Source organism: Scardinius erythrophthalmus (genome assembly GCF_964197995.2).
Source record: "Scardinius erythrophthalmus genome assembly, chromosome: 20".
Classification (NCBI taxonomy): domain Eukaryota; kingdom Metazoa; phylum Chordata; class Actinopteri; order Cypriniformes; family Leuciscidae; genus Scardinius; species Scardinius erythrophthalmus.
In genome coordinates, this window is record NC_138240.1 from 25,260,648 (window position 1) to 25,404,826 (window position 144,179).

Sequence of the window (144,179 nt, forward strand, 5' to 3'; positions counted from 1 at the left end):
GAGGAGGTTCCTGAGAAGTTTTTAACGCTGAAAGCTCTTTTCCTTCTTGCTATTTCCTCTCTCAAGAGAATAGGGGATCTCCAAGCGTTGTCGGTTGCTCCGTCATGCTTGGAGTTTGCTCCGGGTATGATCAAAGCATTTCTTCATCCAAGACCGGGCTATATCCCCAAGGTCCCCACTAATGTGGTCAGACCTATTGTTCTGCAGGCCTTCTGTCCTCCTCCCTTTCAAAATGCGGACCAGGAGGCTAATAATTTGCTTTGCCCTGTGCGGGCGTTAGACGCATATGTCCACAGAGCTGCCCTGTGGCGAAAAAGTGATCAATTATTTGTGTGCTTTGGGTCCCCTAACAAAGGAGGTCCAGTGTCTAAGCAAAGGATGAGCAAGTGGGTGGTCGAGGCTATCTCACTTGCTTATGAGGCGGCTGGGCAGCCTTCTCCTTTGGCTGTCCGGTCGCACTCGACGAGGAGTATGGCGGCCTCTAAGGCCCTTATTTCAGGAGTTTCTTTACAGGACGTCTGTGATGCGGCAGGCTGGTCCTCACCGCACACTTTCGTCAGGTTTTACTCTCTGGATCTAGACTCTGCTCCAGGGTCTCATGTTTTGTCTTCCTAGTGCTGCTCTCCAGATTACACACAGGACAGACATTCGTAGCTATGGAGGCGTTGGTATAGACGTTCCCCATAGCGTCATTCTCGACGCAACGGGAGTTCCCTTGAAAGGGAACGCCTCGGTTACGACTGTAACCTCGGTTCCCTGAAGAGGGAACGAGCGTTGCGTCGCCTTGCCATATCTCCTTCATGCCTGTCAGCTCGACTTCAGACTTTTACGAAGCTTTCGTTTTCTGTTTCGGGCCGGCTTTTATAGCTTCCTGGTACGTGACGTCACCCGCCTCTGACGTTCCGCCACACCATTGGACTGATTTTACATGTGCTTTAAGACGTCATCACGCAAAGTGTTCCCCATAGCGTCATTCTCGACGCAACGCTCGTTCCCTCTTCAGGGAACCGAGGTTACAGTCGTAACCGAGGCGTTTTGGGGTTGTAGCTGTACTCAAACTGGACTAGAGTTTCATGGACAAGTTGAAGAGCGAGTGTTTAAAGTGTGTTTGTTTCAGTGGCTTTTCTTTCTTTTTCTTTCTTGTTTGTGCATCTGTTAGTGTGTCAATATAAATGAATTCTGATAAAGATCAGCACAGCATTTTGTCAAACTGGCAGCTTTGTTAGGATAAAAAGAGAGTTGTTATGTGAAGAAGTTTGTTATCTGTCTTGCCAGTCCATTTTTGTTACCCGTGATAGATGCGAGTTCAACATAAAACCTGCAACGTTGTAACAGCGCAGCTTAGCTGATAACATCAAGGACATTTCAGGAATGTATTTCTCTGTATGAAAGAAGGATTGAGTCAGCCGGAGCGGGGCTATAGTCACTGCGGGAAAACAAGGATGTCATCCCCTTGATACATTGAAACGCTGCCTATATTACAGAACCTAGAAGAGCTTTTACTGTAAAACACATTTCATAAACTTTACCAAACTGATTGGAGGGGTCATTTATGTGGGAGTATTTCAGCGGCTCAATAAGAGTGTGCTGTATTATTTTGAAACATTAATGCATAACTTGCATACAGAATTACGGATTGTATTGAAAAAATATATATTTACAAGGACACTGTTGATAAAGTTGATATTGGTAGAGTTTGTAATCATAATTAAAAAAAAAACATTAGAAATAAACCTCAGATGTGCTGTTTGTATGTTATTGTTGTCTATATGTGAGGACCGCATGCTGACTGACTGTTTCAAGTGCAATAACACTCTTCCTCTCGTTCTTCATTCTTTTGTCCCTCTGTTGTTTTTCTCTGCTGTTATTTTTGTTCTCCTCCTCTCGCTCTTATTTCACTCTCTAATAAGCACAGATGCTCCCACACGTTGACACTGATCTTTAAACATCTACCGTTTTACGAATCAGGAGAAATATATCCTCTTCCCTCTCTTTCGCTGCCCTCAGCCACCCCCATAGTAAGCCTTTTGCACACTTTTTTATATTGTATTTTCTGTCTTTCTCCTCCCACTCTCCTCTCCCACTCTGTGTGAAGTCCTAGTTCTGTCCTTCAGCCACCTCTGTGTCTTCATGTGAGCTTCCAAACTTCCATCCCATGGCCTCCTCAAAACGTTGGATCGACCATTCGCTGTGTAGGTGTTTCTCCAGTTATCCTGCTGCTCATCCCTTGATGTCTCCCTCTCTCCTCACTCACTCTCTGGCTGCGTCTCAAATCCTAGTGAGCCCCCTGCCTAGACAGCATTTTTTATTTAGTTCAGTTTATTTCATTTTCAAAAAATCTGTCTTGGTTGGATTTTCTCTGGATTTTGAGTCTTAATATAAAATTTTGACATTTTCACATGGATGGTCAAACAATGCTGTCTTGATTGACAATTCACTAGGGTTTGAGTGGAATGTAGGAATGTAGCTCAGTAAATTTTGAGTTTGAATGCTGAAATATAATGGTTAAACATGCTTGAAATACACAAAACTGCTGTGTTGATTATCGGCCCACTAGGTTTTGAGTACAGATTTCCAAAAATGCTGTTTTTGACAGCCTAGTTTTGAGATTGAATGTGCAATATCAACGTTTATGTGAATAAAAACCTAAATTCATTCGTTTCATCATATAAATCGACTGTGTCTCTTCAGACAATTAGGATTTAAACCACTCTATTCATATATTTGCATAGACTGTTAATTGAGGGACAGAAATCTCTCAGATTTCATTAAAAATACCTTCATTTGTCTTCCGAAGATGGCAGAATATCTTACGGGTTTGGAGGGTGAGTGATTGATGACAGAATTTTCATTTTTGGGGGTGAATTAACCCTTTAATTTTAGAATCAAATGTATTACCAATGCTTATGATACCTAAAATCTTAGGGATGCAGTCCACTTTTAAATGCAGTTTAAATGCTTGATTCAGACAATTAAACACTCATATAGTACTGGGTTTTGAGTTTGCATGTTCAATTTGAACTCTTAAACATGTCTACAATGACCAAAAATGCTTCCTAAGTAGGCAACTCACTAGGTTTTGAGTTTTGAATATTACAATTACATTTATAATCATGCTTATGATGCCTTTACGTTTTACGTTCCTATAATACCCCAAAAATACTAAGTAGGCAACTCACCAGGCATTGAGTTTCAGATATTAGAATCATAATATAATCGTGCTTATGATGCATAAATAACTGTAGACAACTTACCAGGTTTTGAATTCAAATGCTTGATTCAAACATTTAATCCTGTAGTCCCCCAAAATGTTGTCTGTTTAGGCAGCCCACTAGGATTTTAGTTTTAATGTTCAAATCAAACATTCAAAAATGGTTATGATGATGCTTAAAAATGCAGTCTAGTTAGGCAACTCAGTCTGGACATTCAAATCAAATGTTCAAATGATACAAAAAGGATGTGTAGGCATGCAGCTGACCAGATTTTGAATTCAGACATTAAAATTGAATGCTCGAATGTGCTCATGATGTCCAAATGTTATCTTTTGGGTTGCAGCTCGCTAAGGTTTGAGTTGTGACATTCAAATGAAACGTTCCTACAGTATGTCGAAAAATGCTGTCTAGGTGCCTAGGTACTAGGTACAGATTTTTAGTTCAAAGTCAAATACTTAGATGTGCAAATGCTGTCTAGATAGGCATCTCAATAGGATTTGAGACACGGTCTCTCTCTTTTTCTCTTTCTCACTACGAGACCAATTTCCCAACCCTACAGCGTGCCAAAGTAAAAGCAGGCAGTGAAGCGCTAGAAAGATTGAGGAACAGAAAAGATAAACGGAGGTGTGAGGGAACTGGAGAATATAAATAGAGAACTCTGCAGAAAAGAGGATTGAGTCTTTCTTTAATTACAGTTAAGTGTGACAGGAATGAGATGGAAATCGAGTCTTATCTTTTGGAAAAAGCAATGACTTTGCGCATAAATGTGTGTGTGAAATGGAAAGCGAGACCCCTCAGGTGAGCCTATTACTCATGCTTTAGCAGATAGGTACAGGTTGCGGCGTAGGGGTAATAAATGTGGCTCTGTTGAAAAGCTCTTACTGTCGGTGTTGCGTAATCTTCCCACTGGGAGCTCTTGCTCCAGGGACCGACTCTCTCTCTCTCCCTGTCTTTAATTCAGTTTCTGTCACAAAACATTTAGAGAGGTAAGATGCTGTTTAATCCCATGTCTATAATGATCTGTAGTGACAATCCCATGTACATTATCAACACTGCATTGACTTTGAAGCAGGTTTTCTGTGCTTTTTAGTTACTTGCTATGATCTAGCAAATAAAAAAAAATGTAACTAACCACATAAAACAATCAAGCTGAAGCCTCTATTTGCTGTTTGCTTCAGTAATGGACTGAACGAACACGCAAGTGGTATTTTACTATGTCTAGAGCCCACTTACCTGCCTCAACAAGGACTAAGCGAATGTTATGTCTCCTAATTAATATTCATGAGCCAAGCTGTTAAGGTTTGTAATGATTCACTTTTCGTTCCTACACCTCAGTGTATCACCATAACCATCTAAACATTATAGTATATGTGTATAACATTTGAGGAGCAATTCATTAGCTTTTCATTAATCCATGGGCTTATTTACCTCATGATGGTGGTCTTTGCATAGTTTCTCACCAGGCAAATATTATGAAATTATTTTCCTCACATTTTCCAAGGCTGTTATGAACAGATTCATTCACGAGACCAATTAAAGAAAAAGCATTGAAGTTTTGTGACAGCGTGTGGCTGAATTTAGCTACTAATGAATATACGAGTCACATGGTTTCATGGTTTTGTTTTGGTTTGTTTCTCTCAAATCATTTTATATATTTTTCTTGGATTTGCTTACATAGCAGTGTAATTACATACACTACAATTGAAAGGTTTGGATGGATTTTTTCTTTTTGTAACTTCATGTGATGGCAAAACTAAATTTTCATCAGCCATTTCTCAAGTCTTCAGTGTCACAAGAGAAAGGTCAGAGGAATATCACTGGAAAAGTAAGGGTCATCATAATACATTTTCCCCAGGCATCTTTGATGAATAGAAAGTTCAAAAGAACAAAATGTATTTGAAATAGAAATCATTTTTAACATTGTAAATGTCTTTACTGTCACTTTTATCAATTGAATGCATCCTTGATGAAAAAAAATATTCATTGCTTTTAAACAACAACAGATCATACTAACTCCAAACTTGAAATACACACACCATAAAAGTATCATAAAAGTTGCATTTGTTTGAAGAACAGACTAGATAATATCTCGATAACTCAACAATATCAGTAATTCTGTATATTATATTATCACTAGACAGAGAAAAATGCTTGTGTTAGACAAAAATAAATACACATTACTTACTTTCTTGTAATACAAGCATTTCCATTTATGCATTTTGCAGACACTTTTAGCCAAAGCGACTTACATTGCATTCAAGGTAAACATTTTATGTTGCTAGCACGTGCTCTACTGTTTGAACTACAGATAATCTGTATTATTGTAGAGCCCAACTAGTACATTGTAACATCATTTACATGCATATTTAACACCCTTGAAGGAAATATACAGATTTTGTATCACATTGTGTTGTTGCCATGGTAAAATTAAAACGTGGTTTGGATCTGCATGTTTGACTGCTGTGGCTTCTAAAGCACATTCCAACAGCTAAATGCTAACGTGCTACAGATTGAGTGACTCACGCAGCACAGCTGGCTTATAGAAGTGCATGTAGTGATTCAGTGAAGACCACTTCATTGATTTCTTCATTCTTCCTTGGAGATATTGCAGCATGAGACTGGAAATCTTCCCCAACAGAACTTGTGAGTGGCTGTTAGCTGTGGAAGCACACAGAAGCACACAGGCTACTGCATGTGGAGCGGTTTTGAATGTCAGCTGAATAGCAAATCTCATGAGTGCATACTGTATGAAAAGGAATGAATAAAAGATTCAAGGGGGAAATACCACACACATAATGAACAGACTTACACAATATGAAGATTTCAGTCACTGTATTGGTTTATGTAAGCCTCTGGGAGTCTTGGTGGGAGTCTTTAGTTCCACTCTCAGAGCTCAAGAGTGCTGTTTCTCCATCTCTCTTTCTCTCTCTACTTCTCATTCACACACCAAACAATGTCACTTTTTACATTATTGCAGGGTGGCCATTATTGCAAAATATGATTCATATCATTTGAATGGTTTTCTTACATTGTGACTAATAGTGCGCTCGTTAAAATGTAAATTTAATTGGAATACTTTTGAAAAATATGTTGAAACTTGAAAAAATGAAATCACACAAGGTATGCATAATATGTTGGTAACATCAGTTATTTGCTAATATTACTTGTTTATTAAATTACTGGTATCAGACAGCTATGCTCATTTCCTCTATTTTTACATTTAGATTGCCTTTGCCATAATTTAACACTCACTTAAAGTTAAATATTAATAATTAATAACACTGTCAAATCTTTTTTTTTTTTGCAGATCTTAAAAATTAATATACATTTTTTATAATGTACATTAAAATGTTCTCATGCCTAAATTCACTTTGAATTTAAAACTATTGTATTTCTCTAGTGTTTTGCTTTAATGATTTGTTTTTTTATATCAGCCATTTATTGGCTGTCAGACACATATTGGGCACTTTCATTAGCCGAATTAATGATGGCAGACTGTGAATATAGCATTGGCATCTTTAACCAAAACTATTGATTTTTCCATAATGCTGCATCCATGTCACTATATGTCAGTATAAGTTTAAAATCAGACAGTACATAAAAAAAGTACTAAGTGCATAATATTCATGCATATATTTTATGTGATTATTTAATTTTGCTTGCACTGGAAAGAAAATTAAATTATTGTGCCATTTATATACATTTTTATATTGGTCTAATACAAAATCAAGTTTTTTGTTTTAAACCTGTTTTGTTCAGCTTGGCTAAAAGCAAATAACAGTCCCCATGAAAAATGTAAAGAAATTATTTTGTCTTAAATATTATTTTTGCTTGACACAATTGTTCAAGTGCAGAACACGTTGCCAAGCTTTACTGACTGCATTATTTTTTTTATTTATTTTTTAGTACATAACAGAAAACATTAGGAATATTCCTCTTCTTTAGGGTTCTTTAAGGACCCTCTCAGGGTCAGTCTGCGCCATCTTGAGTTTCATGACAGACCTTTGTATTTGTAATTGCTGCTAACACTCATTTTTAAGTTGATTAACATTTTACTATCTCATTACAGTGTCTGATCTAACTTTTCTGTGTATTGTATGAACTGCTTTTGCTTGTTTGTTTGTTTGTTTGTTTGTTTCTGCTATCATCTGCTTATCTGCTTCTTTCTCTTTCCATCTCTGTCCCTTTATTTGCTCTCCACTCGTCCTTCCATCCCTCTTTGTGTGTTTCTCTGTCTCTCTCAGAGGTGTCAGACTACACTCATCCTCCAGCTGCTCCACACTCACTCATCTCTCCTCAGCCTCCACCTTCAGTTCCCACCAGCCTGCTAAAAGCCGCAGTCACCATCAGTTCTGCTGCCCTTCCAGGTTGGGCAGACCAGTGCCGCCCTCAGAGCGGGCCAGGTAAGGGCCAGCAGAGGGCCAACAGATCCAAAATCCCTTAGTCCACAGTTCTGTTCCCACAACACAAGCCTTTCCCCCGTCAGATTCCCACATCACCCTGAAGAGCCATTCACAATGACGGACATTTGCAGTGACAAAGCGACCTGAGTCATTCATTCTAAATAAGTGTAATTTCCACTGACAAAACCAGCAGACAATTAGAGCTCAACTTTATGCAAATGAGCAGCAACTCAATGCAGAGACTACCAATGGGAGTGCAGAAGGTGATCCACCTCCCAATACTGTAGTTTTATTGGTGATTGAATCTGTGTCACTGCTCATTTGCATAAAGTTAAACATGCTCAGAACATAGGAGAGCTGTTGGTTTTTGGGGACCCTTGTTTGGATCTGACCTAGTTCATGTCCTGATCCCACTCCTCCTCTCTCACCCTTACTGCAAGGTTAAAATAAAAGGCCTTCCACAAATCACCAGCTCTGATTAAAATTGAAAAGTTTTGCTGCAAAATGCTGTTATTGTGAACATCCCTTTACACCATGTGTTATGCAACAAGTTTCCAGGGTCAAGTACATTTTTATCTCTTCAGTGAATGTGAAATACTGTACAAAGCGGCAAAATCACAGCCAGTCTGAAAATTTTCCAATGCTCAAAATATATATACTGCCTTCAAAAGTTTGGGATCGGTACGATTATTAATGTTTTTTAAAAATAAGTCTCTATGCTCACAAAGACTGCATTTATTTGATTAAAAATACACACACAAACACAAAAAACTGTAATATTGTGAAATATTATTACAATTTAAAATAACTCAGCAATGGTGCATTAAATTAATCAAAAGTTACAGTAAATACATTTATAATGTTACAAAAGATTCTATTTCAAATAAATGATAATAATAATGAATGTTTTTTGAGCAGCAATTGATCATATTAGAACAGTTTCTGAAGGATCATGTGACACTGAAGTAATGATGCTGAAAATTCAGCTTCGCATCATAGGAATAAAATATTTTCAAATATTTTAAAATAGAAAACAGTTATTTTAAATTGTTATACTATTTAACAATATTACAGTGTTTTTTTATCAAATAAATGCTTGGTGAGCATAAGAGACTTCTTTAAAAACATTAAGAATCTTACCGATCCCAAACTTTTGAACAGCAGTGTATAGTTTTTCTGCTGGCACTATTTTAAATTTTCACTAAATGCACCAAAAAAGAAATTATCAATTTTGATTTCTTGAAATATTTGTATTTTCTTTTTTAAAAAGTTCACTGAAATTATTTTTTTTTTCTTTACAGAAAGAAAACATGCAATAAGCTGGAAATTTTACAGCTGTAACGTTACTCTTTAAATTCATGTTTGCTATACAATGGCATATGGTGCAAAACATTACTGATTGGCTAATAGTTCATTCTTATGAATGCTCTCAAGACAATTACAAGTTATTTTTGCAGTTTTGACAAAACTTCACCTATTTTAGCCAACTAGATAAAATCCCCCTAGTGACAAATCAGCACATTTTGCAACAATGGATGTACAAGATCAATATCGCACAAGCAAGAGTGCTTTTGTTCTGAATATCAGCAGGAATTCACAGCTCAATATTCATATAATCTTAAATATACACTACTGTTAAACTTTAACAGTTTGGGGTCTGTAAGAAATTAATACTTTTATTATTATATGTACACTCTGATATGAAAGAGATGGGATTATCACTTGTTGCTTTAGGATGTTACATGGTGTAATTCTCTCCACTGTGTCTTGCATATCTGTGGATTCACCAACACTTATCAGACAGAGTAATGTCTGTGCTTCCACCAGCCTTTCACCAATCTGCCCCTCACCTTTTGACCTTTGACCTCCTTCACTCATCCAAACTGTTGCCCTCACCTGGGCCGGTTGCATAAAAAAGTATCAAATCTTTGCAAATCAAAGTTGCAAATCAAATGTATTTCTTTAAGACTGTAGGCTACATAACTTTTTTAAGTTAGTTACATAAACGCGTAGATTGGTCTGTAATTAAGACTGATTACACCAAACTAACTGCTAGTTGTTCGTACTAGTTCTTAAGACATAGTCTTAACATAATGTTTATGTTTATGCAACTGGCCCCTGTTGTGTCAGATTTTGTGGGTTCACAGTGTCCATCCTCTTGCCCTCGCTGTAAAGTGCAAAGGACACTTCACGAACGGCGGAGGAGAAAGTGATCACTTTAGCACTGTGTCAGAGAAGATGCTAGATGAAGCATGTCAGACAGACGCTTGAGGAAGTGAGAGCTAGCAATTAATGTCTTACGGTCTGACAGATGCCTGTCATACGCAGTTGCTACCATTTCACCATCAGTTCCTCGTTTATTTCTCTGTCCTTGTCCACCAGTGTCTCTCGTTCACTCTCTCTTTCTTCCTCCAGCGTCTCATTAAGGTTATGTTTACACGACAACGATTTACTTAAAACTGAAACGTTTTTCCTTTGTGTTTTTCGCGCACCGACGACAACGTTGTCAAAATGATCCCTGTTCACACGGATCTGCGAAAATGACTAAAAACGCTGTATTATTCATGCCAGGCCAGTAGTGTCACAAGGCTAGTCTGTGTTTCTGTCTGGGTTCATGTTTGTCACAGTCTAGTCTGTGTTTCTGTTGTGTTTCATGCATGTCACAAGTCTAGTCTGTGTTTCTGTCTTGTTTCATGTTTAGCAGCTCTCCGTTATGTTTATTAGTCTGTCACAGGTGTTTCCTATTAGCCACTCCCTCTTGTTATCTTGTTAGCTCGTTTACCCTTGTATTTAAGCCTGTATGTCTAGTTCAGTCTTGGTGGGTCCTTAATGTTGTTGGCTGGTTGTTCTGTTCCTGATTCCTGTTTCTTGTTGCCTGAGTCTGTCTTTGTATAGTTTGAGTTGTGTAAATAAAGTCAATCTGCAAATGGATCCTACTACCTTGTATTCTTCAACCACACGTGACAGAAGGACCCACCAAGACTGAACTAGACATACAGGCTTAAATACAAGGGTAAACGAGCTAACAAGATAACAAGAGGGAGTGGCTAATAGGAAACACCTGTGACAGACTAATAAACATAACGGAGAGCTGCTAAACATGAAACAAGACAGAAACACAGACTAGACTTGTGACATGCATGAAACACAACAGAAACACAGACTAGACTGTGACAAACATGAACCCAGACAGAAACACAGACTAGCCTTGTGACAAGTAGTTAGCGATGTCACTTTTTAAAGAAACACTACACACTAAGACTGAAGACGTAATACACATGCGCATATAACGTCCCCGTTTTCACAAATTTGCGTTTTTGTAGTTTACACAGAGACAATAATGCCGTTGTTTTCAAAAATGAAAACCCGTTTCACTTTGAAACCATTTTCAAAAGCTTGTGTTTTTAAGGCCCCCAAAGTGCCGATGTCGTGTAAATGAACGGCCAAAACGCATCAAAAGTTTTCTGCTTTTAGTTGAAAACGACGTCATGTAAATGGCCCCTAAGTCTCTGTAAATGAGCTCTGCATGATCAAACATGGCTGGCTCAATTCAAACCTCACAGAACAGCCACAACTGAGAGAGAGAGAGTAAAAGAAGAGACAGACACAGAGTGTGTGAACTTGATCTGTCGCTCTCTATCCTCTTTTCCTTAACCGTGCCATTTAAAGCCTTGTGCGCACGTCTGTTGGCAAAATGCCTCCTCTTTATTTTAACTTAGTATCACTCTGCAAGTGATTCATTCAATGTTTACGTCATATTTAATTTAGCGCGAATGAAAAAGAACTCAGGCAGAACTCAGGCAGAATGATTTTTTTTTTTTGTAAAATGCTTTTTCTGATTCATGAATGTTCATATTTTTAAAATGTTTTTTCAAAAATGTACACCTGCTCCCAGCCATGCGCCGCACGTGTTTTCTTTTTTTGGCATACTGATTACACTGCATTATAATAACAATATTTACCATAATAATAAATAATAAGAAAATTAATCAACCAGTTGAATTAATAAACAAAAATGATTAAAAACAGTCACATAGCCATTTTTCTTTTTATTATAAATCACTATTATTCTGATCATCAGTAGTAGGCTATTTGACTTCAAGCTACCTTAGTGAAAGAACATTAAAATGTATTTGAAATACATTTATTTTGTAATGACTACAGATACATTTACATATTTATGTGCTTAATATAAATACCCTGCAATTGAACTTTTGGTATACCAAACTGGTATACTTCAAGTAAAGTTAAAAGGGATAATGTAGAGCGAGGCGGTTGTTATAGTGAATAGCCTACAGGTTGTATTCGCTATAACAACCGCCTCGCTCTACATTATCCCGCTTATTACATGGCTATCTACCAAATAAATTTTTATTGATTTAAAAAGGAGTTTATTGATTTAAAAACGATTGTATTGCTTCCGCTAAAGAAAATAGTCCATTCCGCGTCCATAGCAACGCTCTGTTTTTCATGGCAACGGTGTGTTATACTTCAAGAAATAACAGACCGCATTCTACATTGGAATTCAACCCAGCCATGTAATAATGTACTTTGTGCGGAAGCAGTGCTGAGGACAAACTAAATATATACTTAAGTATATTTGAAAGTATTCTTGTACTTTAGGTACACTTTAAATATCTTGCATTTAAAGACTGAAATTATACAGAGATCATACAATCCTTATTAATAGTGATATTAAAACACATTTTAGATGAAATATTAAGAAATGTGCAGTGTGCAATAAAGAAATACTCTAGATAAAGTTTAATTATAATTGTATATCAGTAAGTCTTAAGTTATATGTCAATAAATATGTTAATGGTTTTGAAGTATACTTAGTATGAATTAAATGTATTTTTGTATAGTTTTTCCACACTATTATTAAATACTTTTTGTTATTTTAATAGTCTATTCTCAATATAATTTTAAATCCTACAATTAAACATGAAAGGGACTCTAGAAGACACAACAGCTTTTTTGAATCCAGAGGAGAGTTTCTGGAAAGTTCCATTCCATTTTACACACAGGTTAGCTACTCCGAATATGGTTAATAAAGTTTCATGAATGAGGCCCAATGTGTTGGCGTCGATTATTAAAGGTAATGTGTAATTTTTCAGTGTTAAAATAGTTTCTTCTATCCCAGTTCCATATGGAGACAAGTAAACCATTCATTTATTGGTTTCTCCTAAAAGTGTAAATACTCTCTGTGATGCGATCAATACATTACTCTGCTTTGCTTGAGAGTCTGACCAGCTCCGTACAGCAACAGCTCAACTGAGACAGAGAGTTTGGGAAACCTGTTTGATAACAATATTTGTTTTTGCAGTTCTGTTTGGCGATGCTAGAGCGTACAGATTACACCCTTCAGCTTCAATGAAAATGAAACATTAAAATTACATATTTTTGTAAGTATTTTCAGTGGGCCAAAACAAATAAAACATATAACTTCTAAAAATACATGTGACCTAATACAATAAGACAGTATGAACAGCCCTCATAGCCTCTTTTTCATTCGCAATAAATTAAATATGACGCTTATACACTTTAGCTAAACAGTAGGAAGTACTGTAATTAGATGGTCATACTTATTAAGAAAAAAACATTTACATGTTTTTCAAATTAGGCTAAAAGTTGTAGTTTTGTAGTGCTCCAGTCAGATGACAAATCTGATTTAGCAACTAGTGGAATGTGTTGAGTCTGCCATCTAGTGGACATATTTGAGCAAAGCAGTTTGTCTGAGTATTCTGAATCTAACATCAGTAGTGTATCCTACTTGAGTACTTTTCAGGTGGAAATAATTCAACTTTGTGTGTATTTTTCAATGTTCTCTGTGTTTCCATCCCTCTTTTTCTGACTTTCTGTCCCTGTATCTCTGTCTTTCAACTCTCTGACCCTCTTGTCCCTCATCATTAGTGAGGAGGAGGAGGAGAAGGAGGAGGGTGGGAGTGATTCTGTGCATCAGTTCTGTTGCACCGCCTCCGGGTGCAGTAGCCCCTCCTCTCGCTAACCTGCAACCAATCAGCATGAGTGGAGCTGTTTGATTGACATTTGTTAGCTGAACTCTGTGATTACAGACACTACAATTCTTTTGGTACAGTTTTTGTAATTGCATGTTGAATAGCTTGAATAGTCTCGATTAACTACTGTTACGTGTGTTTCTGATAACTTTTTGAATTAATTTACACAATCAAATCAGTCAATAAAAAAATGCTGTATTCAGTTGGGGGACTATCACAACTATACTAAAAAACAGTGCTTTGTGTTGCTATCTTACTATTACTGTACTTCTATATTCTCTGTACAGAGATATCATTTACAATCAGTAATATGAGCTTTTTGTGTTTTTTGTGTTTGTTTGTTTGAATGAACACTGCACAGGTACAATGACTTTGCAGCCGTTTAAGATGTCTTTAAAGTTGCTTAAAGAATACACAAAATGTACATCAAAAAATCAGAACAGTTGCTGGATAATCTTTCCTTTCTATGCTGACATTTTAATATAATTCAATCCTCATTTCAGACACTGTTTATTAAGAACCTTATTTTGTAAATGAATAGTATGCCAAATGTCACTGTGCTTGTTGAATTTGTGTACACCGTGTTAACCTATTGTTCATAATTCATGTTTACACTTCTTTGTTTTCTCTAGTAGGAGGCATATATTATAGCTCAATGTGTCACTATGAATAGAGTAGATCATTATTAGGACACGCTGCCTTTTTCCCTCCTTCATTTTTTTTTCAGGACTTCAGAAGCGGGAAGTGGTGATCAGAAAATTAGGAAAATGTCACAACACTTCACAAACTGTTAAAATATGTTCAACACTGTCCATTATAATAAAGAGATAAAGAGTTAACCGCATTTTAGTTAAATATTAGTCAACATTTGAACTGCTTATACATTTTTTTGTATACTTTGTATCATTAGATATTTGAGTAAGCTGAAACCCAACACTTATGTTTAAAAATGTAATTCGGCAATTTCTCTAAAAAAAAAAATCCTGTCCTCACTGGCGCGCAATGAATTCTGGGGTAGGCAAGGCCATGAAGAATCCTTCTGTTGTACATCCTTTATTTCATGGGAAACGTATGACGCATTTGGAGGCCGCATTTGAAGGAGCCTTCGAATTGGGGCAGCCTTCGTCACATAGCGGTAATGCAGTTGGCCTTCAAATGCAGCCTCTGAATATTAATATATGTATATGAAATATTAAAAAATACACAAACAAAAATGGTAACAACACAATAAATTGTTACGGTGTAAAAAAACAGTCAGCTTAAGGTTGTTACTAGTATTAAATGCGGTTAAATGTCAAAACAACGTCATTATAGAGTTGTGTGGGGTGGGGGTAAATTAAGCTCAATCTGCTGTGACGTCACAATCATGGTGCACTGTGGTCTATGGATCTGCCTGAAGTGTACATATTGAGTAGACTCGCTTCCTCTGTCAAAATCAAGGGTGCGAGGGTCTGTCCAAATAAACTTCCCTTGCCCACTTGACGAAGTTGAACCCACTTCAAAATGGTGGTGGGGATTCCCCAGAGGGGAAGTTTATAGAGTGCATGTCTAAAAATGGAGTTAAACGCAACCACTCAACATGAACATTCAAGCATGGAAACCTTTTCTAATAGACCCCAAAAACAAAATCAAGATATTTTTTTTCTTTAAAAAGGGGCCTATTAAACTTAAATCAGTATTACTGTAAAAGTGCGTATCATTTACCGTTGTTAGTCGAATTGTCACAAGCGAAATACAATCATTTCAACAGGACTCCACTTGAGATTTTTGCTTAAGAACAAAAGATTTCCCCATGCAGAATTTGTAACGGGTTCAAGTAAATCCCACAGATTCACAGCATTGACCAACAGAAAGCTGCTCAGTTTGAAAGTGACTTCTGTGTGAGCTGTGCTTCATACATTGCTACACTTTTGGCAATCGACAATGCCCACTAAATTTAGCAGAAATTTCACAACAATCACACCTTGAAGGTACAATATGTAAGATTTTTGTAATAAAATGTAATAAAAAAATCACTTGCACAGTGTGATATATTTCCTGCAGTTGTGTATACAATATCCCTTACAATTCGATACCTTACAATATCCCAAAAGTTCCCAAAAATGATTTATTTCAGAGAAATTCCCATTTTAAATAATGGCTCGTCCCTGTTCAGTTGTCGCCTGTCATTGACGTAATATCTGCGTTCTCCCTGGTTTCCGCTTGTACTGCCATAGTAACCATGGCGACAGACGTGGACAACTGCGTTACGTCTAGCGGCACGCTCACGCTGTTGTTGTTTTGTTCAAACATTATGGACCGTGGCAAGCAGACTTTGGGACAAAAGGAGAACTAAAATGGGGATCAATATCAGCGCGGCGTTTTCGAGATGCCGAGAGCTCAACGTCCGCGACTAACTTCGACTTGACGAGACGCCGCTCTTGCATGTACTTTATTAGACAGGTGAGCAAATGTACATAAAACAAATCAATGTTATATAGCTGAAAAATATGATGAAATGTTAGAATATGATCAGTATGTTATTCTAATGTTAAACTAGCGTACTGATAGTCTCATACAGTCAACAAACTAACACATAGAATAACATTATAACTTTCAACACACTCAAATGCAGTTTAGTGTGATATTGTAACATTAGACCAAGTGAAACTGCGCTGCGTTATCTCACAAGTTTCATTCGTCTAATAAACTGACCTGTGTGAGTAGTAATTCAGCACACTTTTATTCAGTAATTCTTTTCAGCGTGTAGTTTGGTAGAATGCAATGTCCTTATTCCTTTATATCCGCGGGACTCGCGTGTGGCGCTGATATCTGTCTTTCGTTAGCAATCGCGACTTGCTTCATACCACAGTCATGCTGAAAACATGAATGTTTTCACTCATCCATAAACATTATTAGATCCATCGGCATGACAAGTTCCATAATTCCGCTTATGCGTCATCAACATACGCCTTTGTCATTGTAAGAGGTTAGCGACCCCTAGCTGCGAAAATAAATTACATATTGTAGCTTTAAGTCATAGTGACACATTTGGTACACAAATGGCAGTGTTTCCTGAGAATGGCAAAGATGTACTGTATAATAGAAACAATATTTTAACAATGTTCCTTATTTAATGATATGCATATATTATATGTAAAGGAACTGAAGCACATATTAAATGATATTCTCCACAAAAGAACTTGTATTTACAAAAACGGAAACAAGGTGCTTTTATTGAAATGAAACTCACAGATGCTGTAGATTTGAATAAAGTGAAGGCTGAAAACTGTTTGTTTCTCTCTCACACACTCATAATGAAACAGTAAATGAATATTTCAACAGCTTTTTTTAAGCCACATGAACTTTGCTCCGCCCCCTTTTATGACTGCACTCATGCTGTTCAGGAATGTATGTATGACATGCATTCCTTCTCTCCTTACTCCTGTCAGTTTAAATGTTGAAGCACTAATCAGCATGTGCGTCAGCCAGATATATTTACACACATTGTTTTCCCACAGTTTGAGCTGTCAAAAGACTGTCAGAAATGTAGTCATTCAACTCTACAGTATGTTTGAGCAAGTGCAATTGTATGTGGGTGCGGTTTTTGTCACATAGGATCAGTGTGAATGTCTGACTGTCTGTACCAGCAACACGGTAAGTGTTCGTATGTTTGTCATATACAATATTGTCCCCAGTGTCCATCACACAAAAGAGTTTGTGGATTACTGATATGGATATATGGTTATGGCAGTTACAGGCTACAGAGCTATTAGCAATAATAGTACTATGCTGAGATTTCTTGTCTGAAGCTCAAATACTTTCATTTTTCATACTCCAGGCAGATGTGTACAGATTAATATGCAAAGTGTAGTCAACTTTTCTGTTTTCTTGTTTATGTGTGAATGGTGTTACTGTGGCAAAGAGGAGGAAATGCTGAGGTCATATTTGCACTTTGTTCTTTTTGTATTTTTAGGACCATTATTTCCTGCTGTATAATATAGGCGGTTTGAGTGTGTTTACTGAGCGTGCTCATTAAAACCAGCAGCTAAAGAGCAGCTGAACATGTTTCAGCAGAGAGAGAGACAAGTGAAATATCTTTTGTGAAAGTCTGTGTGTCATCAAGAGATGGCAGGATCTCCGGTGAGACCCTGAGCTGTGTGTGTGGGGGGAAATACAAGAAGAGGGAGGATAAGACTGGATATGTGCTTTGAGGATGGATGAGGAATGATCATCAGTATGGGATCTCTCTGACAGGATAGAGTGAATGCTGGAAAAGAGAAGAGGTAAGCGTTTTAGTTGTAAAAGGTCAAATGGATTGTGGTTCTGCTTGTAGTGAAACTAATGGCAGTTGTGTTCAGATGCACTTGGCTGGTTCATTTTTTATTTTCAGAAGTTTTATATTATGTAATCTTGTCAAGTGGATATATCATCATATCATATTTAAAATGATATAAGTGTAATGATATAAGTGTAATAAAGAAATACATTTCTTAAAAGGAAAGTTCACTCAGAATGAATTATCGCGATTAATCGCATCCAAAATAAAAGTTTGTGTTTGCATAATATATGTGCGTACTGTGTATAATTATAATTTTTTTTTAAATGTGTTATTTATATATAAAATATTTATATATAATATAAATTATAATAGATATTTGAATATAAATATAAAACATATAGGCCTATTCAGTATATACATGCAAATATTTCTTACATGCATGTGTGTGTATTTATGTATACAAAATAATTAAACACAGTACACACATATTATGTAAACAAAGTTTTATTTTGGATGCGATTAATCGGCAAATATATATATATATATATATATATATATATATATATATATATATATATATATATATATATATATATTATATTACTCGCTCTCATGTAACACAAAAGAAGATATTTTGAAGAAAGTTTCAACTGGGTTTGTCCCAAAATATATATAATTTATAAACAATAATATATAAACAAAATATTGGGTCAAAAATATATATAAATTTAAAATAATAAAATACAAAGATAAAATTAAATAAAAAAAACATTAATTCACCCCAGTGTCATTCCAACCCTGTATGACTTTCTTTCTTCTATGGAACATAAAGACAAAGATATTTTGAAGAACTGTTCTTTTTTTCCATGTAATGAGAGTCAATGGGGTCCAAAAATATAAATTAAATTAAATTAAATTAATTCACAAATGAAATAAAATAACATAAAACCACTGAGACAAAATATCTGTCAAACAACTTTTTTTTGTCCTAAAATGTAATAGAATTAATTAATAAAATGCCCCCCCCCCCCCCCCAAAAAAAATGTATAAAAATACCTGCATAAAGTTTAATCCCTTTACATTTCAGTTAATTAAATATTTCAGATAATTTGATTATGTGTTCAAATGGCTGAATCAAATAATAAGTCTGTTATAAGCTCAGTTTAACACATATTATCATCTTTAAATCCATTCTGAAGATTTCTCCCATATGGAGAGAGCTGTGTTTTCACATTTTAGTTTTGTATGTTTTGCATAAAATTCTCTAATCTATTCTCTCTCGACTATATTCTATTTACCTACTGTTTTATTCACATCATATTCCTTGAGGCATATACTTTATCGTATTCTATTTTAATTATGCATGTGCATGTCCTTAATTTGTCATTGGTTCTTCTTTTTGTTGCACTGTGGGATGAGGTACTTTGAGAATTTTCATTTCACTAAATTAAATCACATTTGTGTTATACTGTATGAAAAATAAAGAACATTGATCCTTGAAATAATCCATCTGGACTGACCTGTGGGTAATTTCAAGGCAAAAGGAAATAAAAACGGACACACATAATTCTGTGATGTGTCGCATTCAGCGAGTAATGAAATGATTGGAAGTGCAGCTGAAACACTGCGTTTACCCACTCTGTTATCTTTGTGTTTGTGTGGTGTTTTAAACCGCTTCTCATCCCCGTACTTGGATTAGCATATCTGTATAGCACTGATTACATTCTGGCTCAAGAGAATCTGTGAAATCTGCGACTTTAAAAGGACTCAATTCGATCCTCTTTTTAAGCTGGTCTTGACAGCTCTTTCCTGGTGCTTCCCTCAATAACTCGATTTTCTTGAATATTTCTTTCATCGCATCCCTTTTGCTTCTACCCTACATGCAGACTCAGTGAAGCTGCAATGCCATCAGAACGGATTCAGACCTTTTCAGTTTTCAGAGTGTTTTTTAAAGAATAAAAAGCTTATGGATTTGCAACCTTGATTTCTACACTGTTAGAAAAATCTGTAGAAATTACAGTATTACTGGCAGCTACTTGCCAGTAACTTACTGTAGATTTAAAATTATGTTATTTACTGGCAACAATTTGTTCAAAATTAAATGAACATTAAACATTAACAAGTCTTTATCTTTACAGAATAAAACTAAAATAACATCCTCATGCAAAGCATTCTGGGAACCAAAATCTGAAGGAAAAAAACAGAAAAAGGTTGATGAAGATTTCTGGTTCCCAGAATGCTTTGCATTAGATTGTTATTTTATAATTTTATTCTTTAAAGACAAAGACTTGTTAATGTTTAATGTTCATTTAACTTTGAACAAACTGTTGCCAGTAAATAACATAAATTTAAATCTACAGTAAGTTACTGGCAAACAGCTGCAAAACTACAGCAAATTTTTTACAGTGTAGATCTTCCTTTGGTTGACTTGATGAACCTGTATTTGGTCAGTTTCTCCCATTATTCCATGGAGATTGTCTCAAAATCTGTCAGGTCTTTTTGGGACTTTTCTGTGTTGCTCTTTGATTGGGCCTCTCGAGGACACTTGTCCTGAAGCCACTGCAGCATTGACGTCATGTCATGTCATATCCTGGTTAATGGACTGAAAACGGCCCACTTCATTTATTTTTTAAACCCTAGATTTAAGCATCTAATTAGAGTTCCTTGGCTTTGTCTTTGCACTCACATCTTATTTTAAGGGTTAAATGTCATCACATAAAGATCTGGTATATGGAGCGACTTAAAGCAAATTTTACCGCAAATGTGTGGCATGTCGATCTTTCGTTTTTTGTTGTTGTCAACAGCACATTATTGAAATGTTTTTATAATTATCATGTTATTTACTGTCACTCAGAGTGCTATTTGTACGAACAGTTGTCTTCCCACCAATTAGAAAATAATCAGGGACTAATTTAGTCAAGGTGAATGTAGAAGACAATGAATGCAGATCACAGCCCACAGTCTCACAGAATTACAGCTATTACAGCTCATTATGTGAAGGAATGCTATTCATGTTTCTAGTGAGTTGACCTGAAGCTGAACGAATTTGACAGATAATAACTCGATGGTTCACACATGGATGGTGTTACGAAGACTTTGCATTTATAAAGCACATTTGAAAATAGACAACATACTGTAATTGCTCAAACTTACACAACATTGTATGTAGTAGTTTGTTTATTTCTTTTGTTAATGGTATTGTGTTACCCAACACAAAGGTGACTAAGTATTTGCACACTGTTTGACACGTCAATCACCTCAATGTCAAACCAAATGACATCTGCACAAGCACGAGTGAATTTTCACAACCAAAAAGTGTCCAAGTACATATTGACTTTTTTGGGGAAATGTTTAGTTTGAAAGTTCTATTTGTGCCGTCTTTCTTTACATAAATGGTACTTATTTTGCCTGTTTTTTAGTTTGGCTTAAGTGTCAAAGTAGCCTACCTCTTGGGGCCTCTATAAGCTGGCTCTGGTTTTTGTGAATGTATTTGCAGAGCAAAATATGCTGAGTATTTAGTTTTTAGAAAAGTTTAATTGGACACATTGTGTTTCTGATGCAACCTGCTCAGCAAGTTACTACAACATTCCTGCTGTTTAATAAGCATTAGACAGGGCTGACCTGCTACCTCCTAAACTGAAAGCAAGAATAAAGATAATATAACGATGGGGGAAACAATGCTTTTATATATCTCTGTAGCTCCTAAGAGACCAACACGTTTATTGTTAAAATGATAGTTCACCCAAAAATTTCAATTCTGTCACCATTTACTCACCCTCCAGTTGTTTCAAACCTGCATGAGTTTCTTTCTTATGCTGAACCTGTGTTACAGGTTTGGAACGATATGAGAGTGAGTTAATGATGACAGAATTTCCATTTTTGGGTGGACTATCCTGTTAATTTTGAATGTTGTTTTATTTATGCAAATTCTACATTTACAGCACGCTGTAGCACATACCGACTGTCGTTTAATTGGGTGTATGCGAGTAATTAAATTCTAATCTTACTCATCCGTTGTAACATTCAAAGTCTTACAATCTTACAACCTGCAACTTATTCACCAACACCCACGGTTACCGTATTAGTGCTCCGTATCTATAGCAACACTCTTCCTAATGACTGCCTCACCTCCCACGGTGGTCTCACGGCAACTGTCACTAAGCAACCCTACCTCCCTCACTCCTACATGTGTGTGTGTGTGTGTGTGTGTGAGACAGAGTGTGTGGGAGGAGTGGGAGGAATGGGGAAAAGGAAGATGTGAGATGCAAAAAGACAATTTTATGAGCAGATGTTATAGCAGCATTCCCAGAATAAAACAGCACTGCAGGTTTGTCATTGAATGTAGGCAGCAGATGCCAGATTGCATTTCTAAACCATGTTGCAGTACAGAGCTAAACTAAGCAACGACCAGCTTTCTAAACCAATATTAAAGTAAAGCACAAGTACGTTTTCATGAATTGTTACGTGGTTGCTCAAGCCTCAGTGATATACAAGGCATCCTTCATTCAGTGTAAGTTTATAGGATTTACGTTTATGCAATTGCATGTTTAAAGCTACTTAAAAAACAATCCAAAACAGCAAATAACACATACACTCAGTTGGATTAAGTCTTGAAAGCAACTAGTCCATTTACTCATGTAAAGTAGCCTAGCATAGGCTAATAGTGTGTATGTTTGCTCAGGTCACATAGCTGTCTATCATCTGCCCTTTTCAGACTGAAGAAATGCAAACAATATTTTCAAAGAAAATAATTACATCAATGCAAATGTCTGAGTAAATAGATTAAACCACGATTAGGCCTTCAACTAGGACATTTAAGTAGCTTTTATAAACGTGCCTTAGAAAAAGAAAAAAAAACATTACTGGTGTCTATCTTGAGACAAAATGGCAGTGACATATTTTAAGATATGTCAGTGCAAATTGCTTTCAGTTTAAACAACACAAACATGGATTTTTGTCTGGGACTAGACTGGCCTTGTCTGTGAAACCGGGGGTCAGTGTTGATATTGAAACTAGAATTTGTTTTCAGGTAGGCTAGCTATTAGCAATCTATCGTTTTTATTTCAAAGGGATAGTTCACCCAGAATCAAAACTTATTCCCTCTCATGTCGTTCCAAAACCCGCATGACTTTCTTTCTTCCAAAAGGTGATAATGTAATGAATATCTGGTGGGAGCAATTCAATACAATGGCAGTATATTGAGTGTTAACATTTACCTCTTTCTACCTGCCATTGACGGTATTTTCTATCATTTATGAGACCATGCTTCCCTAGCATTCACAGAATTTTCCGGCAATCCGTGTTTTCACTGTTATATGGTAGGGGGCGCTATTACGCATCCTCTGAAATAGGACTGAATCTCCGGGTCAAAACACAGGCAAAGAAGAAGCAGAAACAAGCAAAAGAAGCATTGCCAATGCACATGTAAGCTAACATGATCATCAAACATTAAACAGCTTATAAATTAAAAGTGCCAAACTTTACCAAAAGAAATGTAGACCAAGGAAGAGGTATAGTCAAGTCAAATCATCTTTATTTCTATAGCGCTTTATACAATACAGATTGTTTCAAAGCAGCTTTACATTGATAACAGGAAAAGTATTCAATGATGCGATCAGAGTTAATTTTGGCTGTACAACAGTTCTAAAAGAAAATGATATCATTGTTCAGCTGAAGTCAGTTCAGTGTTGATTCATTTCCGTTGTAAAGATCACCTATTATTAAATTAGGTAATTTCATCTATAAAGCAGTTCTGTAGAAAACAGTGATGTCATCATCTAGTTCAGTTCAGTTCTCATACAATAGTGTCAGTACAGTCAAATCAATGAATATTAAGTGTTGACAAACTAAGCAAGCCAGAGACGACAGTGGCAAGAAACCAAAACTCCATCAGGTGACAGAATGGAGAAAAAAAGAATGGGACTGTTCAAGCTTTGGGGGTGTTGATTGACTCGATCTACTCGATTTATGTTGTGATTATGAATCCCATTTTGACATAGTCTTTGATAAAAGCGCAATTTTGTCAGCTTTTTGTTCAAAATGTTTTTTTTTTTAATGAAATTTACCCAGAAGTGTTGATAAAAAAAGTAGGCTATGAAGAATAAAATGGTTCTTTCTTCGAAAAGCAGAGGTCTGTTCTTTCTTTTGATATATTGTATGTTCAGATATTCATACAACAAAATATTCTGGGGGCCATGAAAGTTTTGAGAAAATGATCACTGGCTGGCAACTTTTTTTAAAAAAATGCTGGCAGCTAAAGAGTTAACAAAGCATGCAGGAATATCAGCGAAAAAGTATATTTTCGCTTTTTTATCAGCGAAAAAGCAGGAATATCTTCTCAAACTTTAGAGAACATGTGAGATTACTGGGTTCTTTTTCTCAAGAGAAAAAAATCTTAAAAGCTGGTTCTCATTTGATTTCATTGCTTTCCAGGAGAAACAATTGAGACTTAAAAGAGATCTCACTTATGATTTTGCTTTCAAATGGGTTGAGCTGACACAGTACAGCTCAAAAGGCGATTACTGTGTCTTCCTTTCTCCCCTTCAGTCTTTTGTCCACTCCATACAAATACAGGAAACCACATATTAGGGGTGGAAAATACAGACCAGCAGAACAGAGAGGGAACACAAGTTTTTGTGAACATCATAGACGATTACCACAAACACCTGTGTGAAAAACTATTCTAGACCCATCTATGAAGACGATGACAATTACAAGCACTGTAGGAGATCCTAAAGCTGATTGGAGCAGAAACTCCAGCCTCAGTTACATATCTGGTCACACTTTCCGAGCTACTGACTTCGGTGAATTATACCACTGCACTCTGTGTAATGTAAATAATGAGAGGGAGAGAGAAAATGGGAGGAGGGAGGGTTTAAGCACTGCCATGTGACTATGTGTTGGTGACCTCCTGACAGTCGGTCATAACTGCAGAACGACTCTAAAAAAGCCACAAAGTTCAGCACTTGGTGAATTCCAGGAGCTTCAGCGACTCTTTGCCAAATTTGGACTTAAAGGAAGCGAAACCTCCTTTCGTTCTCAGGGTGGATGTTCATGTGCGTGGGTCTATGACCTGTTTTTAGTAAATGTGGTAAGTGTACAGTTAAAGTTTACAAATGTTATGCCATTTAATCCTAACACCCGCTGTTAAGCCTATTAGGTTTCTGTTTTCCTACATACAAAAGAGGGTGAAACGAGGGTATTGTGCTTTTGTAAAGGCTGGACCTTTCTGTGTGTAATGGTTACCTGTTGTTACATGTGATAAACAACAAAACAAGGATTATATGCATGCAAGTGTCTTTCTGTGGGCTTGAGAGAGTGAGAAATCATTTAGGCAAAATGAGAATAGTTTCATAAGATGTTTGAATTGCAGTACATTAGCATTATATGATAATATCTTGCCTTCAATAACCTCCTCCGACTTAGTCATACAGAACAGGAAGCTGCCTGCAGTGATTCAGAAGTACCCACTGTCCTGTCAGAAAGCTGTGTCAGGATTATGAGTTCAGATCACATGCTGTTGTGTTTCCCATGGCAAACCCAAGGGTCACCGCCTCTACACTTGAGTGACTGACCCTGTAAACTATGCTCCTCTGTCAATAGACTGTTTGTTCTTATTCTGTAATTTCTTATGCAGTGATGTTTGTAAACTCTTAACACAAAGTATTAAACGTCAGTGTGTAACTTGTTTGTGCTATTGGCATGAATGGTACCACAGATTGTGTGGATTGTTGAGGAGAAGTGTGTTATTGCTTTTCCAAGCAAATTTCAATTTTTGCCTTGCTGATAAAAAAAACGACTGAAATTAGCAGGAACCTAGCAACAACTCTGAACATCCTAATATTTGCAAAGCAATGTGATGACAACTCAGAAGGCTTTAGAAACTGCATAGAAATGTGATAACCTCTCAGAACGCCTACCACACAGTACCTTAGTTTCATGTTGGTGAGTTTTGCACTTCCAAGAACCATTTGCATTTTCTTCAGAAAACCTAGAAATCTATGTCATGTTATACTTTATTATAAAGTCCACTGAATGAGGTTGCATAGTTGATGTCATTTATGTTTGTTGCTATAACATAAGTATCAAACAATCTTTTGCTCTGATGGAACACTGCAGGATGAGTAAGTCACTTATGGAAGTGGAAGACAACAAGTCATCAAGGATGAGAACTGTTGTGTGAGGAGCAAGAGATGAGGACATGTCAATAGTGTAGAGATAAGGTTTGGATATGATCCAACAGTTGGATATGATGCCACACATGTGCAGTCCACATGCCCAAACCTCTTACTTGACAGGTACAGATGTCAAAAACAGAACTTGATTTACAGGAAATTTACAACAGTTTTTCAAGTTTCTTTAAAGTTTCAGCACATACTGTGAACTCAGCTGATGAAGATAAGACTGTTTATATATAAACTATTGTCTTTGATACTGGAACCAAGATTTTATTAAGACAATGACTTCTAATTACAAATCTTAAGTATAACTAGAATTGTTAAAAATGTCCTGTCTTTGCTTTTAACTGTCTGAAAATTCAAGGAAAGCCTGAGGCTTGTTTAGGACATTGGCCCTGTTTAAAGCTTTCCTGAAAGTCAAAATGCTAACTCAGTGGAAAATGAATAATGTCATGAATTCCTGAGTTGCTTGAGATTTTTATCTTATCCTCTCATTATGGGGGCGTTTCAGACTCAAAATTATTATCTCTCTTTCTCTCCTCTCTCTCTCTCACCCACCCCTTTCAGTGAGGAGGAAACCCAGAGTTCAGCTTCACGTCCCTTTTCAGACAATTCCAGCAGTAAATCTCCTTACGTGTACCGCTCTGACCGTTACGGGGACAACAGCTGCGGCCCCCCAGGCCCCAGGGTGCCTTTTGTGCCCCCTCCAAGCCCAGCCAGTCTTGCCTGGGCACAACGTACACGCAACCAACCAGCTAGCCTGGCCCTACGTAAGCAAGAGGAAGAGGAAACCAAGAGGTGCAAAACCCTATCAAGCAGCTATGAACTCTCTACAGACCTACAAGACAAGAAGGTAAGGCATGCAAAAAAGTATTATGATTCGCAGTAAATCACATTCTGTTGGAGAAAATATAACTGATATGGCTGTCGTTGTGCAGGTGGAGATGCTGGAGAAGAAATATGGAGGTTACTTTGTGAGTAGACGAGCAGCGCGTACCATCCAGACAGCATTCCGTCAATATCGTATGAACAAGAACTTTGAGCGCCTACGCAGCTCAGCTTCTGAGAGCCGCATGACACGCCGCATCATCCTTTCCAACATGCGACTGCAGTACTCGTTTGATGACCGACAGCCTCAACCTCCCACCCCGACTCACTACAGTCACAGTCCAGGAATGGGTCCTCCGCATTCCCCAACCTGCACCACAGAGCCAAGCTCCCCATCACGGCCGGAGTACACCCACCTTGAGGACTCCTTCTCTAAACAAGTAAGTTCTCAGTTTGTCTGTATCTGAAGTCATTATAGAGATAAAGGGTCTTGGGGGGTCAAGAATGAACATACCCTGCTGAAAAGACGAGCAAAACTGGTCAGCAGTGTGTGTTGTGTTTTGGATGCTGATCCTCAACATTGGATGCTAATATACAGGCTACATAATTAGCTTAACCAGCAAGATGTTTTTGGTCAACCAGCTTTACCAGAAAGACAGTTGGTCAAAGTTTTGCATACCTGTTTCAGCTTCTCCATACATAGCCTTACGTGAACTGATTGTTTAAATGATTATAAATGAACTGTCAAACCATGACTAGATAATGCTATGAAAAAAAATGCCTATCCTGTGGTTCCTTCACTCTCAGAAAACAAAAACAACAACTTGTCATTGGGGCAGCACTAGGGGTTGAATGACATCAGAATTTTTAAAGTCGACATTTATGTGATGAAAGTCGAGTCATTAATGAACAAATAAGCTTGAACTTCGAGCTGAGACTCGAATGCGGGTTGCCATGCGCAGAGCTATGGCATATTGACACAGCGCTGCCCACAAGACTTTACATAACAGCTTATTTTTATCAATTATTTTGTCTTTGGGTCATTAGTTTTTTTCATCTCAGATTTCTGCTCGTTCTAAATCAGAGACAGATGAAGTAGCACAGTAAACATTTATAGGCTATGAATGCATTAGTGAGAAAGTGATTGAGTGTGAATTAATTCTACCTGGCAGCGTCTCTCTAATAATAATATTGAAGCGATGTGCACAAGCTTCTGTATGTGTGTGCGTGCGTTACAATGCAGCACCCATTCGTTTAGAACGGTGATTAACTTATGTGTACAATAAGCTGTTTAAAACGTGCATTCTACTGATCAATTTTGAGCATCTAGATAGTATAATCAAACATCTTGTGGAGCGCTTGAGGAGTGGAGTATGTTTTTATTTGTTATTTTAACTGTTTGAACACAGAGCTTTAAAGGAGAACTCCGGTCAATTTTAACATTGAGCTAATTTTTTTGTAAATTTGGAGTGCTGTCAGTACAGAGAACAACGAAAAAATCGGTGTTGCCTACACCGTGTTATCCTCTTTTTAAAATTTGCACCCTGTTGACTTCAATGGAGCAAGTTTTAAACCTGCTTTTAGCCTCTTAACATCCTTGATGTGTCATTACAAGCGCCCAGCCATGTGAGTGATTCCTTTAGAGTGAACGCGGGTTAATCTGGTTCTACTGCAGTCAGATTCACCCGTGTTCACTCTGAAGGAATCACTCACATTGGCTGTACACTTGTAATGACACATCAAGGATGTTAAGAGGCTAAAAGCAGGTTTAAAACTTGCTCCATTGAAGTCAACAGGGTGCAAATTTTAAAAAGAGGATAACATGGTGTAGGCAACACCGATTTTTGTCATTGTTCTCTGTACTGACAGTACTCCAAATTTACAAAAAAAAATGAGCTCAATGATAAAATTTACCGGAGTTCTCCTTTAAAATGGACTGCCAAGATTTCTTATCCTGTTGCGCCCTCTATAGGCCATGACCAGCGACTAGTTGATGTCAAGCTTAAAGCATCATGGCAGAGCATTAAAGTTAACTAGTCGGTGCAGCCCCTAAGCAGTACCCTAAAATAAATTAAGTTTGTACCTTATTTACTCCTAAAATATCCATAGTAGAACTATTCTAAGGTATATGCACATTTTAGGGGTACTGCCCCAGAGACAGGGATCTTTTGTAACCCTAAAGGTAAATATTTTGCACAGTTCATATCTGACAGTGTTCATTTCTTTGTACTCAAGGTGAAGTCCTTGGCAGACTCCATTGATGATGCCCTAACTTGTCGACCACGCCGAGATGACTCCCAGGAAGGGATAGGGGATGGAAGTGGTGTTGTGGATGACTTTGGCGAGTGCATATGGAGCAGCAACAGCCACGCATCCTTACGGAGAGGCCTTGCAGACAGGGATCGAGGAGGTACAGGGGGCTTGAGCATGCACGAGGATAGCACAGCCACCTCTTACAGCGATGTCACACTTTACATGGACGACGGACTACCTTCCTCGCCGCTTTCTCTAGACCGGGCCCCTAGCAGCACAGACACTGAGTTCTGGGGGGGTGTTGGAAGCGGGGTAGGTGGTAGGGAGGATAGTCGTGACACAGAGGGAGGAGGAAGCAGCAATAGTCGCCGAAGCACACCTTGCACAGAGTGCCGTGATTACCGTTTACGGGGAGGGCACTTACCACTACTTACAATTGAACCACCTAGCGACAGCTCCGTGGACATGAGTGACCGCTCAGATCGAGGCTCCCTCAGCAGACAACTAGTGTATGAGCAGGACTCAGTGGGAGGGTCACCTCAAGGTACACTAAAACACAACCCTAATGCTCGTTCAACATCCTCAACAGCTGCACAAGGTCAAGCACGTCCAGCTAGCCGATCAATACCGTCGCATATCCCACACCACATGGCTCACCATCATCACCATCACCACCACCACCATCACCAGTACCCCGACACTCCTTCGTCCTCCTCCTCTCCTCAACAGCCCCCAACCACACCACTCTCATCCTCCTCTTCAGCACCCCTGCCACCTGGTGGCTTGGAGCAGCAGTGCTGTTCGGATGGTGATAATGACTCACTGAATTCCACCACAAACTCTAATGAGACCATTAATTGCAGCTCAGGCTCTTCGTCAAGGGACAGTCTGCGGGAGCCCCTGCCCCCATTAGGAAAACAGACCTACCAGAGAGAAAGCCGGCACAGCTGGGACTCTCCTGCCTTTAACAACGATGTGGTTCAGAGAAGACAATATCGCATTGGACTCAACCTCTTCAACAAGTAAGAGAAAATGAAACTCTACCTCTTATAAGCAACAATCCCACCATTTAATATAATAACAAGCCAGTGACAAAGCTATTATAAATCACATTGAGGAAACTGAATGAATCTGATTAAAACATGATTAAACTGTACTGTTGTTTTTTGGACTGCAGGAAGCCGGAAAAGGGTATTCAGTACCTGATTGAAAAGGGCTTTGTGTCAGACACACCGGTGGGCATCGCTCGCTTCATCCTGGAGAGAAAAGGTCTGAGTCGGCAGATGATTGGAGAGTTCCTTGGAAACAGACAGAAACAGTTCAACAAAGATGTATTGGAGTGAGTTCACACAATAAATCCTCTAACATTTAGAGCTAAGAGCTAAATATAAATTTAGAGCTAAGGCCCTGTTTACACCTGGTATGAAGATGCATTTTGGACGATGCTAAATTAGGGGTGGGAATCTCTAGACACGATTCGATTCGATTACGAATCAGAGGGCTGTGATGTGATGATAAAACAATTATCGATGCATCTTTTTTTCTATACAGATTTTTTTCTCACTGTGTGACAACTTGGTACTTTTAAAGTAAAGTATCTTGATCCATAATGAATTTACTTCCAATATATTTTATTAATTAAACAAATGGAAGTGATTTGGCAATAAATGTTGCAATAGAGTTTGTAATTCGCTTTGCCTTTTCCGCGTTGGGAAGCTTTTAAGGTTGTCCTGGTTTCCACATCAGCGCTGTTTGATCTGACATGTGGTTTATAACAGAATTCTGCGCCAAATTTGAATGCTTCCAATTAAATCTCGCTGCAATGTTATATCTGCGGTGAATTCAAATGCTTTCTCATTGGATTTTCCAGCACTGTGTAATAACAGTGTTGCGTGATTGAGATTGGCCCACGAGTAAACCTGTTCTGAGCTTGCGTTGTGCGGAAGCTAAACGAATAGTGCGGTTTCGTAACTTTCGTTTCGTGCCATTAGATGTTTCTCGTATCGTATGTAAAAGAAGTTGCAGCTATTATCAATTGCACAACGTGGTGGTCGCACCAGTGCGACCCCTTGTCACCCATTTGGTCGCAGTCTGGAGCCCTACTTGCATAAAGTGCAGGTCCTTTTTCCCGTCAACTTCATAGAAGCTAAAGTTACACTAGATTTTAATGCAGAGCGTGCCGGTCGGATTTCTCGCTCAACCATCATGGGTCTCTTTTATCACATTTGTGATTCGATTCAGAATAGTCCACGTCCGCATCGCGATGCATCTAAGAATCGATTTTCCCCCACCCCTATGCTAAATACAGGTGTAAATGGGATCTGAAAAATGTTGAGCTTATGACCACTTCCAGAGGTATTCGAAAACACATTAGACCAGATTGCTTTCGTAATGTAAACGCTCATGTGGTCGAATACGTTCAAACAGCCACAAAAGACGGCCTAATCTCCGCCTACTGAATTAACGTGTAAACATTATGGGAAGCTTGGTAGCCAGACGGGATTCAAACTTTGTTGGCTGAAGACCCAAGTTTGATTTGAAGAAGAAAAACTTACCAAGCACAATGTTCTCTCACCATTCCTGATTTCTAACATGAGCTGACAACAAAGCTGATGCTCTCTGCATGTTTTTTCCGTCGTCTTCGGAGCGTTCATATGTAAATTGCGTAAAGAAGGGATTTTCAACCTTTTTCAGGCCAAGACCCTTTGGTGGATAGAGAGACAGGGACCCTGTTGCATTAAATTAACTGTTGCATTTTAGGTCTGACTTATAATAACTGACATGTAGTATTATTAATGTTAATGTATTTACTTTACAGACTTTAAGATGCCTAAAATAAAGTCATTAAAATAATACATTTGATGATCATATACTTACAGTACATACTGTACACTACATTTTAATTTAATTTAATACATTTTAATCTGAGAATTTTGGCTTTGATTAAAGTTAACCTAATAATACATTGTTTCAATGTAATTGTTTCATAAATATTCACATTTTTCAGATCAGAACAATAATTGCCAGACCCCTTGAAGTACTCCTGGGGACCCCTTTGGGGTTGTGGAACCCTTTCAATCGAGCAGTTACAATGTTTTGAACAATATTACATTAGAATTTCTTCATCCTCAAACAAATGAATGCACATTTTGGCATGAGAATGTATAAACATGTAACATTTTCTTCCACTTTTGTTTTTCTCAGTTGTGTTGTGGATGAAATGGACTTTTCCGGAATGGATCTCGATGATGCTTTGAGGAAATTTCAAGCTCAGATAAAAGTGCAAGGAGAGGCCCAAAAAGTGGAAAGACTTATTGAGGCTTTCAGGTATGTTAATGCAATCGTAGTAAAAAAAAAAATAACCTAAAAAAAACCACTTAGCATTTCACATTTATTTAATTAAGCCACGAGAGGCTATCGGTTACAATGGTTTTAACACTATTAAGGGGTCTTGGTAAAAGAAAATTCCTATTGATGTTGCTCATAAATCAGCTATATAGTGACATCAAACATGGCTCATCCCATCAGATTTCAAAGCTGGTATAATGCGTTTATAAAACATGTTTTATCTATCCTTCAATATTTGCACATTTAAATTCTATTTCTCTCTCTGTATCTGTCTTGTAGTCAGAGGTACTGTGTTTGTAACCCAGCACTGGTAAGACAGTTCCAGAACCCAGACACCATCTTCATCCTAGCGTTTGCCATCATCCTCCTCAACACAGACATGTACAGCCCCAATATCAAAGCGGAGAGAAAGATGAAGCTGGACGATTTCATCAAAAACTTGCGAGGTGGTGTTCAAATCTCTCTCTCTGAAATATCACACATTCACATATTTGGCACTTACTTAAGTGGCCAACTACAAACACAGTCTCAATCTGCTTTTAAATGTGCCATGAAACTGTCAGGGATTTTGCAAATACACTAAATCTCTTCTTGTGTGCATGTCATTTCTTTCTCTCTCAGGGGTGGATAATGGTCAGGACATCCCACGTGACTTACTAGTTGGAATCTACCAGCGCATTCAGAAGTGGGAACTGAGGACCAATGATGACCATGTTTCTCAGGTCCAGGCGGTGGAGAGAGTCATTGTGGGCAAGAAACCTGTGAGTACTACTGAGACGTTTATCAAATTGAGTTTTTTTTTTATTAGAATCTTTGAGAATAGTGAATGTTTGAGAACTTATTTTTTACTTTGAACTGTTCTGTCAGTGTAAAATCATACTTTTGACCTGTTTGATGAACAATTTGTAACGTGTAAATATCTGCTCGGTGTGTAGGTTCTGTCTCTGCCCCACCGCAGACTGGTGTGCTGCTGTCAGCTCTACGAAGTCCCGGACACCAACCGTCCTCAGAGATCTGGAGTCCACCAGAGAGAGGTCTTCCTGTTCAACGACCTGATTGTGGTAATGTCAAACACACATCAATTAATAATGCATGCCAAATGAATTGGCCAAAGCCGTTTTAGCAACATCTCCTCGACATGAATGTGTATTTTAAAGTTACTACATATTAAAATGCTTAGTGGTTCTTTTTCTTTGTTATTATATTTCAAGGTTACAAAGATCTTTCAGAAGAAGAAAACCTCCGTAACATACAGTTTCAGACAGTCCTTCCCTCTTGTGGAGATGCAGGTTCACATGTTCCAGAACTCCTGTAAGATTTGAAGTTAATTTTTGTCTTTCTTATATACACATTTCAAAAGTTTGGGGTCAATAAGATTTTTTGTGTTTTTGAAAAAGGTTTCTAATGCTCACCCAGACTGCATTTATGTGCTCAAAAATATAGTAATATTGTGAAATATTATTGTAATTTTGAATAGCTGCATTCCATTTTATTATATTTAAATAAAATTATATCATTATAATATGCTGATTTCTCAATAAGCATTTATTATTATTATCAATGTTGAAAACAGTTGTGCTACTTAAATATTTTGAAGGAAACAATACTAATTTTTTTCAGGAATCTTTGATGAATATAAAGTTTAAAAAACAGCATTTATTTGAAATAGAACATTATAAATGTCTTTACTGTTTTTCATCAGTTTAATATGTTCTTGCTCGTACTGGCCCCAAACTTTTGATAAAAAAAAATATAATAATATATGTGTCATATTAAAAATTCCCAGGCTTAGTTTAGAGTTTTCTTAAAAAGCTGTAAATTATTATAATCCAATGGCCATGGAAAACCTGGAAAACAAATGTCAGGGAATTTTAATATTGTGATAGACAAGGAAAAGTCATGGAAATTTCTATAGTGAATATTCATTTTTCTGCTTCTCTAAAATCATCACTCAAACCTATATTTAAAGTGGTCGAGACATGGATTTTTTAATTATTTTATTATGTTCCATGACGTTAACTTATAATGTTTAAATGTTTACAAAAAACGAACAAAACAAAAACAAATATATTTCCGGATTTTTTTTTAATTTACAAATAAAGCTTTATGAAATCATTTACTTATGGTTTGTGATGCAGCTGCTGTCAGATCCAATATTAGTAGCTTCATCTTTCAACAAAAGATTCTTTGCAAACTCTCCATTACTCTGTGGACGCCACAGATCCCGCAATATCAAATAAAGCTGTTTTTGGAACTTATTAAATAAATGCTTTGTTTGTTTACAACGAGGAGATCTTTTTAAGCTATGAAACTTGCAAGATGTTTTAATGGTACAAAGACCTCTAATATGTCAAAAGAGCAAGGCAAATTGATTTATCATGTCATGACCCCTTTAAATTTTTTTTTAATGTGACATTGTTATTTGTGAACCCTGAATAAACATGATCTTTTTCTCTCTCCACCCCCAGACTATCCTCATGGTGTCAAATTAGCATCAGCCATCCCGGGCGGTGAGCATAAAGTTTTGATTGTGTTCACGGCCCCTAGTCAACAGGACCGCACACGGTTCGTCAGTGATCTGAGGGAGAGCATTGCTGAGGTGCAGGAAATGGAGAAATACAGAGTAGAGTGTGAGTACAGCACCCTCTGCTGCTCTCATAAATCAACTAACTTTATTCTGGCCCTCTGCTGGTGGTTTACTACTACAACATTAACGTCATTGATTTACAATGACCCTATCTGGTCAACATAATGATGATTCATAGAAAACACATAGTAAACAAGACAAAAATAGCTCATTGTTAACAACTTGCTTTTAGTATGTGTACAGACAAATTACTTGATGCTGGAAACATTGTGCCTGGTTAGGAAAAGGTCTTACACTGGATAGTCCTCTGATGATATGTGTTCTTTCTCCTCCTGCAGCTGAATTGGAGAAGCAGAAGGGAGTAATGCGGCCCAGCCTGCTCACCAACAGCATGATGGCAGGAGGAGTGGGTGGAGTCAAGAATGAAGTGGTGAATGGCACTATGGGAAGGCCTAGTTTGGATGATAACTATTCACCAGGAGAGGGCCTCAAACGCACTGCTCTCAGCTCCTCACTGAGGGACCTGTCTGAATCAGGTGAGACTCTTTACTGTGACTGGCAGCCAATTTAATTATGGCCGTTTAAAACCATACTACATTAGGGGCAAATATAAGATATTGAAGGAAATGTTTACCCAAAAATAAAAATTCTGTCAAAATTTACTCACCGTCATGTTGTTCCAAACATGTACTATTTTCTTTCTCCCGTGGAACACAAAAGAGGATATTTTAAAGAATGTTGGTAAATAAACTGTATCGGTTCCCATTGACTTCCACTGTATGGACAAAAAATACAACTGAAGTCAATAGGACCTGAAACTGTTTGGTTATCAACACTCTTCAAAATATCTTCTTTTGTGTTCAGAGGAAGAAAGACATTTTTGGGTGGACTAACCCTTTAAACGTACATATAACATATAGTTTTTTCTCAAAACTCTTTTAAAAATACTGGATTTTTTTTAATGATTCTTTTTATTTTTCCTTATGTCTTTATTATAGGGCTTATTTTAGGCTAAATTGTAATTTTAGGGTGAGATATTCTTTAAAATCAAGAATAATCTAAAAAATTTGACGACACCAACAAGAAAGTAAAAATTATGTTAACACTACAGTTGTCAAAATGAATGTCACAATTTCTACACAAATTTCTACACAAAAACACGACTTGGTTCCGAAGTCTCACCGAAGTTTTAGTCTGACAACTCTAGTTAACACCGATTGTCATTGTATTACACTCACTCAGTCACTCACTTACCCTCTCTCACACACACACACACACACACACACACTGCAGTTGTGACTGACATCTGCTAACTGGGTAACAGGGAAACGTGGCCGCAGAAACAGCGTTGGTTCCCTTGACAGTACAATGGAAGTAAGTCTGAGTGAAGCAGAGGTCTGTATCTTTAGCTTTAGTCCCCAAACCCAAACCACCCGCATGCCTGCCTGGAATCCCCACAAAACATGGCGCCATCCTGCATGTGTCCTTACCATAGACACAGAGCCATGTGTGTGCATCTTGTGTGACCATGTGTGGTCCGTGGAATGTTAATGTACACGTGACTGAGGCTATGAATCAATAACATCAGTCATTCAGACTCCCTGTGAAGAGTTGCCGTCATTCGGGACATCATTGAATATCTTGTAGAGTTTACTCTGGCACATCTGGACTAGAAGACATCTTATTGACCCGGAATTAATTCTGCATGACATTGATGTTCTATAGAAACATATACATTTAGTTCATGTTTGTTTTTTTACTTCTCTAGTCATTATTGTATGGTTGCATTGTGCTTTTGTAATGTGGTTTGTGTAGATGTTTGGTATTTGAAATGTTATGCATGGACTAGTGGTTGTATGATATCAGTTATCTTCATTTTTATACTAAGTCCTGCATTTTATTAAGTGTCCCTCAGAAATCAAGTCAAATGTGTACTAAAATGTACCCTTTTTTACTCGTTTAGTACACATATACATAGTCTCATTATACATGAGTCATTAGTGCGTTTTGGGATGATTTACACATGAAACAGCATTGATCACTGACAGCTTCTGTAATAGCGAGAATGACAGCAGATTGGATGCCACTTCCTGGTTCAGTGTTAAATAGGCAATAGGTATTAAAAAAGCAATAGGCAAAATGTATTTATCAATCAATCACAAATAAGCTGTATCATTATCATTACACAGTTTCTTTTTGTTTATATATCTGCATTTTTATTAACTGACTGTTTTTGATGATCACATTTTAAATTATTTAACCTAATATTGATAATCAATTGCTGATCAGCTTTTCTAACCATTTATCCATTTCATAGCTGATTTATTGATTTCTTAATTTTTCAAGTGACGATTGATTTGAGCCCACATTATAGAATTACCGTTTCAACTTTCTGAAGTCTTTCAAATAAGACAAGTGACCTTGACTTTGATTACATGTCCACCAATCAAGTTCTGCCTCCTTTCTAATCTCATTTGAATACTCTGTTTTCCTCATCTGATTACAGAAGTAGAATGGTTTACAAATGCTGTTTCATCTTCAATTTTATAGCAACTAAACAGATGAGTAATTTCTTGGAAGCATAGGTTCTTTTGACCATTACACAAAACAGAAATAATATTCCAAGTTACCAATATAGCAAAATTGGCGTCATTCGGGACACATAATAGATAGTTGGGCGCATGTGTTTGTGTAATAATGTTCTGAATTATGATGCGGACAGAATGTTGTTTCTCTACCCTAATCAACTCACCCCTGTTTTTCCTCCCCATCGAAACCACCTTTCTCTCTGTATCCTTTTGCTATATTTTCTTTCTCTCTCTTGTTTATTGCCCACATTCCTGCTCCACTGTGCACACCCTCTCTTCTCTCTCAAACACTTGTTTTTGGCTTTGCTGTCCTCCTCTTTTTCCTCCTTTCCCCCCACTCTCTTTGTCTTAGGGTTCCATCATTAGCAGTCCACGGCCTCACCAGCGTTATCCAGTAGCTACTGTGCTCCCGGGATGCTATGGAGCAGAAGATTACCGGCCTCACCGCCCCATCCTGAGCCCCGGAGTGGGGGTGGGGGGTGGGCCGGGGCAGCAACACACACCTGCGGTGACTGGCGCTGGGCCAGTCTCCAGCAGCACCGAGAGAGGAACGACTGGAATGGGGACTGGGAGCAACAACAACAACACCGGTTCCTTCCTGGGCTCCCTTTTTGGGGGCAAGCGAGCCAAAGCGCCGGGTCCTATTATCCCCCCGGGGCCACCTTACCCCGCCCCTGTGGCCCCGCCGACTACAGGAGGGCCACCGCCTCTGTCCCCGTCCTCGCTGTGCCCGGGGGAGGGCGGGGGTCCTTCCAAGATCCAGGCCCTGCACGCCCAGTACTGCCATACTACCAGCAACAATGTCAGTGGACAGCCTCCACCCCCGTACTACCACCACCACCGCTTCCATACACAGACCGTACCTACATCTGGGCCGCCGGCCCTCCATACTCTTCAGCGGGTCACCTTACCTCGACGACCACTCCCCAACCCCTCCGCGCACTCCCCGTACCAGCCGATCTCCCAGCATACTTTGCAGGGTCGCTACGGGAGCATGGGCAACATGGGCTCCGGCCACCCTCCCCCCCTTTCTCCTCACTCCCCACTCTCCCCTCATCCGCAGTTTGCTCTGTTCCACACGCAGCCCACACACTCGGCCAGAGGCGGCATCAGCAAGCCCCCTCTCACCCTGTCGCACTCTCAACCGCACCCGCACGCACACTCCCACACCCACCCCGTGCATGTGCACACTCCGCACCCGGGCTCCCACCCCGTGCACCAACCTCACTTCGTCTTCGCCAGCCCTCCGCCCCCGCCCTTCCCTGCTCCAACTCAGCCGCCTCCAGTCTCCGCGTCCGGCACTGTCCACCACGGGCCGCCGGCCGCCCAGTATCTGCCCCAGTATCCTCCGTTGGGCTCTATTCCCCCTCCCCCCCCCCACTCCCCTTTACCCCCCCCTTCCTCCCCCCTTACCCCTCTTACGCCTCTCTCCCCTCTCCCCCCCCAGCACCAAGGCCCACCTTCCCAAGCCGGGGGTCAGCAAGGGCCCTCGCCGGCCCAGAGTGGAGCCGCACCTGGGGGGACGGGCACAGTCGAACGCGCCAAATCCAAACCTACCAACCGAATCAGCACGGTAGTGTGAGCCGGGGGAAGTCGCGAGGCTGGGGGACGCTGAAGGGTCCTTTGGTAATCGGAGGGGGGACCGCTGCGAGGGTGGAGGAGGCAGGCAGCGGCAGGGCCAAATCTGATAATAATGCCAGTGGGAAAAAGAAACGCAGCCTGCTAAGACTCTGCTACTTTCACCTGCGCTTCCCACAAGTGTGATCGAAGGGACTTACCGAGGCAAAACTGCCATACAGATAGTTGAAGGCTCTTAGGTAGATTAGTGCTGTGGGAAATATACCAGACAACGACAAAGAGAAACAATTAGGACACTTTTCTTTCAGTTTAGCTGATGTAGTAGATGGGTTTGACTGCCAAATGACTTCTTGGCTTCTTCTTCTTAAATTCCATATTCAGACAAGAAATAACCTACTAAAGCATGTAAAAGACACGTGGACATGCACACACAAACTCGAACATAAAATTGTCCACAGTCTTGTTTTTAGTTGCGTAGAGCCATAAAGTTAGGGTAAAATGGTTGCATTTTGCATTCATCATCGCAGGCATTGGAGAAACTGTACCTTGTTTGACCTGGGAACCTGTTTAGGAAATGTGAAGACCAGAGAGCATACAAATAACATTGTGCTGGACAGATCAAAGCACAGTATGTTCAGTGATTTCATACATTCCAGTAATCATGTTAAGCATTAGTCGCTTTAGCATTCGCAAGATGCAATAATCTTTTCACTAAATTGATGTCCAGCTTCTACTTACTAAATCATTTTAAATGCTCTATTGCTCTTTTTGTATACATCTATAACATAGACATATATGAGTGTTAATAGAGATAAATCCACAAAGCAAATATCTTACACCTGGTATGATTGTTTTAAAGTAAGTCAGTATTGGCCTGACCTCTTTCACTCTTAACACTAGTCAGCTGTTAAAAGCCTTGTATGTGGATGTGCTGTTTGTAATCATCCTAGAATCACTTTCAGAATTATTACCATGTGTAAAATTATATGAAATTTTAGCACAAAATTATATTTCAGTAATGTTAAATATAAATATATCAGTCAAATAATATATCAGTAACATTTCATCTATAAACTTAATTTCTACAGTCGCACCAATACCATATTTCAGAAAAAGAAATATAAATTTATACACAAATGAAAAAACAATAAGTAAATTTCATAATTTGATCTGTAATGAGCTTGTTTTGGTAAAATTTTTTTTATAATTTTTTTTTATGTTAAATCCAAAGTATTGTGCCTAAAATCTAAACATTTTCTCATGGCAGCATTACTTTCTATTAATCCAGTTTGACAGTCATTTTATTTGTTAAGAATCCCGAAGGGCTTAAATGAATTTCAAAGGATGTTGATGTACATTATCATCCATGTCTAAATTCTTAGCACATTTCTAGTAAAGTTCCAGTAAATTTGTCAAGGCCCAGAATGTGAAAACAAAAGGCATCAAATGCACTTTATAAATGAATGTGTTTTCCGAACTATGTTAAATTTATATATCTCCATAATAAATAAAAAAACATTACACTTTTCCCACGTTAAGTATTTTTACCTATGAGGGCTAGTGACGTATGAAGGAAACATTCCATGAAAGATTGTTGCCAGTCTTCACATCTGAATTGTCTGTATTTACTTTCCATTGGTTCCTCATTAATACTGCCAACCATTCTTTACCAAGGTGTTTTTGATTAGTTTATGCTGTTATATGAATGTTTGCTATGAATTTCAATTTTAATGAATATAACTATTCTTATGTTATGTTATGAAACTAAATTTGACAAAATACAATAGATACTTGTAAATAGGAAATGTTTTCTCATGCTTTGGCAAGTGTCAAGGATGTGTTTTATTGTTATTGATGATTTTTATGGACAAACACACTTGTCTTTACAAGTGTCCTTGAATGTCAGAGACTTCGTATGGGTATTATTTCTTTTCTTTTTTTAAACAGAAGTTGTGTACCGGTTATGATGGTTTTTATTCAGCTTTATGTGCAGCTGATTTTTGGTTAGGGCTAAAAAACGACCTATTCTGACAATATAGCACCATACTTCAGTCATACTTCAATAACATTCCTCTTTTTTTCCTCTGTATGATTAATGAAGGAGAGGAGGAAGATGAAGGAACCTGTATAAATAAATTATCACATTAATACAAGGATTTCAGTTTACCTGTCCGAGAAATCAAGGTAATTTATCCTTAAGTAAGGCCTTAGTGTAAGTACTGCTTGAAGTTTCTGTTTGTGTGGATGCATAACGTGATCTCAAGTGCTGTTATATATTTCTGGACTGGGCTTAATGCAGATGCTCAGTATTATTTGTCTTGATGTGATGCTCAGTTATTGTGTGTAAGATATTTATGCCCTTTTGCTACCTTTTCAAATCGCCATCTCTTTCTATGTGCTCCTGCATATGCTATTTACATATGATCAGCACTGCACAGTAATAATAATAGGACAGTATGGTGGAAAATGGGGCTCCATTTACATATATTCCATGGCCGGATATCAATATGAGATGGGACAGAATATAAAGATTAGAAATATCTAACTTATTAATTGTATTTACTTTATTTCAAGATTTTCATGATATTTTTCATTAACTGTCTGTCATTCCGCTGTGAATTTCTTGCACGAGTATGTCTGTGTTTACTGAGCTCTGTAACAAACTGTAAATAGACTGTGATTTAATATTGACAATGAGACAGGGAAAGTGTCAAAGGGATGTGTGTGTGTGTGTGTGTGTGTGTGTGTGTGTGTGTGTGTGTGTGTGTGTGTGTGTGTGTGTGTGTGTGTGTGTGTGTGTGTGTGTGTGTGTGTGTGTGTGTGTGTGTGTATAGGGAGATGGCATTAAATGTAGATGATCATTGCATATTTATTTTGATCCAAGAAAATTAATTTTATCTGTAAACTTGTACAAGTGTGTATGTCAAAGCAGATTGAAGTGTAATTTTGAAAAAGGTATATGAAGTCATCTTATTTGTGTACAGATAATATATGAAATTAAGCAAATTCGGAGAGATGTGAATATTTATTGCCTAACATTATGAATAAAAATATATAAAGTGTCCTGACACAACTTGCTGTTGTTGTTGTGTGTCTTTTTTTTCTCATATATTTTGAACCGCATAAACTTTGAAAGGAATATTTCACCCAAAAATGTAAATGTTGGTCGATGACTTTCTTCTGTCAAACACAATAGGGACTGACAGCTTCAGTCACCATTCACTTTCATTGCCTTTTTTCCCCATAAAACTAAAGCAAATGGTGACTGAGAGTGCAACAACATGGTAAGTTATGAAAGATTTCCATTTTTGGGTGAACTATCCCTTTAAGACTCGATTAATATGTTCAGTCTGACTCACCATTAAAATTCCAGGACCAACAAATTGTCAAGTTTTAATAAGCTCTTGAACTAGAATTATTACTCCCTCAAATCACTGTTTAATGAGAACTGTCGAACAAAGCAATTCTACTGAACATATTCAATTGTTGTTAAAATGATATTTCCACAGTTCTATAATTTCATTGATACATTTAAGTTTTAGATGGGCAAATATTGTTCTACACACCTGATCTTACATAGATAGCCTATCTTACATACATATTTATCAAAACAGTAAAAATAATAATAATAATAGGCTATTCATATTGTGCATAACCTATGCTAATTAATAGTACATTTTTATTAATATAATTGTTATAGTAATTATTGTCATTGGTATTATTAAAGTATGCAACAGACATTAAATGCATTATGGGAGACAAATAAAATTTAGGAGAAAAAATTAGGGAGTTTGGGTAATAAACATAATTTGGATTATGTACAAAATCTGATACAACTTATAGCTACTGCATTATCTATTATGGGAAATAAAGAAAATTCCACCCAACCCACAAACTGAAATGAGTAAATGATGACATAATTTATTTTGGGTTATTTCGATGTTTTGCCACTAGTTGTCGCTACCCGATTTGTTTTTCGCATACATCGCTTGACCTCTTCTGCGCAAATTTTACTCACTGGAACTACTTCTCCAAGAAAGAGGTGAAATATCACTCCGCGTCACGTACGCTCGTCTACCTGCATCACTTGTACAACACACAACTATTCACAATTCGACATTATAAAATATATAGTCCACTTTTAAAGTACTTGTGAAACCAGCAGGCATTTGCCGTTGTATCCAGGACGATAATTTACGTGCTTCTGCATTAAATCGGACGAGTCCAGGGAACTAGTTTACATGTAACTAGAAGCGTGGAGGGATGAGACCGTGCTCGCATCCAGTCAAGTGCGTGTTTTCCCAATTGAGATCAATGGATCTTGAGAGAGTTGTGCTTAGGTCGTGATGAAACCAAGATGGCGTGTACTTCAGACAGGATGAACTGTGGATAAGTGCCGAGGAAAGAAAACATTGGAAACGTGTATTTTGCGCACGCGCTCGAAGTGGTTATTATAAAGAAAACGTCAACTTACGCGGGACGTTCTGGAGTCAGTAGAAAAGAAGATCTCCGCGATCATCATCCCTCTAACCGACCGAGAGAGAGTGTGTGTATGAGAGTGTATGAGAGTGTGTGTGCTGGGATGGGCTGATCGAGGAGGCCGCAGAGCCACTGCCACCCAGAGACTGACCCTCTGCCGAACAATAGACCCCGTGATCATCATCATACAAGACCCCGAAAGACACAAATAATAAAACACACCGGGCTCAGGCGACACCGAAGAATAAGAAGAACTCAGACCAAGTGCAAAAAAAATGTAAGACTGTGTTGTTCAGATTCAACCTGCACTGATGGCTACATTTATATCGATTTAGCGCAAGTGTTTGTGTTTTACCTGGTATAGACGATCAGATGGTCCATTTAAATGTCACACATCATAACGTTAACGTTACCTGCGACCCAAGACAAGTTAAGTATCTCCACCTGGTGTGCGTGTCCACAACTCAGCCATTCCTTGGGCTTGAGTCCTTATGTTTGGCCCTCGCACTGGATTTATAATCTATTTAAGTCTTCATACTTTGGGATATGTTGAGGTTCGTTTTACCTTTAACGTCAAATGAATCGTTTGTTGGATTTGTTGTGGGTCTAACTTACTTACACACGGATTGTGAGGCTTTATTGTTTTGATCATTAGCCGGACAGCTAACCAGCTACTTCTATAAAACTGCTTTCTAAGCAAATCCTAAGCACACATAATTTTCACAGATACGTCTAAAAAGTGTCCATTCACCACATACTTTTGGTCTTTTTACTAGTATCAGTGAATTTAAAGGCTTTTCTCGAATCTCACGCGAGTTGAGGCCGGTTAGCAGGCTAAAGCTACAGGAAATTTGGGATTATGACTGTCTTTCAAACCCTGGTGTTCTGTGTATCCTGGAAAGCAGTTTTGACCGTTTTATATGCCCCTTTAATGTGTTTTTGTCTAATTCTAATGTCTTTTGTCTAAGTAGGCAGCTAACTATGTTTTGAGAGACAGCCACTGCCACCATTATTTTATTTATAACTAACGTTTGGCGTCTGTCACGCCATTGTCAAAAACATCTATTTGATTCAAATGGCTAAACTTTATGTAATCTGAGTGGGACATCATTTGAGCAAGACAGGTGGAGATCCTGTTCATTTTATTACATATATTCATGTTATTTATTATCAGGATTAACCCGTTAAAACGAGAAGTTAATGTCATCGTTTTTAGCTTGGGAAATGAAGTGTGAACCGTTTTTGTCACGTGATCCATTTTGTTGTCGTTTTCATAACATGGAAGATACCAGTATAAACCAGGTTTTGTAAGTAGTACTAAATGAAAGGCCTGTGTCATATAAGGCATTTTCCTTTATAAGGCACAGTTTTGGTGATATGCATGCAGGCTATTTATGTTTTCCTGGCAAGGCCTAAATGAACAATGTTTCACTCCCTCCCCCATTTTGTTTGGTCTGAGATTAGAGGAAGACAAGGTCAAAGCCAGGGGGTTTCTTAAGTTAGAAATATGATGTTTCAGAATAGAAATGAAATAAGGTGCATTTCTATATGTGCTTCCAAGAAATTAGTTTCCGTTCTCCAGTTCCTTTGACCAGTGTACCTGTGGAAGGACTTTATCCTTTGTCTGCTAAACTTTCTGATTAGTTCAGTGGATGCATCGTCCCCTAACTTTAGTTTAATAGATGCAAAACCTGTTCCGCCACGTTTATGTACTTTAATTTAATTACATTTTTACACATTTGCTTCTGAGCTGGTATTATATATGGATCTAGCGATGGTGTCAATATGGCGAACTCTGAACCTTTAATTATACGTGTCAAAAGTTTTCATAGATAATTGTGTTATTTAAAAACAAATTAGCAAAAACTGCTGAAAAATGTATCACCATGAATAAAAACAATTCGACCTCAGTAATAAAATAACTTAAGTAAAATGTCACATTCACTTCAGTGTAACAGCAAGAATGATGTGTATGATTGTTTTATACAGAAATTAATTCCGCTTGTGCTGTTGATAAATTTGAGAAGATATGTGCATTTCCATTTAACTTGAATTGTTTGTTTTCAGAGCGATGGATGGAGGGGAGGAGTTTGTTCCGCCGCCGGAATGTCCAGTGTTTGAACCGTCATGGGAGGAGTTTGCAGATCCACTGGGATATATCGCCAAAATCCGCCCAATAGCAGAAAAGTCTGGAATATGCAAGATTCGCCCACCTCCCGTAATCATCTCATGCTTTTTCTTTTTTCTTCTACTATGTGATAGTTATTTTTCTACATGCTTAAAGGGATATTTCACCCACAAAAAGTAAATTCTGTTGAAGATAAGTTGTTCCAAACCTGCTAGATTGACTGTATTCTGAGGAGATTTTTTGAAAAGCGAGTTATTTGCTCAAGTCAACGCTCAATAAAACAGTTTGCCATCATTCTTCAAAATATCATCATCTGTGTACTGCTGAATTTTCTTTTTTGGGTGAACAATCCCTTTATAGTTATGTCATTATGAAAATATTCACATGTAAACTGACTTTTCTTTCTATTACAGGACTGGCAGCCGCCATTTGCCGTGGAGGTGGACAGTTTCCATTTCACTCCACGTATTCAAAGGCTCAACGAGCTTGAGGTCAGAGCTGCATCCTGTTGAACTCATCACCTACCCGTCTTACTCCATGAAGCATGACCCACATGTTCTTATGTTGACTAAGCAGTGAAACACATCTGTTTTTTGTTTTGTTTTTTTTTCTCAGGCTGAGACAAGAGTGAAGCTCAATTATCTGGACAGAATTGCCAAGTTCTGGGAGATCCAGGGATCCTCCCTGAAGATCCCCAACATAGAACGACGTATTCTAGATCTGTTCAGCTTGGCCAAGGTCAATACTGCAGTCTTTTTTGGAATTGACAGATTTGATTAATGTAATTTGATTGATAATAGGCAAACAAGATGGGCCTAAGTATATCATTGATCTTTAAAACAGCATAAACTGGAAAGACATGAAGGTTGGCATTGATGTAAGTCCATAACTTACTTCCTGTATGTCCTGTGTGGTAGATTGTGACAGAGGAAGGAGGTTTTGAGGCAGTGAGCAAGGAGAGACGCTGGGCACGCGTGGCACAGAAACTCGGTTATCCTCCTGGCAAAAACATTGGCTCTCTCCTGAGGTCCCACTATGAGAGGATCGTCTATCCATTTGAGATGTTCCAGTCTGGAGCCAGTTTACCGGTACAGTGTTTGACCTTTTTTTTGTGGCTGTTTTATGAAAATATGTGCACATTTTGCATTATGTAAGAGCTACAGTAAAATAATGTTTCTCTGAAAGTGTTTACATGCACACAGATATTCTAATATTCAGAATTTGATAATGTGAGCGTTAGGTATATACATTAACCTGAATAACATGCCTGTTTTGATCTGAATTTTGGGTAAATGCCTCATTTGAAACGCCTACTGTTACTGAACATTCATTTATTTCAGCGCATGTTCAAACAAAGATAATTCTGTTTGCTAAGGGCAGTTGTGAAAAATAAAGCTATCGATTATTTTATTTTTACAGTCATTAAAAGAAGACTTATAACCTGCATGTTGTTATTTGTCTACTGTCCAACATAACGTAAGAGAATCACAGGAAGGATTGTGCATGTGCAAGTTTATTTGAATATGCTTAATATGTGCACAGGAATATTCTGTGGTGCAGGTAAATGTCTTTTACAGAATGTAAATCTTTAAGGCCCGTTCACAACAAGGATGATAACTATAGAAATACCGATGAGGATGTAGATTGAAAAATCTTTATAAATTATAAAGGAGTTGAAGAGTCTACTACACCACAACTATAACGGCACAGAGAAACGGTACTGTTGGAATCACTTGCAGAACAATTCTTTTCCAAATAGAATCCTCTCTGCTTTAAAGAGCTCGCCTTAAGCATTTAATGCGGCAGATTACAAAACTGCTGCGCACTTAGAATAAACAACTATGTCATCCGCTGGTGTGGACGCTAATATAGTTATTGTTATAGTGACATGTGAAGGCCAAGTATGTTAACCCAAGTTAGTGCACACACATTAGAAGTAGTGAGTAGTGAACACAAACACGCACTCTGCAAACCATGGACACACACACACCCGGAGCAGTGGGCAGACATTTTTGCTGTCGCGCACGGGGAGTGATTGAGGGTTAGGAGCCACAACCTTTGGGTTACCAGTCTGACTCTCTAACCATTAGGCCACGACATCCCCCAAACAGTAAGTGGAGATGCTGAGGATAGTTTATAAATGGTTATATTTATAGTTATTGTTCTTGGTGTGAATGGGTCTTTAAGCAGAATATGATCAGAATATAGTTCACATAAATGTGGCCATAAAAGACGTACTGCTCTTATTGTGAGTGTAAGGTTGACGCGTATGTGTTCGGCATATCCAGCCATGTAAACCCAGGCCGTATGACAGTGATGAGATTGACCGGGAATACAAACCACACTCCATTCCTCTCCGCCAATCAGTCCCGCCGTCCAAGATGACAAGCTATGGGCGACGAGCCAATCGTCTTCAGCCTGAGGTGAGTGATGTTTCTGGTTTGCGCATGTTAACTTTTAAAACTTTGTCGTCATTGAACTGTTGTTATGTAATTTTATTGTGAATATAAAATGATCTCTTCATTTAAGTGACAAAAGTATTTGATGATAAATTGGATTTGAAAAAAGCCAGTGCAGTGATTTTAAAAACAGCATCATTTAATGTGTAACCTTAACAAATAAATGTAATTTGTCAAAATCAGTGTTTACATTTACAGTATGCTCTGTTAGTTACTAGTGTAATCTTTATTTTTAGTAATCTTAACTTGCATACTGATGACTTTAATCTTTTCCTTTTAATGGATGTATAACTGTCCAGGGCTTAATGGATCCATCCAAATATGTGCTTTTATGAGATGTATGAGCGCTTTTGGATCAGCACTGACCATGCTCTCAAGGCGCTTCCCAGCATGCTTTGCTTCCTGTGCTTTAAAAAAAAAAAAAGAAAGCATTGTGTCCATCTTGCCCTCATCCCTCTCTCTCTTCTTTCTATCACTTTCTGCTTTTCATTTGTCATTACACTTTGTCTCTTTAAAACCATTGGCCATAACCATACATTTCCATTACATATTAATGCAGTTCTCATCCCTATAATTTCCATTGATGCAGCATTTTCCGAGCATTTATTTTGCGGGTGTTTGGCTTTTTAATTTGCCTGCCCATTACATTAGCGTGGTCAATGGATTCATAGCATTAGTGATAATAAACTTATCTGTAGTATCAGCTGCAGACATCTTCATAGGTTTAGAGTTGAGCGAAAACCTTTTGTGGTTCCCTCACTAATTTCTAATTCACTAAACAATTGTAATTGTTTCATGAGACTGCCCCCCATTCCTTGAATGTCCGTTCCCCTCTTAATATTTTGTCTAAACCAGTTGTTCTGTTGGTTTACGTCCTAGTTCAAATATGAAAAAGAACTAAAACAACCTACCAGGAAAAAGTTGGACACACTTAACAGAATTTCTTTCAAGATCTTAACTTTTGAAGTAAAGCCTTTTGCTTAAATGTTTCAAATGAGTTTTGTAGACAAATAAAAGTTGTGTACATATTAATTTCTTTACAAATGTTTAAAGAACTTATTATTTTATAACAGGTATTTGGGACCCTGCATAGTGCATGGAAAGTCTCCAACATAGGTACTTTTTAATAATATATATCATCATCCCAGGACACACCTCATAAAGTTGGGTGAGAGAATGTCCAGAGTGTGCAGGGCTGTCAAAGAAGCTCCAATACATCATAGTTTTGATATAGTTGTGCTATTTCATAGTGAAGACTCTTAGACTTTCTACTGTTATTTAAAAATGTGTCAAATATAATCATGATAAAGAACGTGTAGGTGTATCCAAACTTTTCACTGGTATACATGTAATATTTTTCAGGTTATTTGAAATAAATGGTTAAGTTTGTTATCCTTTGAACAATCATGTGCAAATACAACAAAGAAAAATGTTGCAGCTGAACAGTTGTACATTTTCACATACGCTGACTTGATTTTTCCCGCAATATTTTGTCTGAAATTTAAATCACCTCAGACATAAAAAAAAACACATTTTTAATACGTTACTATCCCCAGATTGACTCTGTCCTGTCGCACATGGTTGTTGTTTTTTCCTTCTGTCTCTCTCTGGAATCCATTTTGTTTTGGTTGTTGTCTCCCCATGCAGGGTCCAGAGGATCCAACTCACCACCCTCTTACAACTGGCTCTCAGAACATCTCCTCGGTACTGCCTCGCTCTCTTTCGCTCCCTCTGTTCTTTCCTCTCCTCCCTATTCCTCACTTTCTTTCTCCTTCGCTAATGTTTCCTCATGCTCTCAAAAACCCCTTGTTCGGCCTCTTGCTGTCGTTCACTCTTGTTTCTTTTCTTTCAGCTCTTGCTTTGTGCATCCATCCCATCTTCCTCAGTGTCTGTCAGTCATCTTTCACATTTCACTTAGCTTGTCTTGCCACACTTTTAGCAATGCTGGCTTGCTTACTTTTCCTCTGGTGGTGGACTGGTTGCCCCTCTTTGGCCTGCATATTACTTCAAATCTATGATATGCAATAACATGTTATCACTGCTGTTCTCTTAATGGCTGGTTCATATTGTTCATCTTGCAGCTAGATTAAAATGAGTTGTTTTTTGCTTTAAGATGACACAGGTTTCTGGGACGGAACATGCAGAAACACTGTGATTGACGTGACACGTTAATCTGGTCATAACGCTGCTTATATCCATGTGCTTCTGCGTACATTTAGCAGTTAGGGCTGGGTGATATTATAAATATTTGTGATTTATTTGCTGTGATTTTACTAATATAAACATTAAGCCTCATAATCAATATTGCAGATCCTTAGACTGTCATTAGACAAGTTTTTCAAAATATGAGAACTTTAAGAAAGTTATTTTAATGGCATCTTGTTTAAACTTAAAACTGGTACATTCAATTCTTTTTCATTTATAATTTAAATAGATCTTTTCAATATAGAGTTTTAGATTTCAAGTCCCTGTGCGACATTTTTTAGTGGTTAAAATTTAGTTTGTTAGCTGTTTAGGTATAAATATATGTATGTGAATGTTGCTGTTTTGTTTAGGGAAAATCAGTGTGCTTTTTGTTGTTCCTTTGACTGAAATATTGTAGAGTATTTCACCTTTTTAAATATAGTTTTAGTCACCTATAGTCACCTACACCTATATTTAGTCAAATATAGTCCCCTTTTCAGCAGTCAGTCATTTCATAACAGACTTAGCCATTTAGAAATACCATTCAGTATTAATTGTTTAAATGAATAATTGTTTTTTTCCTCTTCATAGCAAACAAGTCTGGCACAAAACTAACTTTATGCATGTTTGCTTTTGCTTTATCAGTCTGCAGTGCTGTCTCAACCATTTTTGCTTTATATCGATAAATTTGTGGTTTTCAATCAGTTTGATCAACAAATTATTTTAAGACTTATTTAAGAAAAATGGATGGAAAATATTTTGCCAATCTTTTCTGATGCTTTACCACAATGAGAAAAGTAGTGGAACGTTAATAGCCTGATAGCATGAACAATCAAGGATCCCTCATGGAAAAAGCTGTTTAGTGGAAGTCACGTTCCATCCTAAACAAGCTTTATACTGTGGCTTTTAGTGATAAAGATAGGGTTAACTTAAGGAAAACCCTCTTGAGATATTTCGTCACCTCTGTCACTGTAGTTCACTTACAGTCTTTCACTTGCACCCATTAGCCGGAGCCTACAGAAGAAGACATAGAGAAGAACCCTGAGCTGAAAAAACTACAGATCTATGGGGCTGGACCTAAAATGATGGGGCTGGGTCTTGTAGCTCGAGACAAGACGCGAAAGAAAGGTTTGTGTCTGCAGTTTTCATGCACACACATTTTAGTGATCATGACATAATTATAGGAATGGCTCAACTGAAATGTAGTTCCTCAATATATGGTTGTGTTTTTATAAATGTGCATATGCAGTTATTAAACCCTTTCTTTAGATGAACTGCCGCAGACGGTAATAGTGCGGGACAGTGTTGCATCTGCGTCTGTGAAGGATGAACCAGGAGAGACACCGGTCACGAAATCAGATCCAGACATTCCTCCACCACCCCCAAATCTCATCGTCAAGGAGGATGTTGATGATGACAAAAGTCACATTGGCGATTCGAGTGAACCCGGCGATGAACCCTGCACTAAGATGACCATGAGACTCCGACGCAACCTCAATAGCTCACAGTTTGTAAGTTTGAGAGTATTTTTGTGCTTCTGAGACATGAATTAGTGACTATATGTACATCATGAAAGCAAATAATGTGTTAGTTATTGGATTGATGGCGGAATCGGACTGAAAAGCCGATTTAAATTTTGAACTGATTGGACGAGGTTGTAAAAAATTAACCATGTAAACACTTGAATTTGACTAATTTCTTATTAGAATTCAAATATACCTTGTAATGTGTATGTTTACATACGTTTTACGTCTTATGAAAGTAAAAATGTTTATATTTACATCTTACAAACTGGTCAGTGAGGGATATTTACTACGGTATATATTTGCCTAAAAAGCTTTTCTGACGTATCTAAAAAGAACTCTGACAGCAAGGTAAAAATTAGTCATGTAGTTTTGTTTGGAAAACATGTACTACACATGTAAACAAATATGTGACAAATTAGTATATGTAATCCTACCTAGTGTGTGCCAAGTATGTCATGCATATGTCTTTTGCACCAACAACTGTGATAATTTAGATCATTTCCAATCTGACTCAGATATTATTTTAGGATAAACCAACATGTTTGATTTGACTAACTTTAGACTAAAGAATGTGATCTTTTGCATGCCCTAACTGAAATCTCTGGCAGATGGACTCGTTTGTGTGTCGGATGTGCGGACGCGGGGACGAGGACGAGAAGTTGCTGCTCTGTGATGGGTGCGATGATAATTATCACACGTTCTGCCTGATACCTCCTCTCACAGACCCACCCAAGGGCAACTGGCGCTGTCCCAAATGTATAGCAGAGGTGAGAGAGACCAGACGGAAATGAAACTTGCTTTATTCTGGTGTTATACAGGATGTTTCGGTAGAAAAAATACTACAGAAAGTAGGGCTATTTTGGGCAATTGCATATGTTTGTTAAGTTTAAGTTTTTTAAGTGACTGTTGATCTATTTTTTGTTGCTGCTTATTGTTCTTGGTATATTAATCACAGTTAAATGTGTGTTTTCTCTGTTTAGGAGTGTAAAAAGCCAGCAGAGGCGTTTGGTTTCGAGCAAGCCACGCGAGAGTATACGTTACAGAGCTTCGGTGAGATGGCCGACACTTTTAAAGCTGACTACTTCAACATGCCTGTTCATGTGAGTGTTTTTCCCTCACCTTACTCAATCTTGAGACCACACAGACACAATGCACAAGTGTAAGTCATTTCATTGACATTAAATTGGTCCTTTACTTATCTGTGTGTGTTTTTTTTTAGATGGTGCCCACAGAGCTGGTCGAAAAGGAGTTTTGGAGGTTGGTTAGTAGTATTGAAGAGGACGTTACTGTAGAATATGGTGCGGACATTCACTCAAAGGAATTTGGTAGTGGTTTTCCCGTTAACAACGGCAAGAGACACTTAACAGACGAGGAAGAGGTTTGTCATTTTTTTCCCCTTTTCATTTTTCAATGTTTTGGTCAAGAAGAGCAAATTAAGCTCTCCATCCTGTTCCTATTGCAGAAATATGCCCGCAGCGGCTGGAATCTGAACGTTATGCCAGTGTTGGAGCAGTCAGTATTGTGCCACATTAATGCAGATATCTCGGGAATGAAGGTGCCATGGCTGTATGTGGGCATGGTTTTCTCCGCTTTCTGTTGGCACATAGAGGATCACTGGAGTTACTCTATCAACTATTTACACTGGTAATGCATAAAGAGGCTTTTATGTAATATACTATGTAGCATCTTTCAGCTCCTACAATGGAGCTGCACTGGTAAATGTACACGGTTTTATAAACACTTTAACATGGTACACTACTGTTCAAATGTTTGAGGTCAATAAGATTTTAAGAAATTGAGATTTTTATTCAGCAGTGACACATTAAATTGATCAAAACTGACAGCAACATTTTAATAATTATATCTATTTCAAATAAATGCTGTTCTTTTCTAATCATCAAAGAATCCTGAAAAAGTATCCACAAAAATATTAAGCAGCACATTGATGATAATAAATGTTGGTTGAGCAACAAATCAACATATTGGAATAATTTCTAAAGGGTCATGTGACATTGAAGACTGCTGAAAATGACTATCACAGGAATATATAGAATTTAATTATGTAGTAAAACTGTTATTTTAAATAGTAATAATATTTGATAATATGACTAACAAATTGACAGCTCTTCTATTATTTGCAAAGACTTTCCTAAAATATCTTGCACTTCAACTACTTTGTATTCTCTTTTAATAGTAAAATTTGTTGGGAAGGCATGTTTAGTGACCACGTTTGTGTGTATTGTCAATTTCTGTTTTTTAGGGGTGAGCCCAAAACATGGTATGGTGTGCCTTCATCATCTGCAGAGAAGTTAGAGGAGGTGATGAAGAAACTCACACCTGAGCTCTTTGAGTGTCAGCCAGACCTGCTCCACCAGCTTGTCACCATCATGAACCCGAATATACTCATGAGTCACGGAGTTCCGGTTTGTAACACACACACTCACACATACTCATCATCATTAGTGTATTTAAGGTAATGAGTTTGTATTATTAAGCCACTAAATTAAGAATGTGTCATGAGGCCTGAAAAAAACCCAATGAAATTCTATAAAAGCTATTTTTGGTAAGTTGATATGTCTTTTAGGGCTGCTTCATGATGGCCTGTCTATATATATATGGAGATATATATATTTTATATATACAAAACGTCATGCATTGTGTGAATGGGCGTTCAAAACACTGATCTCAATTCATTGTTTTCAGTCAGGTGACTGACGTGGAGACAAAACATCCATAGAACTGCCATACAAAGCTGTCAATTTTCCATCTGTTACAAGCAACAAATATTTAGATCACCTCTCAACAGTAGAAAAGCAAGTTTGGTGTGATCCATATTAAGCATCCGCTGCAGTATTTCAGTCACTAAAAATTCACATGCAACACACTATATGGTTGAGGTCTTTCTTTTATAATGGTTTTCTATTTAAAAACGCTCTACAAGAAACTGTGCATTACGCTTATATCTCTAGGTTCGTCTGCTTTCCTGTACATTGTACGCATTATTAAGGTGTATATTGAATTTGGTCCTTTAATATCACTGTCTTACTACATTAGTGCTCAGTACAAACCTGTTAAAAATAACTTGTGGGCAATGGAGGAAAGCCTTGTTTTGCCCTCCAGGTGGGTGTTCTTATAAGGGTGTGATATCATATAAAAACTATTAATTGGCTGTAATACATGTTTTGATTGACAGGTGGTTCGGACTAATCAGTGTGCTGGGGAGTTCGTCATCACTTTTCCACGAGCTTATCACAGCGGTTTCAATCAGGGATATAACTTTGCAGAAGCGGTCAACTTCTGCACTGCAGACTGGGTAATGAAATAACTACGCCTTGATTTAGACCTTTGAAAAACTACCTTTACCAGTTGTGTGTTACTGAGGCTGTTGCTCTTCCTGTCTCTGTGCTAGCTGCCCACAGGGCGCTCGTGTATCGAGCATTACCGGCGGCTGAGGCGCTACTGCGTGTTCTCTCATGAGGAACTCACCTGCAAGATGGCGGCCTGCCCAGAGAAGCTGGATCTGAACCTGGCTGCCGCCACACACAGGGAGATGTTCATCATTGTACAAGAGGAGAGAAAACTACGCAAAAGCCTGCTGGAAAGGGTAAGTGGGATGATTTGTTTGCAGAATGAGGGAAAACATCTGGGCAAGGAGACTGATTGGCTACAAATATAAAAAAAAGATCTAGATATTTGAATGGAGTATAAAAATTTACAACAGGAAGTAAAGCACAGCAGAGTAATGGAAGTCTACCACTGATCTAAGAGTTTTATAAAAACATTCATACAAATATTATTAAAAATACAATATAATATAATAATATAATAAATGATAACATTAGATTTTAATCAATTGAAATTAATAAATTAACCATAGTTTGTGTTTATAGACTAGTTAATGTGGTTCATTTTAACAGATGTTTTTCCATAGTAAATAGGTAGTTTAATAATAATAAGTTCTGTTTTGTGCTGTTCATGAGGAAATGGTTGCATAATTGTCTGTCTGTCTCCAGTTTATTCACCTTATAATGTTTTTGTTAAAATGCTTCTGCATTGTTTATAGTTAACCTGTCCAAAATGCTAAGTTGGCATCTTGCTAGGTTTTGAATCAGACCAATGGTCATGATGCATAAGTACTCCTGACAGCTGCTCTTTGATCAAAACCGCCATCACTCACAAACACGCACAAATAAATTAAGTTGCTGGCTCTTGTATTGTGGTGTCATCTCTCAGGGCATTAAGGAAGCTGAAAGGGAGGCCTTCGAGTTACTGCCTGATGATGAAAGGCAGTGTGACAAATGTAAAACCACCTGCTTCCTCTCAGCCCTGGCATGTTCGAACTGCCCAGAGCGTCTTGTCTGCCTCTACCATGCACAGGACCTCTGCTCTTGCCCCAGTGAAAAACTCTACCTCAGGTAAACCAGTACTGTGCCTGTCTGTGAGTTCTTACTAATGACATTCTTGGTATCCGGAGTGTCTTATGTGCTCTCGGTCCCTCCTCTCTATAGGTATCGCTATACTCTGGACGAACTCTTGGCCATGTTGCATCGGCTGAAAGTTCGCGCTGAGTCTTTTGACTCATGGGCCAACCGAGTGAAGGAAGCTCTAGAACAGGAAGAAGGCAACAAAATAGGTAACTGCATTCCCTTTGGCAACTATCTCTCTGCATTTGCAAATAGTTCTTATTAGTCTGACTGGAAATGTCAAAGTCCACCATTATGTAGTCTTAAACCAATGGATCTCAACCAGGAACCTGGAGCAAACGTCCAAGGGGGCCTCAAGAAGACTTAAAATGTTTTAAAATATACAAAACCAGTATTGAAACTAGCTAAAACAACTAAAAATCTTGATATATATATATATTTTTTTACCTTGGATATATGATTAGAGACTAATTTTAAAAGTGTGATATCTAGACCTGGAAAAATTGTTACTTAATAAAATCTTAAAACATAGTCATGTTTATAATGAATATACATGTTTCTAGTTATGTCAAGTTCTAAGTTTTTTTTTAATAGGTAGAAATTGTGAGTAAAAAAAAAATAGGATAAGGATTAAATATTAGGATTTTTTTTTAATACAGATTTACTCACAGTTTCTGCCTATTAAATAATGAACAAATGGAAAAGTCATGCAAATTCATTGCTTAAAAAGCCTAAAACCCAAATGCATGTTTTTCTTCTCTCTTCAGACATTAAAGAACTGGAGGTTCTAAAAGAAGAGGCAGCTGACAAGAAGTTCCCCAATAATGAGCTGCTCCAGCGCCTCAACTCTGTCCTCACAGACATAAACAAGTGTGAGAGCAGAAGCACAGAGCTCCTCAGCAACAGCCAGAGCAGTAGAATGAGTCTGGAGGAGCTGAGGATGTTGGTGGACACCATGCAGAACCTGCCCTGTGTTATGAAACCGCAGGAGGAAGTGCAGGTAAGAAGGGGAAATAGGCTAAAGATGTCGTATAACAAATTAGCCTAATAGGTGTCAACCGCATGCATTAGCCATCAGTGTAACCACATCTTGTCTTTTCTAGGCGTTATTGCAGAAGATAGAGGAGTTTGATTCCCGTGCTCAAGCTCTAGTTAACAGCGCCAAGGGCGAGTGGAAGCAGGACTCTCCTCTGCCCCCGGCCGGCGAGATCCAGGCCTTGCTGGAGGAGGGAGCGTCGTTGCCCGTTATTGCCCCGGCATGTGAGCTCCTGAGCGGGCTTCAGGAGCAGGGTCGCTGGCTGGGAGAGGTCAGGAGAACATTAGGGCCAGAGGGGAGCGAGGTGACTCTAGCTGTGCTAAGGAACTTGATGGAGGCGGGTTGTAACGTACCACAGAGCATATCGGTGGAGACTGCCATGGCTGAACTGCAAGAGCTACTGACCATAGCCGAGCGCTGGGAGGAGAAGGCACAGATCTGTCTGGAGGACAGGTGAGATGGTTCAAGAGAAGGGTACAATTTGTCACCACACTAATACAGCCTCCATTTTCATCTCTCAATTGTCTCTTGCGAGCAGGCAGAAACACCATCTGTCAACGCTGGAGGCCATCGTGAACGAGGCTCAGCTAATACCAGTGCAGCTGCCCAACATCCTGTCCCTGCAGGCCTGCTTAAGCCGAGCTCGCGCTTGGGTCACGGATCTAGAGGAAATTCAGGTAAGAATTATTCATCTATTCTGATAAACTGGAATTAATGTTGCCCCAAGGTTCTGACCCAAGTGTGAATGTCTCTTCTGCCTCTAATCTCTTGCGGAGAAGAACGGCGAGCACTACCCGTGTCTGGATGACCTGGAGGGTTTGGTGGCCATTGGGCGAGACCTGCCAGTGAAGATGGAGGAGCTGAAGCAGCTGGAGCTGCAGGTGGCCAGCGCTCACTCGTGGAGAGAGAAAGCCAGCAAAACCTTCCTGAAGAAGAACAGCCAGCACAGTCTGCTAGAGGTGAACACACTGATGCTTTCTAAACGCCCTGATATATTCATGGCAAAGTTTTTTTCGTTCTTTGCTTTGGGATGAAAAGAAGTTTGAAATACCTGAGAAGTGGTATATTTTTAGCGAACACCCCGATGCCACCTATGTTGCTGGGAATGGCATTTAGATGAATATGTAAATTTGTGCTGCGCACTTTCCTCTCAATCAAAAAATAACTTGGATAACTTGAATAACGTGGATTTAAGAAAGCATCTGTGGATGTGTTTGCACCTGCACTGCAATTTGGTGCTCCAGTCGTCACATTTATTTATAGAGCACTTTATACAATAGATTGCTTTAAAGCAACAGCTTTACAGTATTAAATATGAAAAACATTTTCAGTGTTGCTTTCAATTAGAATTACAACTTTCAATTTCTACTATAAAGCAGCTCTCCAGTGTGATACTATTTTTACTCACAGGTGTCTGACCTAAAAGGACTGAACAGAATAAAGAAATATTTATTAATAAATAAATAAAGTGGAGCCCCAGAGCACACCTACCTAATCTTCATGGACCAATGGTAGTGGAGCGAACTTTTCCAGAAAGTTTGCTTTGGCAAACTGAAACAAACTTTTTTTTGGCCTGATTTTATTCAAAATGACATCAAGCGGAATTGAAGAATGAACTGGTGTGAAGTATACAAGGGCCTTAATTCCTCCTTAAAAGGCGCCGGCTAAACCTTTGTCTCTGTAATCATGTTATTCAGGGTTTCTTACATCAAAAATAGTCATTATTTAGTTTTACACAACAATGTTTTACCCCTTACCTCTGTGCAGGTGTTGTGCCCATGTGTTGAGAAGAGCAAGAAGAGGGAGGAGAACTCATCGGGTACAGAAGCAGATTCTGATGTCAATGTATTAGGTCTCACTGCTCAGGACCTTCGAGACCCAGGAGCTATCGTGAGTTACTGTTACCTTTTGAGTGTGTTCATACATCTGACTACCAGTTTGTCTGACTCTTGTGTATGGCCAAAATTCTGTTCTGAAACCTAGTGAGCTGGCTACAGAGGTAGTATTTTAAGGCATAAGTACACTTCAGATGCAAAGGCTGTTCTAAAAGGTTAGTAACTTAACTGTCCTGTCTCCAAAGATGCCTAGTTTTGGCCATAATTTAAGACTAAAGGTCCTTGCACACTAAGTCAAAAATTTTTGAATGTGTTTTTTGTATTCGTCATACTGTGGCTCTGAATTGTCAAAACACCTCTCAAAGTGCTTGCTACGGATGCGAAAGACGCAGAAAATTGAACCTGATCTGAAATTTATGACGGACGAAATTTCCGGAGACAGTGTGTAAACGTGATTGACAACATGAGGCCGTATTTATTTTTTAACGTGTGGAAATTTCGAACTTCGTGTGCAAGGACCTTAAGTATGTATACCTTCGGCTCTAGGATGCTGAGGATGCTCACTAGGTTTTGGAACACAGCCTAGATAATTATATTTTTTCCCAATCGCATTGTAACTTGAGTTTTGCATATTTATGTGACTTACGTTATCAATATCAGGTGATGGCATTCAAAGAGGGGGAGCGTCTGGAGAAAGAGGCCCTTCTTCGTCTTCAGCAGGTTAATTTAACTAAACCCGGTGTGGAAAAAGGAGCAAACGGTGACCAGAACGGCATCAAGATGGAAAGGAAACAGAGTGACTCTATGGAGACAGATACGCCCCTCGACTCAGACAGTCCTGTACTGCTGAATGGTGGCTCCGCCCCTTCCCTCAACCCTAGCCAATCAGTATGCGTGTGCAATGGTCCGCCCCACCCCTTGCTTCACCGGTGCCATCTGTGCAAAGACTGGTTCCACGGAGGTTGTGTGCCCTTTCCACCACTGCTGGGCTCCTCCGACACACACACAAAGCCCCTCTGCTGGTGGGACTGGAACACACGTTTCCTCTGTCCGCGGTGCCAACGATCCCGGCGGCCACGGCTAGAAACCATTCTAGCCCTGCTGGTGGCTCTGCAGAGGTTACCTGTACGCCTGCCAGAGGGAGAGGCGTTACAGTGTCTTACAGAGAGAGCCATTAATTGGCAGGGTCGAGCCAAACAGGCACTAGACACTCCAGAAGTACAGAGGGCGCTAGAGAGTGTGCAACAAGTGAAGGAGGAAATGGTCAGTATAAAAGAGGAAGAACCAGTGGAGAAAAAGAAATGGAACGGGGATGCTGTAATTGTGCTGTCTGACTCTGAGGAAACGGAAGATGGAGTTATCGATCTGACGGAGGATGTTAACTCGCCAAAAAAGAGTGAAGAGAAGGCTGCCAATGGCACATCGGTAAGGGAGTGCAGTTGTAACATTCATGAATTCAAACCAATGTAAACATACAAACATATTTGTAAAACGTTTTTTTTTTTTCATCGTCTTGTGCAGTCTGGATGCGAGAATGGAATTGCCAGGAAGTCAAGCACTCATGATGTTACAGGTTTGTTTGTTCACTAGCCTCCATGATATGAGTAATCAAACTGCTTAAATTCAATTTTAACCCATTTGCTCTTCTCTCTTGTCAGGGGTGGAGTCTCTGTCGTCACTAGTGTCGTGTCTTAAAGGGCCAGTAATCGAGCTGAGCACATCCACTAGAGAACAGCTGGAGGAGCTTCAGCTAGAAGGGGACCTGCTAGAGGTCACGCTTGACCAGACACACACCATTTACAGGATCCTACAGGCAGCATCACAGCCGCCCCATGATGCTCTGCACACACTCATACAGGTGAGGCAAGAGAGTTTCAGATCACCAGATTTGTGCTGTGAGGACCATTTTTGTTACCTCATAATTGTTATATTTGTAAGCAGTATACAGGGATTAAAGTTCTCCGTTGCTACGACGGATTTCCGTTAATTGCAGCGATTTTACGACGGATTTCCGTCAACTGCAGGGTTCCCGTCTGTCCTTAATGTCTTGAATTCACTTTTCTTAATTTTAAGGCTGTAAAAAGGCTTACAAATAGTGTAATAATTGTCTTTTAGTTTGAATAGGTCTTAAATTAAGGAAAGACGAGGTGTATTCACCCTTGTGAGAGGGTGTGATCAAAGTTAAATATATCATATATATATATATATATAATATAATGTCTAGTCTGTTGGCTGTGATATGAACCTACCAACGTCCGTTACAATGATTTTTGGAATGACTGATCGCGAGAGGAACAAATTACGTTTAGTCGCATAACATCGGTTAATGGAAACGCCGTCATTTCGCAATAGTTGTAACGTTAATTGATATTTAGAAAAAAAAATCGCAAAAGTTTTGCGTGAATCTGTAATGAAACGCGACCGCGCTTAACATCTAGACAACTTCTCAGAGTTATGTTGAGCAACAGTGTTCATTATACTAACCATTCAACTCCGGATTGATTCTGGAATCTTCGCTGGGGGAATAAGCATTAAGCACCGGCAACATTCCGCCCTCTACATGCTCATGTTTTGATTCAGATCGTGCGGTAAGAGAAGGAGGGGCTAGTCGTGCCTCCATTGTCAGTTTGTGAGAGAGAGGGGGAGCAAGCAGCGCGAATAAAATACAATTTTACCCATATTAAATAGTTTAAAAATCTGAATCAATCCGTGGCGGTCAGCGTTGATATGTGGCGAGCCGCCACAAATTAATGAATGTATGGGAAACCCTGCATATATTCGTGAAAAGGTTGCTGTGTCCAAGGAAAGTGAAATATTTGTCGTATCATCCTTTTAACGTTGAAGGTATTACCATAATTGGCGTCAGTGGCAGTGCTGGTCAGAATTCTACACCACATCCTGATATATTGCATATCTAATGATCCTTTCTTGCTCATGCTGTTCACTATTCATATAATCAACATAGATGAAATTAAAAAATAACATTGTATTATTTAAATAATTCATATGAAACTACATGCGTTTTCTTTAATGGCTACATGTATAGTAGCCTGGCTCCGCCCTCCTACGTACTTCCGCTCAATTTCATTTTCCTTCAGTACTACGTCTGGGACTGCTGTATATTCTTAGGTTTCCAGAAACAAATTTTTTGTAGGACCAATCAGCGAATAGAGGGAGTGGCTGAGAACGATGACGTTGATGTGATCACACACATGACTAGCGTCGGCCAATAGTGAGCCTACGTGTGATGTACAACACACAGACGCGCTGCTTTATCAAAACTCGAGGAACAGAGAGAAGGAAATGAATAATGGAATAAAGTCGTTTTTTTTTTTTTTTTTTTTGCGCACAAAAAGTATTCTCGTCACTTTATAAAAGACAGACATCTTATTCTAAACATAATCCTCTGATCATTCGGACGACCACACGTTAGCGATTGGCTATGTCAGATCCTGAGTGACTCTGGGCAGATCCAATAGTTTTGAACTTTAACAGAGAACCCGCCTACAAGGAAGTAAACGTTTCTCAATGGAGCGAGGCCAGACTCTCTGTACAAATGAAATGTACGAGAGTCTGGTAGAACCAGGCTACATGTATAGGCCTACAGTACAGAGAAATGTGATGTCGGAGCGAAATTTGAGCGAGTGCGTTTTACCGGTGAGCATATGGGGAAGGGGTGCGATTTGAATAACAATCGAATAATTCCCAGCGATCATCGAGTATTATTTTTGTTTGAAATGCCCATCCCTACCATAAATGCGCTTTTTGTTCTCATCCTGGTGCTATTAGTTTCCCTCATTGTTAACAGGATGAGTTAGAACATGCGTTATAATTCTTATTATAATGCTCAGGTTAAAAAAAAATTTATATAATGTCCAGGGTATAATTGCTAGGTTAAAAACAGATATTATATTATGTAGAGTTTGTGATATTAGCTCACTTTGCGGCAAAAGCTCTGTTGGCCTTTTATTGTTTGAGAAATAAAAACTTGTAGTCATACAAATAATTAACCATTTGCATAACTTTAACACATCACAAAGAGTCAAGTCTTTGTGTGTGTGTGTGTTGGCTGTGGAATGGGGTTTGGCCGAGGAAACATTTTCAGTTAAAAGATTTTTTTTTTGCCTTAGTATATGTATAAGTACCTGAGTATATGTAATGTCACTAATCGAAATCAAATTTCCAGATGAACACTGCTTAACTGATAGTTATTTACATAAGGCAGCGGCTTTTCTTTTTTCTCCTTTTATTTGACCTTTTTCCTTCCTTTCTTATTCCTTTTTTGTCTTACCATTTCCTTTTCAATTTCATTTCCTTTCATTATTTCTTTTAATTTCTTTGTCCTTGTATTATTATTCATGTCAATTATGTTTTTGTTTCCGTTTTCTTTTTCCTGTTCTTATTCTTTTCCTATTTATTTTTCCTTTCCCGTTTTCTTAGCTTTACATTTTATTTCCTCTCTCTTTCTTTTCCTGTTTATTTTTCCTTTTCTATTTCATTTCACTACATTTTCATTATTTTCTTTTTCCTGTTCTTTTCATTTCCATTTCTATACATTCCATATATCCATTTCCTGTTCTTATTTTTACCTTCTCTTTATTTTTCCTTTTCTTGTCCTATTCCTTTCATTTAATTCTCTTTAGCTTACCATTTTTTTTCATTGTTTTCTTTTGTTCCTTGTCATTTAATGTCATTGTCTTTCCTTATTTAATTTCTTTAACTGATACATGAGACTAATCTTAAAAAAAAAGTTATGACCAGTCTTAGACTAAAAAGTTAGTCATCTAATTTGTTCATTACATAAAAAGGTAGATTGGAATCCAAAAAGAAAGAATGATTACCCCTTAGATAACTGGTAGCTGGTCAAACTAGTTCTTAAGACACCATCTTAACACAGTGACTGTGTTTATGCAATTGGCCCCTCAACTGTTAGCGATATCAGACCTGGTCCTAACCTTGTTACCTACTTGAACTGTTAGTGTTACAGCTTTTTCTCACATAGGCCGTGTGTCCACCAAAGTGTTTTTAGCCAGCTGAAAACACCTAGCTGTATAAATTGTTCCGTTATAATGCTTGTTGTCATCTGTTGACATTGTACAAGCAGAATGATGTGTTTGGTCGGTGTTGTATTTATCCCGCCCCCCCCTCCTCTGTGATTGGACGGTTGGGTAAAAAGTGACAGTGATGAATGCTTTGTTTTACCCAAAGTTGAACATTCTTCAACTCTCGGTGACTGGTGTAAACCAGCTAGTTATCAGTGTGAAGTAGACGTTCAGCACCTCGTCACGCTGCTGGCGTTTAAAAAATGTGGCACTGCTAGCCTCGGAAAAAATGAAAAAAAAAAAAAACGCTTTTGGCCATAGTTTATAAAAGATAACTTTAATGGCTGTCAAACTCCTTAAGCTGTTAAATTGGAGTTGATTTGCAATTAGATGAGTAATCCTATTGTAACTGCATTTTTCTGTTTAAAGGTCATGTGACATTTTGTGAAGGCTGTGTGTTTGAAAGTGCCTTTGTCAATGTTGTAAACAAATATATTTAATTTCAGTGACCTTGCCATACTTTTGCAGGGTACACACACTGCTCGATTTTAGCCCTGATAATCACTCCCCGGCAGGTTTGTGGAAATCGCAGACAAATTCCCCAAATCTAAAGCAAATTGGTGCTTGTTCATCTTATGTATGATCAAAGATGCGCTCTTGAGAGATGGGCTGATGGGCTGATGACCTATGGCCACTGAGGGCACAAGATACAGGGCAAGGGAAAGTTCGTATTTCATTACCTGCAAATAAGTGCACGATCTTACGTTATTTCCTGTAGGTTTGGTTGTGAAACATAGTTTCCATGTGTAATGTGTGACCACCGTCGCTGATCCGTCGTGTAACGATCCAACGACTTTCAAAACCATGCAGTGTGTACCCGGCGTTAAGCAACACTATTGCTGTCAGAGTTGGATTCACTATTGTAGATCTTTGTAAATGTTTTGAAATCATGTTCAAGCTGCTCAACAAGAAATGTTTCTTCTTTTGCTGCCATTTTGGCTCCCTCATAATCAGACTTTACTTTTTTGTGTGTGAAATCAGATTGAGCTGCAGGAACAGAGAAGCTCAGGTCGTGGCAACAAGTCAAAGGACACCAAGAGGAAGAGAAAGAGCCAGAAAACTGAAGGCGGGCCAAAATCCACAGAGGCTTCTGAATGCAAGAAGACGAGACCCGTCAGTCACACACCGCCCCCAAATCCACACAGAGGTACCCACTCAAAATCAAACTGCAAGCACATGTTTTTATTCACGAGGACTATCAGAAACAAACTGACTGGCTGTTGTCTTGCAGATCTGGTGATGTTTTCCTGAAGCAGTGGAGGGGCAGATGGCGACTGAGAGGAGAACCACAGAGACAGAAAAACACAGGGCTCAGGCTCATTTCCTCACATAATAAGCTCACATTTAATTATTCTTTTCAACCCATCAAATGGACGCTCCCCACCATACTAACCGCTGCACTTTTTCCTGTTTTTCTTCCCGTTGGCCTCTGTTCACACACCTCATCCTGAACAGTTCACTGACGCGGGCTGCACGTCTCTGTTCTCTTAGAGGAAGGAGAAAATGGGTTTTGCCCTGCAGTCAAGCTGTCTTTACAATATTGATGTACCAAACTGTTCTTAACGCAAATGCCGTGTGCTGCATAATACGACTTGTCCAGGTATACACACACACACACACACTCACACTTGACAGCCAGGCAGAGGAGGGGCGTTTATCAGAGGACTGGTATCGCTGCCATGATGACACCGTATTCTTTTTGTACCGAGTCTCACATTTTGTCAGGGGGACTCGACATTGTGAATAAAACTAGTACAATATTTTGAAAGTGTGATGGAAAAAACAAAGGCATTTACGTTCTGGTGCTACTTTTCCTAAGATAGGTTACTGCATAGTCCTTTCTTTCTTTTCCTCTTCCTCTAAGTTTTACTGTCTTCATTGTCATTTCCTTTCAGTGATACTGTTGTCTCTCTTAAGCTACCTGCTCTCTTCCCCTCTTCCTCTCCACGGAACTGTACAAAATCTCACTTTAACTCCCTTTTTTTCCATCTTCTATTGTTGCTGGGGTTCTAATAATTCTTATTATATTATTATTATTGGTATTGCAGACACGCATTGTCGTGAGTTTGTGTATAAACATTTTCATTTAAATGTTGCCTTTGTTTCTTTTCACTCTTGTTAGAAAATAAAAGTTTAGAATTGTTTTAGGAATCTGTTTAATTACTTTTATGGTGGTTGCCGCTGGGTCGTTTACATGACACCGTTTTGCACTAAAAACAGAAAACGTTCATTTACATAATGTCGTTGGAAACGCAAACTTTTGAAAATGATGCCGTTATTGTCTCTGTGTAAACTACAGAAACACACATTTGTGAAAAATGTGACATCCTGCGCATGCGTATTACTTGTTCAGTCTGTAGGAACGTAGTGTTTCTTAGTGACATCGCCACCTACTGGCCTGGCATGAATAATAGTGTCTTTAGTCATTTTCGCAGATCCGTGTGAACAGGGATCATTTTGACAATGTTGTCTGAATGTAATGGAATACTGAATGGAAACGCTTCTGTTTTTAGTACGCCGTTGTCATGTAAATGTACCCTAAGTGGTTTACAATGTGGGGTGATGAATTTAAGTATGGTGATTTGAGTTTCACATACATTTAGCATCAGCTAAATGACAAAAGTACTGTACTAATAAGTAAGCCAAAATCAAATATATAATCATTCAGTAAACATCAATTTATTCAGGGCAGTTGGAATGTCTTGACATGGTTTAACTACTAATGTGTGCAGAGTTATGAAAGAGATTAACAAAAAGGCACTCGTAAGAGCAGCAGTGATCATCAGAGTAGTAGTTTTTTCTAGCTTTATAAACTTGTTTTCTATTTATTACATTAGTCTTGATAAAGTAAAAACTTTATCAAGTGACATACCCAAGTCCCACATTCTGAACACTGGCCATGGCTAGAACAAACTCATCTAATCTTTAAAAAATCACAATGGTCCCTTTTTCACTCACATGTTAGATGAATGACGAAATATAATGGCACTTAAAAATTAGCTAAATGAAAACTATGAACCCGTAATACAGTTTGACAGGAAGTATTAGTGTAGTTAAAACTATAATTATTCATGCAAAGGATGTCATTTACAATTCCTGTCACATCTGGTAATGGAGTGCAAAATATCAGTGAAAGTTCAAGAATCCTGCTTTTCAAGAAGACCATCCAGAAGCTTCTCGCACATGTAGAGACAACGAGGAACATGGAAGAACCCTGTACAAGGATTACAGTAATGTGTCATGGTTCAAAGTTTAAATGCATAAACTGATATTTCAAAAGTTATACAGTAAAGATTTAAAGGGATACTCCACTCTAAAATGAAGATTCTGTCATCATATACTCACTCTCATGTTGTTTCAAACCTGTATGGATTTCTTTCTTCTGCTGAATAGAAAGGAAGATATTTAGAAGAATGTCAGTAACCAGACACTTTTTGGTACCATTGACTTCCATAGTATATTTTTTTCCTACTATGGAAGTCATTGGGACCCAAAAAGTGTCTGGTTACTGACATTCTTCTAAATATCTTCCTTTCTATTCAGCAGAAGAAAGAAATCCATACAGGTTTGAAACAACATGAGGGTGAGTATATGATGACAGAATTTTCATTTTAGAGTGGAGTATCCCTTTAAGTAAACTATTAAAAAAAGTTTCTAAATAAATGCTGTTTTCTGAAAAAACATGGTTTCCACAAAATTAAGCAGCACAACTGTTTCCAACACGTATGAGAAATGTTTCTTAAGCAGCAAATCAGCATATTAGAACGATTTCAGGATCATGTGACACTGATGACTGGAGTTATAATGCTGAAAATTTAGCTTTCACATCACAGGAATAAATTAAATATTCAAATATTTAGATTTAGCTACAACTGTAGCTACTCACCTTTGAAGGGTCCTCCTTTGAAATCCAGCACAACCTCTCCCTGACGACTCAGATATCCAAACCACTCGCCATGTTTCTCATCAGAAAACTTGAGCAAAGACAACAATGGACACATCTGATTCTTTACACCCATTATATACCTTATTACATGTCTCTAATGCGCGTCTTACATGTCTGAAGGTGTAGTCGTAGATCAGTTTAAATCGGTCCAGTAGCTTAGGCTCTCTGATGTGACTGTAGGCCATCAGGTAGGCGATCAGAGCTTCACAGTGAGGCCACCACAACTTCATATTCCATTCTAACTGTACACACATGATGGGTTTTCATGTTTTATGGAGACATAATGATTTGAGCATGCAAGATATGCTGAAATGACCTGTAGCAGATCTAGACAGGTGGAGCTGGGGAAGGTGGAGGGTTTCTGATAGCAAACTGCAACACTTGCTTACAGCAAACTATTGAAATGTTGAGCTGCAAGCTCATTGGCTGCAGAATCAGCTGTGGCCAATCACCTGACAGCACTATATATTTTCCAGATATTCTATTAAATCCCATCCTTTATAACTTCATAATTAATCTTATTGTACTTATTTCTAAATTTGTGTTAAAGTTAACCCTGCTTTCCCCTATCTGACACCAAATCATGGGTATAATCTAACCTGAGTCGGACAGTGACCGTCTACATCCAGGAAGTAGAAAAGACCACCATGTTGTTTGTCCCATCCAGTGTGGAACGGGATCTCCATGAACTTATCGACCGCCGTCTTCTGCAGTTGCACGTCTCCTTTAGCCAGCGCATACTGCAGCAGGAACCAGCCGGCCTCTAGAGCGTGACCTAGAAAGAGACGTCACAGGAAGTAACCCTGACAGCAACATGTGGATTACACGCGTACCAGATGTGGGCCGGATCTGGGCCGACACCATGTTGCTGTCTGGGAAAGGATGTTGAATTTATATGGAAGACTGTGACAGTAAGATTTGAAACGATTACTTACCAGGGTTCTGCAACCGCCCTTGACAGCCAGGAAGTTCCTTGCCACTCAAAGTGACACTTTCCAAAATGGCTTTTCCATCCCTCTGAGATAAAAGAATTTAGCGTAACGCATCATCGTTTGGTGTTTCTATTATCTCAGCGTTCCCGTTACTTTATCTAATGCGCAGAAGGCCGTTCACATCCTAAGCTTAGTTCCACATCACTAAAACTTGTATACAGGTTAGCTCACCTGTATATGCTGTAATATCCGTTCCACGCACCATTCGCTGAGGTCTTTGTACTTTTCCACATCAGTTCTACCCTCTGTCAGCTGATCTACCAGGCACAGGAGCATCATGGGAACTGCCATGCTGTTCACAGGCGGATCACCAGGAAGTTGAGGACGACCAAGACCTGACGGATCAGTCTGAACCCAGAATATCAACTGATCCATCATGCTCTCAGCATCTGCCTGGTGAGAACAAGGGCAGAAGATAACCTGACATCAACCATTTATGACATTTAAATCAGAGCTGAGAAAACAAACAAAAGTCATTGAAAGCTGTTAACTTTTTTCTAAAAAAATATGAAAAGTACAACCGTAGTCACTTCTACACATACGTTTAATTTCTAGGTGAGATCTTGACTAATAGTTTTACCTGCATCTCTTTGTCTTGTGTAATCCTGGACAGCTCGTCCATGGCCATCACATAAAAACACTCGCTGAATATCGTCCTTTGAACCTTCACCGCTCGACCATCTCTTGTCAGGCAGAACGCACATTTCCCCGGGCCGCTGGAGGCCGGAACACGAGCAAACTTCTGCAGAAATGCAGCTCCTGAAATTCAATAATATCTGATGTTACAGGATCACTGCATTCCTGTGTGATTGCCAAGATTAAAGCTGCAAAATCAAATGCATGTAATCTTAAACAAACAAAAACAAAACACTTTGACGGTTTGGCAATGAAGTGTGAGAGCTCATTTTATATTGTGATATTTTTCTGATACATAAAAAAAAAGACTAAAATTTACATTAAAAAAACAATACATATACAAGTTTACACATGTTAACCTTTGAACTGGGTCATTTGTGTAAATTCTGATATTATTTTGTCTCTTGGACTGTATGTGTAAACGTGTTCATGTGAAATAGGGTTTTCAGGCCAGTACTAAACAAAAAAAGTTATGATGTCTCTTATTTTATTGACATTTTACAGTTTCTGCAAAAATGCACACCTTACAGAAAAAGTTTGGGTCGTAAGGTTTTTTAACGTTTTTGAAAGAAGTCTTTTATTACTCACCAAGGCTGCATTTATTTGCTCTAAAAACAGTAAATTAGTAATATTGTGAACTATTAAGTAAGGGATAATGTATAGTGAGCCGGTTGTTATAGTAAATAACAACCCCGACAGGCTGAACGGGATCCTGACGCGAAGCGGAGGGATCTTGAATCAGCCTGAAGGGGTTGTTATTCACTATAACAACCGGCTCACTATACATTATCCCGCTTATTACATGGCTACCTACAAAATAAATAAATAAATTGACACAAATAATTTATTTAAAAGGAGTTGATTTAAAAACGATTGTATTGCTTCCGCTAAAGAAAATAGTCCGTTCCGCGTCCATAGCAACGCGCTGTTTTGCATGGCAACGGTCTGTTATAGTTTGCAGCGGTCTGTTATCAAGAAATAACAGACCGCATTCTACATTGGAATTCAGCCAAGCCATGTAATAATTAAATTTAAAGGTGCATTGCGCAACATTTCATGTTAAAAATACCTGTTTTTCTAACCCATACATGCTTAAACAATTGCCTGATGGGCTGAATGAGCCCTTCTCTGATCACTGCGATTGCCTCTATAATCCTGTACAGTAAAATAAATAAGAGGGATTCGGGTCGGAATTTGAGACTGGGCGTGACGTCATGCGTGTTCAGTTGCAGTTCCGCTTGTCGCCAGAGGGGGCATAGTTCTGCAAAAACTCAGAGACTTGCGCAATGCACCTTTAAAAGAAAAGTTTCGCGCAGCATTCACCCAAGAAACTTTGCGTTCACTCGCAAAGAACTTTTGACTGGTTCATCTCTTATGATTGTGCCAATTTAGTTTACAAACAGTGATAAATTTTAGTTTATTTTCAAATGTAATTTATTACTGTGATGTGAAAGCTGAATTTTCAGCATCATTACCCCAGTCTTCAGTGTCACATGATCCTTCAAAATATGCTGATTTGCTGCTCAAGAAACATTTCTTATTATCATCAATGTTGAACACAGTTGTGCTGCTTAATATTTATGTGGAAACAGTGATGCATTTTTCCTGGATTCCTTGATGAATAGAATTTTTTACGACAATGTAAAAGTCTTTACTGTCACTTTTTTTTTCTTTCTTTTTTAACTGACCCCAAACTTTTGAATGGTGGTTTGTTTATTGATAGATAGAGCAACTGAGAAACTGAATCACAAACCTGATTTAGCAGCCTCAAGAATCTCAGGTTTGCGAAATCTTTCTATTGTACGATACAGCCTGCTGTACATCCATACCTGGTGGATACGTTAGACACATCAGACACTTTTATTGGGAAAACAATTAAAATTCTCATGTAATCAGCTAGGGCCACTTGTTCAAACGTTTAATCTGGATCCGAATGATCTGGATTTGGAAATCCCATGTTTTGCAATCCGGGATAAGGTAGTCCATTTTTACTTTTGCGGTGGTTTTTCAAAGCTAATTTAGATTGGATCACCCAGATACACACTTTTTTCAGATTACCTGGATTACTAGTGCTCTACAGAGCCCTAGTGGTGATACCACGAATCCAGTCATAACGAATATGAGATGGGGAAAAGAAATGCAATGCTTTTGCGTTCTCTCAGAAAAGTTTCGCGCAGCATTCACCCAAGAAACTTTGCGTTCACTCGCAAAGAACTTTTGACTGGTTCATCTCTTATGATTGTGCCAATTTAGTTTACAAACAGTGATAAAAAACACTTTAAATTAAATAATTATACATTTAATATTATTATTATAGTTGGTTTTTTTTGTCTGATATTTAAAGCTGTTTGGGGATTATTTTATGATCCCAAAAACTCTATATTACTTTACTGTAGGCTACCGAAAGGCTTAATATGTTGTCTAATGTCTTCTTCTAACTTATTACTTTAACAGTTAAACTAATCAAGAGTCAAATAAAAAGTGTGTGTGTGTGTGTGTGTGTGTATTTACATGATACAAATGTTGTATTTGTTGCACCAATTATAAAGTTTTATAAAATTTTTGCTCCTGAAATCCACCCTTCTGCTGGGATCAGTATAATCTTGATTTTTTTTGGATCAAGGGTATCCCTACCTTACTAAAAAGATTTGAACAACACAAACTGATGATTTTATTCAGATGAAAACCAAGATTGAATTTTGTGATCTAATCTAATTTCAGAATCCTTTTTTTTCCCCGTTTGAACAACCCATATTCAAGATTTGACTCAATATGATAGCTTTTGAACATTACTTTTGAACAACTGGCTCCTAATGATTATTATATAAATAAATTGATATTAGAACATGAGAAACATGTAAAGCTCTGACCTGTCTCCCCTGTAACCACACATATTTCAGCTCATCATAGACCTTCCCATCTTTTCCAAGGCAGTTAAAAAATCCACTAAAGTCAATATAATGAAACAAACATTAAACAAGGGCATAATATTTAATCCACATGTTCAACTAAAATTAACCTTAACATTTATAACTTAGCAAAGTAAGTACATATGCCTTACATACCCATCATTTTGACTCATTGCTCATTTAAAAAAGTCTAATGAATACGGTTTGAACGATGGTGTCCCTCAGGGTTCAGTGTTAAGGACAATTTCCATGTTTAATCATTCAAGCTTACATAATACAAACATTTCAACATCCAATTCGATTTTTAAGGAATTATATGGGAAATGCTGCTGAAGCCATGCATTAAACTGTGAATCATTTCACCCGTGTTCTTTGTCATGGGAATATTTCAGCCAGAAATCCACAACTCTGTCCAGTTCAGTCCGGATTCTCTCTCGATACTGTTCCAGCGGTGCTGCAGTCATTGTTCCTTAAAGCAAGTGACAGTTTAGGGTCATGCACAATGGTTGTTTTTTATAGTACGACTAAGATAGTTTTGACGTGTAGGCACTGCAGCTATCAAAGTGATCCTGTGATGTTAAAAACTGACCCTTGCTCTGTCAATAAATCAATGCTTTTAACTTTATATATCTTCAGTCAGCTACTCATTTCCACATGATATACCAAACTTTTTGCACTATCAATAATTCACCAATGCAAAGATGAATTCAGTTTAACTCAATCAGTGTGATATTTTCGAAAAGCATTTTTACTTATGAATACCAAGCATAAACTGCTTCTACTACCTGACAAAAATCAAGAAAAATAGGAGAATCTCTCTGCCAGCCTCGACCAATGGTGTAACTTTGGGTTTCCACAAAAATATTAAGCAGCACAACTGTTTTCAACATTGATAATAATGATAAATGTCTCTTGAGCTGCGAATCATATTAGAATGATTTCTGAAGGATCATATGACACTGAAGACTGAGTTATGATGCAAAATCTTTGGCATCACAAAAATAAATGACATTTTACAATATATTAAAATAGAAAACCTTCTGAAAATTGTGATAATATTTCACAATACTTGTTTTTATAGTTTTTTTCATCAAATAAACGCAGTCTTGGTGAAAATAAGAGACTTAATTCAAAAACATAAAAAAAAAATAATCTTAATTATTCCAAACTTTTGACAACCAGTGTAACTTATATATTCATTTCATTATTTATTTGTTTAGCTATTCCGTTTGGCGCCTGTGCTGACGAATTATTTGCTTGACTATTCTGACTTCAAAGTATAGTTACATTTCAAAATAATAATGTGCATGGAAAACAAACAAATTTGCATGCATTTTCATTGTGATAACCATTTGAAGGGGAACTCCGTGGAGTTTGAGCTGTGTAGCGTTACAAGCAAACGGAACTCAAGAGAAGCGCTGACAGATGTTCAGGTCATTGATTAAACAGAAGCTTGTGATTAGTGCATGCATATCATCTGCTTCAATGCTCTAAAAGCTTTTAGAAGGAAAGACTAAAGACTGTGGCGACTCTCTCTACTAAAAAGTTGATTTGCGGAACTGTTTGGTTAAATCTGACATAATGCGTGCTAATGTCTGGAACAACCATAGACTGTAAAAAAATAGGGAACAACACAACTTTACGAGAAAAACAGATCGTGTCTAAACTCGCCTTGTCTAGGCGTTTCCCTGCTAGCAAAACACTTCAAAATTACTCACCACTTTTGCCAGATGAAGAAGAAAATCCACCTTCTGCACTTGACTTTTTAAAAACGATCTTATTTTTTAGTGACAATGAAAATAAAAGCGGTTAAACCGACTCTTCCTTAATTTTGCAGAGGCAGTAAAAAAATCATATGACCAACATCCAGGCAGCTGGTCCTGTTTATTCCGCTTTCCTAAGATCATTGGCCAGCTCCTTTTCTGCTCATCCAATCACAGGCCAGGAGAACAGGCGCCGGTTGAGGCTCGTGCTAGCAAAACACACGTTATTTTCCCCGAGTACTGACACTGTAGATAGAGCTTTATTGCAAGATTCGTTCAGTCAAAGCCATGTTTATTAAATACAATATGAATAGTTCATTCTGGTTTGATTTTACAATACTGACATTTATAACTTTCAAACCCAATACAAAAACATTTACCACGGTAAGTCGCCCCGTTGTTTAGGCTATTTTTTCCTCACTAATAATAAAGTACCAAAAAATGGACGTGAAAACATCATTTGAACATGTGTCATGGTTGAAGCGTAGTATTTACTTAAGTAGCCTACTTTGTAGTATTAAAAGGATAGTTCACCCAAAAATGAAAATGCTGTCATCATTTACTCTTTCTCAAGTTGTTCCAAACCTGTATGACTTTCTTTCTTCTGCTGAACACAAAAGAAGATATTTTAAAGAAGGTTGGTAATCAAACAGTTGCTGATCCCCATTGACTTCCATAGTATTTTTTTTTTCCTACTATGGAAGTCAATGGGGTCCATAAGTCGTTTGGTTACCGACTTTCTTCAAAATATCTTCTTTTGTGTTCAGCAGAAGAAAGAAAGTCATACAGGTTTGGAACAACTTGAGGAAGAGTAAATGATGACAGCATTTTCATTTTGGGGTGAACTATCCCTTTAAGAGTTTCTACAATAAAACTGGTAATTCCTCAGCAAAATATTACAGTTTGTGAATCACTGTTTGAAGTAGATTTTGTATGTTTTTACAGTACTAGGGCTTATCAATAACCTTAGTAATAATGGTATTTGGAAGGAACTATGAGTATTACCATGGGTAGGCTATTTTTTTTTTTTTTCATAATTAAATTATTGCAGAACACAATTGTGTAGTGAACTGTAACAGACTAAAAATGTATGAAAAAAGGTTAATAACAAGATCATACTGGATATACCAAACGCTGTGTACTTTATTTCTAAATGAAGCTGCGTGGCCGTGTGTGTTTTAGTCAGATTCAGGAGTGAATGTTCTTCTGTAGAGCTGTATGGACTCTCTTCAGGTTCTGTCTCACTCGCACAAACTCCAAGAGCTGAACCTCCTCATGTAACTTCTGCTCGTCTTCCTTCTCCTTCTGAGATGTAACAAATCAGAAAACACAGACGAATAAAACGGATGAAATTCTCACGCAGTTATTACAGTTAGTGTTACTACAATGAACCTGTTGTAAACAAACATTAAAAACTGTGAAAACATCAATTACATCATATTAATGTATTATGATTTCTTCACAGTAGAAATAATAAAATAGAGCAACTCCTTTATTTTGGTGTAAACTGTGGTTTACCATGGTCATTTTTGTAATGCGAAGCTATATAGTAATAACTGTGTGTAAAGTGATGTGTGTTTGTTTGGCCTGGAGGAGGCTGCTGACCATCATCTCCTGGTGTTTCTGCTGGCGCTGGAGAAGCACCTGCTCTAGAGGACTCCTGCTCTGCTCTCCCTCCTCCCTCTGGCTCTTCTCTCTCTTCCTTCTCTCCAGAACCGCCTGAAGCTCCGGTTTACAGCCCACCACCAGCCCTCTGTCCCGCCCAAAGAGCCAAAGCACAAACAACAGGTATAAAAGTAACATTTTACCAGTGTTATTTTAGAAATATGTATATACTATTACAGTTTTCATTAAATGGATAGTTCACCCAAAATAAAATACAAAATCATCTTTTACTCACCCTCAACTCAAGTTAACAAACTCAACTCAATACAAACCTCAATACAACTCAATACAAACCTGTATGAATGTGGGTAACTGAACAGTTTACCATAGCCATTGATTTCCATTGCATTTTTTTTATACTATGGAAATCAATATTATGGTCAACTCTTTGGTTACATAGATTCTTCAAAATATCTTATTTTGTGTTCAGCAGAAAAAGAAATTCATACAGGTTTGGTACAACTTGAGTTGAGGGTGAGTAAATGATGACAAAATGTTTATTTTTGCGTGAACTAACACTTTTAATATTTTGCATAAACTTTTATTTTTATGTTTTCAGTTTTCATTTAATTTTAGTTAAGATACATTTTGTTATGTGCTTTTATAATTTGTATTAGTTTAAAAAAATATGGATATTTCTATTTAGCTTTATTTTTATTTTAGTTTTAGTCATTTTAGTACTTCAATTTAAACTTATTAATTTTAGATAGTTGCCAAGGCAATTTACATTTGGCTTTTTTTGCCAATTTACATTTTTTACAATTTACAATTTTACAATTTACATTTTTTTTAGATTAAGTTTCTTATCTAATATTTATATTTTATTGTATTTAAGCTTTATTGCATTTAATGAAAACAATTTGTAACATTTTGTTTTAGTTATAACAACACTGTATTTGACATGTAATTTTCTTGTGGGAACTCAAAAGTTTTATGAAAGAATGCCAAGTTTTGCGAGCGAAAAAAACAACAACTAATTTTCCCCATCATCATGAGCTCCATTGCCATCATGAGATTTGAGTGTAATATGTGAGCCCATATTTCTCAGCAGTAGCAGCCAAAGTGACTGAACTTCAGTTTTTCAGTAGTCTTTAAAGGACTTGGCAGAAGTGATAGGAAGGCCTATCATTACAGTGTCTGACACAGTGTGTCCTGAGTGCAGGCTGCTGATAATACCAGAGGTGTACGATTGCAGACTGTGCGTCCACACATGACTGCCTGACACAAAAGACCAGAGAGAGAGAGCGTGGCATCATTAATATTTCACCAACCCACTTAAAAAAGCTCAGCCATTTAATAAAATCTCCATGAGCAGAGATAAATATTCCTGTGTCTGATTTGGAGCATTGTATTGTGATCTTACTTTCTGTGGGCCAGTAGCAGCTCTTTGTGAAGCTCCTGGTGGCTCCTTGAGGCTTTCACCGGGTTGTTTAGGTTCCAGGGGCCCTCGGCAATATCACATTTATCTGTATCTTCTTAGACACAAAGGTTATTTCTGCAAGATTCTACAAGACACACTTCTCATGTCACTGTCTGTCAAAAATAGCAGAGTAACGCACCTCGATTATGGCCATGATGATGCAAAGAAGCACAATTAACTGTGTCTGTGGACGTCTTTGCTCTGGACTGTGCTGGTCTGCTGGAGTTGGAGACGTGGTTGTGTCCTGCGGCGCAGTTGGATAAGGCATTTTTGAGTTCTTGTTCGGACGGTCTAGTCAGGAGTGTTTGCGCAGCGGCCGATCTCATTGCACACGCAGGTATCAAGAAGGGCCCTCAGCCAAAGCTCCTGCTGCATGCTGGGAAACTGCGCGTTGGGGTCGTCAACGAAAGCAAAGAGAGTAACAAGAGGGGAGAGATTGAGTTTCACCTAAGTGGGGATCTATAATTTATTCGCTGGTCAAATGCCTGCCCCTGTTAAAATGATTTATTTGTCATTTCAAGCAAAATCACATGAACAGATTGCTGGCTGACAGAGGAAGGCATGCATCAAACTTTCATACAACTAAAATGATGGATAGGAAGAAGATATATTAGCATAAATATACATACTTTAATAAATTACTACATGTCTCTAATAGGAATGGACACAACACAATATTGCATTTAAAACATTAAAAGAATCATAATCACTTTAATTTGGACTCACAGATTCACATCAAAACAAAATGACACACCAATACATGCACACATTTTTCCAGTCGTATTTGGTTTGACATTGTGGAAATCACCCTGTGGCTTCAAATGCAGTCTGTGCTATTAAGAATATGTAAAGCGTATTACTGAACTCACCGAAAGTGTGTCACCGCTCCATGAGCGAGGTGTCCTCTGAGCAGCAGTGAGTATGAGAGATCTATTTACTACACAACAGAGAGGACACCTGAGAAAGGACACTTTATCTCCCCGTCCATCAATGTGAGTGAGGCGCACTTCACTTGCACGCCGCTGGGGGGCAGCAAGTGTACGACAAATCAACGTACTCCCAATCCTTCTGGCATCATTTCTTTCTCATTACAAATGTAAATAGTGGGCTACTTTTGAAAAATCAAATCAAAATTGTATTTAAATTAAATTAAATAAAAATCGTGTATACTCACAAATGGAGGCTTAAGTCATATAATTATTTAGCTTAATAAAAGCTGTTTTATTTTGCATGGAGCGGGTCAACCTCATGGGGGTAGGTGTTTAAATCATTCAGCCAAATACAGGTTTTATTGTACGGATGCGATATGAGCAGTAGGCTACTCAGTGGTTTAAAGGTAGGGTAGGCAATTTCGGAGAGGCTAGCAATAGCAAGCTAGCTTTGAAAGCATTCAGAGCGTCTACAAAGCCACTTGCACACAGCAGTTTGCAAAGCATCACGAGACGTTACATTATATAACATTACAATAACAGTGAACGTAAACAACTGACTTGTACCACCTGACTAGATCCATTTCGGTATTGATAGTGCTGACACTGAAACGCATAAATCCGAGTCTGAGGATGTGAATAGCTCTGGGTTGCCATCTCGTAAAACATGGCGTGATAGCAGCATAAGCAAGTTGTTTTGGTTCAGGAGGAACTGTAAACTTTTCCTGCTGTTTGTTTTTGGCGCAGTGACTGTCTACATAGCCTCATGGAACACGCTGATGACTGTGATGTCTGTGTGAGCAGGGTGTGCGGAGGTATGGAAATACATATGTTGACGGGCATCGTATTGCATTCGGACCGATTGAACAAAAAATGTTTGGTCATGAGACTTCCACACAGGGCCGTTTCTAGGCATAGGCAAACTAGGCGGTCGCCTAGGGCGCAAACAGCTGGGGGGCGCCATTGAGCGCCCCCACCACACCAGAAGATTTTTGCCCAAGTGAGTGGAAGAAAAATCCTTCTTTTTTTCCATTTCCGATAATGGAGCGTATATTTGCACTAAGTGCCTGTCTTTTTTAGCAAAAATACACCCACCACTAAATATCTACAGTGGCATAGGTCATAAGGCGTGAGGTGCTTGAAAGTATAGCTTTGGATGCGTTCGACTCGAATTCGAATCCGCCTTTTGCCGAAATCGCTCTTCTCCCTTTTCCCAACACTTGAGATGTAAAATTTATAGCCTAACATAAAGGTCTCTAGCGTTATATTTTGTCAATGAATTAAAATCGAAATCAAAAGGCTTTGTGCCTTTATAAAACAGCACAAGACTTTAAAGTAGCCTAGACATTCTGTTTGTGCTGCGTGATTTAAAGAAAAGTGCGCACTTTGCTCACGCGATCAGCATGGTGATCTGGTGTTTTTCTCCAAAATAAAAGCTCAAGGTTTTATTTCTTGCAAGTGAAGAAATTAGGAGGACAAAAGTATTGTAATTTTCCGATACTATAGTGTAATGTAAAATATACTTTTGAAATATTCATTTTAATTTATAAAGTAGCCTACATATTATTGGCTATATGGATTTTACGTCATAGGAATACTTATATAAATCATAAACACCAGTGATAATGTAATGTAGACTGAGACTCTATATCATGATAACTAATAAGTCAATGGTTTTTCTTTGTTCAATGTGCACAGTTCATGGGTTGAAGCTCTTAATTTTTAGCTCTCAAAGTACCAGATTGATGCAACTTTAATTGATTTTAACCTTAAAATATACAAAATTTTCTTGCGGGGGAGCATGCCCCCGAACCCCCCTAGAAGGACAGTGGGGGGGGGGGGGGTTCAATAGGAATCTTGCCTAGGGTGCCAAAAAGGCTAGAAACGGCCCTGCTTCCACATAAGATGTATGTGCATGTTTTAATGTTTAGACCACTTTTATAATTGATTGCTATCAAGATGTGAAGAGTTTCTACCAGTATAACAAAAAGTGTTTATTAAAAAAATTGCCTACCTTACATTTAACTGAGTTGGTATGAAATGAAATTGCGATAGTCTTTTCTTCCCTATAGTGCAGGGTTCACCAATCTCGGTCCTGGAGGGCCGCTGTCCTGCAGAGTTTAGCTCCAACCCCAATTAAACACACCTGAACCAGCTAATCAAGGTCTCACTAGGCATACTAGAAACTTTCAAACAGGTGTGTTGGAGCTGGTTCGTTGGAGCTAAACTCTGCAGGGACAGCGGCCTTCCAGGACCGAGATTGGTGAACCCTGCTATAGTGACATCTGAGTGAAACAGCTTCTTGATCAATGTAGAGCGTGCCTTGATTTTGTCCATCAGGAACTGATCTATTTATCGTTGTGTTTTGCTATTGCTGTAGATGTCCTTGCAAGGGAGGGGAATTTATTTAGATGAAAGATTATATTGAAGGCACATGAATACAAATAATAATAATGATGTGGACGGAGAAATCATTTATAATTAATATTACATAAAAAATAAGAATTGTCCATTTTGATTTCATTGTGACTGTATTTGTCCGTTGACTTCACTACATTTTGAAGAGGAAATTAATACTTTTACTTCAAAGCATTTCTCTAGATCCTTTTATTACATTTGTGCTGAAGGAGAACAGTTACAACAGGAAGTGCTGGCCCTTTGTCAGCAGTGTAACAAGAGAATCGTCATACTGATCTCAGGGATCTTTTTACTGCAGGACATAATGAAAAAAAAAACTGACCCCCTCGAAATAAAGATGGGCAAATGTCAAACTAGAGGGCACAAAAGCCTCAAACCTGAAATATGACTCTGGGAACTCCGAGGAAAGTGATATGTGATGAGTGGAAAGTATTGAAATTAAAAAGGGTCAATGGTTATTATTATCAATCTATCTGTCCAGATTGAAAGAGTAAAAATAGCTGTATCTCAAAACTTACTGAGTTGAATGTTCAATTATCTAAAATATTAAAACCTTTCTAGACCAGAGGTACTCAACAGGCGGCCCGCGGGCCGCATCTGGCCCATCGGCATGTTCAGTATTACAGAAAGGCGAAAACAAAATATCCCTGAGCCTCTTAGGCAGGAACGGCTGCAGCAGCAGAAGCCTCAAGCTCCTTCTCTCCAGGGAACACTGCCTGACAACACATCAAAGAGGACAAAGCTAAAGATCCCTGAGCCTCTGAGACGGGAGCTGCTGCAGCAGAGGCCTCAAGCTTCTTCTCCTCAGGGAGCACCCATGCCTGCCAGGTCTACACGAGGAGAACCTGTGCCAAAGTCTCAACAGAGACAACCTGTGGAAGCAGCAAGACCACCACAGAAAAGACCACAGGAAGCACCAGTGGCTGCTGAGTCCCCACATGTACCCCTTTTCCACCAACAAGAACCGGGTGCTGGTTCAGAGCCAGAGCCAGAGCTGGTTCAGAGTTGGTTCGACTGACGAGCTTACTAGAACCGGTTTGCCTTTCCACCGGCTAGAGAGCCACAACAGAGCCAGATCTTACGTCACTGTATACGTCTCATGTTGCCCAGCAACCGCTAGTGCGGTAGCGCCAAACACAAACACGCCAGGCTTGTTCGAGATGCATCGGCTTCTCGCAGATCGATCGCCGCGTGACATCAAAGCACTGCGATAGCGATCTAAAAGCACAAGGAGTCGTGTGCTCTTCAAACACCCTGCAACTCCGATCGGTCCCTGCCGCTCCGATGCATCTCGAACAAGCCATCAACAATAACGGACGTTGTAATACTATGGATGCTCATGGATTTGCAAAAATACATCGGAATCCAACGCGTTCGTGCAGCTCGCCGTAACTTACATAGACGGATATTATAATCGAGCTGCTATTAGCTCGACTAGCTGCTATTTAAAAATGGCGGTCACAAGTTTCTATTCGTCTTGTTGGTCACGGTAACCCCGCCCCCAGCCCCTGACGCAAGCGGTTCTTTCTTGGCTCCGTTTTAGACCCTGCAATGATTTGGTGCTACTTAAGAACCAGTTTTACTGGTTCGGAGCTGGTGCTTTGGCGGTGGAAAAACAAAGAACCGATTTGAAACTAGGCTCTGGCTCCGAACCAGCACCAGCTCTGCCTTGGTGGAAAAGGGGTAATGGAGCACCTGTACCCGTTGGGTCTCCACAGGGAGCACCTGTGCACAAGTCTCTACAGAGACCAGCTGTGCCTTCCCCAAAGGTGCTTGCATGTTCTCTACAGGGAGCAGCCAGAAAAGGTCCCAGAATGTTGCAGCAGAGGCCTCAAGCCTCTTCTCCTCAGGGAGTACCCCTGCCTGCCAAGTCTACACGGGGAGCACATGTGCATGCCTGTTCTAAGAAGGGGAACCTCACCTCATCCCTGTTCTTCACTGATGTATCCGAGAAGGCCCTGAACTCAGATAAAACACTGAAAACCACGAAACAGCAGAGAACGTGGAGGCAGAAAAGGCCGCAGGAAGCACCAATGGCTGCTGAGTCCCCACAGGGAGCACCTGTGCCCAAGTCTCTACAGAGACCACCTGTGCCTGCCCCAAAGTTAAAGATCCCTGAGCCTCTGAGATGGGAGCTGCTGCAGCAGAGGCATCAAGCCTCTTCTCCTCAGGGAGTACCCATGCCTGACAATACCACAAAGAGGGGAAAAACTAAAGATCTTGGAGCCACTGAAGCTGAAGATGCTGCAACAGAAGCCGGTCTGTTGTGCACAGGGATCACCCGTCCCTAACAAGGTTCCAGAGAAGAGAAATCTGAAGATCCCTGAGCTGCTGAGGAAGGAGCTGCTGCAGCAGAAGCCCCAAACCTCTTCTGTACAGGGAACACCCTTGCCTGCCAAGTCACTACAGGATAAACCTTTACCTGACAGGACCCCAGTGGGAGCGCCTGTGCATTCGGGGACCTCACAGGGATCACTTGTGCCTCCAGGATCCCCAAAACTGGGAGAAAGCTTTAGGATCCCTAAGCAGCAGAGGCAGAAGCAGAGCAAGCAGCAGGGACAGCAGAGGGAGCAGAATATCCCAAAGGGAGCTTCTGTGTCTCCCAAGACCTCACAGAGTTCCCTTGTTCTACCTTGTTTCCCACAAGGAGCATCTGGGTTTCAACAGGAAGCACTCATGGCCACCAGGGCTCCACAAGATGCACCTGTGCCCGTGAACTTGTCACCATTCTTACAGGGGACCCCACAGGGAACAGCAGTGCCCGGCAGAACCATAAATCAAGGGAAATACATGATCCCTCGCCATCTGTGGCAGCAGAAACCCAGTCCCTTTGCACAGTCCTTTCCTGGACCACCCATGTCCAGTCAGAGTAAGAGTTGGTGGAGCACAGAAGCATCTGTAAGTCCCTTCCATCTCTCGTTTTTACATATTTTCAGATTTATTTAAAATAAAAAATGAACATTGACTTCAAATATGCTTCTATGTTTTCTAGGTCCTCAATTCAAATCATTTTATAATGTATTCCAGAAAATTATAGAAAGATATGTATTTAGATTTGGTCTAACAAGCATTATTACATTTGTTTCTTCAACAGGACAATGTAGGTGTGTGTCAGCCACCTTCCCAAAATAAAATATGTGTGGAAATTGACAAGAAGGTGCAGCTGAATCCTAAACTGAGGAGCCAGAATCAGATAAGCACTTCACACCTTGACCAGAGCAGCAGCTGAGCCGGAAGAGAGCATTAGTTAGTTCCCTCCTTTCTTTCAGATTTAAAAATGTAAACACTTTAATAATTTAATATATGACTAGTAATATATTCTTTTCAGTTTATAGAACCCTCATATTGAAATTGTATAGGCAATATGTCTTAAGATTTTCTCTAAGATTCACTCATTAATTCTGGTCAGCGTGACATGACTATATGTCTGTTTCTTTAACAGGACAATGCAGGTGTGGACCAGTCACCTCCACAAAAATGCAGTGCTTGGCAATCAAAGTCAAGGACCAGCAGTTGGAGCCAGGCAGCTTAAAGAAAATGTGCTATTTATGTAGCATATTCATCAATATTTAATATATATGTTATATTGTGTTGATACGTTTTTATTTGTATGTATGATACAAAATAAAATGTAAGTTGTGTTTGTGTTATATAAATGTGCCACTTTAAGCCAAAATAGATCATTTTCATCCCCTGTCTCTGAGCTGATTAAATGTTAAGAAGAAGCTGTACTCTAAGCAAAGGACAACATTGTAACAACATATATGATTCCTTTTCTACAATTTATGGCTGAAGACAATGGTTGTATACTGGATGACCCTTGACCTTTAAACTTAGGGGCAGTGTGGAAGCCTAGAACTGGGTTTCCCACAGTAATGGGCAAAGCCCAGTCTCTTTCCCTGAAATTTCCTCATGGGAAGCTCCACACATAGACGTCATCTTTAACATCTTCCTCAATTCTGCTGTTTATCTTCCCTATAGGCTCCATATTTTAAGGTGTTTCATTGATGTGGAGCAGTTTTTGTTGGTTAGTTAGTCGCTTTAGAAGGACTAGCAGGTTTAGTCCTCGCTAAAGAAGATAAGATAGCCTGCTCGCAGTATGACATTCAGTATAGTTGGGGAGGAGCACCAACCATGAAAATTGGCATCTTATTTAGGCTAGCAGCTGCCCAACAGATGCCTTATGAATCCCCGCAGTGGCTAAAACATAAGTTAGACATAAAACAATGTTAGTTACCCCTGGCAGAATCCCACTTAGGCTACATTATTTGGCCTCAGTCAGAGTCAGAGCTAAAACTTGCATAGCAGCTGCCGTACAGCAATTGACACAACTGAAACTACATCTATATTTATATCAGAAAATAAATTAAGTGACTTTCCTCTAACTTTCCATTACTCCAACCTGCAGAGACACACACTTGGCTCATGCTGGCTATGTAGTGAGTGAATATCTGGTTGCACTTACCATCATCAACCACTAGATGTCGAATTGGTGTACTGGAAAAGAGACACACAGAGGGCATCAACTGATATTATCAATTCTTTTTAGTATATATTTATTTTTCATCAAAACCTATTTTGTGACTAGGTTGAAGTAGCTACTGATCAACAAAAGGGGTGATTCATCCTTTGGGGAAAACCGCAAACGTTACTGTGTTTTCTTATTGCATTTGCTCAGCATAGCTAAAACACGTTTATGGCAAACTGTTTTAACACTTAATCCTTAAAACCTACTAGTATCTATTTTCTAGACACTACTATGTACTATCTATTCCATTAAGTACTAGTACTTATTTATTAGCTACTAAGGCTTATTCTTTAGGTACTTTTGCCTATTCTTTAGATACTAGTTCCTTTTTAAAAGATACTAGTAGTTATTCATTACATACTAGTTCTTAATTTTTTAGATACTGGTAATCATTCATTATACACTACCACTAAATTACTCTTAAATTCTACATTAGCTTAAAATTCTAAATAGTTAAACTTTTTAAAAAAGTACTAAATTTTTAACTTTTAAATTATAAATTCATAAGCACATGAACGTACAGAATGAAAAGAATGGTAGAAATGGTAACTAAAAAAAACCCTCTTTACTTCAAATAAATTAAACATTAACTGAATGAAAATTAAATACAAAATTTTTACTTTATTTCAGCTAGTTGCCAAGGCAAACTACAAACTACAATAGTAAATAAATTATACTACAACACCAACCTGCAGTGTGATTAAAAAAATAATAATATTAAGCAATAGAAATGTTTAAAAACCATTTCAGACGAAGTGTGTCATCCCACTGCAGGACACGGCTTGACATGTAAACTCATCCTCAATAAGACAAACAAAAAACAAATACACGAACATTGAAAACAACTTTATTTTTTCACTACATTTTTTCTTCTTCACAAACAAGACCTGATTTTTCATGATAATTACTATTCTGTAGGGTTGAACAATAAAATATAAAAGAAAATTAAGTTAAAAAATAAACAACAATAAAAATACAACAGGAAGAATTTTTGAAATATAGAAACATGAACGACTGAAAACAAGATGAAAGTGTTGACAGGCAATTCGACACATCTTACATACACACACACGTCCGGTTCTGACAAGAACAGAAAAATATTGGTTGCGAAGGCCTAGTTTTTAACAAAACACTATTGCAGGGAATGTAACATGCATGTAATCTGCACATGCATGCGTAAATGTCCATAATTAGTCTTAAAACAACAAAAACCCTTCCCATCAATTCAATAAACTAAATATTAAACCAATTATCTACAGATCTTCACTCAAATATTAAGGCACTATTTTAAATCATATAACAGTTTACCCCGTCAATGCGTTCAATGTTGACATGAACAACTGTCTGTCAGAGCAGTTTTCCACTATCATACTAAATGAAAATAAATCGCATGTCTTAACAGTGCTGTTGGTTAACCCCTTGTTGTAGGTAGGATGAACTGGCAGTTTGTTAAGTGGATTATTTTGCATGAGCTAATTAGCAGCAAAAGTCTTTGTACCTCTGCATAGTTGATTGTTCTGCTTACTGGTTATACTGTATGCATTTATTTAAAGGCCAATGCAAGTTACGTCAAGAACCAATGAGTAGTAGCACAACTGGTCAGTTTTACCAGAGGAATGTCTTCATTGATACCTAAAAATTCAGTTTTTAATGGCTAAAACCATAACAAGGTGTGCTTATCAATGGCTAGCATAATAAAAGGTCAGTCACAGCCAGTTAGATTTTTTGGTTTGGTACATATGTTCATGAATAAGGAAAAGTCGTGAGATGACAAGGTGTTCAGCTTTCAGTGTCTTAAAGCTGAACGACTTGATCCAAACAAACAAAAACAAGACGAGCACATGGAAAACAGGCGAGAGAGAGAGAGAGAGAGGGTGGGAAAGGCACGAGAGACATGATGAGAGATCCAATGAGGTGAGGTCTGATGAGGAGGAGGATGCTGGGACAGGTCTGCAGGGTGAGGGTGTTCATGAACTGGGCATGAACATGGTCCATGTACACTGGAGCACAGAGGGAGGACACAAGGAGGCTTTCATTTCTGCAAAGACAGAGTGACAAAGCAAGTCAAAAGGGTTCGTTCACACAAATGCCAAAAGCTGAAACAGCACAACCATTTTCAACATTGATAAATGCTTCTTGAGCACCAAATCCGCATATTAGAATGATTTTTGAAGGATCATGTGACACTTAAGACTGGTGTAATGGCGAAAACTGAAAATTCAGTTTTGCCATCTCAGGAATAAATTATATTTTAAAATAAATTAAAACAGAAAACAGTTCTAAATGATCATTTTTCACAATGTATTTTTGATCAAATAAAATATGCTTTTCGCTTCAAAAACATGTATTGAATTTCACTAACGGTACATGATGCAGAGAATCTATGACAGACGAGACAAGAAAGATGATTGTAAATGTTCATGCGTTTACACTCTTGTTAATGAAAGCTTTGATGAAATGCACAACTGTTGTCAGAAGTATCAACATCATTCTGAACGTCTCTATGCATGTTTTTGTAATCGTCTTATCGGAGTTAGTTGTAAAACTGTGTTACTTATGTGAACAACGGAGCAGTTACGTGGCTCTGTACTTCGTCTGGCGTGTGTAAGTGTGTGTTGACCCGTTTGCTGCATCAACACCTCTTTGCTGTTTTCGGATTGGATCTTGGCGCCTCTTAATCTCACGACTCGGGTTGGAGATGATTTTCTCAACAAATTCCTGACACGAGTCTGAATGGCTCGCTAGCCTAGAGGATGTTTCGGTCCTACAGGGGAATGATGATTTCCGGTGTTTATCTGATGGACTGCTGGGAGATGCTACACTTGAGGTTGCCCGAGGGAGAAATTTGGATTGCGTTGTAGATGCTGTATTAGAACAAGCAAAGCGACTCAAAGTAGTTCCCTCAGCAGATCGGGATTTAGAGACGTTAGACTGCTTTTTGAGAAACTCACGTTCTGCATTGAACTTTTTAGAAAGTTTAAGATCATTTTCCTCCATCGTAACCTTACGTCTTTTCTCTGATCCGTCAGTTCTACCTAATCGTGTGGCAAGAGTTTCGACTGAATGTGAGCCAGTTTTGGTCACAGGTAAAGACGTGCAACGTGCTTTAATAAACGTGTTACTGCGAAACGGTGCTGACACTTTCAGGCTGTTTGCCTGTGACTCATTAACTTTGGGTTGTCGTGACTGAATAGCGAAGGGTCCCAACCCTCCAGTAGAGTCATCTAAGGAGCGAGACGAACTTGACCCGTAACTCCGAACAAAAGTAGTGTCGCGCACAAGGCCGACAGATGCTAAACTCTGCGTGGACGTAGAGGACTCTGGTTGGTTTGAGGCAGAAAAAGACGAGCATGAGGAAGACGACGAGGGCACTCTTACGGGGCTGCTGTGAAGGCTGCGAGAGAACACCCTCAAGTGGCTGTTCATGTTCTGCGGGCCAGTAGAAACCAGCACCGGACTGGAGCGTGGACTGCTTCTCATGGGGCTCCGCGGTGCTCGGCCTGATTTGGTCAGATGCTTGGTCCGGGAATAGCGTGGGCTCCCACCGTTACTGAGAGGGGACAGAGGGGTCTCCAGGTCCTCCAGCCGCTGGGTCAATGCCAGTTTCTGCTGAATGGCCATGCGGAGGAGAGAGTTGAGCGTCTTTTTCTCATCCTCAGCGGCGGCGAGCTGTCTCTGCATCTCATCTAACTGAGTTACGTACTGGTCACATCTGTGAAAACGGGGAGATAATAAGAATACAGGAAAAGGGGAATGGAGATACATCTAGAATGAAATAACAAAAGAATAAAAGGGATTACACTTTGCATAAACATCCCTTAAAAATATTTTAGTTTTTATTAAAAACTGATGCAAGAATGTCTGGAATAGTGTTGTCTGTCTATCCTCATGAGAGCGCTACACACACACACAACGGAGCATAAGCCTTTGGTGCCTAAAAAATAAAATGCTTCAGAATAACAATAAATCAGCAAACAGTTAATAACCTTGATAATTATGCTTGCGTCACAATTACTATTACTCATATTTTAGTTTAGAACAAATCCTTAATCCAATCCAAAAGTATATAACTTTGGCCTGTAACTTGTTAGGGACTAACTGTGTTAGACATGACAGAAAAACTGTGTTCTGTTAAGGAGAGACTTGTGCAAACTTACAATTTTAGCCTGGCGGTGGAAAAAGTGGGTAAAAAAAAAAAAAAAAAGGTATCAATCCCACAGATTTACACTGAAAATATCAAAGGATCAAAACAGAAAGATACAGAAGAGAGCTCCTTTGGCTTGGGACTGTAACCAACCTTCTAGTAACTAGAGGTATTTTTAAAGGTGCTGTAATATTTTTGACTGCACTAAAGCATAAAAATACCATAATATGTTTGCAGATATTTAGGAAACATGCTAAGTTCACATACGCGTTTCTTCGAAAAACAACTCTACAGCCAGTTAATCCACTTCAAAATTTGTGTTCCATGTCAGAAAGTCCGTTTTTGTTTTGGTCTGTGTGATTCCGCCCACTGCCAATTTACCCAATTAGTATTTCGACACCCCTAGGTTGCCAGTTAACGGAAAACAAAGCTTATTACAGCAATGGAAGCCAGCAAACGAACTGGGTCAGAGAACATATTCTACCCAACCTAAAAAGCCTCAGCATCCATCAGTCCAGAGACATTAAACATGGATAAATACTCATTAGCTTACAGCGTAAGGCTTGTCGCCTTCCATTGTCAATTTCGCTCGTTCCTGTTGCGTGTCCTCAATTTGGCAACCCACGTGAGTGTTGAGTCTGAGGAGGAGGGGGCGGGGGAAACAACTCTCTCCAATACTTTGAATTTGGACTGCAGGACCCATTTCAACTGCTAGCTGTCAATCTTACATACTGCACCTTTAAAACTGCTGATGCCGATATTTTAGAAATGAGGGCGGCCGATGGCCAGTATAAAGTCAATATAAACAACCATTCAAAAGATTGGGGTTGTAATTTAAAAATAAAAAAAAAATAATAATATATATTTTTAAAGAAATTAATAGGTATTCAGGAAGGATGCACAGTAAAGACATTTATAATGTTGAAAATAATTTCTACTTTAGACTTTATATTGGCATCGCCAATCAAAAAAAACAATATTGGTTGACCACTAGCCTATATATGAGTTTGTATAAATGTTCTTAGAGGTCTAGATTTTTCCTTTTACAGTCACATGACACGTTATCCCAGCTTCCACTACTCACTGTTCCCTTGACACTTGATCTATGACTTGAGCTCAGAGCGAGCTGCCCTGTCTGCACACGGGATCAGAGAGCTGCACGTTAATCAGCATGTGAGAGGAACTCGTGGGAGAACAGGCCTTGAGATTACAATCTTATTAGTGTGCTTTTAAAACAGGGTCATGACTGTCTAATCTCTATGACTATATCCCAAAGACCTCTCATAAGTCTTTCAATAAATGTAAACAAACACTGCCTGCAGTCTTTCACCATGTTGCAGGTTGTACTATGACTATAAAGTCTCTACAAATCCTTATATCACCTCAGCTGATGATTCATGATTTCTTAGCTAGCCCAAGACAATCCATGAAGATGATTAGATATAAAAGTTAAAACTACTAAAACTAAAATTGATTAGTTTGTTTTCTGAATTGACAAGGGAAACCTGGAATTTTAATTGGGAGAATCAACTTCTCCCATGAACTCATCTGCATTCTTTCCATAAATCAAACCAGTGTACAAACAACCAGTTTTACACTAAAACCCTAATAGACAGGAGGTATGTGCTGCACGAATGATGACCTAAGAAACTCCCTTGGCACGAATGATGACCTAAGAAACTTCCTTGGCCTGCGAGTACACAAAGCACTTTGTGCATGTGTAATCCCATCATACCTGCTTGCGAACATGACCCGTAGGGAGGAGAAGGTGGCTGCATCCTCTTTCAAAGCCTTCAGTTCATTTCTCAGCTTCATCATCGTCTCAGACACCATGCTTTTCTCTGTCTCGTACTTTGTCTTCAGGTTGGTCAAAGCCAATTCGGCCGTCTGTGGGAAAAAAATGACTAAATCAGTCATCACATCAAAATATCAAAACCATGTGCTTCAGTTTATAGAAACATACTCTAAACTGCATAGAGTAAAGGACATTACAAAACTGTTATAGTAGTGATAGATTGATATATTGGCCAGGCCAAGTAGTTTACCAATATATGACTATTTCAAGAGTTGTGTCTGCTCTAAAAATCTACTTGTCAATGATAATATACATTTTCTGTATAAATATTTTAAGTGTTTACTGCACTGTACAGGATTAGAACTGAAAAGTAGGGCTTTTCACATATGTAAAGGTTTTAACATATGTAAGAATTTTCATGTATTAATCGCTTTTTTATTGTGTGAACAAACTTGTTAAGAAACTTAAAAAACAAGACCTTCCCTGACTTCCTACATTCTCTATGAAAGCATGTAGACTGATTTTTATGAAGGACTCTGGACGTTTTTGCCTTCCTGAAAATCAACGTTTACACACGCTAAACTGTTGTTTACTCACTCTTATTCTGTTCAAAGACACATTAAATGAATTCTTATACAATTACCTCATCTGTAAACTGCAGAGCTGCTGCAAACATATCCACATCACTATGATCAGATGCTTTCTAAACTGCTGCTTTCACGCCACTGTCATTTTTGTTGTTTATTTTGTTATTGAGAGGAAAGCACGCAGCACATATTTACATACTCATCTAAACGTCGCTCTTAGCAGTGTGGGCGGCATCGGGTTTTGTTAAAAGTATATCGCTGCATAGGTTTTTCAACTCCTTTTTACCTCCAAGCGAAAAAGAATAAAAAATAACTACGCTATGAGTAAATCAGGTCCTTGAATCACGTTCAGTCTCTTGTACGTTACATATGCATAAGTAATAATTTGCTTGCTGCAGTTCACTTAACAGCCACCGGTGTCACAAATAACAAGTGTTTCTGAATACTACATACGGCCCCTTTAAATATAAATATTTGAGTAAAGTTTTTTTTTTATTAGAACTTTGAAACACATTTCTACTATTTAGTATGCATTTAATCATCTTACATATCTAACATCTGTACCTGTTTGTTGGCTTTTAGGACAGTTCTGAGAGTGGCTATCTGCTCTCTCTTGGTGCTCAGCAGGGACTTCAGTTTTAACACTTCCTCAAGCAGTGCCTCTGTGTCACGGTCTGAATCAGTGCTTTCTGCAGCTGCTGGAGAGGACAACAGGTTGCGCTGCCTGCACAGGTCCACCGCCACCTGAAAATTTAGCAAAAGCAAGTAATTAAATAAATTAAATGTATTTATACAAGACATTTAAACACAACGATACTGACTAAAGTACTGAAAAAACAGGACACAATATAAAATGCAAGACGTACTGTACATAAAATAAAATGAATCATAAACAAAGTAAAACACATTAAAAAAAACACATCAAAAGCCCCAAAGAATGAAGAAAAAGCATACTGTATATCTAGATATTAATATTATAGTTATTTCAACACTGTTTTGTTTACTTAAGTTGATTCAAAGACAAAAAAAAAAAAAAAAAAGATTCAGGCAGGCATCCTAATGCAGTTTTGGCAAATCAGTTCATATTCCATGCCTTGCCTCCCCCCAAAAAAGCGGCTTAAAGGCTTACTATAAAATAATAGTCCACCCAAAATTCTGTCATCATTTACTCACCCTCATGTTCCAAACCTCTATGAGTTATTTCCTTTTGTGTAACACACACATATACATATATATATATACACACACACACATATACATATATATATATATATATATATATATATATATATATATATATATACATACATACATATACATACATATATATATATATATATATATACATATACACACACACACATATACATATATATATATATATATATACATATACACACACACACATATACATATATATATATATATATATATATACACACATATATGTATATATATATACATATATATATATATATACACATATATGTATATATATATATACATATATGTGTGTGTGTGTGTGTGTGTGTGTGTGTGTGTGTGTGTGTGTGTGTGTGTATATATATATATATATATATATATACACACACATACATAATGTTGCCATAATATATATACATATGGCAACTAAAACCGATTGGATACCAACATTCTTTAATATCTTCTTTTGTGTTCCTCAAAAGTTTAGAATGACATAAGAAAATTATGACAGAATTCTCCTTTATGGGTGAACTAACACATTAAAATGAAATGTTCCTTTGATGAGCTATAATCTTGCAGGGCTATTTACTCTTTTATTTTTATTTTTTTACATTTTTAACTGTCTTTATTTAAGAGTCTTCTAGAACATTCTAGGGCATGAATAAAAATTGTAGTGTACACTTCCTTTAGTTATTTCCTTTAACTATAAAGAGCTAAGACATACCTGTAAATGTTTAATCTGGCAGCGTATGACAGCTACCAGATTGCGCACATTGGTCGGGTCCCTAAAGTCTAATGTAGGAGACCCTGGACAACTTCCACAGCTAGAGGACGTTTCTCCGCTTCCTCCGCTGCCCAAGTCTGACACTTCACCCGACCGCCTGTGCCTGCGGAAGGATCCGCGATAGTGGTGGGGCTGTGAATGGTTGTGCGTTCTCCCTGCTTGGGCTCCTTCGCGATAGTAATCCAGTGTAACGCGACTAGGCGTGAGGTTATTACAAACACACACATGATGGTAAAGGTTAGCCAGCTCCTCAGAGAAGGCTAGGAGCTCCTCCTGCGCAACACTGAGGTGGCCTTCAGAGTCAGTGGCGACCTGTCGCGTAGCGCCGATTTCACGCTCCAATTGTCCTATTCGCTCCTGGTCCTGACGGCTAGCAGTGATACACTGTCGAATTTTATCAGCGAGTTCTTGAGCTTCACCCCTCCAGCGTTCTTTCTCCTGCTTGCAGCGCCGCTCCAGGGCCTTGGAGCGTTCGCCGGCCTCTTTCAGCTCCTTGCGCAGATGTGCAAGCTCCTCGTTTGCCGCTTGCATACGGCACTCTAGTACTTCTGTGCTTTTTGCGTCCACTTCGTAATAGTTGATGCCATTATCAGCCTCTTGGTTTTGAAGGGATCTGGGAGACAGGCTCATTCCATTCCCTTGTTCACAAGTCCTTTTTGAGACTGTACTCTGAAGGGTCTCCAAACATTGGGTCAGCTGATCCATCTTCATCTGTTGCTCACTGAGAGCATCTTTAGACTGGACTAACTGCTGCTGAAGGTCATGCACAGTGCTGCTCAGTGTGGCTTTCTCTCTCTCCACCTGGACATGGGTACACAATATGGCTCTCAGCAAAAGTATTGTCACAACACAAGGTTTATTCCAGTTGACTAACTCAATCCTAATGTTTTGGATAGAAAACAACACTCTAGAGAAATTATACTTAGACTAGAACTAAAAACTAATTTAAGTTAACTAAAGGGCTTGAAATTCAATCCACAATTCTCTTAGGTTTGACTAAAGCCCTATTCGGACAGGACTAGTTTAACATGGAGAGGTGGGGTAAAGTAATCATTACCCGACATTCTCAGTGATTTTAGTCCCGTCCGAATGTGCCATCTCAGTAATCATCATGGACAATGTCAATAAAGATTACAGCGACTTTTACCTGCAGTAAAAAGGTATGGAAAAATGACGTTTCCACGGGTTTTCAAGTATGGAGGCACTTGAAAAAGCATTCAGTAACGTTCTAGGAGGTGGGACAAGTCTGTGGCAAAACAAGCGTTTTTAGCATACCATTCAGATAAAAAAGAAGGTCGAAAGCACTTGTCAAAGGCACAAAACTTCTTTTAGCTTTAGGGCCTATTACCAACAGAATTCAATCAGAATTTAATTAACTGTTCGACCGGACCAAACTGTTATGTTATATATAGATTATAGGGCTGGGACGATACACCTATCTCCCGATTCTATACTATCACCATACTTGGGTGCCGATACAATATGCATTGCGATTTTTTTTAAGAATTGCAATTCGATAGAGTAATATATTGCTTTTTTTTATCACTAGACCATCGGGAAAAGTTAAATCATACACTTATACAGACTGTACATGATGTATAAGATGAGACTTCCTGTGGTAAAATTACACCACTCCATCTACCCTTGTAAAACTAATCCCATCCGAATAGGGCTTAAATGTCATTAATTATGAAAATCACAACACAAAGTATCCTTTGCCAATCCCATTTCTTATCTCCACTCCATTCATGTCTCTCCTAAGTCTCCTATCAGATAAAGGCAGTAAAGTAAAAAATGTAAGCCTACCTTAATAAATAAATAAAAATTAATAATGAAAATCCATTATCAATTATACATTTTATAAATGAATTAAAAAAGAAAAAGAAAAAAAACTTGGCTATCTGCTAGAAAAGGTAAAAGCGGGGTGGGTGGAAGACACTGTTACTTAGTAAAACTGACTTGATGTAACATCATGAGCAGGAAGTGGTATGAAAAAGGAAGTAGTCATCTGTCAGATGAGGGTATTATGCATGAAACAGCTGAGTTAAAAATAAAAAGCCACAACATTTTAAACAGGTGTTTACATCATGGGGTTTGAATGTTTTAAACTTTAGTCTGAGGTTAGATCTGAAGAGATGGACATCAGCCAATATGAACCTGGTTACTCTGATTTCACTTGTTCCCCTGATTTATAAACATGATCAGGAGTAATGAAACCCATACCATTTTGCTAGAGCATCATTTCAATAACTTTGTGTTTTAAATAAATATTTCAATAACAAGATATTTTAATTAGAGTAAAATAATATAATATAAGGGCTGCCCTCAACAGAGACAGCAGAAAGCGCATCCTGTTTTTTTTTCTTTATTTTACAAAGGCCACTGTTTTCTTGTTATATTGAGTTTACACAAATAAATATGTATTACTCTTATCTATATGACCAAAAACGAGTTTACACTGTTACCAGAAAAAAATGCAAGTGATCGTGCTGGCGCCACCATGTCATGTCATGTCCATGTAATACTTCAGCTTCCACAATCCACACTAACACTTGGATATCTGCTTAATAATAGCGCACATATATCTAGGTTAACGTTAGAGTAAGCTCAAGAGTAAGAGTCAAGTTACTTGCATGTTTCAAATGATAAGCCACATTTAAGGTTGATGAATGATAGACGAACGTTTAGATTTCCTGCCCGACATACTGTAATTACCACAAAGACCAGCTGGTAACGACCTGTCCCTCACGGACTGCTTGACTTCGTCACGAGGTTGTTGTTTTTTTGCGATTACCAACAAATAAAATTTTTGGTAGACTAAGTCTTCTAGTCGACTAATGATTAGTCGAATATTAGGGGGCAGCCCAAAATAATATAATATAACATACAACAGTTCTTTCTGGTTCTTGAATCTGATTGGCTAAGAGCCATTTCAAGCCGTGTGATATTCACACAGTATCAGAACTTGAACAATTTCACCGTTTGTATCACTCAGCTTGCAGTCGAGCAAATCCACCATATTAAAAAAAAATACTACTGTTGTTGTGTCATGAAATGTAGTTTTAAGAGTTTTTTTTTTTAGGCGAGAATAGGGTTGGGTATCGTTTGGGTTTTTTTTGGTACCGGTGCCTAATCGGTAGCCTGGCTCCGCCCTCCTACGTACTTCCGCTCAATTTCATTTTACTTCAGTACTACGTCTGGGACTGCTGTATATTCTTAGGTTTCCAGAAACCAATTTTTTGTAGGACCAATCAGCGAACAGAGGGAGTGGCTGAGAACGATGACGTTGATGTAGTGCGTCAGTTTGAGTTGGAGTAATGGCAGTGGAGAAAGATGTGAGTATTCGGTCCGTTGTTGCAAAACTGCCGAATATACAGAAGTTAAAGCCGGAGCAAGAACAATGTTTGCTAAGTTTTGTTGGTGGCCATGATGTTGTGGCCCTCCTCCCCACGGGGTTCGGGAAAAGTTTGATTTTCCAGGTCACTCAGCACTAGAAGTGCCAGAATTCCATAACTACTAGAACTGCCGCAAGTGGTCATTTTGATCGCTATTCAAAACTCTATATCTTTAATGATAAATCCCCAATTGAGAGATTAATGCATTTATTGTATTAGGATGTCTTTTAAAAACAAACACCAAACTGTACATCTAAACAAGTTTAATTATAATTTATAAATAAATAATATTCGTAGATGCCCTGAACAAAATGACGGAGATGTTTTCATGTTTCCACTGTTCGATCGCGCCCGCCGACACACACACCATATTCCAGCATTGCAGCCTGTTCATTATAGCCATAATAAAATATAATAATAAAATTCCACTGCTCTGTTTCTCAGTACTAGTAGGCTACAATTCGTACCATTTTATACGTGTGAAGAGGATGATTTTTTCCGTCGATATTGGAACGTGAGTGAAGTTCAAAGCCTATGATAAAGAATAATTTAGCATCCAAATACATCGCAAATATTGAAACATTTTGATTCTAATTAGAGTTACGTGAGCCTAACGCCGCTTACTTTCACTTTCGCTTATAAAGCATTTCATTTTGGCTTTAGTTATTTTTTCATTCTTGTTCTGTTCTGAATATCATTACATTTAAATGATTTGTTGTTGAATATGTTTAGTGTATTTTTTCACCACATTTTATTGTTGCGTATATTGGTATAATAATACCGCAAAATTCAGTGCGGTCAATATGACCGTTTAAGGCCGAAATAGGTAAATATGTTCATTTGTTGTTTTTTTTGTTTTTTGCCTTGTGTAATTTACATAGGTAATTTATATGAAAAACATTTTAAATGAAAATACAGACACTTTTAGGAAAAGTCGGGTACCAGCAGGATTGTATTTATTTTTTCAACATTGCAGATATAAAATTCAAAACGGTCAAAATGACCGCCATGGCAGTTCTAGTGGTGAATGAGTTAGCTAAGGCGAACGATAGGGATGCAAAGCCGATAGGTGTTGTCGTCTCCCCTCTTGTTGCACGAATGGAGGACCAAGTGAAGGAGGCAGAAAAGTTGTTTCCGTATCGCGCAGTAGCCTGGTGATCACTGTACAGCATTTGCGGCAGATCCGAAACGACCGCAGCGGCGTTTTGTTAATGATTAGACCCAGCTTCGACAGTTAACTGAATACATCACTGTCCTTAGTGTCAAATATACATTTAGAATTTGTAAATGTTTCCGGCCGGTTTCGGCGCATGACATACGTCACGACCACACGTTAGCGATTGGCTATGGCAGATCCTGAGTGACTCTGGGCAGATCCAATAGTTTTGAACTTTAACAGAGAACCCGCCTACAAGGAAGTAAACGTTTCTCAATGGAGAGAGGCCAGACTCTCTGTACAAATGAAATGTACAAGAGTCTGGTAGAACCAGGCTACCTAATCGGTGCCTGAGCCGATACTTTTTTTAAAAAGAGCTTCAAAACGATGGTGAATGATATTAAAAAAAAAAGTTTTTTTTATTGAAAAAAATAAAATAAAATATGTAGTCTAAATACAAAACATCATATAATTTACATAAGACACAAAACCTAAGCCACCTAACCCAACTAAACTACAATAATTTAACAATAAAAAACACTACAGTACTAATAACAAAAAAGTCTGTATTCTTGGTATGCTACAAACCAGCTTTAAATTTCAGCAATCCTCTTCACATTTTTTGGCCTTCTCTGGCAAAATATGACACCTCTCCTGACTTACTGCATGTCCTGCACAAGGTGAGCGTTATTTTAGAACGCATCACCTTAAATGCCGTGACGCGAAACCCCTCGTGGAAGAAGAACGCCGTCATGTTTACAACTGTGACAATGAGCTCTTATTAGGATCAACTGAATGCTGGATTTCAAAAGTTAGTTCACGGCTCTATTGTTGCAGTAAACTTGCACTACGTTCTTGAATGAATAATTTCTTAGATGTATATGCTGGCCTGTTATTGTAGGGACGTCGACTTCACATTTTCACGCTAAACATGACATGAAACAAAACAAACTATGATTGGTTGCGTTTAGGGTTGGGTACCGAAATTATTGCCGCTTCCATAGCCATCAGTGTATATTTTACAAACTATAAATGTTGTTTTGCTAATAATTATGTGTGTTTGAATGTCTGAAACCTAAAACCTTATGTGTTTGAAAACCCAAAATAGTTGTGATAGGCTAAATAACAGCACTGAGCGTGACTGTCTCTGCAGCGCCAGCCAACGCACGAATGCAGATTTGAATTTAGAAGTTGATGATCACGCAACCTGAACGTTCTAATCACACTGGTGTGAACGATCGTACTACAAGGTTAACAAAGGGTTAACTAGCGATCACATGCGGTGATGATGCTTGCGTCCGTTTCGGAGAACCAGAGGGCAAATATTTCACCGACAGCTGAGGTATTTAAGTGGCACCGAAATGAGGCACCGAAATCTGCGTTTTGATTCGGTCTGGTTACATACCGGTTACTTAGGTACCGTGTTTCGGTACTCAACCCAAGGTGAGAATGTAGTTATTTTTAGACCTCAAATATGTGACTCTTATATAATCATAGTGCCTATTTTACAATCCGTTTAGAGTCTTTCGCAGATGCGAGCTCCAGGCCATCAGCGGCCGCTCAGCGCTCATGTACCCGCAGAGAACACATCGTCTCGGACAGTCCTTCGGGAATTTGCAGCTGGCTCTTGTATATAGTGGTTAAACATGAGATTTCATTTATTTGGGGTATATCAAATGAGAAATCTTTGGTCTTAATCTAATACTTGTTTCAGAGCAAATCGATTTTGGTTAAGTAGTAAATTAAGTTTCATAACTATATTTAGGCTATATTTATTTTCACTTAAATCCTGTACTAGAGCACTGCTTTTGTATGCTTGACTGAATTGTCTGCCTGTGTTTATTTCCTATCGTCTTTTATAATGGTGATTGTTGTTAATTTAAATATTGTTGTATAAATAAATATTTTATATAAAATGTATAAATATTTTATATAAATAATATGCCGTATTTGGTATTGTGAAAGGATCGTGATTGGACTTCAGTGAAAGTTACATTATTACGTCTTTAGATGGCGGCAAAGACTTTTTACGAATGAGTCAGAACAAGGAAGTTGTTTTAGAGCTGTCTGTCATGGGAATGACAATAACAAACAAATCGCTTTCCAGGATATTCAAACTGATTTTTTGGAAATAATATTATGGACTTTGACCTGAATGAATGCTATATCAGAAGCAGGTAATACACTCGTTTAGTCAATCTCTCTCTCATAATAGAATTAGTTCAGAATAAAGAATTAGTTTTTTAGTATTAGTAACGAAAGCTTGGGCTCAACTGTCAAAATGTCAACATAAGATTTAAATCCATGATATTCCGTTGTTGTTTCTTATTTATTTACTCCCTTGCATTTAACTGTGGTATAAACGCAAAATCACACTCGTAGCGGTGCGATATGGCTATACATCACGCTGTGATTACTTAGTTTGCCCTCGTGGCTATGGCCGAATCACAGCCTTGCTGATACACATCCGTATCGCACTGCTACTTGTGTAACATTGCTCATATAATAAGGTGGCTGGGTGTAGAATTTGGAATGAACAGTCCCATTGTCCAAAAAGAAAAACATGCATTTAGTACCTAATTTGCAAAGTTAAATTTGCATGTCAGTGTATGCAAAACAAAGTCAGAAAGGGAAAGAAAACACAAATACACACAAACAATTCTCTCAGATAGTTTAGCAAACTAAACTCCAGCGATGAACCTTTGAAAGGAAAATGCTGCCACAGCTCAAGAAATGAGGAAGGAGCAAGTAGGGTGTGAACAGGTTTCCTCACCTGCAGCAGTTGCTGCTTGAGTTTCTGGCTGTCGGACAGGTGTAGCTCACTCAGAAGGTCGGCCACCAGCCCAGGAGCCTGAGGTCTGAGGAACACGTCACTGTTTCTGGGTGTGGAGCACCTGTTTCTCTCCATCCCTTTAGAGTTATTATACCCACTGTCCATCTCCTCCTCCTCCTCTCCTCCCTCTTTGTCCTTCTCTCCATCCCGGCTGTCATCCAGCTGTAGCTCTAAGTGGCCAATAGAATCGAAGGGGTTGAGGGTAAGGGCGGTAAGTTCTCGTCTCAGGCTGTTCTTCTGCTCCCTCTCCTCTTTTAGGGCCTCGAGTGCCTCATCCAGCTGGTGCTCTGCAATCTCCCTCAGACGCCCGGCCTCTTCCAGCTGTGCCCTCATCAGCTCCAGCTCCTCGTCTTTATGGGTCAACTCCAACTTCACGGACTCAAACTCCACCTGTGGAAACAAATGTTGATGTTTAGTGATAGTCTGTCTAGTTGTAATAGTAACGCATATACATATTAATATTACTTGTTGAAAATATAGTTACAAGGATTTCATAGAAACTTTAATAGTTAGTTTGGATAAAAAGAAAGTTATTATTTAACCAAACCTGCCTGTTAGAGATCTGAACGTGAAGGCCAGTGTCATTTACATGCTATTATAGCATTTATTAATATTTTGAATTTTTGTACTTATATTTTCTGAATTCATTTTAATTTACGTTTAGTAATTTTGTTGTGTGCTTTTGTCATTTTTTTAAGCTTTAATCATTATTTTAAGCTTTAATTTATTTTTTATTTCAGTTTTAGCAATTTTGGTGCCTAAATGGAAATTAGAAACTTTGCCTTGACAACTAACTAAAATAAGTTTTTCAAGTAATATTTATATTTTAGGTTTGTCAATAATAGTTTTAGTTAGCAATAACAACACTGCCAAAGACACCAAGCAACTACTATTTTGACTAAGGTTACTAGAAGTCATACACTAACTTCCGCTTGTCTACTTCCCATTTAGCACCCTGCCCTCACTTGTTAGGCTGGATTAGCCTGCCTTTACGGATCTCATGTCATACAAACTTTGATGACAAATTACAATAAATAAATTATTTTTCTAGGGAAAAACAGGAAGCCACCTCTGTATCCTCTTTGTGACATCATAGCCACTGTTGTTGGGCAATTATGACACTGGATTTGCTCCTGATTGTGACTTTCATTTACATTAAAATCATATAGTTTGTAAACAACAGAACTGAACAACTAGTTCAGTGCAGTGATTTTACTCCCATTCAGATACTTGCATAAAAATAAAAAAATAAACTAATTTTGACCCTAATGATATCAAACTATCTCCAGATCAATTTAACATCAAATGGGTTCAATTGTTAGCATTTAGAGTCACACTGCAGTGCCAATCCCAAAACTTTAAATACGATGAGAACTGGTGACATTAAATCACAACTTGCCGTTAAATTCTTGAGACACAACACATATTTGAGTTAATTTACAATGACTAGTCCAGTTATTAAATTCAAGTCTTGAGGACAACTCAGCTTATTTGTGTATATACTGTATGAATTCACCCTGAGCAAATCTTTTTTTTAGTCCAATAGGGAAGGCATTCTAGCCTGTGTGTCTGAATATTTATGCGGGAAGTGAATAAAACCTTTCTCTTGTGCGTTCCCTCAGAAGAGGCTTTGTCAAAAATCAGCTGAGACTGAAGCACTACAACAGAAGTGTTTGTACTGCAGTGACAGCAGCTGCAAGAAACACATTCAAAGTCATAAGACATCTCTAGTGAAGCACATTCCACAAGGAGAGACTTATGTTCAGCAAACACTAAAATAAAGGGCTTAACATTGCATGTAAAATTGCATTAGAGGATTACTATGACATATTTATGCGAAACAGCTGGCTATTCAATAAATACAGAAAACAAGAACACAAATCATACTTAAATATGAGCCTTCTCTAGATCTGCAGCAACACCTCCCACCCATTTTCTCACACACCTGGTTCTCCTTAAGCACTGAGACTTGTTTCTGCAGGGAGATGTTCTCCTCTTCCAGCTCACTGTTATCCTGAAGCTGCTGCACCTCTCGAGCCTTGTACTCCTTCATCTCCTCTCTCGTACGGGTCTTCTCCACCTCCAAACACTCGTACTCCTAGAGAGCAGAGGTAGTCTATCAGAACAGGTCCACAGAATTCAGAATAGACCGAACAGGAGTAATTAGATCTGCACAGCGATTACATGGTGGTAGCTTCATAAAATGTTGCAGCTTGAAATCCAATCAATAAAAATTCTCTCAAGGCGATGGCTTACTCAATTTAAATTTCTGTCATGATTTGCACGTCCACGTGTCATTCCAAACCTTACCTTGAACAAAAAATGTGAAGTTTAGCACAATGTCCTAGGTGCACTTTTCCATACTGTAATTGAACTGAATGAAGACGGCCATTGACATCAAACCTGGCATGACAATTTAATGCACTATAGTTGTGCAGATTGTGAGGCTATTTAGAATAAGGCAGAGTAGTATTAATATTTTTTTATTAAAGAACTTGCCAAATTTCCTTTAGAAATTAAAAAAATCATTTTATCCCTTGAAGTGCTTAAAATGAATTTATTTCCCCCCACAAAAGTCATTATTTTTTCCACACAAGCTCTTAAAGGAGTACACTTTAAAATGAAAATAACCCCATGATTTACTCACCCTCAAGCCATCCTTGGTGTATATGACTTTTTTCTTTCAGACGAATACATTTGGAGTTATATTAATAAACTCCCTGACACTTCCGAGCTTGATATGGCAGTGTTTGCCATTATCAAAAATGGCATATTTTTCTTACAAAAACTCATCGGTTTGCTTCAGAAAGCCTTTATTATTCCACCGGAGCCGTTTGGAGTTTGTTTATGATGGATGGATGCACTTTTTTGAGCTTCAATCTGTTGGTTGCAATCGACTGCCATTATCAAGCTTGGAAGAGCCAGGATATTTTTTAATATAACTCGAAACAAAAAAATTATAATTATAAATAAATATATATATATATATATATATATATATATATATATATATATATATATATATATATATATATATATATATATATATATATATATATATATATATATATATATATATATATATATATATATATATATATATATATATATAATTATAAAATATAAAAGTATTATAAAAGGTTTTGGCCAGTGTCTGAAATTAATTCTTGACCAAAGCCCAAAAATGTGCAGTGCATTACTACCTTTAAATATGCATGACATTTATACATCTATTACTTATAGATGTGACAAGCATATTAGTGCATTGTATATGAACAATAATTCTATTAGTTCACTATGGACTCTCTTCACTTCAAGCTGACTTTGAAACTCATTCCGGTTTTGTGTCACATGATCAGGCCTCATGAAAACAAGGACTCATATTTCTACTTTTACTTTGATCAGCTAGTATACAAGCAGAGGTTACATTAATGAGTGCCTTTTCAGCTTAGAATTTTCATTTGTTTGATGCTATTACACATAAATATAGCCTCTTAGCATATGAAACCTATTATACAGCTCATATAACAAAGTCAATAAACGTTTTATTGGACGTGTGTCTATGAGGTCAGGAACAGTAAGGCACATTTTTATACTGATGATGGTGTTTGTACCTTCTTCAGCTGGGTGGAAAGCCCTGACAGTCTCTCGTTTTCAGCCGAGGCATTGGCCAGCATGACGCGGGCCTGTTTAAGCTCCGCCTGCAGCTCATCCATGCGAATCTCCATGGCCGTCTCTTTAGTGGCCGACTCTTGCAGGAGCCTCTCTTCTCGACTTTCCCCATCTGCAGCTGCACGCTTATGGCTGCTCACAGAGTCTGCCAGAGCCTATAAACATTTACACCAATCAAACCCTCACATCTCCATCATAGCCAAGAATCTGAATTACACTAGAAAAGTTTTTGCCAGTTCCCAACAAAAGAAGAAACAAAACAATTTAGTTTATTGATGGAATGACACTGACACAATTTACGGCCCTCTGCTATTTTGCGTGAATGTCTGAAATTCTTCAAACGAGTTTTCAGAGCTGTTGAAAGTTAAGAAGTTGTTAGTCTTCAATTATTTTGAGTGATTTGTTTACTTGCCTAGAATCATGTGAGAACATGTGGGAAAACATGCTTGTGCTGCTCTATAATTAATGATGAAAGGCAGAGCGAAGAGGGGGAAGTGAAGTGTACATGAGAGTCTGTAAGAGATATGCAGGGGAATTTATACCTCTGTACATTATGTGGAGCAGCAGAACATGCTGATTAAAAGACAGAAAATGAAGATGTCCCCCAAAATGATTTCCTTGCGTGAAACACAAAAGGAGATGTTAGAATATCTCAGCAGCTCTATTCCATACAACAAAAACAGAAGGTGATTTATAAGACAAAGCTCTAAAGCGACAAAAAAGCACCATAAAATTATCTTTGGTCCATGGTTCTGAAGACATGCAATAATTGTAGGGCTGCCGCTATCAATTATTTTAGTAATCAAATATTCTGCCAATTATTCCATCGATTAATCGAGTAAACGGATAAAAAAAAAATGTGGTAGTAAAAATAGATCCTAGTGAACAAGAGCCTTTAAAATGACTTAAAATACAAATATATAACAAGCAATAATAATTGGTTCAAATAAATTGTTCTTATCCCATATGTTAAGTAATCATATGGGTTTTTATTGAACAACACTGTTAAAATACACAATGTAAAATAAATGATAAACTAAACTAATATAAACATACGTAATATGTTGTTACACTTCGGCATGATTAAATCCTTGTTTAATATTGGTCAAACCATATTTATTTCAAATGTCCACTTACTCTTTAATATTTGGTCACTTCTATACGATAGAAATGCAACAGCCCCTGTAATTTCTTGAGCAAGAACATGTGCACATCAAAAAATATAAACTCAGTGCGAGGGTTTCAACTTTTATCTAGAAATCGCGATGAACAACAATTTGGATATTTAGAAACATATTTATGTATTCTCCAGTGCTGGCGTAGATTTACAAATGAGTTACGTTACAAATCTTGTGAAATGGCGCAAACTGCGTTCCCAGATGAACGTTATTAGCAACCCAAACTCAAAGCATGCAGTGATGGAGTTTGAGTGCAACTACTGTATGAAACACAAACCGCGTCCGACTTTTTGCATCACCAAATGTGCGTTCTTGGAAACCTAAACAAACAGCACTGCAGAGACTGAGTTTGCATGGAGCAGCTCTGTAGCTGAAGGTACTTTTAACATGTAATCTGCGGTAATGTAATACTAATGCAAATAAAGCGTTGTGCTTCTCTGTCGAAAAAAACAGTGCATATTTTTATTCCATGCTGGTGGAACACTCTCCCCATCCTCATCCGGAATGCAGAATCCCTGACAACATTCAAAAGACAACTGAAAACCCATCTCTTCCGTGAGCACTTAACCTCTTAAAAAAAAAAAAAAAAAAACCTTCCCTTTCCCTTTAAAAACCTCGCTTACCGGGCTTATGCTACTCTGAATAATGCCTGAACTTCGTATTTTGAGCACTTCTTGCGTTGTTTTTTGCCTCTTCATGATGACTCGCTTAACTTACTCCTAATCTGTAAGTCGCTTTGGATAAAAGCGTCTGCTAAATGACTAAATGTAAATTTAAATCGCAGCCTTTGTTATTTCTCAATAGCACTATGCCTGATTATGATTTTAAATGGTTTTAAAGGCACACTATGCAAGATTTGTACCTTAATATAAGAGCTTTGGGGGAGGGGGGCTTTTGGAGTTGGGGGGGGGGGCAAAACCAGCAATGCAGGTTTGAGAGGTGGCGCCACAACAAATCAAGAATCACAACTTGCTTTACGGCACGATGACACATTCATCAACAACATATGAAGCAGCCTCTATGGAGACACTAGCACGCATTTCAGACGTGAATCATGGCAGAGTCGACGAAGAAAACAAAGAAAGAGTCATATCGCGTAGCCTTACAAAACACTGTAATATGGCGGTACATGGATTCTAGTCCGTGGAACGCGCCACTTCCGGTATTTTGCCGGTTATCAACACCGGTAAATTGCAATTGAGGATTTTTTTAAATCGAGTACTCGACTTTAAATTGAGGAATCGTGACAGCTCTAAATAATAAGTGCAAATTGGTGTTTTTTTGTTGTTGTTTTTTCAAGTTACTATTATAGGTTTTATGATTATTTTTAGTTATTTTTTATATCCAATGGCCTTTGGCTTCAACAAAATATTTTTTTTAATTCAATGTATGGAAAAGAGCTGCGTGGACATTCTGTTGTAAATCTTCTTTTGTGTTTCAAGATAGCAAGATAATAATATTGTTTTGAAACAGCACAGGAGAGGCGGGTCAGTCAATTTACATTTGTGGATGAACTATTGAATGAAAAAGACAATTCAATAAAAGTATTAATTATAATTAGTATTATAATCTTAGAGGACTAAACAGGAAATGACAACTGCAATGTGAACCACATCTAGGCTACATCTCTAGAATATCACACTAGACCCAGATCTGTTCACTCCAGGCATCTCACTCTACCACACACACCTACTTTGCAGATTTCATGCTCTACTAATCAGACACACAGAGAGAGAAATACATGAGCCTAATCTTCATACCAACGGGAGTGGGTCAACAATGTCCACATGTGAACTTCATATAAAATATTATGAGCGACATATTAGCCGAAGTTGGCCAGCCAATAATGCATGTGCACATATAATGTCCTCAATGTGCTGCAAATTTGTAGAACTGTAAAAGTCCAAACGCAGGGATTTTGGGCCACAGATTTATGTAATAAATCAGTTAACAAAGAGAGCCAAAAAAAAAGCTAATTCGTCCCAGGCTTACAGCCTATTTGTTTTCTTCTTTGGCCATGGACCACAAAGACTGATCGGTCTGAACAGATGATACATATCCTCAATTTTAAAATTCAAAAGACCCCCTTAATTTCTATACATTTTCCTATAAAACATTTGGAAAAAAGATATTTTTTTTAATGGGGAAACAAGGCAATTTAAATAAATACAAATGACCTGATAATCTGGCAAGTAAAGTCCTTGCATTTCACAGGAGCTCTGAGAAAGAAAGGGCATTTTGTCATTCATTATTTCACAGATTATTCAATGATTATTATCACTGGATCAAGCTCGATTTGGCTTGATGAATCATCAAAACTACACCATTTTCCTTTTTGCCATCATTTGTATAAATATCTGACTACTTCTGGTTAGTCCTCTGGGTCCCAAAGAACTGTTTATGTGTCATGTGATTATCATTCAATTTAAATGTCAAGTTTTGGTTAGGTAAGATTTTACAGAGTTCTGCAGGGAAAAGCTTTTGCTAATTTAGCCATCATCCCCAAGTTTTCAACCTAAAATGAAATGACAAATCCTGCAATGATACTGACAAGATGGGAAAACAGGTCACTGAAAGTGCTGTCCTATCTCCAGAGTCCAGACAAAACATAGGAGTATGCAAACTATCCATCTTTAACACCACAAGGATATGAATCACACAGGGATGAAGATGATTCTGATCATTCAACAGAAGAAGGGCAAAGAAAAAGCCCCCAGGCTGGTTGTGTAACAGCTAAACGACATGACTTCTCAATGCTTGATTGTTCCTTGGACAAAATCCCTTTGTAGAAAAAAAAAGCACTTCAGGAAGCAAATCACAAGTTCAATGATTCTTAGTGGTTCTAAACTGGTTGGTCATGAGTAAACAAACAAATTAATGGGCTTTTCAACTTTTAAAAGGAAAGCGAAAACCCATTTTGATGTCAAAGGTTATGTCTCCACTGTCCAATCAAATTCTCTCTCAACAAATTCATCTGTTTTCAGATGCAAACATGAACGGGTTGTGATATGCCCTCATCCTCAAATAAACAAAACCACTCAGAGTCAAGGTAATAGGAAACATGACCCAGACTTGCTTCAATAAACACGGTTTGTGTAGACAAAGTTTTGTGCGGCAAATTATAATAAATGGGGAAACAAGGCAATTGAAATAAATACAATTTACCTGATCTTCCCTTCCCTTTACCTCTGTACAGATAAAACAGTCGTTCTATCTGTACAGAGTCACCACGTGGCTACGCAGGGTTGATTTGTAAAAAAAAGACTACACGCTTGCGCACATATATATTAAAACCTATTTATCCTAGAGCTGCTGTAAAGCCAAAACAATCTCTGTTACTGTAATTTCCTATTATCACTGTAAAGCTGCTTTGAAACAATTCATATTGTTAAAAGCGCTATATACAGTAAATGAAGGTGACTTGACTGATAATCTAGCAAGAAGTAAAGTCCTTGCATTTCACAGGAGCTCATTAATCTAGAGAAAGATGATCCAGAATACATTTAACACAGGTTCACTTGCTTCAATAATAAACACAGTTTGTGTAGACAACAAAGTTTTGTGCGGCAAATTATTGTCTGCAAAGAGAATTAAACCATTTAGACAACAAATACTCATACCTACGCCATAAATCATTTCACGAGTTCCTTTGCCCATATAATCTTTAAGCTAATAAAGTTAAGCTTATTTGGCTTGCCGTCCGCAATGGAGGGGCTTGAGTTAACAGCTTCAACTCAAGCTTAGATATACCCCCCAGTGGGACTACTAATGCTTGGATGATGAGTATGGTAGCAAGATGCCTAAATTATGATGGTGGAGTTGGGAAGGTGGAGGGATGCCAAAACAGCTGATGCCAGAGCTCCGGCAGTTAATTGAAAGATTAGATGGGTTCACTCCTCCCGAAGTTACGTTGTGAACTTCATTACATTTAAAAAAATGAAACAATTAAAAAAATTATTTAATTTAGTACAATAAACCATTTTGGTACAGTGTAAATGCAAAGCCTGGATCCTGAAACGATTAATTGCGATTTGATAACATAAATATCACTGGGGGGGAAAAGCTCTTGTTTCATGTAACAATTCCTCAATACCTAAATCTGCCACTCTTTCCATATCTTTCTCTTGACTGACCTCTCTGAGCTGTTGCATTTCCATCTTAAGGGCTTCATGTTCTTCTTCCAGCTGGCTGTGTTTGGTCTTTAGAGCAGCGCTCTCCTCCAGGACGGCCAGGCCGTACCGTGCAGCCTGTAACTTCTCCTCATTGGCCTCCTGGAGTTCCGCCGTCAGCCTCTCCACCTCTGCTTGAAGCCCCCCTTCTCCTGCTCCAATCCCCTCCACCTCTCCATCACCCTCCTCCAGCATCCTCTGCCCAACCTCACGCTCCGGCCGAGAACAGACACGTCACTCCTGTCTTGTCATCCTTGAAGTCAGCAAGAAGACATATGGACTAGAGTTAAGGCCAGTTCACATGATGTAGTGAAAAATATATTAGCATCCACACCAATTGACTTATAAGCACACTCTGCACTTATGTTGTCTGGCGTTTTAAAGAGCTCACACATATGAACTCGGGAGGATTTTTATTGTCTGTTAATGTTTTTATTGTTCATCAGCTGGGGAAAAAAAATTCCAAAAAGTGATTCCAATGATATTGTTCCTCTGTGTTGTTATCGCTAGCTATGCTGGTACTTTCCGTGTAAGTCTCTAATCCTCAACAAAACTGCATTTATTTGATCAAAAATACAGTAAAGCAGTAATACTGTGAAATTATTACAAAAGTTTGGGGTCAGTAAGAATTTTATGGTTTTTAAAAGAATTCTTACCAAGGTGATACCCCAAAATTTTGAATGGTAATAAAAAAATATATGTTTTTGTAAAAGAAATGCTGTTCATTGATTTTTCTATTCATCAAAGAATCCTGAAAAAAAATAATAAAAATAAGCAGGATTTTTTTTTTAAATATATAATAAAATATAAAAATGTTTAAAAAAAAATTATTATAATATATTAAAATAAAAATGTTATTTTAAATTAAACATTATTTTAAATATGAATATTTAAATATATAAATATTTATTTTGATCAAATAAATGCAGCCTTGGTGACCACAAATGACTTCTTTTATTAGGCTATATATTAGTGGGAACGGGCCTTTATAATGTGATCATTTTTCCTCTTGTCTAAATTGCTCTTTTCCACTGAAAGTTGGTGATTACTGCTTTTCTTGGTTCCCATTCACTTTTACTGTATTGAAAATGAACATTTTTGACATTCTGGGCTGCGTTTCCAAAAAGCATTGTAAGCTTAAGTTGATCGTGGAGACCATTGGTTGCAATGTTTCAACAATCAACTTAGGCTGACAGTGCTTTAGGAAACACAGCCCTGCTAAACATCCTCTTTTGCCACAGAAGACAGTAGAATGGGTTTGGAACAACATCATGACAGCTAAATCATTTTTGGGTGAACTTTCACATTCAAGATTTCAAATGTGTATTAAAATTACTATCAGTCCTAACATAATGAAGCCTCTTCGAAAGCAACTGAACAGCTCGAAGACCCCAGACTTAACATTATTATGAGATAATCAGAGCTGTTTCCCATCAGACCAGCAGGACTGAGCCCAATGAGATTAACTCTAGCAGCTTAAAAGACTTTTACACTTTCACTCCAGCAAGCTAATGTTGAATGTCCATCTAATGACATGGTGGTTTTACATGGATTACTGAACGGATAGCTCACCCAAACATGAGAATACGTCATCGTTTACTAAACCTAATGTTATTCCAAACCTGCATGGCTTTTCTTTTTTTTTTTTACTGTGGAACACACACGAAGAATGATAGTCTGAGTCACCCTACACTTTAATGGTGGCGGAATTGTCATTTTTGGGTGAACTGTCTCTTTAATATCATCCAATATGTCTGTGTGAACCGAGTGTTTCAAAACAACAGAAACACTGACAGTAACGTTAAGCTGCTATTCCTTTAACAGTTAACTTAGTCCTGCTTTCTCACATAATCACACATTAGCAGTGGCGCTTTTTGGATTCAAGCTCAGGTTGTGTCAAAAAGCGTCATTTTTGGTGGCTTACTGACATTTATCAGTTCAGGAAGTATCTTTAATGTATGTTATTAAACTTAATTCCAATAAATAGACGAATTGGGTCGGTCAGGCTACAAAAGCTCACTGTTGGTAACTAACGTTATATGTTGGTTTCTAAAACTTTGGGTTTTTTTACAAGGTGACTTTGTAAATTGTCAAAACATTAACGTTAGCTAGTTTGTGAATAGTTTGCGGTAAGTTAGCCACGGTGCTAACACACAATAGTACGGTTCTCTTGGATTTAGCTAAAGGTTACAAAACATTGTTCTTGTTATTATAAAAGTAGCAAATGTTGCCCAAAAATTACCAACCGTCCATTTGCTGAAGGATCTTACGTTAGGTCAATAACGTTACATCCGCCTTATTTTTTTTATTTGCTACAAGGTTAACTTAGCTTAGGAGAAATTGTCAGCTGGCGCTGGCTAAAGATGAGAATATCGCTTTAAATGGTCTCTTACCTTTTGATTTGGTTGACAGATTCATGCAGTAAACAGATGAAACATGAATTTGAGCTTGAAGGAGATCAACCCTTTTCTTGCGCGCGCTCCAGAAGTCAGCCGTTTGAATGAATATACGAGCACGAGCACAACTCTGAAGAGCAGCTCAACAGCCAATGACGCGCATCCACTTCCGCCTCACGCTCGCGCAGCTTCAGTGAACATTTTACAGCGGATGTGGTTCTGCCGCTGAATAAAAATAAGATTAAGTTGTGACCATAGACTATGGTGACAACTTATAGACTGTACAAAACAGTTGTCACGTATGATACAAATGTGAAAGTTTTAAACGAATATTAGTTTCACTTAGTTTTTCTTATTGGATGCTTTACATTTGTACTGTCACATGAAGCAACCAACAAAGTACCAATAAATCTACCTTAATGCCACTGATAAACTGCACCACAAAATCAAGCCTTGCCCTACATTTGATTTCTTGTTCGAGAAGCCGTTTCACTATGTAAGCTTGTTTCTGCCTTGGAATAAAAAGGTATGACTTTTTATTTCACAATTCTGACTTTTTTTCTTGCAATTCTGAGTTTCTATTTTACAATCCAGAGAAAAAAAGTGAATTGCAAGAAATAAAGTAAAAATCGCAAAAGTTATAAACTCGATATAACTTGCAATTTCAAGAAAAAGTCAGAATTTTAAGATAAAATGTCACAATTACCATTTGTAATTATGGTAATTCCGTTTTAACATTTAATCCTTAAAACCAACTATCTATTTTCATGCTACTATACTTATTTTTTAGATACTAGTATCTTATTGCAAGTTATAAACTCGGAATTACGAGAAATAGAGTCAGAATTGTGACTCACAATCCTTAGAAAAAAATTCAAAATTGTGAAATAGCATAAACTCGCGATTGCAAGAAAAATAATCAGAAATGTGAGAGAAAAAGACACAATTACTTTTATCCTTTTTTTAATAATATGTGGCGGAAACAAGCTTCCATAGTATGGCAAGCCGTTTTAACATTTAATCCTTAAAACCTACTAGTATCTATTTTCATGTTACTATACTTATTTTTTAGATACTAGTATCTATTTCATTAAAGGGTAACTAAACTAGAGTTCTCAACGGGTCGGGTTGGGTCGGGTTGGGTCGGGTCGGGTCGGATCGGGTCGGCCCGACGGGACCCGCGGGTTCGGGCCGGGTTCGGGTCGAAAAATATAAGCAAATGACTTGAGTCGGGTCGGACCTTGGGCTTAATCTTTTCCGCTCAGTGAAAAAAAAAAAACTACAATTTATTAATCATCGCTTCTGTTCACCGTAAAGAAAGTCTGGCTGCTGCGTGCAACGTGCATCATGGAGAGTGGCGGGGGCAGACCTGACGCCGCTGCGTGCACGCCTTTAGCCTGGAGAGAAGAAGATGGAGTTGGTGAAATGTAAACTTGCCGCAGGTGAATTCACCGTCGCTACTACAGGAGTGGGAAAATCAGAGGTCTGGAAAGTTGTTTGTATTGTTAAAAGGCGTGAACATTAAAGGTTGATTTGAATTCCCGTCTGCTGGTCATGATAATACGTGTATGAGAGAAAAAAATGTAATTATTTTAAATGAAATTATCGTCTGGCTGCGGGCCGGGTTCGGGCAGATAATTCATGTTGAAGTGTCGGGTTACATCGGGTCCGGGCTTTAAACCATTTAAGCCCACCGGCAACTATAGTTGCCGCAGTACATAGTTGTCATTTTCCTTTTGTAAATATTTTTCTAGATGTTGTCCATGTTTTATTTCTCAATGAAATGCAAGCAAACAACCAAATAAAGGATTTCAAGAAAAAAAAAAGGTATTCACTTCCTCCCTGTCACATGAGGCTGTCAACTTCCTACCCCTACTTCCAGGAAGCAGGGCGAAGGCAAACCCTCCCAAAGAAAGGTCATTTTTATGTTACTAATAAGTATTTTTTGTTGACATATATATATATCTACATAATCATGAAGGTCTCTAGAATCAGCCAAACAAAACAAATCTTACAAGAGATCTATAGTTTTTTGTATACTTAGTCAAAAGTCCAAGCGGCAACTATAGTTGCCGGTGGGCAAATGCCTTGTAAGTACATATATCATGGGGAAATGGGGTATACTGTGTTAATAGGTTAATAAATCAAGTTTATTGGTCTTGTTTAGTGCATAAACATAACCTAACCCTTTAAATGACATCTCTATATAGATATATTTTTTTCTTCATTCTATTTATTTGTATTTATTTATTTTCATTTAACTTTTTGATACACAATGCCCTGTTATGGCTGCACTTTGTTCTGCACTATGTTCCACAACTTTAACCCTTGTGCGCTGTTCGTTTGCGGTTTACAGTCAGGCTGTTTGGGGTCTGAGAGACCCCAGGCAACAAAATGTTAATTTGTAACAATATATATATTTTAAACAAAAAAAAAATATATATATATATATATATATTGATTCTAATCATAATATAACATTACTGAAAAACAGATTTTTTTTCAGTACAAAAAGTAACTTTTATTATTATAATTGTGATTTCATTATATGTAGATATGAGTACAACTGGAAAAACTTGTGAAAAGATGTCTTTTAGTTAGTCAAAAAGCAAATAGCAAATAGTGGTGCTCTGCAGCCATCTACTGGTTAAAGTGATAAATTGTTACTTTTAGAACTGCATTTTCCAAAAGATGGGCAAAAATCTTTTAAAAACACTTAACCATGTCAAATTATCCATGTTATCCCCATGAATGAAAGTCAGAAATGTGGGTGAAAAAGACCCTGAACAGCGCACAGTGGTTAAGGCAAATGGATTTGTTGTTTGTTGTGTTTTCATATTCAAGAGATTATAAGCTAGATGCAGTTTTTTTGGGGTCTGCATCAAATGTTCTTCGACTTTTATACATAATAAATTTGTTTATGAATAAAGATTGATCTGTTGAAAGCAGTTATTTTGAGATAAATGCCAAATGTTCTCCTCCTATTCATATTTTACATTGAAGGGGTGCATACAACATATTTGCCCACCGGCAACTATAGTTGCCGCACATTCAAATATGATTTTCAAGAAAGAAAAAAAAACCTGGGGAAAATAAATGCAGAACATGTTCACATAGGACACTATTAACAGGAGTATGCATGAAACCATTCAGAAAAATTTGGGCACAAATGTGTTAAAGCCCGTTGAGAACTCTAAACTTATAAACCCTAAAATATATTTTTTTAGTTAATGATCTGTAAGACTGGGGCCTTATTAGTGCTGTTCATTGATTCAAGTAAATGTTTTGACATTGGGGTATAAAGTGTTTTAATTCTACAATATATGGTGTAAAAACGTCTGAGTAATGCCCTCTTTGAGTTGAACGGTATATGGCTACTGCTACTGCAGTTGAAGCACAAGCTCACCACACCCCTTCACTGGCATCGTCGGCTTAAGACCGCAGTTTGAGCCATCGGCTCAAATTGATAAGAGATGCTAATACAATGCTAAATCATAAATCAGATGTATGTACAATAACATTACAATGTCCAGCAATCAATTTAAATAGTACATTGTGTTTAATGAGATCTAATATACTGTATGTTGTTAGTACGGAGAATGGTCCAGTGGCAGAACATTTGCCAAGCGTGTCAGAGATTCTGGGTTCTAATCCGCATTAAGAAGTATAGTTTTTTTTTTCCTCATCAAAACCAATTATGTTTATCAGTGGTTGTATATCAAGCAGGGACACGTATGTGTGCAATTTGTTTTGTGATTTCACTGGAACGAATAGAGAGTCTCTCCGCAGCGGATTGAAGCATGCATTTATGCATTTATGTGAAGACTGCGTGAGCCACAAGAGAACACTGTACGTACCACTGATCGCAGCAGCAACAAGCACTTTGATCACTTTTGAGTGCTAGATCGCCTCTTATTTAACCAACGAACGAAATTAATGCTCTGCTGGATTTAAAGGAACACGCCGAATTTTTTGCCAGGGTCGATTATGTCCCCACCACTTAACATCTCGCGGCACAGATGTACCAATACAAATAAATATAACCTCTCCAGTTAAAGGAACACGCCTACTTTTTGGGACTTTAGCTTATTCACCGTATCCCCCAGAGTTAGATCATCTCTGTGCGTGCCGTAACTCTGTCTGACGCAGCACCGCTAGCCTAGCTTAGCACAAAGACTGGAGGTAAACAGCTCCAGCTAGCATACTGCTCCCAATAAGTGACAAAATAACGCCAACATTTTCCTATTTACATGTTGTGATTTGTATAGTCACAGCGTGTACAAATAACAAGGTCTCATGAGACACAGCCATCTTCTAACCGTATACATACTGGGAACTATATTCTCAGAAGGCGAAGCACTGCTACTTGGGCGGAGTGATTTGCTAGCAGCACCCGAGAAGCCCTGTAGTGAGGAGCAGAGAGTTTGCTCAGAGTTGGAGTAAATCACTCCGCAGATATAGCAGTGCTTCGCTTTCTGAGAATATAGTTCCCAGTATGGTTAGAAGATGGCTGTGTCTCATGTGACCTTGTTATTTGTTCACGCTGTGACTATACAAATCACAACATGTAAATAGGAAAATGTTGGTGTTATTTTGTCGCTTATTGGGAGCAGTATGCTAGCTGGAGCCGTTTACCTCCAGTCTTTGTGCTAAGCTAGGCTAGCGGTGGGTGCGTCAGACAGAGATACAGCATGCACGGAGATGAAAAGGGTATGTATGGACGTATCTAACTCTGGGGTATACGGTGAATAAGCTAAAGTCCCAAAAGTAGGCGTGTTCCTTTAACTGGAGATGTTATATTTATTTGTATTGGTACATCTGTGCCGCGAGATGTTAAGTGGTGGGGACATAATCGACCCTGGCAAAAAGTTGTGGGGACATGTCCTACCCGGAAATTACGCTTATGTGTCAATTAATCTGCCACTGCGGGTCTCAGGTGCACGCCCTACCCGCTCAGCCCCACCCTCGGTTCGTGCCTTCTGTCTCCGCTGTGCTTTGCGCACTTTTCCAGCATTTTTCAAGTATTGCCAGTGGGTGGAGTTAGGCTCTGACCAGGGGTTGAGTTACACTTTAAGTAGGCTACTAGTACTTATTCATTAGCAACTAGTGCTTATTCTGTAGATACTAGCATAGGCGGAGGGTGAACCAACTCTAGGGTAAGGCTAGATGTGATTGTCTTGTCTGAAGTTTAAAATCATTGGTTACCCGTAAGCCAATCACATAACGTTTGGATATGGCGTGTGTTATGCGCATGCTCAGCCGCATCTAACTTCCACTGTAAACACATATATGATGCAAAAACAAAACCATCGAGCGAAATACTGGAGTGAACATGGCTGTGAATGACTTTTGCAGATTATGTGAAGTAAATCTACGCATCCACGGTACAATCAGCGTCTACGTCACGGCTCTCAGCCTGCCCTCTGTTCGTTGATTGGCCGGCTGTTTTCAGGCCGGAGGAAAACGGGGAAAACGGTCGCCATCTCAGACTGAGTACAGAAGTGAACTGAAATTGAGCGGAAGTACGAAGTCTGACGTAGTCAGGCTAATGGCCTTACCCAATGCAGCAAAACATACGTTTTCTTCAAATTCTGAATGGATTATCGCCTAAACATGCTTAAAACAGTTAGTTCCAGTCTTTGATTCTGATTTGTCAATGGCTGTGTTTTATTCACGATAAAAGGATACAACACGGCTATGACGCTTCACCCAATGGTTCTATGTTTCACTACACAAAACCCAGTAGCAACCACTCTTAGCTACGTAAACAAATGTTCTCATTGATATTGAAGCTTATAGAGTATTGTGAGAGATCAAGTAAGCGAGTGTACCTGCATTTATAGTAGATATAGCCTAGCATTTTCCTTCAGTTCAGTCCTATATTTGTAATAAAGAATCCATTGAATGTCCGCAGCGATATATTGTCCTTTTAACAGTTCAGGGGTTTTCCGTGCCCTGACATTTGTCATTTGTGTCTTGCTTTTTAATATATCTTCATCACCTAGATATATAATTATACAACATAGCCTACAAAAAGTAGTCAAAACACATCTAACTGAACATAGGCTAAGATGTTTTTATTTTTTTACAACATTAAAGTGCTTTTTTTTTAATTAACGAAATGTCAATACTCATCTTTATAGAAGATACAGTAGGCTACAATACAACAATCTTCTAGATACAGCACAATCTTCATATTTATATTTATAACAAATTATCACATTAAAAACAGTCCTTGTGATGTTTCAATAAAGATACTTAGTTTCATTAACGTGTGAGCTTTATTAACATCAAAGCTTTTGACTGTACACACAAGCACAAAATGTGACAACTCTAAACAGTGGCTGTCCTCTCTTAGGTCCTTGAACACTGCAACTTAACTATCAGCAAGCACTTCCCATATGGAAAAGGTTTGCTAAAAACTCCTGTGATTCTTATATGTTCCAACAGAATATTGTAAGGGACATATATGCTGCAAAAACCACATACTGTATATAAATTTTATAATATTAGTGTATTTTTAATCATATTATGTCATATGTCCTACATACAACTGAAGCCATATAGATTTTCATGATGTAAAAACATAGGAAAATAATGCTAATTTAATATGAATGTCCAGCATGGACGTGTATAAAACACAGTGCAGTTTACCAATCAGTATAAGGCTATGCTTGTTCTTATCTTGTCCTAAGTCAAGCCCTATGCCTGTAGTCAATCATGGTTACTGTATATACTGTATAATCAGCCTTAGATGAAACACAACATTTAAACTACACTAACAAGCACACATTTATTAGAGTATGTTCTACAAGATACAGTTGCATATTTCACATATAAATAGTTTTCATTTTAAATCCTGCATCACCAGATCTCATTTTCATTTGTGAAAATTTCTCTAAACATTATCACAGTACTATGGTATACAACATGCAGTTCTATTCTTAACATATAACTTTCCTAAATGTCGAAGTGATTCTTATGGATAAAATAAAAAATAAATTCTAAAAAAAAATAATTCAGTGGCTTAGTAAATATCACAGCAATAATTAACTTTATTCACTTAATAAAATCTCTGAATATCATTTACTTGATAGTTTGAGTTGAACATACCGAAATAATTGACTAAAACTCCAACAATTAATTTTGTCTGAAATTTACAGTTGTATTTAAGTTTGAAGTTTTTCACTAAAATAATTTAGTATTTGACTAACCAATTATTTATTTAAAATACACTGAGCTAATATATTTGTGAAATTTCCATCACCATATTTGAGAATGGATAATTAAACTGATCTGTTTCAAGAACCACAAATATTACTTAAAAAATCAATATTATTAATATTTAACTCGCATAAGAAATGTATTAAGTTTACTCAATTAAAACAATGCGCGCACCTCCCCCCTCCACTCTGACGTGACGTGATGACAGCTCAACGGTTGAGTGAGCGCAGCGCGCGCTGTTTGAATTCTCTCCAGTCTCCAGAGCACTGAGCAGTTCTCCTCTTCTCTTCTCAGCGGTGCAGAATTGGTGCATTTCCTCTGTGAAATTCAGGTGTGTGCATGTTTTATTTGATCTGTATAATCATTAATGTGCTTTAAATCATTTTATTTAATGCGAAAGAACATACAGAGACGCAATGTTACTCACCTTAAACGAGTTAAACTAGTGTCGACTCGCGCCTGCCTTTTCGCGTGATTGTAATGTAACGCCTTGCATAAACACACGACTATATTTCTAAAGATAATGAATATAACTAATTTGGATGATAAAATGTCCTCAGAACTGTGCACTGTTTGTTTATTGGCAGGTGATGGAGTTCAGTCGCGTCGCAGCATCTTTCGGCTGTGAGTGACACAGGACGGCGGTCTAAAGTTAGAAGTTCCCCCGCAGAGGCGAGTCCATCTCCGGGATGGGAGCCAGCGCTGATCCGGTGGATACTGGATAACGGACCGGTTGATTACACTTGAATTACTTGAATGTTTTGCCTAAATGTTTAATTTTTACTTCGAAAATGTTTCTTACATGAGTTTAAATGTAGGCAATATTGTATACGTGTTAAAAAGATTATAAAATATGCTGTATTGCTGTAGGCTACTCATCGACAATAACGTTAAAGGCCAATGTCATGTAGTTATACCGGTGGTTGTATGGAATATTTTTTACAAAGGTTTAGAGGAAATAAAAAAGTTAATATTACTGGCATATAAACACAGTTAATATTACTCATAAATATTTGTTTTTAAATGTTCCCCCCAAATTATTTCTACTCAATTGTATTTGTTAATGTACCAAATGCAGTTACTCAGATCTATTTAATTAGTTTTACTTACAATTACTCAGTTAATACAGTGTATGCAATTTATTTCACTGCTTAAAAATCTAATCAATATTCTAAGTGTAAAAATGTTTCACCAAAAAAATTGAGTAAATAATATTAAAAGTTTTTAGAGTGCATCACCACCAGAGTTCATATACAAAAACATATTCCAGCCCATTTTCAACATTTTAATCACTGTTCTAGAAACATATTTGACTCAACTTTGTTCATTTGCAATAATGTTATGATTTGTTCACAAACAACAGGCCCAGATAGTTCACAATTAATGTAAATGCACAGTCTTACAATGTCATTGCTTTATAACTGCTCTTTCAAATCCTGTAGGAAAATTAACAGTCTTCATAAAGGTAATATTTTTTGTATTATGTGATACAAAATTTGGAATTTTGGAATCCCCGAATTTGGAAATCCAAAAAACGTTTAAACCCAACTAAGGTTAAAAATTTCATTGATGTTCAACAAATAAAAAACAGCTATAATACAGATGAGCAAATGCTAAAGCTTGGGTTGCTGAATATTCGATCGCTTACTTCAAAAGCACTCGTTGTTAACGATATGATTTCAGATAATAACCTAGATGTGCTGTGTTTGACAGAAACCTGGCTAAAACTAAACGATTACATTACTTTAAATGAATCAACCCCGCAAGATTACTGTTATAAACATGAGCCTCGTCTGAAACGCAAAGGGGGTGGTGTTGCTGTAATCTATAGTAATAGTTTCAAAACCACTAAGAAATCAAGTTTTAAATATAATTCTTTTGAAGCATTGGTGCTTAATGTAAAAATATATAGTGTAAACGATAAATCACGTTTGAGATTTGTGCTGGCTACTGTATACAGGCCACCAGGGCACCATACAGACTTTATCAAAGAATTTGCGGACTTTCTATCAGAATTAATATTGACTGCAGATAAAGTACTAATTGTTGGTGATTTTAATATACACATCGATAATGAAAAAGATGCATTGGTATTGGCATTTAAAGACATTGTAAATTCAATTGGAGTTAGACAACAAGTGTCAGGACCTACTCATCGTCGTAATCATACTCTAGATCTAATATTATCACACGGAATAGATGTGGATGCCGTTGAAATTCTGCAGCAGAGCGATGACATCTCAGATCATTATCTAGTCTCGTGTAATTTGCATTTAGCCAAGGCTGCAAAGCCGACTCCGTGTTTCAAATATGTGAGACCTATCACTTCTGCTACTAAAGATTGCTTTATTAATAATCTTCCTAATCAGTTTCATCATCTCAGCATCTCAGATAGCTTAGAAGAACTAGATATTACAACAGAAACGTTTAACTCTCTCTTTTCCAGCACTTTAGACACAGTTGCTCCGTTGCGCTTAAAGAAGATTAAAGAAAATAGTCCAATGCCGTGGTACAACGAGCACACTCGGGCCCTTAAGAGAGCAGCCAGAAAAATGGAGCGCAACTGGAAGAAAACAAAACTAGAGGTATTTCGCATTTCATGGAAAGAGAGCTCAATTACTTACAGAGAGGCTTTAAAAGCTGCTAGATCTGCTTATTTTTCAAACCTATTAGAAGAAAATAAACATAATCCTAGGTATTTATTTGAAACGGTGGCTAAACTAACGAAAAATAAAGCTTCAAGCACCGAAGTTTCCAAGCAACACAGCAGTAATGACTTTATGAACTTCTTCACTTATAAGATTGATAATATCAGGGACAAAATTATAACTATGCAACCGTCTACTACAGTATCGCATCAGGCAGTGCATTGTAGTCTCCCTGAGGAAAAATTTGATTCATTCGTTGCTGTAGGAGAGGAAGAATTTACTAAACTCATTAAATCATCTAAATCTACAACATGTATGTTAGACCCTATACCGACTAAGCTACTGAAAGAAATACTTCCAGAGGTCATAGATCCTCTTCTTAATATCATTAATTCGTCTTTGTCTCTAGGATACGTACCAAAAAACTTTAAGCTGGCTATGATTAAACTGCTTGTTAAAAAAGTGCAACTTGATCCTTCAGAATTAGTCAATTACAGGCCGATCTCGAATCTACCTTTTCTGTCAAAGATATTAGAAAAGGCAGTATCCTCACAACTGTGTTCCTTTCTTGAAAGAAATGATATCTGCGAGGATTTCCAGTCTGGATTTAGACCGTACCATAGTCCCGAGACGGCTCTCGTTAGAGTCACAAATGATTTGCTCTTATCATCCGATCGTGGTTGTATCTCTCTATTAGTGTTATTCGATCTTAGTGCTGCATTTGACACCATCGACCACAACGTTCTTTTAAATAGATTAGAACATTATGTTGGCATTACGGGAAATGCACTAACATGGTTTAAATCATACTTATCTGACCGTTATCAGTTTGTAGCAGTAAATGATGAGATGTCTCATCGATCACAAGTTCAGTATGGCGTACCACAAGGCTCAGTACTAGGACCACTGCTGTTCACTCTGTACATGCTACCCTTAGGAGATATCATTAGGAAACATGGCATTAGCTTTCACTGTTATGCCGATGATACTCAGCTCTATATCTCTTCAAAACCTAACGAAACTTATCAATTCACAAAATTAACGGAATGCATAGCGGATATAAAAAATTGGATGACTTGTAATTTCCTACTTCTAAATTCTGAAAAAACAGAGTTTCTAATTATTGGACAAAAAACTTCCTCACGTAATAACCTAGAATACTGTCTAACACTTGATGGCTGCTCTGTTAAGTCTTCGTCGTCGGTTAGGAACCTGGGTGTGCTCTTTGATACCAATCTTTCATTTGAAAGTCACGTGTCTAGTATCTGTAAAACTGCATTTTTCCATCTTAAAAATATATCTAAATTACGTCATATGCTCTCATTGACAAATGCGGAACAATTAGTTCATGCGTTAATGACCTCAAGGCTAGATTATTGTAATGCTCTACTAGGTGGTTGCCCTGCACGCTTAATAAACAAACTACAGCTGGTTCAAAACGCAGCAGCTCGAGTTCTTACCAGAACCAGGAAGTATGACCATATTAGCCCAGTTCTGTCAAAACTGCATTGGCTCCCTATTAAACATCGCATAAATTTTAAAATATTGCTGATTACTTACAAAGCACTGAATGGTTTAGCTCCGCAGTACTTGAGCGAGCTCTTAACGCATTATAGTCCGTCACGTCTATTACGATCTCAAAATTCCGGCCAGTTGATTATACCTAAAATATCAAAATCCACTGCTGGCGGTAGATCCTTTTCCTATTTAGCACCAAAACTCTGGAACAGTCTTCCTACCATTGTCCGGGAAGCAGACACACTCTGTCAGTTCAAAGCCAGATTAAAGACACATCTCTTTGACCTAGCTTTCACATAATACATTATAGACTTCTATAATTTAATGTTATGCTGCATAGATTAGGTCAGCCGGAACCGGGAACACTTCCCAAAAATCCTGATGTACTCGTTACATCATGAGAAGAATGGCATCTACGCTAATTTTAGTGTCTGTGTTTATCCCAAGGTTTTTCCTGCAGCCTGCCGGATCCAGGCCGTATCCAGATCTGACAAAGGACCTTCACCTGGACCGATGACAACGCAGTGCTGAAGTGCCAACTAGTCTCTCCCTATGGAGGATCCCTTTCCCACTCTACAGATAAGGCGTTGTCGGGAAAATTCGTCTCGCGGTCCTACCCCAAAGCAACAAATAAAATAAAATTCCTTATCAAAATTTATAAGGAAAGACAAGTATTTTGTTTAGGCTTGGCTTGTAGGGAATTCCAAACCTGCGTACATATATTCAAACGCACATAACTATAGAACCCATTCTAAATGCGCATGTGAACGCCATCAGCGTTTCTCACAGGTTCGCGTTTAAAGTCTGTGTAGAGAGAATGGTGTCGTCTTAGCGGCCCCTAATTTAATAACAAATGATCATTGCGACGGAACCAAATCAATTAAAACTAACTTTAGATGGAAATAACTTAACTCTGCTGTAAAGCCGAAACAATCTCTGTTACCTTAAATTATACGCTTATCTCTGTAAAGCTGCTTTGAGACAATCTACATTGTTAAAAGCGCTATATAAATGAAGATGACTTGACTTGACTTGACTAAAGGTCAGTTATATTCTGACAGCTAGTAATCCTTGAACCGGCTTCTGCACTGTGTACAATTTAAAGGGATACTCCACTTTAAAATGAATCATCATACACTCACCCTCATGTTGTTTCAATCCTGTATGAATTTCTTCTGCTGAACAGAAAGGAAGATATTTAGAAGAATATCAGTAACCAGACAGTTTCTGGTCCCATTGACTTCCATAGTAGGAAAAAAATATAGTATGGAAGTCAATGAGACCAGAAACCGTAAGGAAGATATTAGGGCTGGGTATTGACACAAATTTCACAATTCGATTCGATTTCGATTCACAAGCTTGCAATTCGATTCGATTATGATTACGATTCCGATTCGATTCAATATCGATTATTTTGGATATCAGGTACAATACATTGCAAATTTTCTTAAGGAAAACAAATCTCTTAATGCTGTAAACCATGGGAGTCAGTTGTAGCCTATAGGCTTCATTAGCCTACTATAATATTGAAGGTAAAAATTAACTGATGTATACAAACACTTAAAATACACTTTTATTTATTTTTATAATAATAAAGTTATATGAAATTTTATAAAATTTTAAATGATGGCTGTCATAAAAAACTTTCCAGATTTATTCAAACATGCATTAAATATTGAAGAACATTAAAAATTATAATGAATATATAATATGGTGCATATATTTAACCAAATGCTCCTCAGTCCTCTCTAGAGTTAACTTTTCTAGCTGACTAACGAGTTTATGGTCACTGGATATGTTTTTTTCTGAGGTAAATGTGACGTTACATGACATTGTTTACTAACGTCTTTGCACGGTTGAAACACTGATTGAGCGATTCCATGAGACATGATACGGACTTCGATAAGTTGTACTCTATCTTTTAACACACTTTCAGATGCTCATTCATGTTTATTTCGCGCTGTAACTGGTATTATTAAGGCGGAAGAGTTACTTCCGTTGCTTCGTTGCTTCTCTTGAGCTGAGCTGCGTCGGAGCGATCTCACGCCACAGCGCCAAAACGGTAATTATGTTTTTGAATTTCGTAAGAAAATGGACGTAATTTGAAATCTGAGACTTTTTCATATCAATAATACAGGGCTTAAAGTATTCCGGCACCATGCCGGATCTCCGGCGTGCGGCCGTGAGGGGAAAAAAAATTGGGAACTTGCATGCGGTTCAATATTTTCGAGTCAATTGATTTCACCTACCAATCATATGAGAGGATCGCTGCTCTAACTAACGTTACAAGCCTATCAGAAGCAGAGCAGGGCGGGTCCTGGCAACACAGTGTGATTGAGATCCATACGTTAGCGTCGTCGGTGAAAGCATGGAGCGCAAGTTCATAAAGCCCGGGGATGATGTCTTACCCACGGGTATAATTTCCTATGCGGACGGGGGGTATGTCCCCCCACTTTCAAATTCGTTTGTTGTGATTTTTAACCGCACGCCGTCATTGCCACAGAGGAGCAGGACCGAGCCTGTAAAATTAGTTCACTGAAAGTTCTAATGCGCAGGTATAGCGGTTGCGACCATAGACTATAAAAAAATAGATTGCGACACAGTTAGTGATGAAACGCGAGAAACAACAACAGGCTAATGTCATTATGGATGAAAAGAAAGAAAGGAGATGTTAGTTGGTTGATTCAGAAAATTAGCTCAGGTCAGGATAATGGGTAACTTCAGACTGTGTTAGATAAATATTAAATGTAGAACATTCTGTGTAGCTTACTTCAAACCGCAGTATTTTCTGTCAGCAATGTATGAAAAGTGCTGTCAACGCATGCGATTCATTTTTGTCCAGCTTTAACGTTTTAAAATATTTAACGCAATTGACCTTTCAGTGAATGTCCTGACACGTACGACGCACAGAAAGATGCGCGCCAGTATCGAGTTCTCTTTCGCGCTTGAACGAACAATAACACACACATTTATGCCAGAATGTCCTCTTTGTCGAGTATCATCACAAGAACAGTCTTAAATGAGTTAAATAAAATCTTAAATGGTAGAGAGAATGAGATGTGAGATCCTGTCAACAGCGGCAGATCTTAAAGTGACAGGAGCCATTAATTCTGTCTGTCAGTAAAGTTGACCTAAAGAACAGAGGGAGCAGAGAAAATTACTCACTGCTCTTGACTAAAGAACGCTTGTAGCTTTGATAAGGATTAATTTATATTTAATTTATAATTTATGCAGTGCGGACTGTTTTATAACCTTATTCAATTTCTGTATGGTACAGATAAATATGACATATGATGTAGGGGTGGGCGATATCTCGATATTTACGATATATCGAGATATTTTTTAAACTCGATATGGATTTTGACATATCGTATATATCGATATATTGTTTATATTTAATTCTGATTTCGCCAATTTGCTTGTTTGCCTTCTCTGTGTTGTGCTCGCGCTCGCCCTCGCCCTCGCCCTCCTCCGCATCCTTGCTTTTGTTCCCCCTCCCCTCGCGTGTTGTCTCATTCAACCAAGTCCCCCGAGTTCGGTCAGGCACATCAATCTTTCCCCGCCCAGCGAGTGCTTGAAGTGCGTCAGAAACAGCGCGCGCGCGCGATCAGTTGTTGTTGGTAATTTTTTGTGTAGCGTCGCCTCTCGCCGCATTGCTTTTGTTTGAGGGCGATAAAAACACTCACACTTAACATGCTCCCCTGTAGAAACGGGCCTGGCAGCTCGCGCCAGGTCTAGACACGGTGAAAGTTTCCTGATTGTGACGGATGGCCGAATTTACATGACACATTATAAATTAGCATTAGCCTAAGTTACCTATTCTGCTATATACAGTGTCAAAAAGAAGATAAGAGGATAAAGGTGGATAAAGACAGAGGTAAAGTGATGTAATGAATGAACAGTTTATCTAATTGCATAGTAGTAAGATACTGTAATTTAATGGCAGTTATTTTTACCTTAAACTTTATGCTAGCAGTTGTTCTGAGTTCTCCAGAGGCCCCAGACAGTATGATTTTGTAACAATCATGTCAATTTTTAGATGCATTTTTATCACTTTTTTTTTAATTAATGTTTTACTCTACAGTTGTGCAGTTTTGGGGGGATATGTGGCATTTTTTTTTTATTTATTTGCCAAAATTAGTAATGATATTTCTATACAGGTTTATTAAAAATAGTGCAATATGTATTATTTCTTCCTTTATTTTACAGTTAAATTATTATTTTTGTATACAGGGATTTTTTTTTTTTTAAATGTCGCAGAAGCACTTTGTTCCTACATGAACTGCCTACCTATTTGCACTTCAATAAAAAAAGACTTTGTGGTATTTGGCATATTTGTTTTTGCAGTAGTTTTCGGGGGGTTATTTTTCCTGTAAAGATATCGAGATATATATCGTATATCGAGATATAGCAAAATATATCGAGATATATTTTTTGCTCCATATCGCCCAGCCCTAATATGATGTATTATGGGTTTAATGACGATTGTCTTAAGTTCACTTAAATTAAAAGTTTTTATTTTTTTGAAGACTAACGTTTAAAATTTTTGGGGAAATCATTTTCATGAGATATCAGTAGCTATAATATTAGTGATACTGGCTTTCATTCTTAAAAAGATGCCATTAAGATACAGCTGTAATACTTGAAAATAAGTATTCCACCCCCCCCCCCCCCCCCCCCCCCAAAAAAAAGTTCAGGCTCAGGAATTTTTTTCACTTTAGCCCCTGATAATAACAAAGCACAAAGATTATTGCGATTTATTGGATGGGATGTGCGCAACAATGATCCATTCATTCATCAACTGAAAACAGGATGACTAATCGATTCTTGGGATTTAAGAATCGATATTGTTTCATAAAAATGAGAATCGATTAAAATCGAGAAATCTATATTTTTTTACCCAGCCCTAGAAGATATATGGTTGCTGTATATGAACCATGCAGGTTTTTTTCATATGGGTTGGTCGCCAACTAATGGATAAGTGACACATTACCAATAACAACATTAAACTGTTTTATACCACATCACCCTTCCTTATGAGTTACTTAATATAATGTAACATTGAACCATGAAATTACTGTACTAGAAACATAATTTCTTTTCACTTTGTTTTCATCAAAATAATGTTTTGTTTTCTTTCTCTTTTTTTTTCCACACAAAATCCTTGTATCTCTTTGGAGTTGTGACAATTCGTCTTCGGTGAACTGATTGTATGTGACTGGAATCAGATTCAGACAGACCAGTTCCTGGTTGTTCATCCTGCACTGGAATGTCTGGGACATTATTAGGCTTAGTGGACGGAAGTTGATCCTGACCGTGAATTTCCTTTAGTCCCTTGTCCGTTGAACTGAAGCAGATGCTGGTTCATTGTCACTGACCGTTGGCATCAGGTATCGTAGATTTCGTCGAAGTACCCCAGTTTCTGATTGGATAAGGTAAGACTGTTGTGTCTCACACTTTATGACAATAGTGCCGGATCTTATCCACCCTCTTTTATCATCCAGCTTGACTACAATGGAAGTTCCAGGTAGAATCGCTGGTAATGTTCTGACACAGTTTCTTTGGTTGTAATACTGTCTATAATAATACCTTTTGTCCTTTTGATTAACCTTTCTCACTTGCCAAAGATCGTTCCATTCAGGTTGCAGGTTTGGGAAATGTAGTTCTTATTTGTCTACCCATTATAAGCTGTGCGGGACCTACACCTGTAGTTTGAAGGAGTGTGGCTCTGAAGCTCATCGAAGCTGTGAATGGTTCAGACTGTTTCAGAATCTTTTTAGATGTTTGCACTGCCCTCTCAGCCTCTCCATTTCGACTGGGCATAATAAGGGCTCAAAGTAATGTTCTGAAAGTCATAGTCTCTATCAAAAGTCTTTGAAAGCCTTTGCACTAAACTGGTCCCTTATCGGTAAAGAGAATATTGGTACAGCCCCATTGTGCAAACATGTTCTTTAAGCAAGCACGAGTGGTTTCAACTGACTTCAAAAGTCTTTAAGATGATCTATGTCAATGTATCTTGAAAAATAGTCCACGACTACCAAGTAATGCTGCTTATTCACTTCACAGATACAGTATCTGCACCGATTCTCTCCCATGGGCGGTCTGGCAGTGGAGTGGTTAGAAGTTTGATTCCAGACAGTCCTTGCAGCTGTTGACTAGCTGCTGGATTTCCTTACTTAAGCCTGGCCACCACACACAACATCTGGCTCGTTCTCTACATTTCACAATGCCTCAATGACCACTGTGCAATCTTTGTAGTATGTCAGACCTTATATTTTTGGTAATTATGATACTGTCATCATAAAGCACAAGGTCCTGGAAAATTGACAAGTGATGGCGTGCACTGTAGTATGATTTCAAGGCTTGAGGGACATTAGCTGCATACCTGGGCCAGCCATCAGCCATTTACTGCCTCACCTTTTGTAGCTTGAAATCTATCTGTCTCTCTTTTCACATTCCAGCTTTGTGGGAGAGATTGGCCATGCACCACTGACTTCTCATAAGCTTCCACTTCTTGCACTAATTCTGAGACCACTGACAAGATGGTTGGGTGAGGGTGTTGTGAAAGCGTATCTGCAACCATCAGTTGTTTGCCAGGTACATATTGTGCAACAGGATTGTAACGCATCATCCGCAACAGCCTTTGACATCTCAACGGAACTGAATTAAGATCCTTGGCACTGATCAGTGGATCAGTGGTTTATGGAATGAAACGTTCTAATCCATACAGAAACTTTGAGAATTTTTCACAGGACCACACAGCAGCCAGGCACTCTTTTTTTGATCTGGGCGTGCCTTTTTTCAGCATCGGTCAGCACCCTAGAGCAGTAGGCCACTGGTTTCAGCTGTCCTTCATGGTCCTGCAGCAAAACACCCCCCAGACTCGCATCTGCGCTGACGACTGTGGGCTTTGTAACATCATAGAATGCTAGCACAGGAGCTTTTGTGATGAGGCGTTTTACATTTTCAAAGGCCTCCTCCTTTACAGCTCCCTAGTAGCATGCTGCATCTCATTACAACAACTCGTTGAGAGGTTGAATAACCTCTGAGAGATGAGGAACATACCTTCCCAGGTAATGAATCACTCCTAACATTCTCCCTAGTTTGAAGATGTTCTTTGGCTTCTCAAGGTGCGTGATAGCTTTGATTTTGGCTGTGTCTGGGCATATGCCCCTCTTGTCTATGACATGACCTAGGTACCTGAGTTGACTCTGTTGTAACAGGTGCTTTTGTTCAGCTTGAAACCAGCTTGGACAATGGCTTCCAGAGCCCTCTGCAGTCGCTGCTCGTGTTCTTCGGGAGTGTTGCTAAATACTATAATATCGTCCATGAAAATGGAATCCCCTTCCAGGTCTTTGAGGATTGTCGACATTTCCCGTTGGAAGATTTCAGGTGCGCTGGTGATCCAGAACAGTAGCCTGCAGAAAAAATATCTTCCAAAAGGAGTAATGAACGTTGTTAGTTTAGCACAGTCTATATCTAGTGGCAGCTGCCAGAAGCCACTAGCTGCATCAAGTGAAAAAACTTGGGCATGTGCTAGTTTAGGAAGAATGCCATCAATTGTTGGCAGCACAAATTTCTCTCATTTCACAGCCTCATTTAGTTGTTTTATATCAACACAAATTCTAATTTGCCCTGTCTTCTTTGGAACAGCCACTATAGGGGCGCACCACTCAGTATGGGATTGGTAATGGGTTGGAGCTCTTCCAGTCTTTTAACTAAACCCATTGCACTTGCTGCATCACAACCAAAGAGATTGTTGACATGAGGACCAGTCACTACAATTGCTTCAAAACTATACTGCTTATCTTTAAAGGTAGTCATAGCTCTGAACCATCCTCTGCTGTGCAATGTACTCCCTGGGCTCTCAAGTTTCACATCAACTTTAAGTTGTGGCTTGTACTTCAAAACAGAGAAGGTTTTCTCAGAAATGACACTTATGTCAGTGCCAGTATCAATTTTAAAGTCTATGTTTGTGCCCTTAATTGGGAGTGTGACCATCCATGCTCCACAACTGTCACTGATGTGAGTTAACTCACTCAGAAAATGCGTTACATTGCTGCCATCTTGTGGTTTGCTGACATCATGGACTTCTACTTCTCGGTTTCTACAAATTGCAGCGAAATAACCCTTTTTCCTGCATTTATGGCACTCAGCACTTTTTGCTGGACAGATTTCCCCTCTTCCATGATTTCTACCGCATCTTTTACATCCCGTTACATGCTCCGTCTGGTTCCGTTTCGAGTCACGGTGCTATCTGCCTCTTTCACTATGGTAGGATTTTGCCCTGGCGCCGGCCACCTCGCTGATTTGATACACTTGTTCAGCTTCTTGTCCCATTGAATAAAGCAGCGTACAGACCTTAACTTCAGCCTCTTCTTTGTACAGTTTAGTGGCTATCCTGTAGCGGCGAAATCTCTGATGCCACTCCAGCCATCGTTCGAGGTGGCCAAAATCAAAACCGTCTGGGAGCTGAAACTTGGTGATAACGCTGCTCCACTTCTGACACCATGTGATGTTTCAATAAAGATACTTAGTTTCATTAACGTGAGTTTTATTAACATCAAATCTTTTTACTGTACACACAAGCACATAATATGACTACTTCTAGAAAACATTGGCAGATCTCTTTTAGGTCCTTGAACACCACAACTTAAAGGGATGGTTCGGAGCCAAACATAATGGCTCCAAATTTGTATCTAGTAAATTACCCCACTAATAATGCCCAAAATGGTACCAAACGTATACAGTAGTACAAATAGGTTCTGTACTCATAAAACGAGGCACTGTAAAGTTTGTAAGTACATCAGGAGTTTATTTAAATAACACTTGCCTGATGGCTCATGTTACTGCTAACACGGACACCAATATCACTTCAGTGAGTTGAGAAAAGCACGTAAAAGTCCTGGCAGAAAGCGATCCATAAGGATTTAGTGTAACAACAAATTAATCATTTTTTCCGTAGTGTTGACAATTTAGAGTTAACTAATAATTGTCGTCAGGCAAAAGTGTAAAAATGCGAAAGGCGAAGCTTGAATTTCCAGGTATGTCCCTCTTTGGCTAATGTATTTTCAAGATGGAGGCGCAACATGGCTGCCGCCATTCGAGCGAGTCGCTCGTATGAATTCTAAATGGCAGATTCTACGCTTACGAGAATACTTGATTAGTTGGTACAAGTAATTACACATTAATAAGCACATATATTTTTGAAAATCTTGGGGTAGACAACCCAAGAAGTAAAAGCTAAGCTTAAATCTTAAAGTTTATTTTTGTCATAAAAAACAAAACATGTTTTTAATACAAACATTTATCTGATGATGTTTAGGATGCAGACGAATGCAGATGCGGATGAATGTACAGCATTATACAACCACTGTCTTCAGCCATAAATTGTAGAAAATAGGAATCATATATGTTGTTGCAATGTTGTCTTTTGTTGTCTCATGTACAGCTTCTTTTTTAACATTTAATCAGTTCAGAGACAGGAGATGAAAATAATCTATTTTGGCTGTTGATTAAATGTGTGTTGTCCTGGATATATAAACAAAAACACAGTTTATATTTTATTTTTTATTATGTATTCAAATAAAAACGTATCAACACAATATAACATATATATTAAATATTTAAAACGTTATAAATATTGATGAATATGCTACATAAATAGCACATTTTCTTTAAAGGGATACTTCACCTCTGGGAAGATGAATGTGTATTTAAAATAGGTAATTTAAGTAGAAGAAATGTGGAGAAATTTTTGAATTTGGAGCTTTCTAGACTGAGAAAAGCCAGAAAATGTATTTTTGGCTTATGTGGATGAAAGACAACAACTCCCAGAATGCACTTGCTTCGCTGCCTTAGAAGGCCACGCCTACCGGTTAGAGAGCACAGTTGAAAACAACAAGGCTAGCCTATGTAAGTGATGAGTTTGCCAGGGATTTAGAGACCCAAAATGTCCGGGATTCGGCTTTTGCGTTCTACAGTCGCCATTCATCATGTTTACTGTGGCGAGCAGGACGAGGCTGACGGCCGCGGGAGAACGGCGCGAGGCCGGTGGCTTCATTACTGAGACGCGCCGGGTCTCGCATCTCTCACGGAGGAGCGGGAATTTTCTTAGCAATGTTAAAACGCACATCAACCGATCACATGTTTAGCGTTCATGTAAACACTACAGTCAGATTCACCGATCGGAATTAATTCAGTTAGATTGAAACGAGAGGTGTGCATGTAAACAATGAATGGCGACCGCAGAACGCAAAAGCCGAATCCCGGACATTTTTAACAGTCTCGCCCGCCGGACAAGTCCGGGAAAAGGAAGATGGTAACCCCTACTTACTCAGCTTTCTCCTATTATTCAGCTTTCTCCACAGAACAATAGCATGCTAGCTTAGCTTCCAAAGAAAGACGGCTGATACTGTGTACATTCTGTGAGTGAGATCCCACCCTGTATGGGCGGGTTGAAAACATGCGGAACAACGCCATCTACTGGCTGTAGTCTTTAGCCTCTGGACAGAAAATCCTCCGATGACGCAAAATGACGAATTTTGCGTCATCGGAGGATTTTTTCCAGACAAAAAATACATAAATCTCTCCTCTCAGGGGGATATGAGGGGGGAAAGCATGGTAATTCGAAAATACTACAGGTTTTCTACTAATACAAAGCTTAATGCTAAATCCTGAAGTAACCCTTTAAGCTGCCTGGCTCCAACTGCTGGTCCTTGACTTTGATTGCCAAGCACTGCATTTTTGTGGAGGTGACTGGTCCACACCTGCATTGTCCTGTTAAAGAAACAGACATATAGTCATGTCACGCTGACCAGAATTAATGAGTGAATCTTAGAGAAAATCTTAAGACATATTGCCTATACAATTTCAAAATGAGGGTTCTATAAACTGGAAAGAATATATTACTAGTCATATATTAAATTATTAAAGTGTTTAAATTTTTAAATCTGAAAGAAAGGAGGGAACTAACCAGTGCTCTCTTCTGGCTCAGCTGCTGCTCTGGTCAAGGTGTGAAGTGCTTATCTGATTCTGGCTCCTCAGTTTAGGATTCAGCTGCACCTTCTTGTCAATTTCCACATATATTTTATTTTGGGAAGGTGGCTGACACACACCTACATTGTCCTGTTGAAGAAACAAACATAATAATGCTTGTTAGACTAAATTTAAACATCTTTCTATAGTTTTGAAATACAATATAAAAGGATTTGAATCAAGGACCAAGAAAACATAGAAGTATATTTGAAGTCAATGTTTTTTTTTTTTGTTTTTTTTTTTTTTTTTATAAATCTGAAAATAAGTAACTCTTACTCTGACTGGACATGGGTGGTCAAGTAAGGGACTGTGCAAAGGGACTGGGTTTCTGCTGCCACAGATGGTGAGGGATTCTGCTGCTCGCTCTGCTTCTGCCTCTGCTGCTTAGGGATCCTAAAGCTTTCTCACAGTTTTGGGGATCAAGACAAGAAGGATGTTACTTGGTAGAAAGCAACTCGTTCAAGTGTTTTTTGCAATAAATGGTAGGAGAGAGACAGGTTGGTAATTCTCTACAAGTGATGTGTTTAATTTTGGCTTTTTAAGTCAAGTCAAGTCACCTTTATTTATATAGCGCTTTTTACAATACAGATTGTATCAAAGCAGCTTTACATTGATAACATGAAAATAATACAACAAAGTGTTTCTAGAAGAAAATTGCATCATCATCCACCCTAAATAAGGCAGATCAATAATATTGTTGAATATCAAATGTCCCCAACTAAGCAAGCCAAAAGCCAAGGCAACAATGGCAAGGAACCAAAACTCCATCAGGTGACAGAATGGAGAAAAAAACCTTGGGAAAACCCAGGCTCAGTCGGGGGCCAGTTCTCCTCTGACCAACGAGCGAACAGTGTATGATTATGATCCAGGCAGCGTTACAGGTCAGAAGTCAGATTGGTCATGTCGATGAGGCCTTCACAGGACTGAGGAGGCTGGGACTTCAGGGATGTGTCATGGTTAGGTCCAGGTGCAGATCCACCATCTGATCTGATTCTGGATACGGCCGGGGTCCACCGTCCACACTTCAGGACTGCGTTGTCGTTGCGTCCAGGCGCAGGTCCTTCATCAGATCTAGATACGGCCTGGATCCGGTGGACTGCGGTAAACCTCGGTATAAACAGAGAGCCTAATATTAGCGTAGACGCCATTCTTCTTTTGATGTAACGAGTACATCAGGATTTATGGGAAGTGTTCCTGGTTCCGGCTGGCCTAATCTATGCAGCCTAATATGGAATTATAGAAGTCTATAATGTGTTATGTGTATGTTAGGTAAAAGAGATGTGTTTTTAGTCTAGCTTTGAACTGACAGAGTGTGTCTGTTTCCCGGACAATGGTAGGAAGACCTTTCCAAAGTTTTGGTGCTAAATGGAGAAGGATCTACCGCCAGCAGTCGATTTTGATATTCTAGGTATTATCAACTGGCCGGAATTTTGAGATCGCAATAGACGTGAAGGACTATAATGCGTTAATAGCTCGCTCAAGTACTGCGGAGCTAAACCATTTAGTACTTTGTAAGTAATCAGCAATATTTTAAAATTTATACGATGTTTAATAGGGACATTTAATTATGTTGGCACTAATGCCAACATAATTTTCGAGTCTATTTAAAAGAATGTTGTGGTCGATAGTGTCAAATGCAGCACTAAGATCGAGTAACACTAATAGCGAGATGCAACCACGATCGGATGATAGGAGCAAATAATTTGCGACTCTAATGAGAGCAGTCTCAGTACTATGGTACGGTCTAAATCCGGACTGAAAATACTCGCAGATATCATTTCTTTCTAAAAAGGAACACAGTTGTGAGGATACTGCCTTTTCTAGTATCTTTGACCGAAAAGGTAGATTCGAGATCGGCCTGTAATTTACTAATTGTGTAGGATCAAGTTGCGTTTTTTTTTAACAAGCGGTTTAATCATAGCCAGCTTAAAAGTTTTCGGTACATATCCTAGTGACAAAGATGAATTAATGATATTAAGAAAAGGATCTGTGACCTTTGGAAGCATCTCTTTCAGTAGCTTAGTCGGTATAGGGTCTAACATACATGTTGTCAATTTAGATGATTTAACGAGTTTAGTAAATTCTTCCTCTCCTACAGCAACGAATGAATCAAATTTTCCCTCAGGGAGACTACAATGCACTGCCTGATGCGATACTGTAGTAGACGGTTGCATAGTTATAATTTTCTCCCTGATATTATCAATCTTGTTAGTGAAGAAGTTCATAAAGTCATTACTGCTGTGCTGCTTGGAAACGTCTGGGGTTGAAGATTTATTTTTCGTTAGTTTAGCCACTATTTAAAATAAATACCTAGGGTTTTGTTTAATTTCTTCTAATAGGTTTGAAAAATAAGCAAATTTAGCAGCTTTTAAGGCCTCTCTGTATGCAATCGAGCTCTCTTTCCATGAAATGCGAAATACCTCTAGTTTTGTTTTCTTCCAGTTGCGCTCCATTTTTCTGGCTGCTTTCTTAAGCCGTTGGACTATTTTCTTTAATCTTCTTTAAGTGCAAAGGAGCAACTGTGTCTAAAGTGCTGGAAAAGAGAGAGTTAAAAGTTTCTGTCGCAATATTGAGTTCTTCTAAGCTATCTGGGATGCTGAGATGATGAAACTGATCAGGAAGATCATTAATAAAGCAATCTTTAGTGGCAGAAGTGATAGGTCTAACATATTTGTAACACGGAGTCGACTTTGCAGCCTTGGCTAAATGAAGTTTACACGAGACTAGATAATGATCTGAGATGTCACCGCTCTGCTGCAGAATTTCAACGGCATCAACATTGATTCCATGTGATAATATTAGATCTAGAGTATGATTACGAGAATGAGTAGGTCCTGACACGTGTTGTCTAGCTCCAATAGAGTTCAGAATGTCTTTAAATGCCAATCCCAATGCATCTTTTTTGTTATCTACATGTTTATTAAAATCACCAACAATTAGTACTTTATCTGCAGCCAATACTAACTCTGATAGAAAATCAGCAAATTCTTTGATAAAGTCTTTATGGTGCCTGGTGGCCTGTATACAGTAGCCAGCACAAATGTTAAACGTGATTTATCATTTACACTAGATAGTGTTACATTTAGCAACAACACTTCAAAATAATTATATTTAAATTTTAAAACAAGACTTCTCAGTAATTCTGAAGATATTACTATAAATTACAGCCACACCTCCCCCTTTGCCTTTCAGATGAGGTTCATGTTTATAACAGTAATCTTGCGGGGTGGACTCATTTAAAGTAATATAATTGTCTGGTTTTAGCCAGGTTTCTGTCAAACACAGCACATCTAGATTATAGTCTGTAATCATATCATTAAAAATGAGTGCTTTTGAAGTAAGGGATCGAATATTCAGCAACCCAAGCTTTATCATTTGTTCATCCGTTTTATATCTGTTTTTTATTTGTTGAACATCAATTACATTTTTACCCTTGAATGGGTTTAGGAGTTTTTTGTATGTCCTAATTCGGGGAACAGACACAGTCTCTATATGATGATAGCTAGGTGAAAGAGGCTCTATGTGATGGGATTTATCTGACCTTGGTGACGTGAGACAGCTAGCAGCCGGTTGGTTTAGCCAGTCTGTCTGCTTCCTGACCTGAGGCCCAGATTGTCATGTTTGAGCTCTAAGACTATGTGCCATATTACTAGAGAGAAGAGCAGCACCATCCCAGGAGGGATGAATACCATCTCTTTTCAACAGGTCAGGTCTGCCCCAAAAACATTTCCAATTGTCTATGAATTCTATATTATTTTGCGGACACCACATCGACAGCCAGCCATTGAGTGAGGACAATCTACTAACTATCTCATCACTCCGGCGAACAGGAAGGGGGCCAGAGCAAATTACAGTGCCTGACATCGTACAAGTTCACACACCTCTTTAATGTTAATTTTTGTGATCTCCGACTGGTGGAGTCGAACATCATTAGTGCCGACGTGAATAGTAATCTTAGAGAATTTACGATTAGCATTAGCCAGCACTTTTAAATTTGCTTTGATGTCAGGTGCTCTGGCTCCCGGCAAACATGTGACTATGGTGGCTGGTGTCTCTATTTTCACGTTCCGTGTAATAGAATCGCCAATAACTAGGGCACAATCAACAGGATTCTCAGTGGGTGTTTCACTGAGTGGGGAGAATCTGTTTGATGTTGTAATTGGAACGGAAGAGCGGTGTTTTGTTCCGCGACTATAGCGTCTCACCATCACCCAATTACCCTACTGCATGGGCTCTACTTCAGCCAGAACTGAACAATGTACAGAGTTCACTAAGCTAGTCGCATCCAAAGCAGTATCTAAAGCCCTTGCACTCTTGCAATTAACCTCGATTAAAGTCTGGATGTGTGTCTCTAGTTCTGAAATCTTCTCCGCCAGCCTGTCTATCTCCCTGCATTTATCACATGTAAAACCTGTGCTGGCAGAGAAGGCTATGCTATGCATGTTACATGAGGTGCAGGTGACAATAAGAGGAGAAGATGACATGACTCACCGCGTTTGTTGACTGATACTCACCACAGTTTTTTGATGAACTCGTAAAAGGCGCGTGAGAAAAAATAAATAAATAAAGAGTGCACAGAAGGCGCGAGCGCGCTAGAGAATAAATAAATGAATAAAGAGCGCATGGATGGCACGCTAATAGGCTAGCGAATTACAAGCGTGTTGTGCTAGCAATAACGATTTAGATTGAAGCTAGCGATGTCAGGTTAATGTGTGATGTTGTTGATTAAGTTATATTTAGCAGTATAAATAACAAGGAATGATAGTAAATAATGATTAAAACAGAAAGATACGAAGCTTACAGACGCAAACCAATGCAACGCAGCAGCAGCAGGGCAGACAGGAGCAATCGAGCAGCAATAGGGAGCACAATACTGTCTAGCATCTAAGCAGTGGAGTTACCCGAGCCTGCTTGAATGCAGTAGGGAAAATGCCAGTATGGAGGGATGAGTTGATGATGTGTGTGAGTGCTGGAAGAAGTGAGGGAGAGATAGCTTGTAGAAGGTGTGAGGGGATGGGGTCCTACCACCTACCTAGAGGGTAGGTGGTAGGATGACTGGAGAGGATAAGTTTAGATACTTCTTCCTCGGTTAGTGGAGAGAAGAGTAGAGAAGGTTATTGGTTCTGGGAGAGGATTCTTGTGTGTGTGGAGCTGAGAACTGATTGCTGATAGTTGTTGTTTTGTTGGTGAAGAAGTTAGCAAAATCATCAGCAGTTAAAGGTCCCATTTCATGGATTATTTTTATTATTTTATCATGTTTCCAGGGGTTCCCTTATAATGTTAGTATGTTTTTTAGATCAAAAATTGTTATAATTTAGAAATAAAAGGCATATTTCCTAGCCTGATTTCATTCCCTGGTTTGAACACCCTGTTTGAAGGGGCGTGTCTGCTGTGAGACTTCAGTGTAAACGCCCTCTGCTGTGATTGGCTGAAATGCTTGCATATGAAATATCTGGCATTACATGTGGAACTATCTGGAAAACTTTTACTATTACAGCTATTATACGTTTTTACTATTACAGCTATCGGGATTAACGAATCGTGAGAAGTTTAAGTATTTAGATCTATTTCAATCACAAAAAAATTGCAGTGATGATAAGCATTGAGCAGATGACAGCCTGTTGATCGCGTGAAAAAAGATCTTATCATTGCAACGCAGTTTCTGCACTCACTAATGATTTCACCAATGCAAACATGAGGCATATAAATACAGTAAGAGCTTCGTTGTGCAGTGTAACAGCGTCATTGATTTCATAACGAGTTTTGGCAAGTGTCCAGATAAACTCGCGCTGTGTGATTGACAGCTTGGGCGATTGGAAAGGGATTGTTCTGTGATCGCTTTCTGTATATTAATCACAGTTTAAGTAAGATTATTTTCATCCTACTAAGAGAAACGATGTGAAGTTGATCGCTACTTCCATATTAAATCACTACTTGTACTTACCGCTTGCTGGAATATAGTTGAAATTGTCCCCTTCGTCAGTATGAAACGCTGAGAGAAGCCTGCTTAATATTATCCCAGGTTAGAAAAACAGTCCGTGGTGAAATGGACAGAGCAAACTAACAACTTCGAATTAAACTTTTGCGGTATCCGATTATAGATAAACATCAACCGTCTGTTGACATTTCGCCATCAATAAGCCTGTGTTCCTGTGGGCAGAGGTTAGTCTAAACACAGTTCTTTTGATGTCATTAATAAAGGAAGTAGAGGGGTGTAGTCCAATCCAGCCGTTTTTTGTAGTCAACTTCTGTTAAATAAAATATCTCACTTGGCATTGAACTTTGAGCTTTATAATTTTACAGATATTATTTATCCTCTAACAACAACATTACACACTAAAGTTTGAAACATGGGATCACGAAGAACGGGACCTTTAAAGAGGAGGTGGGTGATGGTGGATGTGGACAGAGGAGAGAGTTGAATCTTGTTGCGGAAATATGAAGATTTTGCGGCATGAACATCAACAGAAAAGGAAGAGAGGAGAGATTGATACATTCTCAGGTCAGATCAGTCTTTTGATTTGTGCCATTTCCTCTCCGCTGCCCTGAGTTCGGTTCAGTGTTCATGAAGAACCTCAGATAACCAGGGGTTAGAGGGAGTAGCGCGTCCAGGCCTGGAGGAGACAGGGCAGATATTGTCTAGAGAAGAAGTTAAAATGGAGCATAAGGTATCCGTTGCGTTATTCACATCCAGAGATGAGAATTGTGAGGGTGAGGGAAGAGAAGATGACACAGCAGAGGAAAGATGGGAGGGAGAAAGTGAGCGCAGGTTTCCTCTGAAAGTAACTGGTAGGGGGGTTGGTGGTGCAGGGGTAGAGAGTTGTAGATTTAAAATAATGAGGAAATTATCTGAAACATGGAGAGGTCTCACCAAAATGTTGTCTGTGATGCAGTTGCGTGTGTAAACCAGGTCCAGTTGGTTGCCTGATTTGTGAGTACCTGTGGTGATGAGCCGTTTGAAATCGAAATGAGGCTAGGAGAGAGATGAAGTCTGTTGTATACGGCTTCTCTAGATGAATGTTGACATCACCACTGTTGAAGGAACAGACATATAATCATGTCACGCTGACCAGATTTAATGAGTGATTCTTAGAGAAAATCTTAAAGGTATAGCGGAGGATGTTTTACTTCCTGGTGGGTAACCTAAACTATTGGTCCTCCTAATTGTCAATCATTCTGGTGAATCAATCAAACTTTTCAAAAAGTGGAGATGGCGGGTCTTATCTAAAATTTGGAAAGATCCTCCGCTATACCTTTAAGACATATTCCCTATAAAATTTCAAAATGAGGGTTCTATAAACTGAAAAGAATATATTACTAGTCATATATTAAATTATTAAAGTGTTTACATTTTTAAATATGAAAGAAAGGAGGGAACTAACCAATGCTCTCTTCTGGCTCAGCTGCTGCTCTGGTCAAGGTGTGAAGAGCTTATCTGATTCTGGCTCCTCAGTTTAGGATTCAGCTGCACCTTCTTGTCAATTTCCACACATATTTTATTTTGGGAAGGTGGCTGACACACACCTACATTGTCCTGTTGAAGAAACAAACATAATAATGCTTGTTAGACTAAATCTAAACACATATCTTTCTATAGTTTTGAAAAAAAATCTAAAAGGATTTGAATCGAGGACCTAGAAAACATTGAAGTATATTTGAAGTCAATGTTTATAAATCAGAAAATATGTAAAAACGAGAGATGGAAGGGACTTACAGATACTTCTGTGCTCCACCAACACAGCCTCTTACTCTGACTGGACATAGGTGGTCAAGGGAGGGACTGTGCAAAGGGACTGGGTTTCTGCTGCCACAGATGGTGAGGGATTCTGGTACTTGCTCTGCTTCTGCCTCTGCTGCTTAGGGATCCTAAAGCTTTCTCACAGTTTTGGGGAACAAGACAAGAAGGATGTTACTTGGTTGAAAGCAATTCGTTCAAGTGTTTTCGCAATGAATGGTAGGAAAGAGACAGGTCGGTAATCCTCTACAAGTGATGTGTTTAATTTTGGCTTTTTAAGCAGAGGAGTTAGAAGTGAGTGAAGAGAAGATGACACAGCAGAGGAAAGATGGGAGGGAGATGTTTCAATGGGAGGAGCACACGTCTCGTCTGAAAGTAACTAGTAGGGGGGTTGGTGGTGCACAGGTAGAGAGTTGTAGATTAAAAGTAATGAGGAAATTATCTGAAACATGGAGAGGTCTAACCAAAATGTTGTCTGTGATGCAGTTGCGTGTGTAAATCAGGTCTAGTTGGTTGCCTGATTTGTGAGTACCTGTGGTGATGAGCCGTTTGAGATCGAAAGAGGCTAGGAGAGAGATGAAGTCTGTCACATACGGCTTTTCTAGATGAATGATGAAATCATCAGACTAAAAGTGGGGTGCCATCCTCAGGGAAAGAGGACATCAGCACATCCAGCTCCTCTACAAAGCATTCCAGTTGACCTGTGATATATGACTACAATATGGATCTTAATGGGAGTTGTAAGTGTAATAGCATGATATTCAAACAAGTTGTTATTGCATAGAGACGAGAGAGTTAGAAATGACAAGACCTGTACCCCCAACCCCTCCCAGACTGGTGGGGGGTGTGAGAGAAAGAGAAGTTGTTAGAGAGAGCAGCAGGGGTTGCTGAGTCTTCTGGACGAATCCAGGGCTCAGTCAAGCCCAAGATACTAAGAGTAGAATGAGATGCAAATGCTGGCATTGTCAGTCAGCTTTATTGACTGCTCACTGACAATTCCATTGAGCCACAGAAAGAGAGAGGTGTGTGTGAGAATGAGAGAATGGGGCACAGATTAGCAGTATTGCGCTGCCT

At 38.4% G+C, this 144,179-nt stretch overlaps 5 protein-coding genes across 9 annotated transcripts; 2 read left to right on the forward strand and 3 right to left on the reverse strand.

Annotated features, from left to right (window-relative positions):
* The first annotated feature begins 24,843 nt into the window (after positions 1 to 24,843).
* On the forward strand, positions 24,844 to 41,015 carry iqsec2b (IQ motif and Sec7 domain ArfGEF 2b). The gene is made up of 14 exons (XM_081348248.1): positions 24,844 to 24,983; positions 26,638 to 26,923; positions 27,009 to 27,338; positions 29,134 to 30,173; positions 30,329 to 30,490; positions 32,356 to 32,478; positions 32,779 to 32,945; positions 33,121 to 33,260; positions 33,435 to 33,560; positions 33,711 to 33,810; positions 34,968 to 35,129; positions 35,425 to 35,622; positions 36,411 to 36,481; positions 38,027 to 41,015. Exons 1-14 carry the CDS (start codon positions 24,979 to 24,981, stop codon positions 39,254 to 39,256), a joined length of 4,140 nt encoding a protein of 1,379 aa, XP_081204374.1. The 5' UTR covers positions 24,844 to 24,978; the 3' UTR covers positions 39,257 to 41,015.
* A 2,476-nt stretch (positions 41,016 to 43,491) lies between these two features.
* Positions 43,492 to 66,568, forward strand: kdm5c (lysine demethylase 5C). 4 transcript variants are annotated; one of them, XM_081348375.1, is made up of 28 exons: positions 43,492 to 44,008; positions 45,799 to 45,949; positions 46,273 to 46,350; positions 46,475 to 46,597; positions 46,777 to 46,947; positions 48,148 to 48,282; positions 49,966 to 50,022; positions 51,510 to 51,630; positions 51,772 to 52,013; positions 52,637 to 52,795; positions 53,009 to 53,128; positions 53,248 to 53,406; positions 53,491 to 53,672; positions 54,289 to 54,451; positions 55,222 to 55,341; positions 55,438 to 55,632; positions 56,262 to 56,443; positions 56,537 to 56,661; positions 57,220 to 57,452; positions 57,556 to 57,941; positions 58,027 to 58,165; positions 58,268 to 58,447; positions 59,256 to 59,378; positions 59,984 to 60,748; positions 60,845 to 60,896; positions 60,982 to 61,181; positions 65,407 to 65,572; positions 65,657 to 66,568. In XM_081348375.1, exons 2-28 carry the CDS (start codon positions 45,803 to 45,805, stop codon positions 65,674 to 65,676), a joined length of 4,743 nt encoding a protein of 1,580 aa, XP_081204501.1. In that variant the 5' UTR covers positions 43,492 to 44,008; positions 45,799 to 45,802; the 3' UTR covers positions 65,677 to 66,568. The 4 variants fall into 4 exon arrangements, with proteins under 4 accessions (XP_081204501.1, XP_081204499.1, XP_081204502.1 ...); XM_081348373.1 differs by having other exon boundaries at positions 53,248 to 53,672; XM_081348376.1 differs by lacking the exon at positions 49,966 to 50,022 and having other exon boundaries at positions 43,569 to 44,008.
* Positions 66,569 to 67,080: 512 nt separating this feature from the next.
* On the reverse strand, positions 67,081 to 74,805 carry renbp (renin binding protein). Its single transcript, XM_081348377.1, has 11 exons — positions 74,627 to 74,805; positions 73,272 to 73,377; positions 72,870 to 72,945; positions 71,753 to 71,828; positions 69,944 to 70,122; positions 69,535 to 69,756; positions 69,307 to 69,388; positions 68,971 to 69,146; positions 68,482 to 68,613; positions 68,312 to 68,399; positions 67,081 to 67,639 (listed from the first exon to the last, which is right to left on the reverse strand). Exons 2-11 carry the CDS (start codon positions 73,370 to 73,372, stop codon positions 67,563 to 67,565), a joined length of 1,209 nt encoding a protein of 402 aa, XP_081204503.1. The 5' UTR covers positions 73,373 to 73,377; positions 74,627 to 74,805; the 3' UTR covers positions 67,081 to 67,562.
* An 898-nt stretch (positions 74,806 to 75,703) lies between these two features.
* Positions 75,704 to 80,839, reverse strand: LOC308680587 (protein FAM107B). 2 transcript variants are annotated; one of them, XM_081348794.1, is made up of 6 exons: positions 80,700 to 80,781; positions 78,626 to 78,693; positions 77,896 to 78,140; positions 77,700 to 77,811; positions 76,277 to 76,424; positions 75,796 to 75,976 (listed from the first exon to the last, which is right to left on the reverse strand). In XM_081348794.1, exons 3-6 carry the CDS (start codon positions 78,080 to 78,082, stop codon positions 75,860 to 75,862), a joined length of 564 nt encoding a protein of 187 aa, XP_081204920.1. In that variant the 5' UTR covers positions 78,083 to 78,140; positions 78,626 to 78,693; positions 80,700 to 80,781; the 3' UTR covers positions 75,796 to 75,859. The 2 variants fall into 2 exon arrangements, with proteins under 2 accessions (XP_081204921.1, XP_081204920.1); XM_081348795.1 differs by lacking the exon at positions 78,626 to 78,693 and having other exon boundaries at positions 75,704 to 75,976; positions 80,700 to 80,839.
* Positions 80,840 to 86,458: 5,619 nt separating this feature from the next.
* On the reverse strand, positions 86,459 to 113,119 carry LOC308681256 (protein bicaudal D homolog 2). Its single transcript, XM_081349979.1, has 10 exons — positions 112,941 to 113,119; positions 110,512 to 110,800; positions 105,143 to 105,355; positions 103,474 to 103,626; positions 101,469 to 101,918; positions 94,085 to 94,945; positions 92,722 to 92,901; positions 91,511 to 91,662; positions 89,010 to 89,343; positions 86,459 to 87,669 (listed from the first exon to the last, which is right to left on the reverse strand). Exons 2-10 carry the CDS (start codon positions 110,740 to 110,742, stop codon positions 87,664 to 87,666), a joined length of 2,580 nt encoding a protein of 859 aa, XP_081206105.1. The 5' UTR covers positions 110,743 to 110,800; positions 112,941 to 113,119; the 3' UTR covers positions 86,459 to 87,663.
* Positions 113,120 to 144,179: the final 31,060 nt, after the last annotated feature.

Bases quoted from the DNA above. Each gene is read 5' to 3' on its own strand.
- renbp (XM_081348377.1), bottom strand. From the start codon at position 73,372: ATGACTGCAGCACCGCTGGAACAGTATCGAGAGAGAATCCGGACTGAA. The intron at 70,123-71,752 runs GTTTGTGATTCA...ATTGAATTTCAG, and splicing joins TCTTGAGGCTGCTAAATCAG to GAGCTGCATTTCTGCAGAAG. The intron at 69,757-69,943 runs GTAAAACTATTA...TGTTCTCACCAG, and splicing joins CACAAGACAAAGAGATGCAG to GCAGATGCTGAGAGCATGAT.
- kdm5c (XM_081348373.1), top strand. From the start codon at position 45,803: ATGGATGGAGGGGAGGAGTTTGTTCCGCCGCCGGAATGTCCAGTGTTT. The intron at 48,283-49,965 runs GTGAGTGATGTT...CTCCCCATGCAG, and splicing joins CCAATCGTCTTCAGCCTGAG to GGTCCAGAGGATCCAACTCA. The intron at 52,014-52,636 runs GTAAGTTTGAGA...AATCTCTGGCAG, and splicing joins ACCTCAATAGCTCACAGTTT to ATGGACTCGTTTGTGTGTCG.
- LOC308681256 (XM_081349979.1), bottom strand. From the start codon at position 110,742: ATGCTGGAGGAGGGTGATGGAGAGGTGGAGGGGATTGGAGCAGGAGAA. The intron at 103,627-105,142 runs GTACAAACACCA...TCTGCTCTCTAG, and splicing joins TTTCCACCCAGCTGAAGAAG to GAGTACGAGTGTTTGGAGGT. The intron at 94,946-101,468 runs GTGAGGAAACCT...ACCCATGTCCAG, and splicing joins TCAAGCAGCAACTGCTGCAG to GTGGAGAGAGAGAAAGCCAC.
- LOC308680587 (XM_081348795.1), bottom strand. From the start codon at position 78,082: ATGAGATCGGCCGCTGCGCAAACACTCCTGACTAGACCGTCCGAACAA. The intron at 77,812-77,895 runs GTGCGTTACTCT...TTTGTGTCTAAG, and splicing joins TCATCATGGCCATAATCGAG to AAGATACAGATAAATGTGAT. The intron at 76,425-77,699 runs GTAAGATCACAA...TGGGCGGGACAG, and splicing joins CTGCTACTGGCCCACAGAAA to AGGGCTGGTGGTGGGCTGTA.
- iqsec2b (XM_081348248.1), top strand. The intron at 30,174-30,328 runs GTAAGAGAAAAT...TTTGGACTGCAG, and splicing joins GGACTCAACCTCTTCAACAA to GAAGCCGGAAAAGGGTATTC. The intron at 36,482-38,026 runs GTCTGTATCTTT...TCTTTGTCTTAG, and splicing joins TAAGTCTGAGTGAAGCAGAG to GGTTCCATCATTAGCAGTCC.